Raw genomic sequence first — 119523 nt, 5'->3', positions numbered from 1 at the left:
TCCTCTCAGGGCCTTGTCTCTAGGAAGATTTTTGTTGGTTCTGAATGTTTGTCATTTCCAAATACAGTTTAGAAGATTCATATGTGGTCTGTGCATCTTTTTCGAAACTTGAAAACTCAACTGCCAGGACGTGTCATTTTGAGGATTTTTACCCCATCCTTTGTATAACATAGTGCCCGAGAGCTTAATGGTTTACACAGGAAACCCGATACGGAAATCTCTTCCAGTACATTCACCTGTAAGTTGATCTCAGTGGGAATGCAGGAGCAGGAAATTTTCAAAGTAGAGGCTTGGACTCAAAAGGTACCACCTGATTTTTCATAGCTGTGTTGGAATCTGTGGCTGAAAGAGTTTGGCATGTTTGTGGCATCTCCATCTGGGGAGGGTAGATGACCTTGAGAGGGTGGGGGTACGGGGGAACACGCCCCTGGGAACAAACCACATCTCTGGCTCCCCTTGGTTCTGGACTCCTGGAGAAGAGTGCCTTCTGAGAGGGATGCCTCTCACAGATGTAGACCATTCTTGGTGTGACTCATCCACTCTTTGAGAAGAGAATGGTGTGGGGGAGGGCTGAGGAGAGGGTAGCCTTTACTGCAACAATGCCCTCTGTTCCCCCAGACACAGAATCGCTGACAGACTGACAGAACAGGTCATGCATTGAGCACACTCTCAGCAGCACAGATTGTAAACTGGTCAGCCAACCATATTTGGTAATAAACGTGTGAGCCATTTGAAAGCTGTTAGAGCTGCTAGTTTGGAAAGAGGTTTCTTCAGCAGATTTGCCATCAGAACAGAGACTAGTACCTGGAAACGGTGTTGCATCCAAGTTAAAATTGGTTTTCTTTGCCATGCAGAGTTTAAAATAGTTTTTCTAAGGTTTTGAGGGCTTATACCAGTCTTAACATGTAAGACTGTTTTAGGGTTGGAAGCATATTACCCAGGAGCGCAGAGCATACAGAGGTTGAGGCAGAACCGAGAACAGACCTGGGTCTGCACACTGATTGCCCAGTGGCTCCATCCAGAATCCTTTGGTCTTTTCCTGGAGAAGTGCAGAAGCCGCTGTTGGTGGGGCTGTCGTGGTGGCTGGGGGTGGACCGTGCTTGGTGGACCTCGCTGTCTTCACAGCATTTTTTCCTAAATGTGACCACTGGACCACCTATGAAGAAGTAACAGGGAGTGCCTGTTCAGATGTTGGTTCCTTGGACCCATCAGGCTCAAATAGTCAGAATTTTAAAAGTTTTCCAGGTGATTTTTTTTAAAGAATCTTTTATTAAGGTATAATTTAAACAATGTAAAATTCATCCTTTGAGCATGTAGTTACAGATGCGTGCATTGAGTAAGCTACTACTGGAAGATACAGAAGTTAACATTTTCCAAAATTCTCTATAGGTGATTCTTATGTATATTAAGGTGTGAGAACCGCTTATCTTAGGAAAACAATATAAACATGAAGTGTGTGCCAGAATAAAAGGGAGAAGGGGATTGATTTGAGTCATCACTGTTCAAGGAGGTTTAAACCAGACAGACCACATGAATGTCATCTTGTGTCAGCTCAGAACGATGGCTGTCTGGAGTGGAGGACTGGAGATGACTCAGAAACTGGAATCAGCTGAATAATCCATAAGTGATTTGGGAGAGGGGCAGGGGCTACCAGGAAGAATGCTATCTCCAGCTAGATGTTTAAGCATGTTTTCTAAATTTTTATTGGAGTGTAGTTGACTTAAAATGTTTCGTTTCTGCTGTAGAGCAAAGTGAATCAGTTATATATATATATGTGTGTGTGTGTGTATATACTTTTTTTTTTTAAGATTCTTTTCCCATATAGGTCATTATAGAGAACTGAGAGGGCTTCTCAGGTGGCTGAGTGGTAAAGAATCCACTTGCCAATGCAGGTGACATGAGTTTGATTCTTAAGTCAGGAAGATCCCCTGCAGAAGGAAACAGCAACCCACTTCAGTATTCTTGGCTGGGAAATCCCATAGACAGAGGAGCCTGATGGGCTACATTTCATGTGGTTGCCAAAGAGTCGGACATGACTTAGCAACTAAAACAAGAGTATTGAGAAGAGTTTTCTATGTTGTGCAGTAGGTCCTTGTTAGTTATCTATATAGTGTAGTGTGTATATGTCAATCCTAATCTCCCAATTTAAACCCCTCCCTACCTCCACAAAGCATAAGTTTTCAAAACGTCTTCCAGTAGGCATTCCGGACTTGCACTTTGTCACTATGACTAGACCCAGAACCGTCCCACCTTGTATGTGAACAAGTTGGTACCACTGCTTCGGAGTTTCTCCACCCTACATTTTATGACTTCTTTGAGGAAAGTAGAAACAGGAAGTGACTCAGGTTGGAAAACAAAAGAGAAAAGAGATGATGGTGACAGGCATCTGCTGTCAGTTGGTTTTCTCTCCTGCCTTCTCAATTCCAAGGAAGTGCACAGCATTTCCTTGCGGTGCCCTTGACGTGCTGTGCCTACTTTCACTGAGATTTGGGGATTGTGAAAAAAGCCCATGGAAGCCCACTGCTAGAGCCTCGAGGAAAAGCTGACCGGATTCGCTCTTTACCCTCGGCCGAAGCTTCCACAAGTATCCTTGTCTGCTCTGCGGGGCCATCACGCAGGGTATGGCTGGCTGACAGCCTTAAACTCCAGGCAAGGAAGAGCCAAGCAACTGTTCATAACCGATTTCAGTGCATAGCCAGTGACCTGAATGGGACCTGACCATGGGGAAAAATGATACAGAACTAGATTGCTTTTTTCAATTTTATTTTTAGTTTGTGTAGTCAGTCCGGTGAAAGTGAAATTTTATCTTTGCTCTGGAAACACTGAAAAACACTGACAGGGAGCTCCTTCGGCCTGGCCCATTTTCCGGAAAGCGTGTTGCAGCTGTGGCTTCTGCCCAGTGGGCAGAGACTGATGTTTGATCCTGGACCCAGGTGCTGCTGAGAGCGAGGACAGGTCTCAGCCTGACTGCAGAACCCTCTGCACAAGGATTGGGACTCCTTAAGACACTTTTAATGCCAAAAGCCATGGAAACAGGGTGAGTGTGAATTGTCAAAGAATTGTACTCCACATTCAGATGGGAAAATAATCACAGACAAGGGAGCTATAGCCTTTGAACCAGCTGTAATTACATACCAACTTGTGTTGAGTTCCAGTGATCTGCTTTGGGGTCTTGTTGACCCAGAAGAGACAGAGTGTGGAGTGGGGGCTGCTTTTCCTTTATGTTAATTGACCCTAGGCAATGAGCAGCCACTCAAGCCAGCTCTTTGAGTTGTCAGCTATGATCCCAGGAAATAGCTGCAGGAAAGAAGGGTAGAGCATTTAGCATAGATCCAAGCTAAGGGCATGGAGGGGTGGGGGAGCTGGGCAGGGGGAGGGGCGGTTGTGTGGTAAGGAGAACGCCCGCCATAGCACAGCTGGGTACTCCCAGAGGAGGTCGGTGTAGATTGACCTGGAATAGATGTCCTGGAGCCCATCACCCTTGATTTAGGATTGCCAGATAAAACACAGATGCCTGATTCCATTTGAATTTCAGGTCAATAGTATATTTTACATGGGACATGCTGGTATTTTAAAAATTATTTGTTGTTTATCTGAAATTCAAATGTAACTGAGTGTCCTGTATTTTTATTTGCTAAAACTGGTAAACCTACCCTGATGCAACTCAGACATGTGTTCTGAGGCCTGATGACAGAGGATGGAGAGGTTTCCCTGGTGGTCCAGTAGCTAAGAGTCCGCAGGGAGCCCAGGTTCGACCTCTGGTCAGGGAACTAGATCCCACATGCTGCAGCTAAAGACACTGTGTGCCACAACTAAGACTCGGTGCAGCCAAATAAACATGCAAAAAGAAATAGAGGATGGAAAAGACTTTAGTCAACTCTTAGAAAAACTGAGCAAAAGCCATATGCTAAGTGTGAGCCACTTCATATGAGAGTAAGAAACGACCGATGAGGAGTGCTTTTTGGTCTTCCATCTTTATAGCAGTTCTCTCGATGCAAACCATTTGGGGGATTTATGATTTTATTAGTAACAGTTTAATAACCATATCAACCCAAGCTCAGGCCAGCAACCATCCGCCTTTAAACACACACGCACGCACATACAAACCTATTAATCTATCAATCCCACTTCTGGGTATATACCCAAGAATTGAAAGCAGAATTGAAGAGATGTTTACACACCAATGTGACTTGCAGCATTTTTCACAATAGTCAGGAAATGAAAACAATTCAAATGTCCATCAACAGGTAAGTGGATAAAGAAAATATGGTACATATATATATCATGGACTAGTTCAGCCTTGAAAAAGGAAAAGATCCTGTCACACGGTCGAGCCTTGAGGACAACATGCTAAATGAAATAAGCTTGTCACAAAATGACAAATACTGTATGAGTCCACTTACGTGAGCGATTTAAAGTACTCAACGTCAGGGAAACAGAATAGTGATTGCCAGGGGGCTGGGAAATGTTGAAAGTTCCGGTTTTTTGAGATAAAAAAGTTGCAGAGATGTGTCACACGATGTGAGTATAGCCATCACCACTGAACTGTACACTTCAAAATCACTGAAGGTAAATTTTACATGATATGTTTTGCAACTACCACAATTAAAAAAGGATAAACCTACTGAATAAAATCATAAAAGAATTTTGACCAATACTAAAGGATCTAAAAAAAGTAAAATGTGGAGACTTCCCTGGTGGTCCAGTGGCTAAGACTTCACGTTCCCAATGCAGGGAGCCTGGATTCGATCTCCAGTCAAGGAACTAAATCCTGCGTGCTACAACGAAGACCTGGTGCAGCCAAGTAAATATATATATATATATTTAAGTAAAATGCTCCCTCATATCGTATTCACATTCCTCAGAGATAATCACTGTTTAGCATTTCCTTCCAGAAATGTTTTTGCACATACAGGCATATACATGTGCCTATTCTTTGTTTCAGTTCAGTTCAGTCTTAGCAAACCATTGATTCAACAGAATTACAATTGTCTTTATTAATAGACTACCGGACCTCAAATCTAAAATTGGTGGCACCAAAATTAGAGAACTTAAATTTAATTAATTGTCTGGAAAGGGAACACTGAAATTTAACAGGAACATCTGCTAGTGTACATGAATTAATCTTCCATGAAGATGATAACTTATGTACTATAATACAGACTTTGAAATGAAAGAGCTCTAAAGATTTTTTAAGCTCTTAAAATTTATGGAGTATAATTAACAGACAATAAATGTGCCTGTTTTCAATGACTTGTGTCTTTTTTTTAACACAAATACCATTGCCTGGTGTTTTTAGGTTATTCTGGGTTTTTAAAAATATGTGTTTATTTGTCTGCACTGGGTCTTAATTGTGGCATGTGAGGTCTAGTTCCCCAACCAGGGATCAAACCTGGGCCCCCAGCATTGGGAGTGTGGAGTCTTAGCCACTGGACCACCAGGGAAGTCCCTGGTTACTCTCTTTTAATGACATTTTTCCCGATTATAAAAGTGTATTTACACATTCCTTATAAAAAACTTGGAAAATTAGAAATAGAGAAAATGAAAAACATTGATTATTGCCTGTCCCTAAAAAAACCATTATCATTGTCTCTCTTCAAAAGCACGCAGGCACTCATTCATCTTGAAACACAGAAAAGTATGAAGGAAATAAGAACAGTCTATAGCTTCCACACTTAGATTTTCCTTGCTGGTATTTAAAAACGGATATACATGCTTGTGGGCTTCCCTAGTAGCTCAGTTGGTAAAGAATCCACCTGCAATGGAGGAGACCCTGGTTCAATTCGTGAGTTGGGAAGATCCCCTGGAGAAGGGATAGGCTGCCCACTCCAGTATTTTGGGGCTTCCCTGGTGGCTTAGTAAAGAATCCGCCTGCAATGTGGGAGACCTGGGTTTGATCCCTGGGTTGGGAAGATCCCCTGGATATCCACTCCAGTATCCTTGCCTGAAGAATCCCCATGAACAGAGGAGCCTGGCGGGCTGCAGTCCATGGGGTCGTAAAGAGTCAGACACGACTGAGTGACTAAGCACAGCATACATGCACGTGTCTTAAAAATTCAAAGTACTAAAACATGTGAAGTGGATAAAGAGTAAATACCCCTTTCTCAAGTTTTTCTTCCCGGGTGTAACAGCTGGCCCTTTTTTGTGAAACTACCACTGGTTCTCCTGTGCATATGTCAGCTTACATACAAGGTGTCATCCTACAGACAACCTCCACGTCTTATTTTTTCACTTCCTACATCTTGGAGCACTTTGCACATCATTTGTAGACCTGCTTCGGTGTTCTAATGACCACTCTACTCGGCACAGCCATGGATGGGTGCCTTCAGCTTCCTACTTTCTGCTCCCGGCAACCCTCAGCACTGTGTTCTCTCCACAGGAGAGATCACTTTCCAGAAGTGAATTTGTAGTGCTTACCAAAACAGAGGACCATGCAGGTGCTTGATGGGGAGGGCGGAGTGTCTTCAGCTGTCTCTCCAAGTGTAATGCCTTAACGTCTTTGTGTAATACATTCTCTGAACAAGGACTGACATGTAGGTTTGGCCCCTTCCTAAAAACTAAAAGCTGTATTAAATTTAGTCCACATCACTTTATCAGATTTAATGTCTACAGATTTGATTTGGCAGGATGAAGGCCAGTAAACATTCCTAGCGTGGTCTGCTCAGAGCACAGTTACTGCTTCTGCAGATGTGAGGTTTCCTCATCAAGGATGGGAATGGGCCCGCTGCTTCCGCTCTCCCGGTCATGACAGGCTAGAGTATTCTGTTCCTAGGCAACATACTTTAGGAGGAACATGGGTAGGCTGAAGGGTGTCCAGAGGAGAGTAACAGGACAGGGCAGGAGCTGGGTCCCCATCCCTTCAAAGGACATTTCACGAATCCAAAAGGATCTTTAGCCTGAGGGAGAGAAGACTTGCATTGGGGAAATAGCAGTGGGCTTCACAGTTAAAAGACTGTCCTGGGAATTCCCTGGCGCTCCAGTGGTTAGGACTCTGCGCTTCTACTGCAGGGGGCACAGTTTCGATCCCTGGTCGGGGAACTAAGATCCCACAGATCTCATGGCAAAAAAAAAAAAAAAAAAAAAGACTGTCCTAGGAAGAGGACACTAGTCGGGAGAAACCAGAGAGAGGCTGAATGTGGTTTCAGTTTTTTTGGTAAATTTTCTCTAGGGTTTTGAGGTGGTGTGTTTCCCATCGTTGTAGGAATTCACACAAAGGCTAACTTGGGGGTTGTACAGGAGGAATCGAGCAGGAATTTGGACAGATACTTTCTCAGGTCCCTCTCATCTCCACATTCTACAATTCTGTCTGAATAAACAGGATTTTAGTCTCCATCCCCTTTTCAACAACATTGATTGTTAGGGTTTGTTTCTTTTTTTCCTCTGAAGCTCCTGGAAAGGCTGGAGAGTATTTTAGTAAGTAAACACTATAAATCTTTGAAGTTTATGAATTGTTCAGAAAAGGGAAGAACCCACAGAAGTCCTTTGAAGCAAGTGGCTGGCTCTTGAAGCAGCAGGCCTGTCCTGGGCCTCAGGAATGACAAAGGGTTATTGTGTTAGAGTCGTGTGTTAAAGAGTCCTCACTTCCAAGGATGTGAGGTGGCCCCATATAAAAACTGTGGAAGATGCAAAAAGAGGGAAAATGAGACTCCCTGGGTGCCATCGCAGAACTGCGGAAAACAGGACCTTTACATCAAAGTTAACAGGGACTTCCTTCCCTGATGATCCAGTGGCTAAGACTTTCTGCTGGTAATGCAGGGGGACGGGGTTCGATCCTTGCCTGGGAGCTAGATCCCACGTGCCACAACTAATGATGCAGCCAAATAAATAAATAAAAATTTAAAAACCAAGAAACAGTGACAAATGAGTGTTACAGGCAACATAGTGAGTGAAAGTCATTCAGTCGTGTCCGACTCTTTGCGACCCCATAGGCTATACAGTCCATGGAATTCTCTAGGCCAGAATACTGGAGTGGGTAGCCTTTCCCTTTTCCAGGGGGATCTTCCCAACCCAGGGATTGAACCTAGGTCTCCCCCATTGTGGGCAGATTCTTTACCAGCTGAGCTGCAAGGGAAGCCCAAGAATACTGGAGTGGGTAGCCTATTCCTTCTCCAGCAGCTTTTCCCCACCCAGGAATCAAACTGGGGTCTCCTGCATTGCAGGCAGATTCTTTACCAACTGAGCTATCAAGGAAGCCCAGCATATTGAAGGCACATCAGGGAAGGCAACATAGTGGGTTCAAGCGGATGTGTCCTCTAAGCCTGGGTTTCCATGTCTATCAGCGGGGGCTAAAATAGCCCTGCTGCATTTGGTGAGTGTGCATACCTGCTGAGATGCCACTCTGGTGCCCGGTCTACAGTAAACACCAACTAGGGGCTGTGAGCTCTCAGGCTTCATACGTGAGGGTGCTTGATGGGAAGATTGGTGTTTCCACCAATAAATCTGGAAAGGCTCAGAGGAAACCTGATTGAGGGAGAGGCTGTGACATTGGGAATATAATCCCAATTCCTTCTATACAGTGGCAAGTCAGTTATTCTTTGTGTTGTATGTTTGAGAAGAAATTTCCAGAATGAGCACATCCCGTGGGTTATGTCTCAAATGAAACCATTTTGCTTCCACACCCCAAAGATCACTCAATTCCAGATTAAACTTCAGTTAAACAGAACAGTTGTGAGCTAATCTGAGCTTCCCTGGTGGCTCAGATGGTAAAGAATCTGCAATACAGGAGACCTGGGTTTGATCCCTGGGTAGGGAAGGTCCCTTGGAGAAGGGAATGGCTACCCACTGCAGTATTCTTGACTGGAGAATTCCATGAACAGAGGAGCCAGGTGGGCTTCAGTCCATGGACTTGAAAAGAGTCAGACACAACTGATCGACTAACAAACAGGACAGTTGTGAACCAGTCTGGATTTTCAGGCCCAATTTTATGTTTCCCTATTTTCTGTTTTTTGCCCCCTACCCAACACTCAACCATCCAATCCAGCCTTTTTTTTCACTTGACAAACAGTAAGTACCATGAATGTTGCAGGTACTAGATTACATGCTGGGAAAGTGACATTGTAAAAGGCAGGTTCCACCTACCCATCAGGGAGCTGATGCTGTCTAGGGGAGCAGGACAAGTTTCATGATGGCATGTGCTGTATGCTCTGACCTAGGAAAGGAGAACTTTAAAATACTTCACAAACATGTTGGGAAGACACCCAACCCAGGCTGGCTTTCTGGAGCAAGCTGCATACTTTGAGACCTCAAGGATAAATAGGCATTAGCTGGATAAAATGAGGGTCAAGACAACAGGGAGAAGTTCCCAGGATAAAAAACTTCAAGGAACTGAAAGAGATCCCCAAGGTTGGAGTCTGGGGGAAGGTGGACCCAAAATGAGCTGGAGAGGCAGGTAAGGGGTGGACAGGTGAGCCAGAACTCTGGGTTGAGGAGGGATTGGAGAGGGGATGGCTGGAGGAGTGGAGCTGGCCATCACCAGGATCCAGATGATGGGATGGAGAAGGAGATGAATTTATAGTTGACAACCTCCAGTGTTTGCTCCAAGGACTGAATGATTGATGAGGAAGCGTGATGGTGGGATCAGCCAATTCTCCCTGGCGGTCTAGTGGTTAAGAGTCTGCACTCCCACTGCAGGGGACACGGGTTCAATCACTGGTCAGGAAACTAAGATTTTTCATCCTGCAAGATGTGGGGAGGGCTGGGGAGGGTGGTGGAGAGTAGAAAAGAAGTGTGGCTGTGAAGATACAGGGCCAGGGATCTTCTGGTGGTGGTGGTTTTGTTTTCAAAGATAGAAAGGTCTTGAGTTTGGGAAGAACTAGAAGATATCAGGGGAGAGGGTTAGGAAGTGGCAGAACAATGTCCTGAGAAGATAGGATGGGTTGGTGTTCAAAGCAAAGAGGGATTGACCCTTGCGGGGAGGACCCAAGAGCACTGGTAATAATGCAGGTGAGACTCTGGCAGGGTCTTAAGAGAGGATTTCAGACTGAGTGTAAAGTAGAAGGGGAGCGGAGGCAGGATGGGGTGAGTTTTGTAGGGAGCAAAGGAGGTGGGATTAAATAATGGGGAGTGGGAAGAGCACTGACCAGCTAAATGCAGGTGTGTTTGTGCTGTTTTCTTGAGTGCCCAGCTGAGGTTAGAGACCACAGGTCGTCTTTTTGTTTTATTTTGGTTTTCATTTATTAATTTATTTTTAAATTGAAGTATAGTTGATTTATAATGTGTTAATTTATGCTGTACAGCAAAGTGATTTAATCATACATATATGTACATTCTTTTTTTAAAATTACAGTTTATCATGGGACACTGAATATGGTTCTCTGTGCTATATGGTAGGACTTTGTTGCTTCTCTATTCCATTTATAAAAACTTACATCTGCTAACTGTATCCGGTCTCATCACTTCGTGGCAAATAGATGCTGAAACAGTGACAGACTATTTTTGGGGGCTCCAAAATCACTGCAGATGGTGACTGCAGCCATGAAATTAAAAGACACTTGCTCTTTGGAAGAAAAGCCATGACCAACCTAGACAGCATATTAAAAAGCAGAGACATTACTCTGCCGACAAAGGTCCGTCTAGTCGAAGTGATGGTTTTTTCAGTACTCATGTATGGATGTGAGAGTTGGACCATAAAGAAAGCTGAGCACTGAAGAATTGATGCTTTAAGACTGTGGTGTTGGAGAAGACTCTTGAGCGTCCCTTGGACTGCAAGGAGATCAAACCAGTCAATCCTAAAGGGAATCAGTCCCAAATATTCATTGGAAGGACTGATGCTGAAGCTGAAACTCCAATACTTTGGCCACCTGATGCGAAGAACTGACTCATTTGAAAAGACCCTGATGCTGGGAAGGATTGAAGGCAGGAGGAGAAGGGGACAACAGAGGATGAGATGGTTGGATGGCATCACTGACTTGATGGACTTGAGTTTGAGTAAGCTCCAGGAGTGGGTGATGGACAGGGAAGCCTGGTGTGTTGCAGTCCATGGGGTCGCAAACTGAGTGACTAAACCGAACTGACATCTGCTAACCCCAGCCTCCTACCCTATCTCTTCCCCAAACCCCTCCCCTCTGGCAACCACCAGTCTGTTGTCTATGTCCATTTCTATCTTGTAGATGGTTCATATTTTAGATTCCACGTATAAGTGATGTCATATGGTATTTGTCTTTCCCTTTCTGACTTACTTCACTTAGTATGATGATCTCTAGTTGCATCCATGTTGCTGCAAATGGCATTTTTTATGGCTGAGTAGTATTTCATTGTATATATGCACCACATCTTCTTTATCCATTCATCTGTTGATGGACATTTATGTTGTTTCGAGACTATGGATTTGTAATGAGGTCAACTTAGACAAGCCTGGGAGTCTCTCTCCCCCTAAGATCAGCCCTGCCTCCCACCACCCTACACATGTACCCTCAACCACACCTCAACTTGGGAATGACCCCCAGAGAAGTGACAATCATCTCATGAAGAAACAGGAGTTTTCTGGGGTCAATTTCTTACAGTCTGTCCTCAGTGAAGATGCCAGAACACTTTCCTAATGTGGCCTCTGGGATGATGGTGGCCCTTACTCTCAGCAGCAGCCAGGATCGGCAGCTCAACCTGGAGGAAGTTGCAGGGGTCAGGCTGAAGAAAGGCAGAGCGGGAGTTTATTTTTAAACCCAAGTGGGCACTCCAGCTGCCAGGGAGGAGCAGACAGCTCTTGGGGAGAATAGAGACTGGCAGCTGGTCAGACACTTGTCAGGAGTGCTGCAGGCTGCCAAGTGGGCAGGGGTTCAGGTGGCTGAAGGCCAGGACTCTGCCTGAAGGGTCACCCGGTGGGAGGGGTGAGGGGAGCAGCAGTTAACTTTGGAGCCCAGGAAGGCAGTGGGGACTCAAGGCCCGAGCCCAGGGACCCTGGGGCTGCCCTGGGGCCATCAATGTACTGAACACTCCCGGCGTCCCTCCGGGTTGGGGTGGAGGGGTCACTGGGGAAATCTTGATTCACGGTCAGATGGATCATGTGAATATCTTTTTGCAAGAGCAAAGGGCAGTCAAGCATCAGGGCTGTTCTGTCGGCACTCGAGGGGACCGAGTGTGCCTTGTGCCCTTACAGCTCATCTGGAATGCAGAGGTGGCCAGGGCTTTGCAGCCTCATCAACCTCAGGAGGCAGGGAGAGGCTTCTGCCAAGTTCAAGTGACAGTGAACCCTCTGGACGACTCCCGCCCTGAGGGCTGCCAGCGCACGTTTCCAGAGCTGTCACCAGGGGAATGGCATAATATCAAAAAGGACAATGACAGCTTGAGTCACAGTGCTGACCGACATTTATTTCCCACCTTGCTTTCGACATCAGGAGGTCTGTAGAGCCCCCATGAATGTAGAGCTAAGGTCAGGTTTCAGAGGGTCTCTGGACTGGGTGGGAACTCCTGGGGGCCTGAGCTGACCTCAGTCCCTTAAATGTATCTGTGGCACCTCAAGAAATGAGACTTCCCTGGTGGTCCGGTGGCTAAGACTCCACACTCCCAATGCAGGGGGCCCAGGTTCAATCCCTAGTCAGGGAACTGGATCCCACATACCACAACTAAGACCCAGGGTAGTCAAAGAAATAAATATATACTTTTTAAAGAAATGAGACTAAATCTTCATCTTCAAAAGGCCAAATGCTGAAGCTGTTACTGACAGCCTATGAACTCCTTTTGGCAAGAAGAGGTGTCCTCGACACCAAGCCGTAGGCCCAGGGTTGCCTCTCTCCCGCTGACCTTCTGAAAATGTCGATAGAAGTTGGACTCTCTACTTACAGAAAGTTCCCGGGGGCCAGAGCCATACTCAGAGGGCAGGACACATCCAGAACTCTCAGTCTAGGTGAATTTAAAATTCCCCAATCCTATCAAAGTCCTCCTAGCCCCTCTTTTGCCTTCTAGAAAGGTAGACCCAAGATCCCTCTGACCTTATGTGAGGTCTTGCCCCTGGCGGCTGGTTCAAACCTTTCTTGGTGTACTTTGTTTCATATTTCAGGTCCTTGCCTGATTTCCAAGTTGCCTGGGTTTGATACTGCAACTTAGTAGCATTAGTTATTGTCTAAACCTAAGCCATTCATTCTGGTGGCTACTGGCCACACCTGGCAATTGAGCGCTTGAAACATGGCTCACCGGAAACTGAGATGTGCTTTAAGTGAAAATACATTCCTGATTTCAAAGACAGAGTGCAGAAAACAAATAAACCCAAAAAAAACAAACCAAAGAGACCAATGTAACATCTCAATGATTATGTTGATCGTGCTAAGTCACTTCAGTCATGTCCGACTGTTTTTGATCCCATGGACTGTATCCTGCCAGGCTCCTCTGTCCATAGTATTTCCCAGGCAAGAGTCCTGCAGTGGGTTGCCGCTTCCTAATCCAGGTGATCTTCTGGACCCAGGGTACATCTGCATTGGGCAGAAGGGTTCTTTACCACTAGCGCCACCTGGAAAGCCCATATTGGATTTAGTAAAATGTATTAACTTTACCTACTAGAAATTTTTATTCTTTAATTTTATTGAATTTTTTTCTCTGTGCTTCTGTGCTGTTTTCGTTGCTGTACTTGGGTTTTCTCTAGTTGCAGCAAGCGGGGCCACTCGTCACTGTGGTGCGTGAGCTTCTCACTGTAGCGGCTTCTCTTGTTGCAGAGCCCCAGCTCTGGGATACAACGGCTGCAGTAGTTGCAGTTTCCAGGCTCTAGAGCCCAGGTTCAATAGCTGAGGCAGAGGGGCGTAGTTGCTCCACAGCATGTGAGATCTTCCCAGACCAGGGATCGAACCTGTGTCCCCTACACTGGCAGGTGGATTTTTATCCACTGTGCCACCAGTGAAGTCCAGAAAAATTGTAAATGCATACATAGCTTGTATGTGTAGGCTGCATTCAATTCTGTTGGACTGCATTCAATTCTGTTGGTCTAGACACTGGGATGAGCCAGAATGAATTTGCAACCCTTCCTTCAACTCCACGAGTAGACTCTAAGGTGCCAATGTCCCCAGCTTTGAATCTTGGTCACCTCCAACTCATGAGGACACCAAGGGGACCCACACATTAGCTCAAACAAATAGAACTGGGGATTGAGATCTGCACCCATGATCCACCCAGAAATTCTCAACAGGGACTTCCCTGGGGGTTCAGTGGTTAACGCTCCCTGCTTCCACTGCAGGGGGCATGGGTTTCATCCCTGGCAGGGGAACTAAGCTCCTACATGCCGGGTGGTGTAGCCAAAATAAATAAATAAACCCTCAGCAAGCAGGTCCTGGTTTAGAGAGGGAGACTCAGACACACACTGGGAGTCATTTTATCTACTTTTTTGTTTCTACTTTTGAAAAACCAGATACCCAGGAATTCCTTCAACAGGTGGTCTTCCGAGCAAGTTTAATTTCTGGTTCCACATCACACTTTTTAGGCACCACTCTGTCAGAACTGCCTGACATGTTCTAAGCCAAAGTAAGTACAGGTTTCCCTGCTGTCCAAATTAGAGCACTCCTAGGAGAACTTTCATAAACCAAAATGGTGTAAAGCAAAGAAGCAATTACCTTAGGAAACATCTTGCTAACACATGCACAAAATAAATTGAGATAAAGTGCAGATGTTCACAGTTCAAGGCTATGTGGTTTAAAAAAAGAAAAAGGACTTCCCTGGTGGTCCAGTGCTTAGGACGCTGCACTTCCACTGCAGGTGGCATGGGTTTGATCTCTTGTCAGGGGAATTACGATTCCTCTTGCCACGCATCATGGCCAAAAAAAGAAAAACCCAAATGAACAGAAAAGGCTATGGCTGTTAGATGCTGAGTGTGGTTCCTTCTGGTGTCACTCTCACTTCTTGGGGTGCTCGAGGCCTCTGTAAGAGCTACTGCAAACAGGTGCTGAGTGCTATTTAATTAAATCAAAAATCCTCTTCAAATTTCTTTCAGTTAGGAAAACAGGTGTTAATACAGGTCTCTTGTAAAAGCAAAAGGGCATAAAGTGAACTTTCACTAAACGAGGGATGCCTGTAGTTTTCCAGTTATCTGTCTGGGCCAGGTCTGATTGTTCCATGCCAGCCTACAGAGTCTGACACCTGGGCAGATGGGGGAGTGCTGGCATCAGAGGTGCTACCTCCCTGGCATTCCCGCTGCACCCCCTTGCACCTGCTCCCCTCTGCAGCCTCCTGCATCACTGTGCACCCATGTAAATAACAGGGAGCTCTGGGGGCTCCTGAGGTTGAGAGGCAGGTGTGAGTGGTGGAGCACTGACCTGCAAGAGCCAAGTGCCAAGCCTCCCCTGAGTCCCCTGCCACTGTCTGCCAACAACCGACAGTTGTTTTAATTTATTTTTGGCTGCCCTGGGTCTCCATTGCTGTGTGCAGGCTTTCTCTAGTTGCAGTGAATAGGGACTACTCTCTGTGGTGAGCGGGCTTCTCATTGTGGCAGCTTCTCTTGTTGCGGAACATGGGCTCTAGAGCGTGGGCTCAGTAGTCGTGGCACACAGGCTTAGTTGCCCCTCGGTATGGGGGATCTTCCCAGACCAGGGGTCAAACCTGTGTCCCTCACATTGGCAGGTGGATTCCCAACCACTGGACCACCAGGGAAGTCCAACAGCCACACTTTTTACTATCCGAAGTGTCAGCTGTATACACATCAGACCAAGTTTGAAGGTCACCACGGATTGGGAATTGATAAGGGGTATGGACAGGGATGGAAGAGTTGAGAGGCAGAAGCGATGACGCTGTAAGTAGGGTTTGCAGCCCAGAAGAGAGAAGACAGGGCGAGCCTAGACTTCAGGTCATGACTGAGGTTGGAGATGGATTCTTGTCGGGCTGCCTCACCTGTGAACCCACTGGGGGAAAAGCTGACCTTCTGCACTGGGGGAGTCTGGGGGCAGAGGTTCCAGATGTGCTGGGGGACTGAGATGCCGGAACAGGGTGGGAACCAGGAATCCAGGCCAGCACTGCCCGGGTCGAGTCCTGCTCTCTCTGCAGGTGACCGGAGGGGTCCTGGGGCCTCCTGTCCTGGTGAGCAGCTTCTAGCTGCTCACTCTCCCAGGTCCCTACTGCTGCTATTTCTTGCTCCCGTTATCTCCTCTCTCCCATTCCCTTCCTTCCTCCTCACCCCAACCTCTCTCATCTTATCTTTCCCCTGAACAAGCAGGACTTTCAGAGCCAGATATCTCCAGGCCCAAAGCATCCGGAGGCCAGGATGGGAAGACTAGGTTCTTGGCTCAAACTTGGCCCCCAGTGTGGGGAGGGCTCTTGGCCTTGGCTGTGCTCAGCCCCTTCCTGCCCCAGGCACAGTGAGGCAAGAGTCAATTCTCTGAAAGCCTGAAATGAAAGCACAGCACCCTTGGGACCAGAGAGCAGTTTGATCCAGCTTTCTGGACTCTTTTGGGAGGTAAGGAGAGTCTGGCTTCAACCATAAAAGGGAAGTTGAGTCTTCTGCCTCTTGCTAAAATGCTTTCCTGCTCAACTCCCATCTACTTTGCTGAAACTGGAAAGGACAGTTCTCTTTGTTGGGAGAGTGAGGAAGCGGAAGGGCCAGGCCCTCCACCCAGTCGGTGCCTATTTCCTGGCTGGGAATGGAAAACTATGCTCCTTCTTTCCAGTCTCCCAGCGCCCAGTCCTGGGTGCTCCCTTCCCACTCTTGGTGTCCAGTCATCACACTCCCTCCAGGGCCACGGAGCACAGGGGAGGGTCCTGGCCACAGTGTGGTCATTCACAGAAAGGAGACACAGGCTGGTGTGAGTTCCGTGGAAGCCCTGGGACGTGATCTTTAATGGACGTTCCTGTCCCTGCCTCCCCACCCCGAGCCCCAGATGACGTATTTACAGGATGCTGTTTGGAGCCAGTTCCAGGCCCACGTCAGTGTGCCTCCACCCCTCCCTGGGCACCGCCAGGGTGGGGGCTGCCAGGGTGAGGCAGGAGGATGCGGACAGCTGGGAGCCAGGTGGACTGGTCACAGGAAGTCTTGGGTTCTCCACACCCCATCCCCACCCCATGTGCACGCACACACAGACGTGCCCGTGTGTGCAGAGGTATTCACGCTTGTGCGGAGATGTGGATCCAAATGCTTGTGCCAGATGCATCGCCACCTGTGTGCAGGTGAGTACCACAAGAGGCTGCCTTAAGGTACCGCCGCAATAGTGCAAAACCCAGCCCTTAGCTTCCCGACCCCGCCTCAGCTTGTGCGGCTGGCTGGTGGGGCAGAACTGGCCAGAGGGGTACCCCACCTACTCCCTTGCTTGGGCAGTGCCAGCTGGAGCTCAGTATCAAGGACCGCACTGCACATGCATCCAGCCACCTTAAAGGGTGTCAGTGGGCCTCAGTCCCCAGTTTGCCCTGAGGCGTGGTACAGATAAACTGGGAGCCATTTCTTCCATGATTCCTCCTCACAGATGCCCCAGAGGAACTAAGACAGGCAGCTCAAAGACCCTGGGGGTATTCAGAAACCCCTGGGGAGGCTCAGGGGTATCCCTGGGCAGAGGAGCTCCATTCATTTGTGGCTTTCATCCAGAAGGTAGCTTGATCCCCAGCTTGCCCCTGCCGGCTGGTTTTAGCAGTCAAGGAGCCAGAGCTCCTATGTCCCAAGTGAAGGTCATGAGGAAAGGCCATGGGCAGGACCGTGTTTGTGGGGGGACTGAGGAATTCTGCCCAGCCTCGGCCTCAGGTTTGGCTGCAGTGGGGATCAGATCAGAGGACTAATGGGGAAAATGACTGTAAACTTACTACTTGGCCCTGGAATGGGGTTAAGGAGCAGAATGGGCTTGACAGGGCCTTAAGGACGTTTCTGGAAGCTGAGGATCAAACGTTAAGACTTGCCTTTTCCTACTTCCTCTCGCACATCACAGGCAGAGCCCCTAACCCTCCAGGCACTGGGCCACCCCTGGCCTTCCCTCCTTGGGAGAGTGCTCCCCCAGCAGATGGCCTGGGACCTCCAGGCCATGCCAAGGGGCACTTAAACCCTGAGTCAGCCCCAGCATCACCCTTCTTGAAAGGGGGAAGGTGCCATGTTATTTCAGGGACTACATATTCTAGGACCCTACCCTCCTCCCAAATACATGCGTCCTGGCAGGGACAGCAGGACGACTGTTCGGGAATTGAAGACAATCTGGGACGTGTGGTCGCCGTACCCATAACCTAGGCGTCGGGCACGGAACAGGCAGCTTTGGTTTGATTCAGCACTCGGACTTGTCTCCAAGCTCAGCAGGGCTGGGCGGAGGGGGTGCGCAGGGTTGCCGGGCCCCTGCCTGGCTTGCCACGTTCAGTGAGAAGATGCCAGGTGTGACCACCCCTGTGGGGACGGCCAGAGTCACACCCCTTCGGGAAGGGCCAGAGGGATGGCCAGGCCTCAGCTCCTTCAGTCCCTCCTGAAAATATTGAAATATCCCCACAGCTGCCTGGCCCAAGCACCCCCAAAGTTACATTCATCAGTTGAGATTCAGTTAAAAAAAAAAAAAAGGAAAAATAAATAAATAAAAGGTTGATGTCAGCTCCCTCCCCCTAGATTCCAGAGAGGTTAGACCCTCCCTGGTCCCAATTGCCTGGTTTTGAGGTCCCAGCTGCCTGGTTTTGAGGCGGGGCCATCCCAGGCCACGCCCATCACTGGCTGCGTGCCCTCCCGCCGCCCAACTTGAGCTGTGGCAATCTGTGATGATGGAGGCTACATTCACAGGAGGAGAGTTGGTGTGCAAGGCCAAAGCCGCATGAGGTGGGGTGGGGGACCATGAGGAAAATGCCCTCCAGGCCTAGTCCACCCTGGTGGTGTGAGGGCAGGGCCACGACCCGGCCCCAAGCCCCTGTGGGGCCAGGAGTTGAAGGGCTGGGCCCGGAAGACATTTGCATGGTGCCTCCCTCCGTGGCTGGGCGGGGGCAGCCTCCTGGTTCTGGGCGGAGATGGTGGGCGCCAGACTCGGAGGGAGGGTGGGGTGGCACTTAGGCCCCTCCGGACCTGGAACGGAGAGGGGGCATCAGGGGAGGATATGAGGCAGGGCCTAGAGGGAGAGCACCCCCACCTCAGCCGGCCCCGGGAGGTCAGTGCTGGGCCCTGGAGGCAGCGAGTCACAGGCTGGCCAGGGAGGGGGTCTGGCGGGAGGTCAGACAGTGGCGACATGAAAGACAAAACGGATGGGACGCAGAGGTAGGCTCCCTTCCCTGGGGAGGAGTGGTGGTGGTGGGGCGCGCACAGCTCCAGGTCCACGGGGCCAGAGGTGGGTTGACCATTGGAAGGGCAGGAGTTAAAGTACCAAGGCCTGAGGGGTGAGTGGGCTGGAGAAGGGGGCACGGGGCACGTTGAGGACTCTCTTCCTGGAGCGGGGTTCTCCCACCCCGGGAGTGACAGCCGTGACCGCAAGGGTGGGGGAACCGGCCCCAGCTCCCCATCAACAGAATGCGAGGTGACGAATGAGATGGAGGAGACAAGGACAGCGGGAGGGAGAACGTGGCCGGCGTCACACTGCCCCCTGCTGGGTCGGGTCGTACCTTCCTCGGCGGATGTTTCTTCAGGAGCCAAAGCGAGGCGAGGCAGAGAAAGGAAAAGAAGCCTTCCGTGACCCTCCCCTTCTCCCAGGGAGGGGCCTCCGGCTCCCAGGAGACACCTTGCCCCAGAGATGCTAGACATTCCTTTGTCCCTAGACGCTAATGACAAGTCCAGGGATGTTTATCCCAGGTTTAGAGGAAACAAAAGAAGGGCAGGTCCAGGAAAACCTACAGAAGTGGAGTCCTGCATTTGAGTCCTGACTGCAACTAACTCACCGCCTGACCCTGGGCCTCGGGTCAGTCCTCTGTACAGTGAGGGGCTACACCAGCTTGAGGGCCTCCAATATGGATGCCCACAGAACAGCCATTAGGGCCTGGGGACTGGGAACTCAGGCAGCCCCTGCTCAGCTCCGCTCTGTGGCCAAGCTGGGAGGCACTGAAGAACAGGGGGACCCAATCTTCTCATTTTTCAAGAGAAGCTGGAAATCTGGATTCTTAACATAAAATCCCTGGGTTTTAAAAGTCTGAGTAACTGATTTTTTTAAATATAAAAACAAGACCCTGTGGGCTGGCTTGGCTTGCAATGTGTGAGCTCTGGTTTAGCTAACCTCTCAGGGAGGTCCCCTCAGCTCCAACAGCCTGGGGTTCTGATAACCCTGGGGGATGCAGGGGGTGTAGGGGGCGTATTTGTGTCTTACTTAAATCCCCAGCCCGTGCCACCCAGGACGATGGCTGCAACCAGAACAGCCCCGGCGATGGAGCCGATGATGATGTTGGTGCCGCTGGGACCTGGGGAGGAGAGCAGGGTGGGGTTGGCTGGGGCAGGCATGGAGAATGAGAAAGACAGAGCCCCACCCTGGCCAGTTTCCAGCCTCACCCTTATATCTCTCTGTCTCCCCCGTGGGCGGAGACGTGGGCAGGGGGTTGTGGATACTGCAGTCTTTGCCCGTCCAATCTGGCTGACAGATGCACTTCCCTTCATTGCTGCAGACCTAGAGGTGGGGTGGGGCCAGTACAGGTAAGCAGGGCCCAGTCCCCTCTTATAACCCCCTCCCGCAATCCCTGGCCTCCAGACACCCACCCCGTGGTGGGAGCAGATCCGGCGCTCGCCACTGCCTGGGCAGGTGCTGAAGTTGAAGGCAGAGGCTGGCAGGCAGCGATGGTCCAGGCACAACATGTTGGGCCCGCAGGCTGTGCCGTCCTCCACGTAGCTCAGGTCTGAGCCATCAGCCAGCTGCACATGACCGCCCCTGGGGAGATGGCACAGCGAACCTCTGCCCTTGCCCTCCACCCCCCACACAGCTGCAACCTCCCCTTCCCCAGCCATGGTCCCAGCCACACCTGCAGTCCAGCTCCTTGCCCTGGTGGTAGAAAGTGACGCTGCTGATGTCTCCCCCTAGATCCCCCAGCCGAGGAGCTCCAGAGATGTTGACACAGAGGAGGAAGCCACATAGCACATCCCTGTTCGTGTAGAGACAGTGAGACCCAAGTCTGACCTCAGACCCAATTACAGACCTCATGTCTGCCCTCTCCCCATCCCCCGATTTTTCAGTCTCCCATTAGGACTCAACATCCTGCCCCATCTCTGAAAAATCCCTGCCCAGCCCCAGAGCCCCAGCCTCTAAACTGGGATGGCCCAACCAGAAGCTTTGACAACTTACTGTTTATTGCACTGGACCCAGCCTGACCCCTTGCGCCCACAGTTGCCACGTTCTGTCCCCTCCACATTCAGCTTCTCATAGCAGAAGCGATCAGCAGCCGCTGTAGGGAGAAGAGGCCAGCGTCACCGTAACCACTCCAGAACCCACCTGAGACCTCAGGCCTGCTTCTCCAACAATGGCCTGACTCCAAGTCCAGCTGAGTCACTGAGATTCTGGGGAGCTGCATATCTTTTGGAGGGGTGTTCAGCCAGAGCCTGCCCCCCTCTAGCCTCTCAATTCCAGTATCCAGATACCTTCTCCCATCTCCAAAGACTCACCATGGCCCCAAAGGGCCTGGCACTGCCGGTCCCGGGTTTTGCAGCGACCTCCGTAGCAGCGGCCCTAAGGGACAATCAGGAGACAAGGGACAGAGACACTGAGGACAAGACAGGACACTGGACTGAGCCAGAGACCCAGTCAGGGCAGAGCTTCCATCCCTTCATACCTGTTCGTGATCACAGTAGTAACCGTCCAGCTTGTGCAGGTTAGGTGGACACTGTGGAAAGAGGCACTGGACTGAATAGAGCTGCCCCAGGACTGGGAGCTAAGTTCGGCTCCAGGGAAGAATAAAGGCCTGCCAGGTAGGGGCTCTGGCCCAGGGTCCCTCCATATCAAAGACAAGAGCAGAGAACTCAGATCACATGGCTTAGCAGGTCCCAAAGCCTCTCCAGTCTCCATCAGTTTTCTGCACCTACTTCACAGGCCTGGGAGTACTCGATGACTGGCATGTAATAAGGATTTAGACATTAAATAATATTATTATCCACTGATATCCCTAGTACACACCAGGCATCTAGCCAGACTATAAATACTGGTCGAATGATTGGAAGAGCAAAGCCAGGAGGCATGAAAAACTCATATCTCAGACGAGAAACAGCCTGATCAGCGGTGGCGACGCCAGCAGCCGAGAGAAGGGCTGGGGAGGGAGATAGTGGCCGCCTCGCTCGGGGGTCCGCAGGGCAGCCGGGACGGACGGACCTGGCTCGAGTCCCCGGTGCAGGTCTCCGCGATGTCGCACTCGTTCACAGCCTCTCGACAGGACACACCCCGCGGCTCGTACTAGAGAAGGCATGCATTGCGGGGTTCAAGCAAGAACCACGCACTTCCGCGTCTTCCCGCCTCCTCGGCCCCACCCTCTCCTCGGCTCCGCCCCGGACCTCTCCCTACCCACTCGCACTGTCCCCAGGTCCGCTCACGGTTCCGCCCACCCCACCACTTATCATCAGGTGCTCCGCCCCACTCCCGGTAGCCCCGCCTTCAATAGAACGTAAGGTGCCGCACACTCCACCCCTCTCCTTTCCCATTGGCGCTTTCTTCGCGTTAAGCCCCGCCGCCCCTACGGCCCCACCTCCCTAAGTCCCACCCTCTACATGTACTCTGCCCAGTACCTCCCGGTCCCGCCGCCTTTCCGCCCCTGCGGCGGGTACCGCTCACCTTGCAGCGGCGACAGCAGAGACCGTCGCTACACATGGCGTCGTGAGTCAGAGTGCATTTCTTGCAACAGTTCCCTCCCGCGCGGCTGCACTCCTGAGGGACACCGAAGGCGAGCCCTGACCCTCCCCACCCAGACCCTCCCTCGCCCACCCCCGCGTCCCCTGCCTCCCACCTGGCGCCCGCACCCGTCTCGCACCTGCACCGAGCCGCAGTCGCACTCCTCCCCCGCCTCCACGAAGCCGTTCCCGCACTCAGGCGGGTCCAGGAGCTGCGGGGATGGGGTGTCGTGTCGCGAGTCTGGCCAGGACCCTGCCCAAGCCCCGCTCCCACGTTCCTCGCCCTGCGGCTGGTATTATACCTTGAGGGGCTTGTTGAAGAGGCAGCTCCCGCCGCCCTCCTGAAGAAACTGGTTGTACTCGTCGATGCTGCAGCGCGAGAACTTGCGGGGCAGGTAGAACCTGGGTAGGGGTGAGGGGACCGTGCTGCCGAGTGCCCGCCGGCGCACCCTCTCGCCCCTTCTCAAGATTGGGATGGGGTGCACCGGAGGACTCGGTCACTGTCTCGAGGAGGCTGAAGATCTATGTGCTTGGACACTGCACGAAAATCCTCCCGCCTGCCCATCAAAGGGCAGTGGGCAGGGGATGCCGCTCCAGTTGACTCCCCGAAACTTCAGGACTCCGAGAGAGTCTGAGGGAGGTTTGTGAGCCGAGGAGGGGAGGGGCCTCCAAACGAGGCTTTGGCGGCGCCCAGTGGGCGACTGTGAGTATTGCAGCCTGGACAATTCTGGCGTCCGGCTAGGGAATGTATGTCTCCCTGTACAGTGTCCACAGACAACTGCGTTTCTTGGAATTCTGAGTGGTCCCGAGAGCAAGGTCTCTTGAGGCAGCCAGGTCCAGAATGTCACCCAATGCTCACCCTGCGGCTCCCTTTGCCCAAGAACTCACCCAGTGTCCTCCATGATGCAACCCAGCCAGTTGTCCGGACATTTGCAGTCCCCTGCAAGTTGAGCCAGGTGAATGTAAGGGAGGGTAAAAGACGGTCCCCCTTGTGTGGACACCCTCTTCACTTCTAGAATGTGGGTCTGGGCTGGGGGTGAGGGTCTTCACTGATACCTGCCGAGCTCCGGTGTTTATTCCACATCATGCCCAGGTTCTGCCCCAGCGTCTGGGCCAAGGTCACCGCCATGGCCCCCATGTTGTCATACTTGGGGTGAAGAAGATGGAACCCAAAGATGTCTACATCCCTCCAAAAGGCACAATGTTCATGCCCTTCGCAGCCCCCTCCCTCCAACCCCCCACCCCAGCCACGCCCCCACCCAGCTTACCTCGTTCACACCCCCTCCCCTAGACAGGGAGCAGATGCCCCCCACGTAGGCAGCCCCGCTGCTGGTGCTCTGGAAAGTTCTGCCCCTGGAAGAGAGAGGGTTGCCAGGAGAACTGGCTAGCCTGTTCTCCCTGGTGGCTAGCCTGGGCTGTGAGGGGAGACAGGTGAGCCCCCATACCAGAGCCCCTCCATGGGGAGGTGATGAGCAATGCCCTCCATGTCAGCCTGTGTGACTCAGGCAAGCCATTTCCCCTTTTGGGTTCATTTGCCCATAAGCCAAATGAAGGATTTCTAATAGGTCATCTCTAATTGCAAGGACCTTTTATCAGATTTTTCTCCCATACCAGGGCATTGGGTCCCTGAGAAAGGGATGCTGGGACCATTTGAAAGGGGGAGCAGGGTGAAGGGGAGGTAATGGGCAGAGGAAGGTCACAGGGTAGGGAAAAGGGGCCTCAGCCTAAGAGGCAGGGGAAGATGACCAGCCACTGTTGCAAGGGCAGGTACAAGGGGATCCCAGTCACCTCGCCCTGCAAGAGCACCTGGCCCAGAGCCATGTTCAGTAACTCTGTGATCTGCAATGATCAACAGAAGCTGGCAGGGTCCATGGAGTGGGGGACTCACGAGAAGAGGTGGGTGGCATCACTGGCCTCAGGCAGGCCCTCCCGCCTGTAGACCATGAGCCTGGCCAGGGTCTCCAGGAGGTCATCCTGAACCTGGATCTTGTCCCCATCTGCCCACGTTTCCATGGCAACCAGCACGATGCGGGTATTGAGCTGCTCCTTGTACATCTGTGCCAAGAAGGGAGAAGATGAGGAGGGGGTTGGAGGTCAATCTGTCCGTGCAGGAAGTTGGGGTCAGAGGCTGCCTATGCCGTCGAGCGCTCACCCCAAGGACATGTGCATTAGTGTGGGGCGTGGGAGGAGAGGGGAAGGCAGGGAGGGCTGCTCACCACATCTGCCAGGTTCACCACGGACTTGGCAAAGTTGCTGGTGAGGACCACCGACTGCCGCATCTGCCCGAACTGGGAAAGAAGAGGGTGGGCAGAGGGCTGGGCTGCTTCCAGTCCCTCCTCCCAAAGTCACCGCCCCCTCTGCCTGGGAACGTACCAGCTGGTGGTCATTGATCACAATCAGCTCCACGTACTTGGTCTCACTGTGCACTGTAGGGTGGCCCCGGCGGACCTAGGGGGAGGGTGGGCACTTGGAATCAGTTCCCTCCACGTCTGGTCAAGCTGCAGACAGACTCTAGAGCGGCTGGGCTCCAGCCAGGAACAGTACCAGCTCTCCACTGGCGGGGGCCCCATCCAGCCTTGATATGGGACAGGCAGCCTCGGTTTGCCCAGGACGGGGATGTGTGCAGACACTAGCCTTAGGGAGTGGGGTGGGGGGCTTCCTCCCAGGGGTGTTCTCTGACCTCCAACCACATCAGTCAGAGCCCTCCTCTGCCCCAGCTACAGATGGGGATATCCTGTCTGGACCACTGCCCGAGGTCTCTGCAGTGGGAGGTCTGTGCGGGCCCCCGTACCTGCCTTTTCCTTCTCAGCCTTGGCCTGTTCGGAGGAGCAGGATGGTCCGGGGCAGCAAACAGGCAGCCTGGGGGGAGGGTGCCGGTGAGGGGGGCACAGCCGGCCCCCTCCCTAGCCCCGCTTTCCCTCCCTTACCTGGCTCCCTGCATCCGAGGGGGGCTGGGAGAAGAGGGGTCCGGTAAATGAGGTGGGGAAGGGGTCCCTGCAATGAGGGGAAATGAATTCTTGGGGGGGGCTGGCCAGGTCTGCTCTGAACCGCATTGTGGGGGGACATCTCCTGCCCTTCCCCCCACCCCACCCCAGGGTGACCCAGCACTGGCCGGAGCTCCCATGTCGGATCTGGTCTCCCAGATGCTCAGATTCCAGGGTCAAGACCTGGGGGTGCCCTGAGAGATAGGGGCAAAGGACACTGGAGCCTGGTGGGAGGTTACTTGGAGGACAGAGGGGACATTGGAGCTGGGGGGCATAGGAGGAGGGAACCAGAGCTGGGGTCGCTGCAAAGGGCAGTGAGGCTGAGGTTACCAAGGTGGAGGAGGGTGAGGGGGGAAGGAGGCAGCCGCAGCCACTGAGATGACAGCCACTGGGACGACGAGTGGGGAGGGGCTCACCTGGGCGTTTTCCCAAGGCCCGGCCATCTCTCGGGGCTCCACGATGTAGGTGAAGTTCCCATCAGAGAAGACCCCACTGCAGTGAGAGAAACGCAGCTCCCCACCGTCCCCACCGGCCCCAGGCCTGGAGGCTCCTCCCACCACCCAGCCCCTCCCCACACTCACTGCAGCCCCTGGCAGGTGGAGAGGGCAGCAAAGGAGTGGGGGTTCCCTCGGAGCTTCCCCTGGTAGTAGCAGTGGTCTCCAGCACCCTAGGGGAGCAGAGAGCGTGATGGACATGCCCCCTTCCCAGCATGAAGGCAGGAGGATGCGTGAGGGCTACTGAAGCTGCCCGTGTGGTGTGAAGGTGGCTGGAAATCTGGGGACCTGGAGTCTGGCTCTGCTCAGGCTGTGCTCCTAATTGGCTGTTTCACCCTGGACAAGTTCCTAGCCCTCTCTGGGCCTCCCTTACCTCATCTACAACATGAGGACCCTGGAGCACATCAGTGCCTCTTAACCATGAACTGGGGCTGGTACAGGGGTCACAGACTTCTTTGAGAAGACTAAATGACATTCACATAGCACCTACTGTGTGCCAGGCAGTGTTCTAAGTGCTTACCATGGATCCGCTTGCTTAATCAGATGAAAGCTATGGGCTCACTCCTGACACACACACACCATTTCACACATAGTGTGTTCACAGATGCCACAGCCTCCATGGACCACCCTGGTCACGTGGTCTGCGGTCTGTGAGGGACTGAGCAGCGTGTGTCCTCCCTGCTCGGCTCGTGGGTCAGACGGGACTGACACCCCCTCGCCTCTGCTTCCTGCAGAATTACTTGTGCTCCAGTTACTGAACAAGCTGGAGGGGGAGGGCCGAGGCTATTTATAGACACTCATTTATCTTTGTTCACACCCCTGGGCCTTCGGGCCTGGGACCCTGGGGTCCCAGGGAGCCAGGAATTCCTGGAGCCTTGGTGCTGAGCAAGATTCCGGCCATGGAGCACTAGGGGGTCCTGAAATGTCTCCAGGCTGGCAGACAGGCTGGCTGGGGCTCTGTCCCCTGGAGTTGGGCAAGGGGAGCTCAGAGCTCCACACCATTTGACAGGCTGCCCGGACTCTGATCCTGGAGGGGCCAGGCCAATCCCCAGTGCAGAGTATACCCCCAAGCCCACCTCCACCGACCACCTTCCCCATCATTCCACCTCCCTGACCCCTTCCAAAGGCACTCACAGTGCTGTGCTGGGTCAGCCCCTCCCGGCTGAAGTGGCGCTCCACGTATTGTGAAGAGAGAAGGTGACTAGAACAGAGTGGGCAGGAGGAAGAGGGGGTCAAGGTGGGGCTGGGTCCTGCTTGGGACCCAACCCCTCTCAGATCCAGGCCCCCTGCCCCAGCTCAGCCCCCAGCCCCCACAGCCACACAAGCCCAGGCCATGCCTTGCCCACCCGCGGAGTGCTCAGCCCCTGGACTCCAGGCCACACTCACTGGTTCAACTCCAGATCCAGAGTGAAGTTGGAGTTGAAGGCTGGGATGACGAAGCTCACCTGGGCCAGATGGACAGGCTGGGAGAAAGGAGGGAAGGCAGAAGGGGAGTCGACCTGGGGAGGCCTGGAGGTGGGAACTGAGGGGCCAGGGAAACCCGGGTACAGGGAGCAGCCCTGGGGAGGGGATGGCCCAGCCCCGGCAGCTGTGGGGACCACTGATTTGGAGGGAAGATGCTTTCCTCCAAGCTCATCTTCCTCCAAGACCCTGTTCCTTTCCTGAGGTGGAGGGGCAGGTGTGGGCATCCTTAGGCACTGACCTCCCTGCTCTCTGGGTGCCAGCCCATGCTCTCTGGTGTAGGTGCCTCCCTGGAGCCAGTCTACAGGAGCAGCAGGGAAGGACCAAGGCAGCTCAGCCTGCCCACTGCCTCACACCAGACCCTCCCTGCTGTTGGCAGGGCCACCCCCACTCCCAGGTAGACTAAAGGGAGACCCCTAGAAGTACCATGGGAAAGAGGCAAACAGGAGATGGGGTGCAGTGTGACCCCTGGGCCCCACTGAAGCAGGTCCCTCAGCTCCTCCCTATGTCCCCCTCCCTACATTGGCCCCAGCCTCCATTTATGGAGGAGGCTTTGTACGCTCCAGACAGGGTTAGAATTGATCGAAGGGCCACTGGAAGCTGGGGTGATGGGCAAATACCAGTCTGTCTGGAGGAAAGAACTTGGCTCCTCTACCCTCAAGTCCATTGCCCTCTGCCTCACCCAAAGCAGCTCATCTTTAATATTTTAATCCCATGGTTAATTTTTAAACACGGAAGTTTTCCCGATAAATTTTTCAGAGGGGCCTTTGCCGTGGGGCTGGGAGGCTCCAGGTTGTCATGGCAACGTACCAGGCCTGAGCAAGATGGCTGCCCTCCCAGGCCTGGGCGCCCAGCTACTGTGGGGGGTGGGGGCTCCAGAGCTGAAGCTAGTGAGCCTGGAAGGAAAGCGACCCTGAGATAAGAAGGGGCAGGAGAGTCTGGGCTGAGTGGGAGTCGGCCTTCTCAGCTCCCATGCCCACCGCAAGCCTTAGGTCTTACAAGAGATCTGGAAGCAGGAGAAGGGCCTAAGCAAGGCTGGAGCCTTCTTCTCATGCCCGTCCATTCAAGAAGGGTAAAATCCAGATCCCCAGATGAGGGGCCCACCACAAAGCTGTACAGATGTGAGGAAGTTTGTTGGCTGTCTTTTTCTGGGGGGAGTAGGTTACAAGAAGGAGGGGAGCCCCAGTGTCACAAAACCCTGTAGCCTGGAGCGAGGCGGCTTCCTGGTCAACTGCCTAGACTTCTACTCTTCATGAGCCTTTGGTATGTGCCAGGCACTGTTCTAAATACTTTACGTGTGTGCGTGCTCAGTCGTTAAGTCATGTCCAACTCTTTGCAGCCCCATAGACTGTAGCCCGCCAGTCTCCTGTTCATGGAATCTTCCAGGCAAGAACACTGGAGTGGGTTGTCATTTCCTCCTCCAAGGGATCTCCCCAACCCAGGGATCAAACCTGCACCCCCTGCATCTCCTGGATTGGCAGATGGATTCTTTACCCCTTCATCACCTGGGGAGCCTAAACTACTTTAAGAATCATCATATTCGATCTTCTCAACAAACAACCCAATGGAAGAGATGCTACTGTTATCCTCATCTGACATATGGGGAAACTGAGGCACAGAGAGGCTAACTAACTTGCCCATGGTCATAAGACTAAGAAGTGGTAGAGCTGGGACTCAAGCCTCAGGAATCAGCTTCTGGGGCCTTTTTACCTGGAAGGTGAGGTAAGGTAGAAGTGGCCCAGTGTCCATGAGAGGCCCTGGGAATCAGGGTGAGAGTGCAGAAGGGCCAGAGCCTGGGTCGGGAGCCCTCTGAGCCCCAAGGACACGGACTCACCCCATCCCAGGTTGACTGAAGCTCCAAGCCTCATCCTGAGCCCCTAGAGCATCGATTAGACTTGAAATAGAAAGTCAAGGACAAGGAGTCACTGCTTCTTCCTCCTCACCTTGGCCTGGATCACCTCTGCTTTCCCCTGTCCCTGGGCCCCGACCAGCTCTGTCCCCAGTACCCCACCTCCTTGGTCTGGCCCATCCCTGCCCTCCCTCTCCCCTTGGGGGACTTAAACCCTCTCTGCCTTCCCCACCCATTCCTGTCTGGACCACTCTTTTCTCTCCTGCCTTTAGGTCTGTTTCTACTTGTTCATTCCGGCCCAGGGACAAGCCTCTGTCCCTGCTCCTATGCTGGCCACCCAGGCGAGCAACCTGTCCAGGCCCCTTGCCTTGATTCCACTCTCGGAAGCTGGTGGCCTCAAGGATAATCCAGCAAATTCTCTGAGTTCAGACTTTTTCCCCTGAAAATGGTAAGAGGAGCCTAGATGCAAGCCTGTGAGGTTGGCTTGTGTGGCAGAGGCTGTCTGGGCTCAGAGGATTCTGGAAGGGGCAACCCTGGTGCTTGCAGAATCTCCCCCACTTAAGAAGTCGGTGAGCTAACCCACCAGGCTCCCCTCTCTCTGTGCGGACCAAGCTGACCACCCCCTCTGGAGACAGCCACATCAGTGGGGGAGCAGACCCCAGGTCCTCTCTGTCCTCAGCCCATCTGCAGCCTGCCGAGGCCTTGGCTCCCTCCCCACCTGGCAGGGCCTAACTGGGGGCTGGGCGCCTCCCCAGCAGCTTGTGTCTTGTGTCCCAGCAGGACACAGGGCTCAGGCCAGGAGGGGACCTGGGGCAGTGCAGAGCTGCTGTGGGGGCTGGGAGGCAGGCCCAGGAGAAAGGGGAGGGAAAGTGCATAGTTGTACAGGTCTGCCTGACCTGGCCCGATGTGGGGGACATGATGGGGACACCCTTTGTTTGCAGGAAGGGAAAGATCAGGCAAACCCACCTCAGTCCCCAGGACCTCTGTACCCCAGGTGGCTGGAAGGGGGCTTCTGCTGGCACCAGAGTCCTAACCCCCCCAGCCCACCCTCAGTTAAGATTTCAGCTCATGTTCTATTAACCCAATTGCTCCTAGCATGGCTGGGCTCCTGCCCCAGCCTGGCCCGTCCCCGACCTCTCCTGTGATCCCTCAGTCCCTCCCTTGGGAGCCCCTAGTGTCCCTGACTGCTGTCCTCCCCTGCACCCAGCTGCTGGTGACAGCCGACCAGGCCTCCACCCTGTGCCCTGAACTTGCCTCTTGCTCCCCGGCCACTGGCTCCCACATGCTCAGGCTCATTTGATCTCAACCCGCCTGGGCCGTCTGGTGCTCATTTTATAAGTGCCAGGGAGGGATACTTGGAGGTGACTGGCCCAGGGCCACACTGGGGGAGGTACTGGGTCAAGGCTCACCCTCAGGCTGGTGTTCCTGTTGCTCACGGCCTCTGTAACCACCTGGCTGAGGTGACCTTGCCCACCCCGAGGTTTCCCTGTTGCCAGTTGGTCCACTCTCCAGGAATCCGCTTGCCCACCACCAGATAGAATGCAGAGGTCAGGAGATAAAGACCCTGCTGAAGTTCTAGAATGACAATACAGGTACCAGGGCTCCTCTCTACACCTATGGGGAGGTGTAGAATCTTGGGGAGGAGTCTTGGAGAGTCCTGGGGGGGAGGAGGTTAAAGGCCTTTCTGGTTCCCAAATGCCCCAAAATTCGAACATCCAGGTGCTACTCCTCACGCAGCAACCTGAACCCCTCCCTCTGAACCTCCATCTCTTCCAGGACCTTCTCTTCCTCACCCTCATCTGTGACCACAAGCCTCCACCCACCCAGCCGACAGGGCTCTGAAGTGAAGTGAAAGTGGCTCGGTCGTGTCTGACTCTTTCTGACCCATGGACTGTACAGTCCATGGAATTCTCCAGGCCAGAATACTGGAGTGGGTAGCCTTTCCCTTATCCAGGGTATCTTCCCAACCCCGGGATTGAACCCAGGTCTCCCACATTGCAGGTGATTTCTTTACCAGATGAGCCACGAGGGAAGCCCAAGCATACTGGAGTGGGTAGCCTATCTCTTCCCTAGCAGATCTTCTGACAGGGCTCTGCTCCTCTCTATTCCTGGACCCTCGGGCACACTGATTTCTTTGGTCACTGATTCAACTTTTCACAGGGGTGGCATGTAGGCCCCTGGGGCTGCAGATGCACCCGCCCTTTTTCCTGCCCAGGAGCCCCTACACTTATGTTGTAGGAAAGGCATCAGAAAGAATGAGTGAGCTGCTTACCCTCTCTGAGCCTCAGTCTCCCCACTGGTAAAATGATGTTGTCATGAGGACTAAAGGAAAGCCCTCTTTAACATGTTATTCTCACAAAGGTTGTGCTTAGTCGCTCAGTCATGTCCTACTCTTTGTGACTCCATGGACTGCAGCCCTCCAGGCTCCTCTGTCCATGGGGTTCTCCAGGCAAGAATACTGGAGTAGATAGCTATTCCCTTCTCCAGAGGATCTTCCCAATCCAGGGATAGAACCCAGGTCTCCCGCATTGCAGGTGGATTCTTTACCGTCTGAGCCACCTCACAAGGGTTAGTAATAATAAATGAAGAAAGAAGTGTCAATGTTCCAGCGGAACTGAGCTTTGAGGAATTGGATAAACCATGTGGGCTGGTGGTAGCAGATGGGGAGGAGCCAGAGAGGCAGGAGCCCCGACCTGGGAGAAATCCCCCCCGCCGTTCCCTGCCCTGGTCACTCAAGATGCAATGAGGCTCCACTTTTCAGCAGGACCATGGGAGTCCTGGGGAGTGAGCACAGTTGGGCCAATTTCTGATAATGGAATTTGACCTAAATGCTTGAAGACAGAGTCACTTCCTTATAGGGTCATTAGTCTCTCTGGGGACAGAGTCTGGGCAGCTGGGTCCCTCTAGACAATCAGGAGGGTGCTTAGGTGAGGCCAAGTCCACAGGTTAGTCTGGCTGGAGAGGACTCAAGACGCCTGCCATGTTGCCCCCCCCACCCCGCAAACCTGCCTGGAGTCTGACAGGTAACCCTAAACACCCTAGCTCCTGTTTCTGGCACCCAGCGCTCCTGCCACACCTGGCCCGGGAGGGAGGGCAGGCCTGACAGATGTTGAACATCTGCTCTTGCCGGGTCCCAGGACGCCTGACACCCATCATCTCCTCTAATCCTCCCAGCAGTCTGGCAAAGCAGGGACCACTGTTACCCCCATCTCATGGGTGGGGAAGGTAGGGTTCAGAAGGCTTGCCCAGGTCACTCAGTCAGAAGCAGGGGAGCCAGGACCCACAGAAGCTGTCCTGCCTCAAGCCACAGGTGTAGCCTTTCAAAGGGAAACTGAGCTTCCTGAATGAATTCTCTCTGCCCAACCTCAAGGCAGGGCTGGTTCATGGCCCTCCCTGGAGCAAGCTGGACTCAGCGCAGATCCCAGCCCTGGCTTCCAGCCACCAGTCTCCTCCAGGAACCCCCTCCTGCCTCTGACCCCAGGGCAGAGCTGTGACCTTGGCCGCAGAAACCACAGCACAGCCTTGGCCCAGGGCAGGTGCTAGGGCTCCAGGCACAGCCTATGGCTCCCTGCCCATGACTGCCATCTTGCAAGGGCAGGGGAACTAAGGCTTGCTTAATTGCCCCCCAACCCTCTTCAGCAAGACAGCATGAACACCGCAGCACACACCCTTGGTCAAGGGCTTCCAGGTGGGAACTGATGGTCGGGACAGCCCTCACAGGAGCGCAACCCAGTGACTGAGGTCCCCTCCTCCAGCTGACTCACGGCCCTGGGACCCTTCACCCCTCTGTTCACTAACTCACATCTTGCCCTCTGTTTTGTTCTGAAGGAGGCTGGGTTTTTCCAGGGGGAGGCACAGCCCACATAGCAGCTTGATCCCTTCAGAACACATATAGCCTCCAATTCATTCAGCCCACTGACCCAGCTACCCCTGTGCAGTGAACAACCAGCTCGACTGTACACTGTAGCCCAGCTCACTCTTCCACCTCACTCCCAGCTGCAGCCTCCCGCTGATCACAAGTTTCTGCACTTCCAGAAGCTCCCCCACCTCTTGGCCCTAGGCCCAGCCTGCTTGCAAGCTGGACAGAAGTGAGGTGTTGAAGAGAGCTGTGGCAAAGAGGGCAGAGGCCCCTGGCCCCCTCTTTGCTGTACCCCTGAGTGAGAGGCCAGCACGCGCTGGCTAAGAGGGCTGCCCTGGAAATCAGTGTGGCCATGCTACTTAAGTGCTGTGTGACCTGGAGTACTTCACTCTCTGTGCCTGTTTCCTCATCTGTGAAATGGGAATAATAATATCCTCACCTCCTGGAACTGGGTTGAGGATGTAATAAATTAATAAGACACAAAGGCAGAACAGTGTCTGTCCCACCAAGGGCCCAGTAAATTTAAGCTTTAATTTCTCTAGCTTCTAATTCCTTCCTGGCCAGCTTCCCTCTCCCTGGTCCCCACTCACAAAAGTCAGGACTTTCCCCATCACCACCTCCTGGAAGTGGGTGGGTCTGAGATGAACGTTCTCATCATCTTGATTTGAGGGATCCAGAAGCTAGGCCTCAGAAAGGTGCAGTGGCCAGCCCAAGGCTGGAGCAGGTGAGCACCCCGGACCCCCCATCCCACCCTGCCAGCCAGCATGTGTCTCCCAACTCGCCATGTGACCCATAGCAGATGGAGATCTTGCTGCTGCCCCAACAACTTGCTTTGCTTGAGGTCCCAGATGGGTGCAAGAACGTTGGACAAAACCACACAGTGGCAGGGGTTGGGGGGCACTTCCTTTGGGACACCGGGCTCAGGGCTGCGCAGGCTCCACCAAGAGCCCCTGAGGTTCTGAGGCCAAAAGTGCTCCAGGGAGAAATGCCCAGCGGGAGCGGGAGGCATTCCGGTGAGGAGGGAATATTCCAGAAATCTCATCTTGTCTCCCTTGGTCCTCCTCCACCTTGTGCTGGGTAGGGTTGGAAAGTGCCGCCTGTGCCTAAATCCAGAGAGTGCAGAACGGCACCATGGGAAGAGCCCTGGTCTTGGAGAAAATCACTCCACTGATAAAGGTCTCATTGACTGGGACTTCCCTGGTATCCAGTGGCCAAGACTCTGTGCTCCTAAAGCTCTGGGTTCAATCCCTGGTCAGGGAACTGGATCCCACATGCCAGCTCTAAGAGTTCTCATGCTGCAACTAAGACCTGGTGTAGCCAGATTTATATATCGATATATAGATATATCGATATATAGATATATTTAAAGATCTCATTGACTTTGGGCAAGTTACTTAACATCTCTGAGCCACAGTTTGCGTATCTGCAACATGGGTAGACAAAAGTTACCCGCCTTACAGAGTTGTGAGAAGTCCACCTCAGGGGAAACAAGTACCCACAAGGCAGGGCAATGAGTCAGTCTCCTGGGGAGGCTGAGGTGAGCTCCAAGGGAAGGGAGGGAGATCCCCACTGGAGGTGACTGTGACCACTGCCCCACAGATCCACAGAACCCTCCACTCCTCCCCTCCAGACACCCTGTTTGGCTTATTCAGACTTGGTCAGGCACACATGCCAGCCACTCACCCAGCAGAGCAACACCCAAAGAGATTCCCCCATCCTCTGTGCATCCCGTACAGTCTAGTTGCGCCCATCCTGACCTCCCCTCTGTCACAGGCACCACCATACCTCAGAATCCTGCCTGTGACTCTCTCTTCAGGAAGGACTAAGCTGAAGGAGCACCCACTTTTCATTCCTCCCTGGCCCCCCAGCTTTCCCTCATCCCTGTCCTCTGATTCCACTGTGACAACAGCCCCTCCTACAATCTGGACATCCCCTATGATACCAATCAGGAGACCCAGAAGCCTGCAACAGAAGTCAGCTCCCAGCCATGGTTCACAAGCAGGGGGCCACCAGGGGAGAAAGTTGGACTGAGGACCAAACCCAGCCAGGATGACCCCATCCTTGGCCCTGGGACCATCCCTACTGCCCATCTACCACCTGCCAGGGAGCCTGGGCAGCCTCCATCCCCTTACCCTCCCTTCTAGCCCACCTTCTTCTCCCCCTCCCCTCTGCCCCTCTCCCAGGCCTCCCTGCTCAGGACCATTAAACACCCCCTCCCCTGCTCTCTCAGGCACTGCCCTGAGTGATGGTCCATCTATTATGCATGCTGCCTTCCTGCTCCATTCCATTTCCCGACTAGCTCCCCTGCACCCCCACGGCCCCCTCCACCCCCCCTAAGGGCTTTTAACCAAGTACATTAGGCAGGGCCAGATGCCAGTCTGACAGATGTCCATAATGCTAGCCTCCGTTTCCCTCCTTCCTCTCTCTGCCCAGCTCGACTCACCTCCCACCACTCCCAGCTGCCAAAACTTCCCAGACCTTGGTGGTACCCTTCCTCTGAGTCTCTCTACTCCTCCTGTTTCTGCCAGGCCTCACCATCCCGCCCTCACCGCCCCTGTTGGCCTGGCTAACTTTCAGCTTCAAGCTCCTAGAGAGCCGAGGCGTGCTGAATGAATATTCCATCTGGGTGATTATTATTCACATGATATTAATTAATTATTAATTGCAATTAATCTCCTTCATTTCTAACCTTCCTCAGGGAGGCAGGAGGGGCCTGGCAGCTGAAAGGGACAGGGGGTGAGTGGAGTTGGCATTTGTGAGTGAGCCTGGGGCCTCGAACATTTTCCCAAGGCCCCACCCACAGTAAGAATGGGGAGGAGAACAGCGGTTCTATCAGTGCACAGGGGGAAACTGAGGCAGAAGTAAGCACTACGTTGGTCCCTCCAAAAGCCCATTGACAGTGGCTGTGGCAGAAACCCAGGAGCCCGAACCGCTGACTTCCTCCTGCCTCTCACTGCCCTCCCCAAGCTCCATGTGGTGTAGCATCGCTTCTTTGGACAGGAGAGGGGGCTGGTGGAAGGCTGACCAAGGCTGGACTGAGCCCGGGGCCTTCTGGGTCCTCTGAAGGCAGGGAATCCCCACCCTGACGGGAGGGGGCCTGGAGAGGGGCAGGCAGGTGCTCCCACTAGTGGGTTCTAGCACCCTCTGGGTAGCCCATTGCACGGAAGGGGAGGCGCCCAAGCCCAGGCTGCCCCGTGGTCGCCCCTGGGCTCTAAGGCCTGCTTCAGCCCCCTGGCCTCACCGCCCGCCCCACTCACCGGGCCGCCCGGAGGCTCCTGGCGGACCCTGGTATCCAACTGCTGCTTTCGGACCTCTCCCCCGGAGCTCTCCCCCACCAGACGGCTGGGCTCAGTGATCTCCGGGGCTTCCGGGCCCCCCAAGTGTGGAGAGACCCTCCAGCGCAGAGCTCCAGCAGGACCCCAGGTCCCCACACCTGGGGAGAGAAGGCCATGGCTGCAGACGGATGCCCATCGGTGGGGCAAGAGACCAGGGCACGGGGTGGGTACGGCACGCCCCTCCCCCACTCTGCTGTGGCCCTTGGATCCCGGGGGTGCGGGGGTTCTGGGTGGGAGGACCTGCTGCCCTGCAGAAGGGGAGAGGGGCCAGGAGCTGCTGCACTCCAGCCCGGCCGTCACGACTGCCCCCCCCCCACCCCCCACCAACCCCATCTCCCCGCGAAGCCGCAGAGACCTGCAGACTCCACGGCCGGCGACAGGGGGCTGGCCGCGGTGGGGGCCAGATGGGGACAGGTGGGTGCCTGCACCCTCCCTCCTCCCCCGCCCCCCGCCCCCCGCGCTCTGGACCGGCTGTCACCCCGAGCACTGCAGAAAAGGTGGCTGCAGTAGAAACTGCCGCAAAACCCGGGGCGGGAGCAGGGAGGGGGCGCCGGGGCCGGGCCTGGCGGGGGTCACTCACCCGGCGAGGGGAGCAGCGGCAGCAGCAGCAGCGGCAGCGCCGCGAACGCCCAGCGCCGCAGCCGCCTCATGGCTCGCTCATAATCCTCAGGGTCCCGGGGCTGCGGCGGCGCGCGGCGCGGGCGGGCGGGAGGAGCGGAGGGCGGGGAGGCGCGGGCTGCGGGCGGCGCGGGCGGGGGCGCGGGGCGGCCGGGCGGTGGGCGCGGGCCGGCGGGAGGCGGCGGGGAGGGCGCCCGGCTCAGCGCGCTCCGGCCGCGGCCATCCCGGCGGGGCGGCGGGCAGGGTTAAGAGCCGAGCGGCGAGCACGTGAGCCGAGGGCCCGCCCCCGCCCCCCGCGGGCCCCCCCAGCCGTGCAGGGCCGGGGCCGCCGCGGCGCGAGGACAAAAGAGGCGCCGCCCGCCCGGGACCGGCCTTCCCGCCCCTCCTCGGCCCCCTCGGCAGGTGCAGGGCGGGGCGCGCCGGTGTCCACCTCGCGGTACCCGCCTCAGCCTCCCTTGCTTGGAGACCTGCGAGGACCCGTCGGTTCTTAGGGGGCGGGAGGCGGGGTACAGAGGGACCCCCGGGTTCTGAGCCGGAGATGGCCCCTCTAGGGCAGATCCATGGCTGCCCTGCCTCGGTGCTCCCAGCTCCGGCTTCAAACCCAGGAGGGGGCTTCCTTGGAACCAGCCCCAAGCGCCCCGCTCCACCGAAGGCTGGGGAGCCAGGGACAGGAGTGAAGGGCAGGGGCTCTTGTGGCCCGCAGCTGGCTCCGGCCTTTGGGATCTCCCGTGGCCGAGCAGGGCATTGGGGGTCTTCTCAAACCAGACCCCTTTCTATCCAGCAATTTCCTTCTTTGGATGGATGATACCCCAGGGTCTTCTGGCTTTGCTGCCGACCTCCGAGGAGGTTGGCTTCCCCTCTCTGGGCTGAGTGCCTCACACAGGGTACCCTGATATTTTCCCCTTCCCCCAAATACATAACTAGCCAGGTAATTTACATGATGGTAGTGTGTCCCATTTCTGTCCCTCCATTTTGGCAGTCCACATCTTTGAGGAGCAGAAGATACCTCTGGAGCCCACAGCCTCCCCTCTCTGCCAGACTAGGTTACCCTGGCTACAGACCATCTAGCCTCTGTGCCTACTTCCCCAGCTGGGCCCCCAGCTTAGCTCCCAGACTCCCAAGCAAGATGGGTTCCCACTGGGGCTCGGGATGTCTGACCCCTGCTACGGGGTCCCAGGAGCCAAAGATGGGGTAAGGTGAGGTGGTAAGACATGAGGTCCACTGGTGAGGCCTCGCCTTGACTTTGTGCCCCAGACCAGAGCATCCTTGCACCCACAATGGGCAAGCACAGGTCACTGAGGAAGGAACAGGAGTGGACACAGGGAGCCCCTTGCTGGGTCCTCTGCTTCCCTGGGGACCCAGGGACTCTGTCAGGGAGGGTGCTGCCTTTAGCTTGTGACAGCACCCACCCCACCCCACCCCCCAGCTCTATTTTAGGCCCAGGAGAAGTGAGAAGGCGATTTCCCAGGAGGCTCTGACATCAGTGCTGGGAACAGGGCGACTCCCCTTCCCCCCATCCAACCACCTGCCATTCCAGACCCAGATGCTCAGCAAGCCTGAGTTGATTGTTCCTTCATCCTGGAGACATCTTGGAAACCTCCTCCAGGATGTATGGGCTCTGGGGAATTAGGACCTCCTATGTGATATTCCCTGGAAACCTACAATTATCCAGGATGGGGAGACCATGCTTCTCACTTTACAGGTGGGGAAACTAAGGCTCCAAGAGGCTGCAAGAGTTTCCCAAACAGCTGGGTGGTGAGAGGCATATCCCATTCTTCAAGTTCCCCTTCCTCCCCGTATCCTCACCTCTGCCTTCTGTCTGGGACTTAGAAGGGACTGGCCCATCTACTCCATCTAGCCCACCCTTCACCCCCACTCACCAGGGTGAGCCTGTAGTACCCTACCCTCACCATGCTACAGGGCCTCCCAGGAGAGGTGGGGTTGTCATTTCATAGTCTGGATCCCCCTCCCCAACATGCCCAAAACCACACAGAGACCCCAGTCTGTGGCCCTGACCCCCAAGGCTGAGGCACAGTCCTGACTCTGTGGCCGTGTTTCCTGGGGCTGCTTGTTGGGGAGAACTTGCTGACCCTGAGTGACACGTCTCTGGTAGCTTTCTGGACCAGCTCCACTGGTGCTCAAGTGTATGGACTGTTGGCCTCCAATAGCCCCTTATCTCCCTGGGTTCCCAGCTCTGAACAAGCCCAGCTGGACATCTTGACCTTCCCTTGACCATATCCCACTCCCTGCCCTGAGGCCCCTCCCTGAATCTTGTCCTCGGGGTTAGCTCTGATGCCAGCTGCGCACCTTGCCCAATCAGAAGGCTTGTTTCAGATCCCTCACCCAACTTCCCTGCTGAGGTCAGGGGCTGCAGGCAGCCTTTCCTCAGACTGGGAAAGGAGAGGTGGGGTGGGGATTGTCGCCAAGGATGGGTTCTCTCCTTAGACTGGGGGCCCTGAGGGCAGGGCCTGTGCCTCCCCCTCAAAGAGAGGTTAGTTTTCCTGGGGGGTGCCCCCCCCCAACAACCTTTGGACCCTCGTCCCAGCGCTTGTTTCTCCCACTCGGAAGAAACCAGAGGTTGGTGGCCATTGTCATCTTCACACCACCCTTGGGCCACCCTCTGGGGGAGCTGTTAGGCTCTGGTCCCCCCCAGAGCCCTCCCTCAGGAGCCCCTGACCGTCAGGAGGCTGGGGCCTCCTTCCCCTGTGCAGTTCTTCCTGCCCTTCAGCCAATTTTCCCTTCAAATTGTTCTGCACAGGGGCCAAGCTGGGCTGATGCGGGGCGAAGACCTAGTCCCACCCAGCAGCAGCTGCAGGTTAGGGAGGGGAGTCTGCTGCCCTGGACCTGAGGGGGCTCAGTGGGCAGGGATCCTGCTGACAGAGGCCCCCCAGACCCCCGCCTAGTCTGAGAGGCCTGCAGCAGAGGCCGTGCCAGGCAAGGAGGCAAGGTGAGAGGTGGGAAAGGGCTCCAGGAAACCCACTAGGGTCCCAATCCTGGTTAACAGCTGTGTGACCTGGAGCAAGTCCTCCAATCTCTCTGAGCCTCCGTTTCTTCACCTGGGAAATGGGGCTTCAAAAGTGCTCCCCAACAGGGCTGCAGAGGGATAAGTGTGTGGACGAGCCTCTGGAGCTCAGAACAGCGCCTGGTGACAAGGGTTCACTCACCCTGAGCTCGCAGTGTTCACGTCGCCCTAACACTCCCGAGGAAGAAACTAGCTCCTGGCCGTTGTCCAAAACCCAAGGGACTCCTTTATGGCTTGGGGGCCTCGGTGTCCCCTCTACCCAGCACTCGGGGAGACTGAGGACATGATACTGAGGGGTCGGGGAGTAGGGAAATGCCCGCAGCACTAGAACAAGGAGTTCCTTCTGCCGCCTCCCAAGGCTCATCACCGTCCTTTTCAACCAGGAGAGGACTGCTACTGTCATTTGAGCATCTCTTGGAGGGAAGCCTCAGTCTCCTCCCTCCTGGCTGGCTGGATGGCCTCCTCCTTTTTGTTTACTTGTTTATTTATTTATGGCTGCTCTGAGTCTTGGGTTGCCGCGTGGGCTTTTCTCGTGTTTTCTCTGTGAGTGGGAGCTACTCGCTAGTCATGGTGCTTGGACTTATTGTGGTGGCTTCTCGTGTGAAGCACAGGCCCTCGGGTACTCGGGTTTCAGTAGTTGCGGCTCCTGGGCTCTAGAGCACAGGCTCAATAGTTGTGGCCCATGGACTTAGCTGCTCTGAGGCGTGTGGAATCTTCCTGGACCGGGGATTAAACCGGTGTCTCTTGCATTGGAGTCGTGCTTTGCGATTGTGCACCCAAAGGCCCAAAAGCACAGTGCTCCCCTGCCACTTCTGCCCAATGCAAGCGATCCTCCTGGAGTTGTGGAGAACCAGCTGTTGGAAAGTCGGGGAGCTCAGGGATGGGGTGTCTCATACAATCCTTTAGTGGCTTCATCCACAGATTTACACTGGAGATGGGGCTTTGGGTCAGCAAGCCATGAACGAGGGAAATGAGTGAAAATCAGCTCCATTGAAATTTCTAGAACAGAGGACTCGCAGGTGTGTGTATGTTGGTGGGGGCTGAAATACGTTTGTTGAGTGTTTACAATGTGCCACGCACCTCACCAACGTATTTAATTTTTTAAAATATATTTTTATTTACTAATATTTATTTCTGACTGTGCTTGGGTCTCTGTTGCTGCGTGGCCTTCCTCTAGTCACCGCGAGCGGGGGCTGCTCTCTGGTTGTGGTGTGCAGTCTTTTCATTGCGGTGGCTTCTCCTGTTGCAGCACAGACTATAGGGCACGCGGGTTTCAGTAGTTGTGACACATGGGCTCAGTGGTTGCAGCTCCCGGGCGACAGAGCGTGTGCTCAACAGTTGTGGCCCACGGGGAATGTGGGGTCTTCCCATGTCTCCTGTACTGGCAGGTGGAGTCTTTACCACTGAGCCACCAGGGGAAGACCAAGCTTTCATTCTGACTCCCTAGTAAGGTGGCAACGACTCTTACTTCCGTTCTTTAGATTTAGAAAGCTGACTTTCAGGAGTTTGCCCGGAGTCACAGAGTGGTAGGACCTGGATTTGAACTCAGGCCTGCGTGACTTAAAGTCTACAGGATTCATGGAGAATATGGAGGGTGTGCCTTGAAGAGCATTCTGGCTGTTGTCAAGGGTCAGGTCAGGGCCTAAAAGTGGGCACACAGGGGCTGGATGGCCCAGGGTGGTCTGGCAGCAGGTGGCGGAGAGGGCAGGGAGGCAGGGTGGGTTAAGGGGAGGAGGGTCAACAGGGAGAGGGGACAGGAAGGCCTGGGGCTGCCAAGAAAGGGGGAGAGATGTAAGACGGGGCGGGCAGGGGAGTGGTTCTCGCCCAGGGACTGAGTTCTAGACGAGTCCCTCTGAGGCAAGTAGAACAGGAGGCATACAAGGGATTCACAGGAGGTGGTTGTTTTTTTTATTATTGGAGGAAGGACCCTTGCAATCATCTCACATGAGCCCCTCACTTAAAGATGAGGAAACCAAGACCCAGGGTAGTAAAGGGTCTTGTGTTGAGTGTGGCTAAATCTCCTGCCTTCTCACCCAGCATGGGTGAAGACTGGAACTCAGAAGGGAGTCAGGGGTGGAGCTACCAATTTGCTGAAAGAACCAGAGTTGGGAGGTGAGAACAAGGGCCCAGACTCACATCTGGAGAGGCAGTGAGGGCTGGGGGCTGTGGGCTGGGGCTGCTGAGGGAACCAGTGCCCATGGTAGAGAGGGCAGAGGCTGGGGGAGGGAGGGGAACCTGAGGTCAGCGGGAGCAGGGGAGCCAGGTTCCAACAAGGTGGAAAAAAGGAAAAGGATGCCAATTTTGGTCATTATCAGGTTCTCCGAGGTGACCTTGGAAGGGACGATCCTAGCGGAGTGCTTCGGGTAGAGCCACCGCGGAGGTTTGGACGGGGCAGGAGGTTTGGGCACGGAGGCAGTGGCTGTAGACCGCAAGATGTAGCCAGAGAACAGAAGGGAGCTCTCTTTAAGCTGCTGAATCAATGCAAGTGTTCTCCAGGCTGGAGTTTTCGGTCAGAAGGAAGGAGAGGTGACGAGCCGGAGGAGGACACTGCCAAGGCTGGCGGGGTGGGCTGGAGAGCAGACAGCGGCACGCTGCATCCTCTGAGAGTCAGACTGAAGGGGGACACAGGGCAGGCTGAGGCTGTCCTGCTGAGTCAAGGTCATCTGCTGAGACGAAGGGAGGGGAAGGAGGTGTGAACAGTGCCCGTGTGGAGGAGCCACCAAGGGGCTTGTGTCAAGCAGCACCTCGCTGTCCTGGCTCTGGGCTCAGGTGGCCTGGGTTCCTCTCTCAACTGACATCCTAGAAGCCGGAACAGAGACCTGGAGGCAGGGAGATGTAACGCTGGGGCTTGACCTGGCAGCGATGTGACGTCCAGATGTCACATCAAGTTGTTGAAATGGGAGGGGAAGGCCATATAGTTGGATGCGAGGTCCTGGGCAGATGGTGACAAGGGCATCAGGACCTGATGTGTCAGTCTTTGAGTGAATAGCACGTGAGGCTCTCAGAGGTCTGAGAAAGGGGCAGGGGAGCTCCCCACTCAAGTGGCAGTGTCGCGGGAAAGGCAGTGGGGGACGAGGCATGTCCCTGAATTGTAGAAGAGATGCACCCATGAAGCCTGGAAAGAAGCTACTGTCTGGGCTCCAGGCGGAGGAGGAGGACCTGGAGCCCTGGTTCATTCCTTGGGAGTGGGTGGCATGTACACCCGCTTCAGGCAACCGTGAGGTGGGCAGCAGGGCCAGCGAGTGACTTGAGCGGACTGGACAGGCGTGCCCCCACCTCCCCTGAGCCCTCTGGGGCCAGGCCTGCGGAGCTGGGGGCACCCACTCACGCCCTCCCGCTTGCAGGTGGCACCAGCTTGCTACCTCATTGTTCTGTCTGTATCTGCTGGGCTGTCAGCCTGCATGGGTCCCTGGAGGGCAGATCAAGGCCCTGAAGGGCAGATCAAGACACATCACACGCCAGCCCCATCTCTCTGCTATTTGATATTAATAAATTTATTTTACATCTCCTGAACCAAGGTTAACTGTGAAATTTAGCAGGATGGCATGAAAAGGCCAAACCTGATTTCTGTGAGCATTGTACACATAGCCGTTCTATTTCCAAACTAACAACTCAGGTCCTCACCTGCATCTAGGCACCCCCTCCGCCCAAGTTTCTTCCTCCAAAATGAGATACAGAATAGCACCAGACTTCTGGAAGCTTCAACATTTAAAGAGACAAACACAGAGGCAGAGAAGGGTGAGAAGAACCACAGTACAAGATGTAATAATAATAAAAAAAAAAGTGGCCAAAGAATCGATAGCAAACTCATCTCTGTCTCCAGATTAATGGCTCAGCTGAAAGAAATGGGGGGAGGTCCTCGGGGAAGGAGGGGGATGCAGAAGTTGGCAGGTGAGCTACTGACCCTGGAACAGAACTCTGGGTGGGCAGCCAGAGCTGAGGCGGCAGGGAAGAGCTGAGAGGGGTCCCCAGAGGGGCTGAGGCCACGTCCTGGGCTCAGGGGAGGGTCAGTGCTGGGCCCCCAGTAAGTGTGGCAGGGAGGGAGCTTTGGAAATGGTGCAGCCGAGCCCCTCCTCTGCTTCATATGTTCCTGAGGATCTGTGTGCACCAGCGTGGGGGGCTGGGGGAGGGGACAACACACAGGCATCTCGGAAAGCAGGAGAGCCACACGCTTGTGGGAAAGGAGGCTGGGGTGGGGGTGGGGAACACCGACAACTAACCCTCTTGGCTGAGCAAGTGCCTGCAGAGGGACAGGAAGCCAGGCCAGGACTCCTGCTGCTCTGGCTTCTCTGTGGGCCCTCCCTATGCCAACCTTGCCCCTGCCTCCTGGCCTGAGCAGCTGGCCGCGCCTGCATGATCCATGGCTGGAGAGGGCAGCCCCCAGCCCCAAAGACCTGGTGGCTGGGAGGACTGGCTCCATCTAATGCACCTAGAGCTCGGCCATGATCGTCCAGGGCCAGACTCCGGGTTGGCTCCTCCTTGTGTGTCTGGTCGGCCTGGGCTGGGTGTGCAGCCCTCAGCTGACGTATAACTTGCCCTCAAGTTGGGAGCTGTCTGGTCCAGAGCTGCATGCCCAGGGGTGGGCGGGGACTCATAAAAGTAGTTCTCTGTTGGTGGTGGGCTGGGGTTGGGAGTCAGGGGCCTGGAAGAGGCTGGGAGGTCCAGAACCATCGGGAGCAGCTGGTCCGCCCGCCGGCTGGCAGAGGGTGATGGGGAGAGGCAGCCGGGCTCTCTGCAGGTCCTCCTGGGGGCTCTGTGCCTGCAGGTGAGGGCAGGTGGGCTGGCAGCTGGCCCAGAGCTGCTCAGCCTGCTGGGAGACAGGGCCAGGGGTGGCACTCTCAGAACACTTGGGTCCTGGGGGCCTTCCTCCCCAAGGCCAGGGGGCCTGTGTGGCCCAGCACTCTGCCAACCTACTGGGGGGCTGCCTGGGAGGGAGAGGCAGGTCTTTCCCTGTGGGTGGCGCACAGGCTGGAGGGAGGCCAGAGACCTGGGCTCATGGCCTGGAAGGGGAAGGTGCTTGCTGCTGGTTGTCCTGATGCCACTGGAGCTGGGGGTGCCACAGGGGCTGGGGGCTCTCGGGACAAAGAGTGAGGCTTGTGGCCAGGATGCGCCTGGCCTCTTTTCGGCACTGCCAGTGGGGAACTGAACCTTCCGCTTGTGGCCAAAATGAGGCAGCTCTGGGCCAGAGGAGAGTTCAGCAAGTCCTGAGCTGGTTAGGAGGTCCTGGTAAGCAGAGCTTCCAGACCCTGGGGTTTCTGGGGGGTCCACAAAGCTGTCAGCTGACCCCTTCAGCTCCTGGCAGCTTGCTATCGGTCCAGGAATCTTGCCAGCCTCCACAGGTTCTGCCGCTGCCTTCATGCCACTCACAGTCCCACCATGCTCGGTGGCACCTGGGGCCTGCTGATGATCGTCTTTCCTCCTCCAGGGAGACACTGCCCTGAGAGGGGAGGGCCAGTGGGGAGGCGGAGGCTCAGGACACAGAGGGTCACAGTCGGAAGCCAAGGAGCCTGGCTGCCTGTGGGGACAGAAACACCCAGTGGGTCACAGAGTTCAACTCCAGAGCAAGCGGGGGTCCTCCCGGGCTGGGGGCACAGTGGAGGCCCGTATGGTGCTACCCCTCTGGGGTTTGGTGTTTAGAAGAGAGCTGCCATTCTGGGTCCCAGGTGAAAGGCCTATTCTTGGCTCTGCGGTCTGTGGTCGGGGCTGGCCAGAGGAACAGGTTAGAGGCTGCTCTGTTTAATAAGGCAGTCATGGAGGAGGCTGCCCTTTGGTGGCTAGAGAAAGCAGCACCGGTCCTGGCTGTCCACCCTGAGCCCAGGGAGGCTGCCTGAGGTGGAGACTTGGGGGTGTGCGGTATGAAGCCACAGCTCCCTGGTGGGCAGCAGGGGCGGGGGTGCTCAGAGGGCCCTGGGATTCTGCCAGATCCTCTGCCATCCTTTCTGGGGTAAACTTCTAGAGAAGCAGGAAGACCCTCCTCTTCACCTACACAGGACAGATCCAGGAATCCCCCACCCTACTTCTAGAAGGCCAGACAGGCACATGACCAGACACATGCCAGGAGCAGCAGCGACAGCTGAATTGCTCCCCCTGCATCCCCAACTGTGGCGTCAGGAAGGGAGCTCTGGTTGGGGTCCTTCCTTATCTGATGGGCTGAAGCCCCAAATGAAGGCCTTCCCTTGACCGCCCCCTAAAGAACAGAACAGAAGATGGCAGGAAAAGAAAGGGAAGGAAGGACCCTGAGGGACCACAGCCGGGCCTCTGCTGTCGCCAACCCGAGGGTTCCTCTCCACCTCAGGGCAGCAGCAGGAGAGCTGAGAAGGCAGTCGTGCCCGCCACCCGTGGCAGGGTGGCACGGTGGTGCTTACCCGGGGAGGCTGGCCTGGAAGGGGACGTCTGCAAAGCTGTGGCTCAGCTGGGCGATGATCCGATCAACTTCAGCGTACAGGTGGGCTTCCAGGGCAAAGCCCTGGTGCCGGGGGCTCTGGAGATGCTGTTCGGGGTGAGAGGAGGCAGGCGGGGCGTTAGACTAGGCTGGGGTGGGACATAAGCAGACCACCCAACCTCACCAGGGTGGAGAGACCGTCTGGGAGCAGCTGCGTGGTGGGGAAGGAGCTCACCCTGTGCAGCTCCTCGAAGGCTTCTTGGCAGCACTCACAGTACCCTCTCCTCCTCCTGGGCACAGTGCAGGCAGCCGATCGCCGGCTTGGCTCCTGGTCCTTGGCTTCTCTGGGGAGAATACAGGGTGGGGGAAAGCGGTCACTGCTGGAGCCCTTAGAGCGAACTGCGGCCCTGTGGCCTGGAGTCCGGGCCAGTCGGGGAGGAGGGACCAAAATGGCCGGAGTAGGGCAGGCACAGGCTGGCCTGCCTACAGTTGGCACCACTCGTCCAAGGCGGGCAGGAGAGGCAGCAAGGAAGGAGAGGCCTCTCTGTGAGTACCCCGTCTTAGCTCCATCTTGATCCCACGCACACACCTCAAACCACAGGCAAGAATCCCTGATGACGTTCCAGCTCCGTGCTCATACCCAAAGCCAGGGTCATTTGACCCACACAGCTGTGCCTTCCTGAGGACTTTCACATCTTTCTCAAGCTTGACTTCTTTGAATTTCAGTCCTGGATTTGACTTTTGATTTGTTAACTGAAGTATAGTTGATTTGAGATGTTGTGTTAGTTTCTGGTATGCAGCAAAGTGATTTAGTTCTTTTTTCTTTCTCATATTCTTTTCCATTATGGTTTATTACAGGATAGTAAATATGCTTCCCTGTGCTATCCAGTAGGACCTTCTTGTTTATTTTATATACAGTAGTTTGTATCTGTTAATCCCAACCTGTTAACCCTGATTTATCCTTCCTCTATCTGATATATCCATCTGATATAGCAAGGAAAAGTAAGAAAGCCTTCCTAAATGATCGATGCAAAGAAATAGAGGAAAACAATAGAATGGGAAAGACTAGAGATCCCTACAAGAAGATTAGATACCATGGAAACACTTCATGCAAACATGGGCACAATAAAGGACAGAAATGGTATGGACCTAAAAGAAGCAAAAGATATTAAGAAGAGGTGGCAAGAATACACAGAAGAACTATACAGAAAAGATCTTAATGACCCGGATAACCACGATGGTGTGATCACTCAGCTAGAGCCAGACATCCTCAAGTGTGAAGTCAAGTAGGCCTTAGGAAGCATCACTACGAAAAAAGCTAGTGGAGGTGATGGAATTCCAGCTAAGCTATTTCAAATCCTAAAAGATGATGCTATGAAAGTGCTGCATTCAATATGCCAGCACATTTGGAAAACTCAGCAGTGGCCACAGGACTGGAAAAGGTCAGTTTTCATTCCAATCCCAAAGAAAGGTAGTGGCAAAGAATGTTCAAACTACCGCATAATTACACTCACCTCACACGCTAGCAAAATAATGCTCAAAATTCTCCAAGCTAGGCTTCAATAGTACATGAACCGAGAACTTCCATATGTTCAAGCTGGATTTAGAAAAGGCAGAGGAACCAGAGATCAAATTGCCAACATCTGTTGGATCATGGAAAAAGTAAGAGAAGTCCAGAAAAACATCTGCTTCATTGACTACGCCAAAGCCTTTGATTGTGTGGATCACAACCAACTGTGGAAAATTCTTAAAGAGATAGGAATACCAGACCACCTGATCTGCCTCCTGAGAAACCTGTATGCAGGTCAAGAAGCAACAGTTAGAACTGGACATGGAACAACGGACTGGTTCCAAATTGGGAAAGGAGTATATCAAGGGTGTATATTGTCACCCTGTTTATTTAACTTATATGCAGAGTACATCATGAGAAATGCTGGGCTGGATGAAGCACAAGCTGGAATCAAGATTCTGGGAGAAATATCAATAACCTCACATACACAGATGATACTACCCTTATGGCATAAAGTGAAGAGGAACTAAAGAGCCTCTTGATGGAAGTGAAAGAGGAGAGTGAAAAAGCTGGCTTAAAACTCAACATTCAGAAAACTAAGATCATGGCATCTGGTCCCATCACTTCGTGGCAAATAGATGGAAACAGTGACAGACTTTATTTTTTGGGCTCCAAAATCACTGCAGATGGTGACTGCAGCCATGAAATTAAATGCTTGCTCCTTGGAAGATAAGCTATGACTAACCTGGACAGCATATTAAAAAGCAGAGACATTACTTTGCTGACAAGGATTTGTCTAGTCAAAGCTATGGTTTTTCCAGTAGTCATGTATGGATGTAAGAGTTGGACCATAAAGAAAGCTGAGTGCTGAAGAATTGATGCTTTTGAATTGGGGTGCTGGAGAAGACTCTTGAGAGTCCCTTGGACCGCAAGGAGATCAAACCAGTCAATCCTGAAAGAAATCAGTCCTGAATATTCATTGGAAGGACTTGTGCTGAAGTTGAAGCTCCAATATTTTGGCCACCTGATACGAAGAACTGACTCATTGGAAAAGACCCTGATGCTGGGAAAGATTGAACGCAGGAGAAGGGGACGACAGAGAATGTGATGGTTGGATGGTATCACCGACTTGATGGACATGAGTTTGAGCAAACTTTGGGAGTGGGTGATGGACAGGGAAGCCTGGCGTGCGGCAGTCCATGGGGTCGCAAAGAGTCAGACAAGATGAGCGACTGAACTGAACTGAACTGATCCCTCCTCCATCTGCTTTCCCCTTTGGTAACCATAAATTTGTTTTCCATGTCTGTGAGTCTATTTTGTAAATAAATTCATGTGTATTATTTTTTAGATTCCACATATAAGTGATATGATATCTCTCTTTCTCTGATTTGCTTCACTCATAATCTCTATTAAATCCACCCATGTTGCTACAAATGGCATTGTTTCAGTCTTGCTTATGGTTCAGCAGAGCAGTATTTCACTGTGTGTGTGTATACATATACATACGCACCACATCTCCTTTATCCATTTATGGACATTTAGGTTGGTTCCGTGTCTTGGCTATCGTAAATATTGCTGCTATGAGATTGGGGTGCAAGTATCTTTTTGAATTAGCATTTTCTCCAGATATACGCCTATGAGTGGGACTGCTGGGTCACATGGCAACTCTATTTTTAATTTTTTAAGGGAACTCCATACTGTTTTCCACAGTGGCTACACCAATTTACATCCCCACCAACAGTGTAGAAGGGTTTCCTTTCCTCCACATCCTCTCCAGCATTTATTACTTGTAGTCAGTCCTGCATTTTTAAACGGCCTGTAGGGTACTGGTATTTGAGCAAATTCAGTGGGTCCAAACTATTCCCCTAAGGACTTTCTAAGTATGACACAAAACCCAGGAAACAGTAAAAAAAGCTCAACGACAAACAATTAAAAATATATATATGCATGGTAGAAAATATAAGCAAACTCAAAAAAACACACCAGGAACTGAGGAGGATATTTATAACTAATAACATAGCCAAGGGCTCCTTACAAATCAATAAGTGATCAATAACTGAATAGAAAAACTGGCAAAGGCTATGAAAAAGGTTCACACAAAAAGAGATTTAAAAAAAGAGAGATTCAAATGATCCAACATAGGAAAACATATTTAAGCTCATTCATAAAGAGAAAAATGAAAATTACATTACACTGAGATATGGGTTTTGATCTATCAGACTGGCTGAAGTCACAAGTCTGACAGCTCACTCTCTTAGCCACGGGGATGGGAGAATGGGCTCTGGTCCACTGCGAGTCAAAGTGTGCCCTGGCATTACCTCCACGAAAAGCGATTTGGCTGCACTTCTCAAAAGTATAAATGTAGGCACCCTTGACCTGGCATTTCCACTTTTAGGAATTTGTCCTGCAAACATACTTGAACAATCATAGATTTACTCTGAACAAGGCTATTCACCGCAGAAGACTGGAAATCATCCATGCATATGTTAAATAAAATACGGTAAATCCGTACCATGGAATACCCTGCAGTGATTAAAGGGAATGAAGAAGCTCTTCGGGTACTAATAGGAAATTAAGAAATATTCAGTGGAAAAAAAAGCAAGATCCAGCACAGTGAATATTTGGCTACTCTTTGTGAGGAGAGAGAACAAAGGGTACACGGTGTACTGTCCATAAACTCTCTCTGGAGAGACTCATGGTCTCGAGATTGGAGGATGGGCAAAGAATACAGACGCTTCACTGTAAACCCTTCATCTTCCCTTTATCAGCTCCTGTGCCATCCCCAGGCCTTCCCAGGCCAAGCACCCCCCGCAGCCCCAGCCCAGGCAGCCGCTGGGCTGCCCCTCTTGTGTCCCTTGTATCTTCTGGGAAAGGGATGAAGGGCCCTTGGACTTCACCCTGGCTTGTCCTCGCCTTCCTCCGCTCTTTATCTACTGCCACAGTCCCTTTCTGTTTTTCCTCCCATTCGCACTATTTCCTGACCCCTTAGCCCCTGTCTGCTGGTGGAAACCACAGGTCGTCCTCCCTGGCACTGGGGACCCTCAGGCTGGGCATCTGCCCTCTAGTCTCCTGGCCCGTAAGTTAGAAAGGTCTGGGAAGGTGTCCAGGTCATCACCTGAACCGCATGCCTTCTGCATGTTGGTCAATGAAGGGTCCAAACTCACCTATCTGCAGAGTAGGGGTACCAAGCAGCCTACAAGTCACTTCAGGCCACACAGTGTGGCAGGTCCCCCAGACCCTCTGCCTGCTATGTTTAGCTTCAAAGGCCTCAAACCTGGACGTGCACTGAAACCACGTGGGGAGCCTGGGAGCACGGAGCTCTGGGGGCTCCATCAGCAGAGACTGTGATTCCGCAGCGGGGGAGTCCAGGAACCTGCATTTTTAACGGGCCCCCAAGGAGACTCCCTTAAGCTACAGTCCATGGGGTTGCAAAGAGTCAGACATGACTGAGTGACTTCACTTTCACAAGGAGACTCTAAGAAAGGAGGTTTATACTCTGAGGTTCAGAAACCAGCCTCGTGCCCTTTGGACACAAGTCAAGTTCTTCAGTATGGATGGAGAACACCAGATAAAACGGATGAACACTCCCGGTGTCCCTCTTCTCTGGGCTAAGTTCCCAGAATAGACTTTGCCTAAGGAGCTAACACATGGCCATTCCCCAGGCTGACCAGCAAGCCCCCAGTGGGGAGGACTTTGACCTGGAACCAGCCCTTGTACTCAGGAACCAGAAAGACCCACCTGGTATGGTGCGAGCTGCTTGGAGTCATCGGGGCCTCAAAAGGACTGGTGGCTTTGGGTCCCAGAAAAGAAATTTCAGGAAAGGATTTAAACTGAAGGTGGAAAGGACGAAACTTCCTGAAACACACAAAACTTCCACTTTGACTCCAGTGGTGAAGGGAAAAGGCGAGGAAGAGGGGCCAGCCCAAATCCTGAGAATTCCCATCTTAATAAAGCAGACTCTCACCTGCCCATCTTTTTTGGGCCATGTCACACAGCATGTGGGATCTTAGTTCTCTGACCAGGGATCAAACTCGTGCCCCCTGTATTAGAAGCTCAGAATTTCAACCACTGGACCACCAGGGAAATCCCTCACTTGCCCAGCTTTTAAATACTAGAGCAACATTCTTATCTGCCTTACTGGGTTAGATTAATATTTTAAATGAACACTCTTCCTGTCTACTTTCCAAGCCTGTTTACAATCACTGCCTCCCCCATATCCTGCAACCTCTGAGCTGAGCAGAATAACGGTGTTTTCATGTTTTATATCACAGAAGAGGAAACGAAGCCCTAAAGGTTCTGTGGCTTGCCCAAGGGCTCGTGACCTATAAGCAGCCAAGTCCAGATGGGAAGCCACGTCTCCCAACTTCTGATCTAGTTCCTCCCACCTTTCCATTTTGTTTCTCGACCCTCAAGTGACCTCTGAGAACTCTAGCATGCCAGAATCTAAACGCAAGGATGTTAAGACCAGATCAGTGATCTTCCTGTTCCATGAAGAGGAATATTTTTGCTACGGGCTGGGCCTTTGTACTATCTGAGGGGTGGTGCTCTGAATGGAAAAGAGAGGCGCAGTGAAGGTTCTGGGCAGTCAGACATACACTGAGTCGTTTGCCTTAAGTAGCTCACATTCAGGAGACTCTCGGAGCCAGACATGGTGATCTGTGGGTACTCGGCAGCCCCTGACCACACCATGTTGGGGTGCAGTGGACAGTGCTCCAGGGGAAAGCAGGCCCTGGGTACCAGGGGCATATTGAGACGCTGCAGCCTCAGGAGGAAATTAACCAATGAGTCTTCTTGGGGACTTATCTGGCAGTCCAGTGGCTAGGACTCCGAGCTTCCACCGCAGGGGGCCCTAGTTTGATTCCTGGTTGGGGAACCAAGATCCCATAGAGTGCACAGCACAGCCAAAATAAAATGTCTTCTTGGATCCTGAAGGAGAAGGAGGCGCCCTTCACAGCCCTGGTACCCGCCTTTCGCCCTCCTCCGTGTTATTTTGTTTCTGCTGAGGAGGTTGAAAAGTTGAGGCTGGTGCGGCTATGTTGAGTTTTGAAGAGCGCCTGCTTTAGAACAGCATGCAAAGAAGGATCGAGAGAAGGCTCAGCTCCATGTGCAGAGACACTAAGGCCCTAGTGGCGTCTCGGCCACAGAGTTCCAGTCATGACTATTTGTACCCGCTGGTTGTGAAAGGTGGACTGTGACGGACATGCCCCTCCCCCAACCCGCCTGGACGGGGAGATGAGAGGGCTTCCTTCCAGCCCTGGATTCCTCCTACTGGCTTTTGAGCCACCAGCGCCAACTCTGTCCGGTGTGGCGCTGTCATGTGAGGCATGGGCAGGCCTGCCAGGCTCCTGGGGCTGGGTCTCTTGGTGGCCAGCCCAAAGCTGAGGGACACAGAGCATTCTGACCCAGGAGTCTCTTCTGGGGACACCTGGGCTTTAAAAAAACTTCTGGGGTTAATTCTGGATTTTCACAGACTTTTAATCTAGTACTTACCGAAGAGTCAGTGACAACCCAGGTAGCTAACAGCTCATCAGGTTATCATTGATGTGACTCTCCTGCTAGGTAAGAAAGGGCCCTCACGGGGACAGACAGGGCAGAGGGGAGAGGGCCCCAGGCTGGATGTGGACTCTAGCCTCAAACTGAGACTTACTAGCAAAGTGGCTGTGTTCGTGTCCCTTAATGTCTCTGACCTCATTTTCCCCACTGGGAAGAGGATGGACTCTTCTCATGGCAGTTTTACCCATGGCTATGAGGAGATAACACATACCAGGAAAGGGTTTCACACAGCAAATGGAAAGGCTTGGTCAAGTGTTGATACAAGGTGATCTGACAAGGGAACCCCAATAGCACCGCAGAGATCCTCACTTTAGCAAAGACTGTACCAGCACTAACACCAGCAATGATTTCGTATTGAGTGTCAGTGTACACATGGGGGAAATGGGGAGTCAAACAGCCTGGATGCAACATCACAGACTCAAAAACACAGAGCTTTGAAAGGAAGGAATTCAGGGACTTCCTTGGTGGTCCAGTGGCCAAGACTGAGTTCCCAGTGCAGGGAGCCCAGGTTCGATCCCTGGTCAGGGGACTGGACCCCACGTGCTACAACTAAGACCTGGCACAGCCAAACAAATAAATATTTAAAAAAATAAGAAAAGAATTCACCTATAGGATTATTAACCTCTGACTCATGACCAAGAGGAGTGCCAGCTGGGATTGGCTCCTCTGATCTATGAGACCTCCCCATGGCAGCTTGGGGCCCCTGAGTACCTCTCCTCTATGTAGGTCTGGTGGTCCACTCACCTGCTCTCATCTTCGACTTTGAGGAACGGTGCCTTCAGTCTGGCCACTGGAAGGAAGAGTGTGCCTGTCAGCCATCTGTCTGCCCTGGTGCAAAGCCTAAGCTCTGCCCGCAGGAAATGCTCAGAGAGACGAGGCTCTGCCAAAGCCCAAGAGTCTCTCAGAGCCAGAGCCCTCGTGGCCCCAAGGAGTGCCTTTCCTTTGGCTGAGTGAGGCCCCTGCTGCCATCTCCTCCAGCCTCTACCACCCCAGGGTCCTAAATGTGCCCACCCTCAGCTTCCTGCATGTGGGTGCTGAAGGCTGTCAACCTTGAGGGTCAGGAACCTGGCTGGGTAAGAGAAACCCGGCCCTTGCTGGTTTCTGCTAAGAGCCTCAGCTCCTTCCCAGATCTTAATTCCTGGTGTCTTAGAATCCCAAGGGGCCCTGAGGATGGTTCTCAGACAGAATTCTCCACGAGGAGTCTGGGGTTTCAGAGAGGAGGAACGGCAAGGAGGAGAACTGAAGAGTGTTTCGAGGTCTTGGCAGAAGGACAGTTTAAAAAAAAAAAAAGTGAAATCTGGTTCTTGAAAAAAATAGGGCAAAGGGGTGCTGGGAAAACAGATTTGGAGTCAGTTAATCAAGAGATTTGTCCCCTACTACCTGGCTATCTGCAGTAAACAGATTCTCTGAGGCATTATAAACCCCTTCTGCCCTTCCACGATGCCCAAAAGTCCTGTCAAAGGGGCAGTTGAGGCACTGAAAGGCTGGGCACAGCTAGCTGCCACAAATCCCCAAGAGGCTGGCGCTTCTCAGCTCCCAGTGCCCGAGCAGAAGCAGCCTTTCTTCCTTAATTACTTTTTTGGGGTGACTCCTCATCTTTCTAATTAACTGACACAGTGATTAAAATCAATTCTCCCACAGACTTCCTTGATTTGCAAGCGTAAGAGGTGCCAAGTGACTTTCCTTATTAGTTCCCACTTGTGCACGAATAAATGCCACCGACAGAGCATCTTTGGGAGAAATATCCAGGGGGAGAAACTTTCCTGCTGTCCAAGAGGAGCCGGGAGCTGGGCCCGTCAATCTGCCTATTTGTCAATTTCAGGGAGTTTGGCATTTCTGAAAGTAGTAGGCAGCTGTCAAACTGCCCACCCAAACTGCTCCTGAATCAGAAAGAAAAGGATGCTGAACTTCCATTGATGCCTGGGAACAGCCAGAGGCTGCAGGAGCCAGAGCAACCACAGGAGGTCTTCGCTCTACAGAGAAGGCCCGGCCCAGCAGCCCTGGACTTGCTCACAGACTCCCTCTCCCGCTGCCCTCCTCTCTGAAGCTCGGGCCCTGGCAACAGGACGAGGCTGTACACAACCTGGACTTGCTTCCTGCCGCAGAAAAGTGAGCAGATGCTGCCACAGAGGGAGTCGTGGGGGAGCGTTTAGGGAGGGAGGGATGGCAATTAAATGAGGAAGAGCTCCTGCACTGACCTTTCCGTGTTCTTGACTCTGCTGGACATGTTCCCTGAATGGAAAGGAAAAATAGGTTAAGGATGTGAGGGAGCTAGGGGGGTCGAGGAACTGGGCCCGGTGAGCCGAGCTGCTGCTTGTCTGCCCCACTTTAGCTTTCTGCCCACGGCTGGACCCTGAGCTGGAGCAGACCTGAGCACCATGCTCTTTGCATGGTGAGCTCTGAGCGTGAATCTCAAGGGCCCTGACTTTGTGCAAGGAATGCAGGGCAGAGCAAAGAGCAAGCAAGGGCTGGGGAGCAAACCCAACCACTGTGGGAATGGGGCCCGTGCCGCCCATGATGTTCGGGGTTCCCACCTAACACCCTGGATGTGGCACAGATGAAACTGCAGCAGGTGACACACCTGGCGCCGAGGAAGGGCTCACTGGCAGCAGCCCGTGTATTCTGGGCGCGGCTGGCATGCCAGGGCAGCCGACAGGATGAGGGTGAAGACAATGCCTTTTGGTTTTCAGTACCCTATCTTACACACCCTGACTGTGTTTGTCAAAACTGGCTTTCAGGCCAAGGTCAAACAAAGCTAATGTTACAAGCCAAATGAAACAAAATTTTTAAAAAATCAGCTAAAGAGTTGGGAGGGTGTGGATAGAATGAGAGATCCAGTGGCTATGTAACTGTCTGGGCCTCTGGGCCCAAGGGGATTCCAGATTCTCTTCCAGGCCACGCCACCAGGGCCAACACAGCCCAAAGAAGCCTTCAACAGGCCCTCCCCCATCAGCAGACTGCACCCAAAACTTGCCCCAAAAGAGTCCCAAGTAGCTACAAAAGAGATTATTAAGCGAACAAAGCAAAGTAATAATACTACACATTTGCGTAAAAGGGGGGAATTTCGATGTATTTGCTTGTAGATACTTGGGAGTCCTGGAAGGACATTTGCACAACTGTTCACACTATTGACCTCAGGGAGGGAGCTTGGTGGTTGGGGAGCAGAACTTGGAGGGGAAAGAGACTTTCAGTATATTCGACCCCATGGACTGTAGCCAGCCGGGCTCCTCTGTCTATGGGATTTTCCAGGCAAGGATACTGCAGAGGGTTGCCATTTCCTCCTCCAGGGGGAATCATCCCAACCCAGGGATCAAATTCTGGTCTCTTGCATTGCAGGCTGATTCTTTAATGCTTGTGCCATCAGGGAAGGCCTGTACACATTACAGCGAAACCTTAAAGATGCCCAGACCAGAGGGGTGGGGTGAGGGCAGGTGAGGCTGAGCGTTCCACCTGGTTTGGATGTGGTCCCTCTCCTGGGTGCCAGGCCCTGGACGGACTTGTAGGGCCTGATTCTTCCTTGAATTCAGGGCTGGGTGAAGACCCTGAAGCTTTAAATCAGCCTGGGCTCTCTTGAGGTAGTACACAGTTCTAACCCCAGAAAAAGAAGGAAAAGCCAAACAAGAATTTGGAATATGGCAGCTATTTCAAATGCCACCACCCCTCTGCCATCACCCATGCAATCTGCAGGCTTGTTTCCAGACCAAGAACTATCCCCAGAATGGCAGCCTGGCCAGCAGGCCATGAGGACTTACCTGCAGGCAGTCCTTGGCCCCACACAGGGCTGCGGGCACCAGGGCTGAGCTGAGAGGCTGTGTTCCTCCCACTTTTCCCAGCAAGGCCAGGAGGAGGTGACTGGGGCAGGTCATGGATTTCCCAATGCTGTCACAGACTTTCCCATTTCCCTTCGGTTTGGGAGGGGATGACTTACCTCTGGCTTCTTCAGCCCTTGTTTCTTCACACGTGGAGCATCAAGAGACAGTTGCTGCACCCGTATCAGCATTTCTGGGGAGGAAACAGAGGGCTGTGGCCAAAGGCTTCCTCTTCTTGTTTCCCCAGCACAGCCCTGTCCTGGGGCTGGGGGACTGAAGGTCCCACCTGGCCTGGCTCACTGGATCACACCAGCCTTGCCTGCCACCTTCTGGCTACGTGTCATCTCTGCACCTGCTGATAATAAAAGAGCTCAGGCTCCTCTATCCCTGGAAAAGTACCTGTGCTGGCTGCATGCTCCTTTGGAGCACTGAATACAAGTCTTGAACAGGAGGTGCCTGATGACCCATAAGGGCTTTAAGGTGCTACTGAAGAGCAGTTTTGTGGGGGAGATCAAGCCCTGGCATTTACTCAGTTATATCCTTGGTGGGAGACCCAGCAGGAGCTATACGTGCTGGAGCTTCTCTAATACACAGAAAAGCAGGAAATTAGATCAAGTCAGAAATGGCTGGTTTTCCAGAGACGATGGAACCTCCCACCATCCCAGACCAGGACCTGCCCTGGCACAGCTCCCTGCCCCTCCGGCAGATCTCAGGCTGGATCTAGACCTGCCCCCTTTAATGGGTCAGAGAAAATGCCAGACTCAAAGTGGAGCTGGGTGGGAGGGCTGGCCACTGCCAGCAGATTCAAGACAGCTGCTCTCATGTAAATGTATTACAGCCTGCACACAGGTGGTTATAATGTGTGGCAAACCCTAGAGAAAAGAAAGAACAGGAAATGTAGTTGAGCCAAACTAGGAGGGAATGTGGGCCTGGTAAGACTATGGGTAATTTACTCAATCTATTCTCTGAGGCTCAACTTCCTCATCTGTACAATGGGCAGAGACTGTGGTGAGGATTAAATGAGGTGTTTGTGTTTCCTAGTTCGGAGTAAATACCTGATAAGGGGTAATGGATACTAGGATTGGTTCTTATTCAATCCTGCTGAGGAAAGCTGGCCCCGGGGTTAAAGGAAGCAGCCCTTCCCAGCACCTGCGCTCTGCTATCGCTGCGGCTGCTCTCCACCTCTGTGGACCAACACAGTAAGTGACTGAATACATCTGGCTTCAGCCAGTACATGACGCGGACCCCTCTCACAGCCCAGGTTCCCAGGCAAAGATGCCAACCCTCCCCTCTGCGGCCCTGGGCAGGAAGGGTACCGTCCACGTGGAGAATCTGCACCCCCCAGGAGCGGGCGTTGCTCAGGAGGCTGCTGCCGTGCCCACTGCCGCCTCCACTGCTGCTGCCCTGGAAAGACAAGCGGAGTGAGGCAGGAGGACGAGACCCCTGCCTGAGGCTCAACCACCTGGGGACAGGCTGGCCTGGCTTCTGGGAGCTCCAGGTCATCCATGTGCGGAGCTGTTGCGAGAAGGCGGGCAGGGAGCAAGCACAGAGCCTGGAAAGTCGACTTCAAACCCTGGGAGGACCCTGTCCTTCGCAGAGGGCTGGCCACCTTGGGAGGCACGGATCTGGCTGGTGGCTCTGCTCCGGCCACCTCGGAACCAGGAAGGGACATGTGTGTTCATGTGAGCGGCTTGTTGGGAGAGCTTCTGTGAGGAACGCTCTGAGCCCACAGGAGGGACACAATAAACACCACCCTCATCGTACAGGAAGCTACGCTGGCCACACCACCCTCCTGCATCACAGACCACGGCCAGGGCACCCGCCTGATGGCACTTGAACCACTCCTCTGCAAGATCACATTAACTCTTCCTGCTGCCACTCAACTGTAATGGCCCTGGGTCCTCACAGAAGGGACAAACAGCTACGTGCGAAAGACACCCCACCGCATTTCTCCCAGGTTCTTAAGATCATGGAGTCAAAACCTGGCTCTTCCACCTCCAGCCTGGGTGACTCTGGACAGATGACTGAACTCCTCTGAGCCCCACTTCCTCGTCAGAAAGGAGGAAATCATGACAGTGCTACAAGTCTGGCCGGGCATGCCTTTTGTGTCAGTGCTTCAGAAGAACCTTCAGAGGCGGGGCTTATTCTCTCCCTGCGCCAGACACACCGGCCTCCAGCCCGGCCCCCTCGGCTCACCTGGTTTCTGATGGCCTTCTGCAGGAGCTCCTTCCCTCTGCTCAGAGGCACCTGGCGGAAGAAAGGAGCGATGGGGGAGCTGTGGAGACCACCTGCGCACAAACACACGTTTCCACAGGGGCTGGCCAGGATGTCTGGGAGTCATGTCCCTCGGAAAGCTGGGAGCAGGGACATCTGAGCAGCGGCAGAAGTGAAAGCTGGGAGAACCTTCCAGAGGTAAAGGCAAAGCCATCCTCAGGTTCGGGTCACTCACGGGGAGCTGCAGCCCCGGCGGCCTGAAGCCTGGGGAGGGGCATTTTGAATTCACCCAAGGTCAAGTGTTACAAAGGTCCCGAGACCTCTCTTCTTCTTCTTTGTTATTTTTTTAGACCTCTCTTTAAAAGCTCACACTCCCCAGCAGACAAGTGTCAGTCAATCCAAACAAGCCCTCTCTCGTTTATTCCCCTACTGTTTCTTTTTCTTATTTTTTACAAAAATGTTTATTTATTTTTGGCTGTGCTGGTGGTCTTCAGTGCTGCACGTGGACTTTTTCTAGTTGTGATAAGCAGGGGCTACTCGAGCTGTGGTGTGTGGGCTTCTCTTGTTGCAGAGCGCAAGTTCAAGAGCAAACAGATTCAGTAGCTGAGTGCATGGGCTTAGTTGCCCCATGGTATGTGGGATCTTCCTGGACCAGGGATCAACCCCATGGACCCTGCAGTGGCAGGTGGATTCTTAACCACTGAACCACCAGGAAAGTCCTCCCCTACTGTTTCTGAATCTCAGACTCTGAAGTCCCAGGAAAAGTGAATATTTATCACAGAAGGGAGGGCATAGGGACGGCATGTCACTGAGGTGTGTGGATCCAGAGCTGTGATAAGATAGTTTCAGCCCCTGAATTCAAATGAGAGATTAAAATAAACCAGATGAAACTAAAACCAGAAACTGTTGAAGTGGGCTGACAAAGGCCTACTTCCTTTGTTTACTAGACACACACTTCCCACCCCACGAGGTTCTTACTGGGTCCATGGCTTTCTGTGCGGGCCTAGCACGGCTGCCTTTTGGGTTGGCCACGGGCGGTGTGTCCACTGTGACCTCGCTGGGGCTGGGGCAGCCTCTGTGACTTGTCCTGCTGCTCTCGGCCTTCGCCTCCCTGCGGCTGGACACGATGTAACTTACTTCTTTGCTCAGAAAACCCTCAATTACCTGAAACCAGATCACAGAGGTGGCTGAAACCCAAAAGGCAGAAGTAGAATCATCAATATTGACAGGTTGAGGAAGGAAATCAGGTCAGCTCACAGAAGCTCCAGAATTAATGTCCTTAAACAGATCAGATGCAATCCTGTGCTGGGCCCCCGAGAAGACATCATCCCAAAATATAATAAGGTTTATGTACAGGACACAGGTTCTTGACTCCAGAACTGTAGTCCTCCCAGCAGAGCCTTGTGGGCTCTGAATATCTGACTGGTGAGGGTTTGCCGAAAGAGAGAGAGCACGCTGATGGGACTGGAGGATCAGGAGCTTGGCTAAGCCATGGATTTGCTGTGAAGATACACTGGGCCATCCAGATGCTGCATCTGTCATCTTTACCACACTACCAAGAGGAGCCTGAAATAAAATTGGGTTCTGGATATTACTCAGCTGCGTAAGTGTCCGCTCATCTTACCTGCAAGCCTTTATGACACTGAGAGGGTCTGACTCATCCTAAGAAACCCAAAACAGTGCTGGAAACACAATGACACAACTCATGTCTGGGGGAAGAAGAAAAGATGGAAATAAGCAGTAGTGAGCTGGCAAATGCTTAATGCCAGACTCTTGGGGGGAAAGGGGAAAAAAAAAGCCCTGCTTTGTAGCGTTTGCTGGTTTCTGTGGGGTAAAATACTACTGGGGCTGATTTCAAGGTAGCCATATGACATCCCTGAATGTGGGAGTGGAAAGAGATGCTAATAACTGGTTTTCATGAGCCAGGACCAGCCAGCCCCAGCACCCTGTGAAAGGAAGGATGGATGATCTCTCTGCGGTGTGATGGGAGAAACCTGGCACGTAGGTTTAAAAAAGAAGTTGCGGTCCCTCAAAAGCTAAACATGGATTACCACCCGACCCAGCAACTCCTCTCCGAGGTATGCGTCCAACAGAATTGAAAACAGGGACTCGAAGGGACACTTGTCGACCCACGTTCACAGCAGCATTATTCATAACAGCTAAAATGCAGAAACAAACCGAGTGTCCATTAACGTATGAATGGATAAGCAAAATGTGGTCTGTCCATACGGTGGAGCACTATTCAGTCATGAGAGAGAAAGGAAACTCTGATCTACTCTACAGCACGGGTGAGCCTTGAAAGCTTTATGTTAAAGTGTAACCAACCAGAAGCAAAAGGACCAACACCAGTGACCCCACTGATCCCACTTCTCTAGAACGGGCAAATTCAGAAACATAACGTAGATGTGAGTGCTGGGGAGGTGGGGGAGGTGAAAGGGGAAGTTCTGGCTTAAAGGTTACAGAGCTTCTGTTTGGGGTGATCAAAGTTTGGGAAACAGAGAGTGATGGTTACACAACAGGGTGAATGTAATTAATGTCCATGAACTTAAAAATAATTAATTTCCAGGGACTTCTCTGGTAGTCCAGTGATTAAGAATCCACCTTCCAATGCAGGGGACATGGGTTCCATCTCTGGTTGGGGAACTAAGCCCATACGCTGCAGTTACTGAGCCTGTGTGCCACAATAAAGACCCATGGCAGCCAAATTTAACAAAAAAACAAAATAAAACTTTTTTTAAATTAAGAAGAATGAACCTATAAACAATTACAAAGGCATATTTTATGTCATATAAATTTTATCACCATTTAAAAAAATCTTTAAAGTGATAGGTTGAAGGAGTATGTCTGTCTACCTTCTGTAATATGGCAAAAAGATAAATGATTTCAGGGCCACACATTTCTCCTATCCCAACAAGTCCACTCCTTAGCAGTGCCACTCTGCTGTTCCAGTTCTCCAGAATTCTAGAATGAACAGAAATTACTTTTCTAATTAGGAAAAAAAAAATTATCTTTACTTTTAAAAAATGGTTTACATTTAAGCTGCTTTGGAAAATGCAGTGATACCCCTGACAATACCTGGAAGTCACAGGCAGAACCCCTCTCCAGCTCCTGCCCTTGAATCCATGAAGGCACGTGGCACCACAGGGGAGAAGTAGGTTACCTACCCCACCCAGCTGCTGAATGGCCCCCGTCAAAAACTGGAGGTTCTTGCCGGCGGGCAGATCCAAGTAGAAGGATTTTCCAGAAAAGGGCTGCCTCCTGGCATCTGGTGAGCTCTTCTGGCATTTTCCCAGACAACTGGAAACTGCAAGCTGAGCTCCTAGAAGACAACAATAAAGGGGAAGACAGTGAAAAGCTTGAGGTAAGAGAGACCCCTAGGGGTCAAGGAGCCTTTGTGGCCGACAGCCCCTGTGTGGTGCCTGGCCAGGCCCTGGCCACCAAGGCGGACACGAGACTCCTGCTCCTGCCCTTGGGAAGCCCAGGTGCAGAGAAACCCAATCCGCATACATGGATGTTGGAATGTAAAATGGTGCAGCCACTTTAGACAACAGTGCCGCTGTTTCTTGAAAGGTCAAGGATAGAGTTAACATAAGACTCAGCAATCCGATTCCTAGGCATACTCCCAGGAGAAATGAAAACATACATCCAGATAAAGTTCACAGCAGCATTACTCATTGTAGCCCCAAAGTGGCAACAATTCAAATGTGAATAAAACAGTAAGCAAAATGCAGCACATTCATATGATGGAATACTATTTGGCAATAAAAACCAATGAACTATCAGGACTTCCCTGGTAGTCCAGTAATTAAGAGTCTGCCTGCCAATGCAACGGACACCAGTTCAATCCCTGGTTGGGGAACTAAGATCCTACATGCCATAGGGATCCAGTGGCAGCCAAATTAATTAATTAAAAAAGTGAAAGTGAAAGTCACTCAGTTGTGTCCGACTCTTTGCAACCCCAGTTGTCCAGGCCAGAATACTGGAGTGGGTAGCCTATCCCTTCTCCAGTGGATCTTCCCAACCCAAGAATCGAACCAGGGTCTCCTGCTTTGCAGGCAGATTCTTTACCAACTGAGCTATCAGGGAAGCCCTGATAGCTGCACTCAATATGCCAGTAAATTCAGAAAACTCAGCAGTGGCCACAGGACTGGAAAAGGTCAGTTTTCATCCCAAAGAAAGGCAATGCCAAAGAATGTTCAAACTATCGCACAATTGCACTCATCTCACACACTAACAAAGTAATGCTCAAAATTCTCCAAGCCAGGCTTCAACAGTATGTGAACTGAGAACTTCCAGATGTTCAAGCTGGATTTAGAAAAGGCAGAAGAATCAGAGATTAAATTGCCAACATCCATTGGATCATAGAAAAAGCAAGAGAATTCCAGAAAAACATCTACTTCTCCTTCACTGGCTGTGTGGATCACAACAAACTGTGGAAAATCCTTAAAGAGATGGGAATATCAGACCACTTGACCTGCCTCCTGAGAAATCTGTATGCAGGTCAAGAAGCAACAGTTAAGACCAGACATGGAACAATGGACTGGTTCCAAATTGGGAAAGGAGTAAGTCAAGACTGTATATTGTCACCCTGCTTATTTAACTTATATGCAGAGTACATCATGAGAAATGCTGGGCTGGATGAAGCACAAGCTGGAATCAAGATTCTGGGAGAAATATCAATAACCTCAGGTATGCAGATGACACCACCCTTATGGCAGAAAACGAAGAAGAACTAGAGAGACTCTTGATGAGAGTGAAAGAGGAGAATGAAAAAGCTGGCTTAAAACTCAACATTCAAAAAACTAAGGTCATAGAATCTGGTCCCATCACTTCTCGGCAAATAGATGGGGAAACAATGGAAACAGTCAGACTTTATTTTCTTGGGCTCCAAAATCACTGCAGATGGTGACTGCAGCCATGAAATTAAATGCTTGCTCCTTGGAAGAAAAGCTATGACTAACCTGGACAGCATATTAAAAAGCAGAGACATTACTTTGCTGACAAGGATTTGTCTAGTCAAAGCTATGGTTTTTCCAGGGGTCATGTATGGATGTGAGAGTTGGACCATAAAGAAAGCTGAGTGCCGAAGAATTGATGCTTTTGAACTGGGGTGTTGGAGAAGACTCTTGAGAGTCCCTTGGACTGCAAGGAGATCAAACCAGTCAATCCTAAAAGAAATCAGTCCCGAATATTCATTGGAAAGACTTGTGCTGAAGTTGAAGCTCCAATACTTTGGCCACCTGATACGAAGAACTGACTCATTGGAAAAGACCCTGTTGCTGGGAAAGATTGAATGCAAGAGGAGAAGGGGACAACAGAGGATGAGATGGTTGGATGGCATCACCGACTTGATGGACATGAGTTTGAGCAAGCTCCAGGAGTGGGTGATGGACAGGGAAGCCTGGCGTGCTGCAGTCCAGCTGCTAAGTCGCTTCAGTCATGTCCGACTCTGTGCGACCCCATAGATGACAGCCCACCAGGCTCCCCGTCCCTGGGATTCTCTAGGCAAGAACACTGGAGTGGGTTGCCATTTCCTTCTCCAATGAAGTCAGAGGTGGACCCAAAGGAGAGAGTAAACAAACATATGAGCCTGACAAAACTAAGAGGACAGACACTAACTGCGCTGGCTTCTCGTGTTGTGGAGCATGGGCTCTAAGGCAAGTGGACTTCAACAGTTGCGGCACATGGGCTCAATGGTTGCAGTTCCCGGGCTCCAGAGCACAGGCTCAATAGTTGTGCGGCACGGACTTAGTTGCTCCGAGGCGTGTGAGATCTTCCCAGATCAGGGATCGAACTTGTGTCTCCTGCATTGGCAGGTGGATTCTTTACCACTGAGCCACCAGGGAAGCCCCTGGACCTGATATTTTAAAAAGTTTTCTACAAAACTTTGATTCTATAAATTCCTGCAACTCTCCTATCTACCATCCAGTCAGGCTTTTAATTGGACCTCCTCAGTTAAACCCTGCTTGCCCTGATGAGATACTATTTTTCTTTTTCTGAGTTACAAATTACTTATTATCTGTCCTTGTAGTATTTTCAGCTTCATATTCTTGTTTACTCACTCCATTAGACCAAAAACTACTTGGGGAAGAGATTTTTTTTTTTTTTTAATTTGGCTGCATTGGGTCTTAGTTTCGTCAGGTGGGATCTTTAGCTGTGGCATGTGGGATCTAGTTCCCTGACCACTGATTGAACCCAGGCCCCCTGCATTGGGAGCTTGGAGTATTAGCCACGGCACCACCAAGGAAGTCCCTGGGAAGAGATGTTTGACTTACATGTGATCAGATCAGATCAGATCAGTCACTCAGTCGTGTCCGACTCTTTGCGACCCCATGAATCGCAGCATGCCAGGCCTCCCTGTCCATCACCAACTCCCGGAGTTCACTCAGACTCACGTCCATCAAGTCAGTGATGCCATCCAGCCATCTCATCCTCTGTCGTCCCCTTCTCCTCCTGCCCCCAATTCCTCCCAGCATCCGAGTCTTTTCCAATGAGTCAACTCTTCGCATGAGGTGGCCAAAGTACGGGAGTTTCAGCTTTAGCATCATTCCTTCCAAAGAAATCCCAGGGCTGATCTCCTTCAGAATGGACTGGTTGGATCTTCTTGCAGTCCAAGGGACTCTCAAGAGTCTTCTCCAACACCACAGTTCAAAAGCATCAATTCTTCGGCGCTCAGCTTTCTTCACAGTCCAACTCTCACATCCATACGTGACCACAGGAAAAACCATAGCCTTGACTAGACGAACCTTTGTTGGTAAAGTAATGTCTCTGCTTTTGATTATGCTATCTAGGTTGGTCATAACTTTCCTTCCAAGGAGTAAGCATCTTTTAATTTCATGGCTGCAGTCCCATCTGTACATTCCCATAATGCTTAAACTAGATCCTGCTTTCCCGTCCTCAGCTAGCATCTGACCTTCAAGCATTCACCCTCTGGTCCTGTAAACCTCCCTTTTCCTGAAAGTCCTAGGTATTTAGAGACTGAAAACTGGAAAGTCAGCTTGGCATTTAACAGAAAAGGCCTTTGTTCTGAGTCCTGCTTCCATCTCTTACTAGCTGTGTAACCCTAAATCTTACTTAGGATGTAATCTTAAGTAAGTAATCTTACAGTAATCTTACTTAGGATGTCTCAGTCTCTATTTCCTCACTTCTGAAATAGTGGTAATAATAAACACCCACTCTCATGGGCAGTCCATATGGGTTACGTAAAATATCATAAATGGTGTCAGGTAATGGTATTTTAAGAGTTATTCAAATACTTAATAAGCACTCAGGATGGAGACGACAGAAACATCTGATCCAGCCATACCAGGAATACCAGCTGGATGTCAGGCCAGGGCATTATTCTAACTGTAGCCATTCTGGGTCCCTCCCTAAGGCCATCTTCTCCAGAAGGTGAGCCATGTGGGGTCATAGCTCCCCAACCAGGGACTGAACCGGCAACCCCTGCACTGGGAGGTGAAGTCTAAACCCCTGAACTGCCAGGGAAGGTCCTCTTTTTCCTTTTATTGAGCAGTCTAACTGACATACAACATTATATTAGTTCCAGGGGATACAACATAATGATTCAATATTTGTATAGAAGGCATTCTCAGAGTAAGCCCTTTTGACATTCACACAGGCCTACAACTTTCTCCACAGGACCTAATCCTAGGGAAATCTCTGAGGAAAGAAGGAATTAGATGAGATGAATGGCAGAGTCAGACACGGGCATGCGGGTGAGGGCAGTGCTGCGCTGGGTGAACAGCAAGCCTAAAGCGGAAGAGCGCCAGGACTCGCAGGAGGGTGAGACCGGAGAAGGGCTTCTAGTTGTGCTCAGTGGGCCCCTGCCGCCTGTAGCCAGTGCCAGCACTGACCAGAGACAGTAGGCTAACATCAAGGCAGTGTGAGTGTATGTGAGTATGAGTGTGTGAGTGTGAAGCAGTTAACAAAAGGTCAGGGTCAAGGGGAGTTGTGAAGTCAAGGAGGTCAGTGAGCTGGCTGGCACAAATGAGCTTCCCTCCCTCCTCACTATTCATTTGGTGAATCAGGAAATTACAACTTAAGGAAAACAGCAGCTCTTGCAAATGAGCAGTACAAGGCAACACGTGTATTAGAGGTGGGTGGTGACTGAGCCCACACTGGAACCAGGGGCTTCCCACCTTAGGGTGGTTTTCCTCTTCTAACCAAACCCCAATCCCTGAACTCAAAGGAGGAGCATAACACAGAACCTAAGCTTTTGCATCTTCCTTCCAGGCGCACATTATCAGTTAGAGTGGCTAGCAATCTCAAGGGAACATTAGCTTCTAAGAAAATATGAGGCAACCAAAGAAGGCAAGTACTATAAAAGAAGCTTTCTCTGGCATAGGTGCCCTTCTGTCATAAGTAATGGACCAGACAGAAAGGAGAATTTTAAAGCATAATAAATATCTCAAGAAGGCAAGGAGCTTACTAGAAACATAAAAGAAGAACAGCAGGTAAATAAAATAATTAATTGAAGATAAGGGATATAAAAAAATACAATAGTTAAAAAACACTTCAAATAGTAAAAAAAAAAAAAAAAAAAAATCATTTAAAAATGAGCAACAGATAGACATTTCTCCAAAGGTATACAAATGACCAATACGCACATGAAAAGATACACAAGGTCATTAGCCTTGTTGCTGCTGCAGTCACCTCAGTCATGTCCGACTCTGTGTGATCCCATAGACGGCAGCCCACCAGGATCCCCCGTCCCTGGGATTCTCCAGGCAATAACACTGGAGTGGGTTGCCATTTCCTTCGCCAATGCGTGAAAGTGAAAAGTGAAAGTGAAGTCGTTCAGTCGTGTCCGACTCTTAGCGACCCCATGGACTACAGCCTACCAGGCTCCTCCGTCCATGGGATTTTCCAGGCAAGAGTACTGGAGTGGGGTGCCATTGCCTTCTCCGATTAGCCTTGTTGCTGCTGCTGCTGCTGCTAAGTCACTTCAGTCATGTCCAACTCTGTGCGACCCCAGAGACAGCAGCCCACCAGGCTCCCCCATCCCTGGGATTCTCCAGGCTACAACACTGGAGTGGGTTGCCATTTCCTTCTCCAATGCATGAAAGTGAAAAGTGAAAGTGAAGTCGCTCAGTCGTGTCCAACTCCTAGCGACCCCATGGACTGCAGCCTACCAGGCTCCTCCGTCCATGGGATTTTCCAGGCAAGAGTACTGGAGTGGGGTGCCATTGCTTTCTCCGGATTAGCCTTGTTAGGAAAATGTAAATTGAAAACACAAAGAGATACCACTTCAAACCCACTGTCTGTGTGCTGAGTTCCTCAGTCGTGTCCATCTCTTTGCGACCCCATGGACTTTAGTCTGCCAGGTTTCTCTGTCCATGGGGATTCTCCAGGCAAGAATATTGGAGTGGGTTGCCACGCCCTCCTCCAGGGGATCTTCCCAACCCAGGGATCACACCCAGGTCTCCTGCATTGCAGGCAGATTCTTTACCGTCTGAGCCACGAGGGAAGCCCAATACGAGAATTGCTTAGCAGGCCCCAGGGAGATATGAACTCCTGACACCTGGTTTATAAGACCAGCGCTCTAAACCCTGAACTATAGGGTCTCATGCCAAACGCACTAGGATGGCTTTAACAAAAAAGACAGGTAATAACAAGTGTTGGTGAGGACCTGCAGAACTGGAATCCTCATACTTTGTTGGTGGGAATGTAAATGGTGTAGCCAACAGGGAAAGTCTGCCAGTTCCTCACAAAGTTAAACAGAGACTTACCATCAGTTCAGTTCAGTTGATCAGTTGTGTCCGACTCTCCTCAACCCCATGAATCACAGCACACCAGGCCTCCCTGTCCATCACCAACTCCCAGAGTTCATTCAAACTCATGTCCATCGAGTCGGTGATGCCATCCAGCCATCTCATCCTCTGTCGTCCCCTTCTCCTCCTGCCCCAAATCCCTCCCAGCATCAGGGTCTTTTCCAATGAGTCAACTCTTTGCATAGGTGGCCAAAGTATTGGAGTTTCAGCTTTAGCATCAGTCCTTCCAATGAACACCCAGGACTGCTCTCCTTCAGAATGGACTGGTTGGATCTCCTTGCAGTCCAAGGGACTCTCAAGAGTCTTCTCCAACACCACAGTTCAAAAGCATCAATTCTTCGGCGCTCAGCTTTCTTCACAGTCCAACTCTCACATCCATACATGACCACTGGAAAAACCATAGCCTTGACTAGATGGACCTTTGTTGGCAAAGTAATATCTCTGCTTTTTAATATGCTATCTAGGTTGGTCATAACTTTCCTTCCAAGGAGAAAGCGTCTTTTAATTTCATGGCTGCAATCACCATCAGCAGTGATTTTGGAGCCCCCCAAAATAAAGTCTGATGCTGTTTCCACTGTTTCCCCATCCGACTTACCATAGGACCCAGCAATTATACTTCTAGGTATACATTCAAAGAAAAAAATGATAACCTGGAAACAAATGTTTATAACAGTATTATACATAATAGCCAGGAAACAGAAAACTCTTATGTCCATCAACTAATGAATGGATAAAATGTGGTAATCCACACAAAGGAAATAAAGAACATGAGCCTCCAGATTGAAAGTTTCCACCAAGTGCTAGCTCCATGAATGAAAAAAGTCCCATGGCACACTATTCATGAAATTTCAGGATGCTGAAGAGAAAGAGAGGATTTTGGCTTCATTTCAGGTAATATTGGAGAGGTTACCTAAAAGCCCTCCTTAACGCAAATGTCTAAAAATACTAGCTGAAATAGAAATACCAATCCTATCTAACTGCTAAGTCCACAAAATCAGTAAGACGACAACAAAAGTGCCCCACATGATGAGAAAGTTGAAAACCACAGTGGTGAAAGCAAATGCTGACTGCCCTGAGGGAGGGAGTCTATGGACTTAAAAGCAAAGAGCTTGAGACTAAAGAGCCACATGAGCCGTGGAGATGAGGTCTTGTGCAAGCCTAAAGTGGGGAGCGAGGATTGGGAACTCCTGCATGAATCTAGGAGAAAAGGGAAGCCAGAAAATAATCCATCCACTAGAAAAGATAAAAAAGGAATACTGCCTATCTTAGCCTGGGCTCCACATGAAAGGAAAATCTTCACTGAGAATCCAAAGTACAAGCCTCTCAAGAGACTGGAGTTCAAATTCATTCTAGTCGTGTGGATTAAGAACTCACTACCCCCATCACCCAACAGAGATTAACATTAAAAAGTAATCCCAGCTAGGGTTTCCCTGGTGGCTCAGTGGTAAAGAATCCACCTGCCAATGCGGGAGACAGGGGTTCGACCCCTGATCCAGGAAGATCCCACATGCCTTGGAGCAGCTGAGCCTGAGACACAATTATTGAGCCTGTGCTCTAGAGGCCGCCTGCCCTAGAGACCGTGCTCTGCAACAGGAGAGGCCATTGCAATGAGAAGCCAGTGCATGGCAACTAGAGGGACCCTCCTGGACGAAAGTAGAAAAAGCCTGAGTAGAAAAGAAGACCCAGTGCAGTCAAAAATAAATAAATAAGAATTTAAAAAAAAAACAGAGTAATATGCACAATCATTTGCAGATGAATGGTTGATGTTCAGTTGCTAAGTCGTGTCTGACTCTGCAGCCCCATGAACTGCAGCATGCCCGGCTCCTCTGTCCTCCACTATCTCATGGAGTTTACTCAAATTTATGTCCATTGAGTCAGTGATGCTATCTAACTGTCTCATCCTCTGCTACCCCCTTTTCCTTTTGCCTTCAATCTTTCCCAGCATCAGGGTCTTTTCCAATGAGTCAGCTCTTTGCATCAAGTAGCCAAAATATTGGAGCTTCAGCTTCAGTATCAGTCCTTCCAATGAATATTCAGGGTTAATTTCCTTTAGGATTGCCTGGTTTGATCTCCTTGCAGTCCAAGAGATTATCAAGAGTCTTCTCCAGCACCACAGTTTGAAGGCATCAATTCTTTGGTGTTCAGCCTTTTTTACAGTCCAACGCACAAATCTTTATATGACTACTGGAAAAACCATAGCTTTGACTATGTAGACCTTTGTCAGCAAAGTAATGTCTCTGTTTTTTAATATGCTGTCTAGGTTTGTCATAGCTTTTCTTCCCAGGAGCAAGCATCTTTTAATTTCATGGCTGTAGTCACTGTCCATAGTGATTTTGGAGCCCAAGAAAATAAAATTTGTCATTGTTTCCACTTTTTCTCCTTCTATTTGGCATGAAGTAAGGGACCAGATGCCATGATCTTAGTATTTTGAATGCTGAGTTGTAAGCCATCTTTTTCACTCTCCTCTTTCACCATCATCAAGAGATTCTTTAGTTCCTCTTCATTTTCTGCCATTAGAGTGTTAGCATTTGCATATCTGAGGTTGATATTTCTCCTGGCAATCTTGATTCCAGCTTGTGATTCATCCAGTCTGGCATTTTGCACGATGTTCTCTGTATATACAGCCTTGTCATATTCCTTTCCCAATTTGGAACCAGTCAGTTGTTCCATGTCTGGTTCTAACTGCTGCTTCTTTACCCGCATGTTTTCAATTCTTGTATCTTTATTTTTATGAAAACTAAAACCCTCTAAAATTAACACAGTTATGTTATTGTGAATTTTAAGAACAAATACAAAGAGAATAATCTAAAATCTTCTACAGGGAAAAGCAGGTTATACATTAAGGAACAAGAATCAGATTGACATCAATTCTCAACAGCAACAACTTTTTAGCAAGAAGAGACCACTGTCACTTTTCAATGTGTTGAAGGGAAAAAAACTGACTCAAAAACTTTAATATAAGGGTGAAATAAAGATGTTCTTAGGCATACAAGCCTCAAAAAGTTTATCACATAAAGCCCCCTTTTGAAAATATGCTCGGACGAAGTTCATCAGCCAAAAGAGAACTAGAGCTAGAAGAAAGCAACACCATATGGGAAGAGAGAGTAAATAATTTAGTGAAATGTATCACTGTTTAAAAGGCAACAACGAAATGGCATATCTGTAAAAATCCAGAACTCAAACTAGATGATACTAAGAGGGCAAAGGGGAGCACTGAGGGGAAGTGACTAGTGCTAAAATACTTATCTAATTGGGTGGGGCTCTTTAAGTTTATCAATAAATTTAAGAATTTTATGGTAAAAGTAACCATGAATATAGGTTTAATAAGTTACTCCATCCTGACTCTCCATCTGCTCATAATATCAGAGAGAAAACTCTTGTTTGACCTTTATCATGAATTCCTTAATGATCCATGACATCCCTCAACACAAACAACCCCCTCCCAACACACACACACACACACACACACACACAGAGTAACTAGAAAACCCCAAGAGATAACATTTCTCGGCCTTTTCTTCCCAAGAGACTCTGGGGCAGGAGTACCAACTGTGACCTCGAAACCCTCATTAACTGCCCTGTTACCTACCTGGGTCCGGAGCCCGTAGCTTACTCTCATCCATTGAATTCTCCAGTTGAAGGCGATCGTTGCCTGAAAAAAGACAAAACATCAGGTGAACCACCTCCACTAATCTTCGACCCTCCATCATCCCCTCCTCCAACCTCCCAAGTCCTGCACAATTTCCATCGAGGCTCCCGGGAACTCCAAGACTCAACTCCATCCCAACCCACATCCCCTCTCCCGCGCCTCCTTCCAGACTCTTGTTCCCCCACTCCCTCTGCCTCTTTAGACCTCTGTCTCCTCAATTCCTATGACCCCTCCCCGGTCCCTCTACCCTCCCAGCTCCCGTAACCTATCTGCTTCCCAATTCCTATGCCCACTTCCCAACCCCGAAACCCTCTTTAACGCCTTTGACTCTTTCCACCTTCCTTCTTATCCCTCCTTCCCCTTTTCGGCATCCGTACCCTTTCCCGGATCCCTCCTCTAATTCTCTGCTCTTTCCCGGTCTCTGTACTCCTTCAAGGCCGCCGTATCCCAATCGTGGGCTCCATGGGCTCTTTCAAGCTCCCGTGCACCGACTGCTTCTCCGCAACTACGGCGTATTCTCCAGGCGCCCTCGGCCGCGGGTTCGGTTTAAATTTCCTGTTGGCCCCGCCCCTAAAATTACGTAAGAGCTGTGAGACTGCCATACGGAGGCCCTCGGAGGACAATATTAGCTAGGCCGCCCTCTCTTTTCCCCTTTATTTTTCACTCTGCTCTTTCTGTCTCTTCATCTGTCCACTTTTCATAGGCTTGAGATCTTTTGAGGTTTAATAGCCAGAGAGCTGGGGACTAGCAGTAGCGTTTTAGTGATTCTTCACATTGAGCTAGTTTGAAATTCCTAGGGGTTCAATAATAAATAACAAACCTAACGCTTATAGATAGAGCGTTTACAGTTTACATAAAGATTTCACATACATAGAATTTCATCTTCATATCTTTGTCTCCCTTCATTTTCTACTTATCCACCCACCCCCCCAAAAAAAAAAAATCTCAAAAGTGGTGTCTCCATTCCTCACTTCCATGTTTTCTTCCATTCACCTGATTAGAGCTTGATTCTCACCTCTCCATCAAAACCGTACTTACCCAGCCAACTGTGACTTCCATTTTCCCCTAGCTGACTTTTAGAACATTGAAACAGACTACTTCCTCCTTCTTGAAACACTTTCTTCCTTTTGCTTCCATTTCTACCCATTTTCACCTTACCTCAATGGGCTCCTTCTCCATCTCTTTTGCTGGATCCATTGCCAGTTCCACTTATAAATGTTGGTGTGCACCAAGGCTTTAGCTTTTAGCCCTCTTCTCTTCCCTATTAACACTTTCTCCCAAGGAGATCTCTTCCAACTCCATAACTTTAAAATTCAGCTCTGTGTTAACGCCTGAGTTCTGACTTCTCCCCAGATCTCCAGACATATGGTCAAGTATCTACTGGACATTTCCATTTAGGTGAAGACTCAGGCTTAACAAGTTCAACATTTGTTCCCCTGCCCCCTGCCAAAAAAAATCCTCCTCACCTATCCTTATCCTATCTCATTATCCACTCAGTTCAAACCTATGTTATATTTTAAAAAAATTAAAAAATAAAAACTTTAAGTTATCTTTCAGAACTTTCCCTTATCCCCACCCTGCTCCCAAAACAAATTCTACCAATTCCAAAGTACCTCTTGAATCAGACCCAGCCACCAATTTCTTGCCCAAAGTACTGCAGTTAATTCCTAACATATTTCTACACTTAAATAGCTTTCTACCTCTTCCCAATATAATCCGTTTTCCATGAGCAACCAGCATTATTCATTAAACCCATGGTAGAAGTGTATATACCACAAACACCTTGTATCCCTTCCAGTGGGGCCTCTCCCTGCAGATTTGAGTTCCTGGGGAACACAAACTTGGCCATGTGACTTGCTTTGGCTGATGGAAAAAAAAGAAAAGAATTGACACATCACTTCCAAGAATAAGTTTAAAAGCCAGGCTGGTTTATCAAGTTCTCTTTTCCCTTATCTAGCAATGTCCAGCCAGAGGGTACCCTGTCAACATGGGTTCCTTGGTGAAGACTTGCAACAGAAGCATGGGCAAGCCATAACTGACATGTAACATGAGTGACAGTCGCTCAGTCATGTCCGACTCTTTTCGACCCCATGAACTGTAGCCTGTCAGGCTCCTCTGTCCATGGAATTCTCCAGGTGAAAATACTGGAGTGGGTTGCCATTTCCTTCTCCAGGTAGCATGAGCAAGAAATAAACCTTTGTTGTTGTAAGCTACTGAGATTTGGGCATCATTTATTACCTGGGGCTTCCCAGGTGGTTCAGTGGTAAAGAATCTGCCTGCCAATGCAGTAGACACGCAGGGTTTGATCCCTGGGTTGGGAAGATCCCCGGCAGGAGATGGCAATATACTCCTGTTATTTCTTGCCTGAGAAATCCCACGGAGGTGCCTGGCAGGCTACAGTTCATGGGGTCACAAAGAGTCAGACACAACTTAGTGACTAAACAACAACAACCAGAATCTGGCTCAAGTTTCTCAAAGTGTGGTTCAGCCCTTTCAGAAGGTTCCATGAGGTCAAAACTGTTTTTACAATAATACTAACATCATTATTCACTTTTGCTCTCATTGTGTCATGAATATTCAGTAGAGTATGCAAAAGCAAAAATGAGAATCTAGCATTTTTTCATTATATCAGATATTTAAAAGATTTGCAGAAATGTAAAATAATGCCACTCTTTTAATTCCATTAAAAATGCATCATTAGGACTTCCCTGGTGGTGCAGTGGATAAGAATCCGCCAGCCAAGGCAGAGGACATGAGTTTGATCCCTGATCCAGGAAGATCCCACATGCCTCAGAGCAACTAAGTCCTTGCACCACAACTACTGAGCCTGGGCGCCGCAACTGCTGAAACCATGTGCCTAAAGCCTGTGCTCCACGAGAGGAGCCACCTCAGTGAGAAGTCCGTGCACTGTAACTAGAGAGTAGCCGCCGCTCTCCACGACTAGAGAAGGCTAACATGCAACAACAAAGATCCAGCACAGCCAAAAATAAATTTAAAAATATCGTAGTGTGTACCTGTCAAAAAAATTTTTTAAGTGCTTAAGAAAATGTATCATTTATCTTAACACACAGTGGGCTTATTTTTAAATGAATAAATGCATTTTAAACTTGTTTTAATTCCTAATATGGTAAATATCAAGTATGATTTTATAAGTATATACTCAAATACATAAAATATATTTATTAGTACAAATTTAAAGATACCCATGTGGTGGTAGTTGGTCTCGAAGATGGCCTGCAATGACTATCCTTGACTCCTGATAGTCATTTTTTAGTTGCTAAATTTTGTCTGATTCTTTTGCAACCCCATGGAATGTAGCCCACCAGGCTCCTCTGTCCATGGATCTCCCAAGCAAGAATACTTGAGTGGGTTGCCATTTCCTTCTCCAGGGGATCTTCCTGACCCAGGGATCCAACTCAAGTCTCCTGCATTGGCAGGTGGATTCTTGATCACTGAACCACCAGGGAAGCCCCCCTGATAGTCATACTCACATCCAGTAAGGCTATATACCAATAGAGTATTTTTTAAAATATTTCTTTATTTATGTTCGGCTGTGCTAGGTCTTCATTATTGCACAGGCTTTCTCAAGTTGCGGTGAGTAGAGGCTACTCACTAGTTCCAGTGTGCAGGCTTCTCACTGCGGAGGCTTGTTTATTGTGAAGCACGAGCTCTAGAGCACAGGCTCAATGGTTGTGGCAGTCAGGCCCAGTTGCCCCACGGCAAGTGAAATCTTTCCAGACCAGGGATCGAGCCCATCCACCCTGCACTGGCACATGGATTCTTAACCACTGGGCCACTGGGGAGCCCCTGTACCAATAGAGTATTGAGGAAATGACAATGTGTGACTCTAGAGGCTAGGTCATAAAAGACATCTCAATATCTTCATTGCTCTTTCTTAGACGCCTGCTGTGAGGAAAGCCAGCTGCCATAACATGAGGGCACTCAAGCAAGTACGCCTGTGGAGAGGCTCCTTGGAGAGGAACTGAGGCTTCCTGCCAACAGCTGGTCCTGACTTTCCCATCTGTGACTGAGCCATCTGGCAAGTAGATCCTTCAGTATCAGCTTAGCTTTCAGATGACTGCAACCTCACAAGAGACCCCAAGTCAGAAAAATTCCAGCCAAGCTGCTCCTAAGTTGCAGGCCCACAGAAACTGAGAAAATAAATGATTAATGTTGTTTTAAGTCCCTAAGTTTTGAGGTGATTTGTTACATAGCAATAGATTAACAAATATACACATAAACAAAAAAGCTGTTTGGGATTCTCCATTTTAAACATTGTAAAAGGGAGGGAATTCCCTGGCCATCCGGTATTTAGAATTCCGGCCTTCCACTGCCCAGGGCCTGGGTTCAGATCTCAAAAGCTGTGCGGCCAAAAATCAAAAACGAAAAGGGCCTAAAACCAGAACTTACCTTATCCTCACTGACAAAATCAGATCAAATTCCTCTTTTCAAAAACTCCCAGTAGCCAGCGGCTTTCCCAGTTTGCTCCTCAGACCAAACTTCTCTGAGTCTTGAACAAACCTGGCTCGTTCCTGCCTTAGGACCTTCGCACTAATGGTTCCATTTCCCAGATCGTCTCTTTCTTCTTAGGCACCAGATCAAATCTCATTTTTTTTCAGATAGGACTTCTGGACTGCTCAACCTAATGGTAGTTTACTTGTTTGTGGTCTATATTTCCCCTCTAGAAGGTTAAGTTTATAGAACAAGGACCTTTTCTGTTTTACTCACTGCTATATCCCCGAAGTAAGAATGTAGTAGATTCTTTTTTTTTTTTTTTTAAACTTATTTATCTGGCTGTGCCAGGTTTTAATTATAGCACACAAGATCTTCAGGGTCTTTATCTGTGGCATGTGGGAGCTAGTTCCCTGACCAGGGATCAAACTCTGGCCTGCTGCATTGGGAGCATGGGGTCTTAGCAGCAGATGAACAGAGAAGTCCCAAGAATGTAGTACATTCTTAATGAATGTTGTTAAATGAGTGAAAAAAAATTAATCTCTCTGATCTTCATTTTTTTTTTAATTTGTAAAGTGAAGATAATATTACTACCAGGCAGTGAGGTTTTAAAGATTAAAGATGTGTTTAGCAAAGTCTGTGAACAGGAAAAGGTAGCTTTTACTATGTGTGTTAGTCACTCAGTTGTGTCCAATTCTTTGTGACCCCATGGACTGTAGCCTGCCAGGCTCCTCTGTCCATGGAATTCTCCAGGCAAGAATACTGGAGTGGGTTGCCATTCCCTTCTCCAGAGGATGCTCCCCCACCCAGGGATTGAACCTGGGTCTCCTGAATTGCAAGCAGACTCTTTCCCATCAGAGCCACCAGGAAAGAATATTTACTACTTGGCAGAAAATATTTTGAGATAATAATTCAAATTGTTCTTTCTGGTTGTTTTTGATTCCTGAGGGGAAGTGCTTAGAAAAAAAGTCAGCTCATACCATAGAGCAAGGATTGATTTTTCAATATCTAAAAAACTTGTACAGATAGATTCAGAAAAGATCAACTACCCAATTGAAAAATGGGTATGGGAACAGTCACAGTAAAGGAAATACAAAGAGCATTCAAATATGCTCAACATCATTTAAAATAAGATAAATGCAAATGACATCTATATTGAAATACCATTTTTCACTTAACAGACTGGCAAAGATCAGTTTTTCGAGACTGCCAAATTGCCTTACGTAGGGTTTATACCAGACTCCTGTGTAAGGCAATTTGGCAAGCTCTAGGAAAATTATAAACGCACGTATCTTTCCACCCAACAGTCCTGTGTCTAGGAGTTCTTCTACAGATACACTCATACATATTTGATATGACTTCTGTAATAAAGGTATTTACTGAAGCATTACCATATTTAGCAGCTACACGGTGTTTATTAGACAAATATCTATAAAATAATGACACAGAAAAGGGATGCACATATATCTATTTATTTAATGCTACAAATACATATGAAATGCATACTATAACGTTCAAAGTACTTTAAAAATAGTAATTAATCTTCATAACAATCCTCTGAGGTAGGTAGTAACTAAACCCATTTCATATTGAGGTTAAAAATTGGCTTGAGGTCACATACCTAAAAGGTGTTAGTACTGGAATTTGAACCCCAGCAGCCTGACATCAGAATCCATGCTCTTAATGTTGTTCTCTGCTGCTTCTCAATGTAGGGTAAACGGAAATCTGATACAGTGATATTAAAATCTGACAGAATAGATTTTGAGAGATAAAGGATTATTAGGAATACAGATGTCATTTCTGATGATAAACAGTTTACCAGGGACTAAATAACCTAGTCCTTATATGACTCTAACAACATCAAAATAAGCCAGAAAGGGAAGGGAAAACTATAAAATCTGCAGTATACAAGGAAATTTTAAGATACTTTTCTCCTAAAAATAGATGATAGATGAAACAAAAATAAAACAAGACTAGTAACATATAAAAGATTCAATGAGGAGAATTCCCTGGTGGTCCAGTGGTAAAGACTTCATCTTCCAATGCAGGGTTTGATCCCTGGATGAGGAACTAAGATCCCATGCGCTGTCCAGGAGGACCCAACAAATAAATAAATAAATAAAAGATTCAGTGATATAACTAATACATTTTAATATATAAATATTAGAAAATACTCTCAAGTACATGGAACGCTAAAAAACTGACTTGAACTATGCCACTAAGTATCAACCAACGCCAAAACACCCATATCATACAGAATACATCCTATGACCACAAAACGAAGTTAGAAACCAATAACAAAAAGTTAAGTTTCTTTTAAAGAGTAAAACAAAACACATTACTCTGGAATTTTAAAAACCACATTTCTAAATAATTCATGATAACACAATGGAAATTACAGTATATTTAGAACCTCACCAACGAAAAACTATAGATCAAAAGCTGTTAAATACCTTTTTAAAAGCTGTAAAATTCAGCTAAAGTAACTAGAGAGAACGTATGACCTTAAATGTAGATGCTATATTAGAAAATAAGACAGACTGAAAATGAATTAGCTAAGTGTTCACCTTGAGAGGTCAGAAAATGAAAAGTACACCCAAAGATTATAGAGAGTCAGAAATGATAAAAGAAATTCATGAAATTAAGAACAATTAATAAGGTCAATGACAAAATTAAGAAAAAAGGAAAGAAAAAGTAGATTCCTACAAATGAGCATGACAAAGAAAAATAATCTAATAGAAAAACCCACAAGGGATATAAACAGGCAATTCAAAGATGAGGTAGTTTTGGACTTCCCTGGTAGTCCAGTGGTTAAGACTCTGAGCTCCCAACACAGGGGCCACAGGTTTGATCCATGGTCACTAAGATCCCGAATGCTACCTGGTGCAGCCAACAAACAAACAGATAAACAAAAGAAACACTTAAAAAAAATGAGGAAATTTTAATGGCTGATAAATACATAAAAAGTGCTCGGACTCAATTGTAATTGAATGCAAATTAAGCCCAAGCTAGTAATGCAAATTAAACAATTAGAAGCTCTTTCACACACTTTTCACTGGCAAAAATTAAAGTATATTAAAAGCAAGTTTTAGTAAAAACAGGAAGGCAAGGGAATGTAAACTGGAACAAGCACTTAGGAGAACAATATGGTGATAGCCAGCAAGGCTCATGCCCTTCAACCCAGCAATTCTGTTTCTTGATATATCCTGGTCTCTGAAGAGAGGTGCGCACCCCTCAGACACAAGATATTCGCAGAGGTGCCAAAAGAAAGCATTAGTATTTAAATATTTATTTACTTTTGGCTGTGCTGGGTCTCGGTTGCTGTGCACGGGCTTCTCATTGCAGTGGCCTCTCTTGTTGCATAGCACAGGCTAGGCACTCAGGCTTCAGAAGTCTCGGCTCTTGGGCCCTAGGGCATGGGCTCAGTAGTTGTGGCTCTCAGGCTTTAGTTGCCTGTGGCAGCTGGGCTTCCCGGCTGGTTCAGTGGTAAAGAATCTGCCTGCAAAGGAGGAGATGCAGGTTCGAGCCCTGGGTTGGGAAGATCCCCTGAAGAAGGAAATGGCTACCCATTCCAGTATTCTTGCCTGGGAAATCCCATGGACCGAGGAGCCTGGAGGGCAACTGTCCATGGGGTCACAAGAGTCAGACACGACCTAGCCACTAAACAACAAAAATGTGGAATCTACCTGGAGCAGGGATCGAAGTCGGGTCCCCTGTGTTGGGAGGAGGAGTCTTATCCACTGTACCACCAGGGAAACCCTAAATATATTTTTTTATTTAAGAGAAAAACAAGTAAGCTTAATAATCTTTAGTAAGCAGGCTAACGCTGGTGTCCTTCCCGTGCTCTTCTCAGAGATCCTGGCTTACATACTAAAGCAACTGAGCTATCTGGGTAAAGGGTAAGGGAGCTTCCTATGTAGACAGGTTGTCTGTGTTTTCTCTGCAGAGTTCAGCGTGAGTTGGTTTTACACTGTTCTCCACAATTTACATATCCCCAGATAAATTTACAGATTATGCTATCTGGATTTTCCTAACTCCCAGAAGTGAACAAGAGGCTTAATAAGATTTGTCCAAAGAAGCAAAGTTAAGATTACAAATAATCTGAATGACACACACAAGTGAACACTCCAGGTACAAACTCTGAGGTTCAGTGAGGAGTCAGCTGGCCAATGATCGAGAAAAATCACTGACGTTCAAGAGGAACTCTTGCCAGTAATGTATCCTTTGCCCTAATCAACTGTACACTTGAAAGTGGTTCAGATGGTAAATTTTATGCTATGAGCATTTACAATAAAAATTTTTAAATAGTAATAATGTAGGAAAGGAATGAAGCATATTCAGCCACATTATTTTCACTAAGTATTTTGGTACTACAAATAAATATTTATAACATATTATTTCTCTCTTTTTTTTTTTTGCTGTGTGTTCTTTTTAATTATCTCTACTGCTGCTGCTGCTAAGTCGCTTCAGTCGTGTCCAACTCTACGCGACCCCATAGACGGCAGCCCACCAGGCTCCTCCATCCCTGGGATTCTCCAGGCAAGAACACTGGAGTGGGTTGCCATTTCCTTCTCCATATTGTTTCTCTTTTAAATCAACCTTTTGTTATTTATTTTTTGGGTGTGCCGTGTGGCATGTGGGATCTTAGTTCCCTGACCAGGGATCTAACCTGGGCCGCCTGCGTTGGAAGCGTGGAGTCTTCATCACTGGACTGCTAGGGAAGTCCCTTAACCACCCTTTCTAAGTTACCTTTTCATATATCTTATGATGGACATACAAATTTTGTATAGTGGTTTACACTATTATGTAATTCATAAATACATATTAATATGCTAGGTATGCAAAAATATTTTTTCTGCTAAATGTAGCAAAAACGTTTGATGCTCATTGGCCCAGATAAATTTTTTCACAGGGGGGCAAGGAGATACATATAAGAATGGGACTTGAAGTACTGTTTGAAGAACTGGGAAATAATCTAAATGCCTATCAGCAGAGGAATGAATCAGCTGGGCTATATTCAAGCAATGGAATATTATACAGTGGTTTAAATGAATGGATAAGAGCTACATGTATCAACACAGGAAAATATTTTCAAGATCTTAAATGAAAAAAGCATGCTGCAGAAAGAAATGTCCAACATGTAAAACAATGTGATATATTGTTTATGGATACACACCCATGGATACACACATATTACATATGCATATGCGGTAATAGGTACTATGTTTAAAAACATTCAAGAGGAAGACAGATACAAAGTTCAGGAACAGAAGTTTCCTCTGGGTAGGGAAGGAAGCAAAGGAGATTTAAAACAAAAGACGCAAGGTAAATTAATGTAAGAAATAACATTATTTTTTATATTACTTTATTTTTTATTTATTTTCAGCCACATTGGGCAGCATGTGGGTTCGTAGTTCCCTGACCAGACATAAAACCTGTGTCTCATTGGGAGCATGGAGTCTTAACCACTGAGCCACCAGGGAAATCCCGATAGCTCATAATTTTAGAACAAGTCTCCCTGAGTTCTCCTTCTCAGTGACAACTGTCTTCACATTCCCTTGTGTATCTTTCCAGATATTTTATGCACATACCAGGCCACATATGTAGATGTATTTCTCCCCATCCTTTCTCTTTTTAAACACAAATGGTAGCAAAGGTTACATATTATTCTGTGCCTCACTTTTTTTCTTTAACGATGTATCCTGAAGTTTGTTGTCAGTACATCAAGAGCTTCCTCCACCTTTATAGCTGCACAATCCTTGTTTCTGCGGCTTGAGTCAGTCTTCTGTGGACAGAATGTAAACTATTTCTGTTCTTTCACTACAATAAGTGTCACTGCAACACATATCCTATTATAAATGTCATTCTGCACACATGCATCTATTATAATCAATTCCCAGAAGGAGAAATGTTGGGTCTTTTCCAAACTGCCCTCCAGCAAGACTCTACCAGCTCATCTGCTGCAGCAACATTTCCTAGTGCCTATATCACCCAGTCATAGACCAACACTGCATATTATCAGGCTTTGAGAAGAAAACATGGTATCTCATTACAGGTTTAACTTGCGTATTTTATTTTTTAAAGGATGTTTACTTGGCTGCACCAGGTCTTAGTGCCAGCATGTGGGATCTTCAATCTTCACTGTGGTGTAAGAGTTCTTTGGATGCAGCATGTGGGTTCTTTAGTTGTGGCACGCAATCCTCAGCTGTGGCATGTGCGATCTAGTTCCCTGACCTGGGACCGAATCAGGGCCCCCTGTATTGGGAATTCCAAGGCTTAGTCACTGGACCACCAGGGAAGTCACTGTTTGCATATTTAAAAAATTATAAATGTGATGCTATTTTTTTTTTTTTTTTAAATATGGAACGCTTCACGAATTTGCGTGTCATCCTTGCGCAGGGGCCATGCTAATCTTCTCTGTATCGTTCCAATTTTAGTATATGTGCTGCCGAAGCGAGCACTGATGCTATTTTTTATAGTGTAAAAACCCATCTTGATTTTTTTTTTTCTATAAGTTTTCTGTCATTTGTCCAGTGGTATGAATTGGTTTTTTGAACTACGAGCTAAGTACTTTTGTAATAAAATAGCCAGCGAGGATTCTTTTAATTGCAGAATCTGTAGAGCCTTCCCTCAGTTTTGTGAGAATCTTGTATGTGTCTTCAAAAAGCCTTTATTGCATTGTGCTAATAGTAGTTTCCTGATACTAATACTATAGCTATACAAGCAAGATGTTACCATGGGAGCAATCTGAGTAAAGGTGTACAGGTCTCTATGTACTACTTATGCAACTCCCTGTGAGTCTGGAATAGTTTCAAATTAAAAAGTTCAGAAAGAACAAAATTTTGTGGTCCTTTTCTGATTGTGGGGTCTCTGACATCAAACTGTGATCCCTGAGTCATGACGGCTCCCAAGTCTGTTATTTAACAAACTCCACCTGCGAGACAGCCACTGGATTAAAATGTACATCTGAGAACCCGAAACTGGGACAAGTCTTTGGGGGTTGACTCTGGCCTCTGACTCCATTATTGTCACATTCTAGCTCAGGGAGCACACAGAAGCCATGAGGCTAACAGACACATATCCTGTATTTCTACTGAGCTTTACAGTGTTCCATGTCCATCCATTTACATTACCCCAACTATAATAAAGGTAGAGAATTCTCTCAAGAGGCCCTTTGCCAGTTATACCAGATCTTCCTTTCCTTTTGTTGTCACCCCCTGAATATCTTCTATCCGAACTCTGTGGTTCAAGCCATCCATAATTCTCTGGAGGGCCCCCCATAGCTCCCTGCATCTGGGTCTGCTCCTTTTCTCTTTCAGTCTTTTTGCCTAAAGGACTTTTCTCTTTCAGTCTTTTTGCCTAAAGGACTCTCACTTGGTCTTCAAAAAAGAGAAAGCCTCACCTCCACTAGGAAGCTTTCCTCCATCTCTCATCTCCAGTTTCCAACTTTAATCCAACAGGCAAGGTTAACCTAATCTTCCAGCCATCCTACCGCAATTTCCATTAGACACTGAAACATTTCTCTCACTGTATTGCCATTATTAGTTTAAACATGTCTGTTCAACCCACTGAAGATCCTTTGAAGGGAGAGATTTTGTGACATTAATCTTTGTCTTTTAGTGCCCAGCAGCAATGCCAATAAATATGTACTGACTTGCCAGCCTCCTCTGCAGTTCAGGGAAAGACAACCTGGGTTCTTGGGTAATTCATTTCAGTCCAGAGCCAGGTGTTTTGAGAATCAGCTGAGACTCTTCCTGATGTAAAGGAGCACTTGCTTCTGGTTATGCTCCCTGTAAATGTGTGAGTGTGTTTTTTCCTTATTTTTACTATGTGGACAATAAAAGTATCTCCTCACACGGTTGTTAGGAGGATTATAAGAGCTAATGCCTCAAATGGAGAAGGAAAAGGCAACCCACTCCAATATTCTTGCCTAGAGAATCCCGTGGACAGAGGAGCCTGGTGGGCTGCTGTCTATAGAGTCACACAGAGTCGGACACGACTGAGCGACTTCACTTTCACTTTTCACTTTCATGCATTGGAGAAGGCAATGGCAAACCACTCCAGTATTCTTGCCTGGAGAATCCCAGGGACAGAGGAGCCTGGTGGGCTGCCGTCTATGGGGTCGCAAACAGTCGGACACGACTGAAGTGACTTAGCAGCAGCAGCAATGCCTCAAAAGCTCTTAGATAACGCTTGGAAATGGGTAAAGAAGGCTCTTCGAAGATATTTCTATGTAAGTGTTGACTGGGTGAATGAAAAACGACTGGAGGTTGCCAGTTCATTTATTGAGCACCCACTATGTGTCCGGTACTGCGTTAAGCAAGCATGCTAGGTGCAGAGAAGCAACCACAGCACTTTGGAGAGGCCTTAATTTAACACAGATTGCAGGGAATCAGGGAAGGTTTCTGGAGCTTGAGTTTTGATGGGGGGGCGGGGCGCGGGGAGAGCCTGGAAAGGCGCAGGTGGCAGTTGACAGCCATAGTGCATATTCCACAGAGCCGGCGGTTTCCTCCTTGAAAGCTGTGTGGGAGCGGGTGGCTTAGCTTTCTACGACTGGCAAGAAAGGGCGGCTTGGTGAGGCCTGTCAAAGCGCTGGAATCGAAGCTGAGTTCCAGTCCTGTTTAGTTAGTAGCCGCGTGACTTTAGCCAAGTCACTGAACTTCCCCAACTGTAAAAAAGAGTCTGTTAAGAATACTCACCTGCCAGGATTCCAGAGAGACCGCATGATCGTGCAGAAGCCAGGATGCGCTCTATTTAGAAGGTACAAAACGCACCAGCAGGTTACTAGGGGTTGACTGGGCTCTAAGCCAAGCGCGCCGGGGGCGTGGATTTCCTCTCTGAGCATGCGCAGTGGGCCGCGGTGCGGCCCGTCAGGCACTGCGGTAGGCGCCCTGCGGGCTGGCAGGTCCCTGGCCCCAAGATGGCGGCGCCCAGCGCAGTGGCAGCAGCCACCTCCAGCGAGAGAGATGGAGGGGGCAGCGGCTTTGAATCGTGGCTAGATGGACGGTTGGAGGCGCTGGGAGTGGACCGAGCCGTTTATGGCGCCTACATCTTGGGTGTCTTGCAGGAGGAGGAGGAAGAAGAGAAGCTGGATGCTCTGCAGGGTATTCTCTCTGCTTTCCTGGTGAGAAGCCCAGACACATTCCTTTAGCCTCTTAAGCCATTTCCTGTTAGTACTTCTTTCCCCTACCTACTGTCCCAGAGGATTAGTGGTCTCACCTGGAAGAGAAATAATTTTCTGAGCCCTGGGCCTCGGAGACAGGGAGCTACTTTTCATCCAGGGTTTCGGGAGCCAGAGGGTTGCAGGTGCAGAGAGAGGAAAAGCTTTCTCTTATTTCTGCCCTCTTAGGTGCCTGTAGGTCAACTGGGTGAGTATTCTTCCAAAGGCATTGAAATTAGTTTTATCATAAACGTCTAACAACCAATTTCATTCCCGTCCGTTGACAGTGATGAGAGGGGGAAATTAAGTGCTCTGGGATGTCTGTGCCCCATAGGAGGCAGAGCCCCTGACAAAAGCCCGCAGGAAGTACCCTCTTGGTTTCCTATTTTGGAGGTAGGATTCCCAAAAAGATCAGTTTAGGCAGTAGAGGTCTTTTCACGCCTAGGCAGAATGGAAGCAAATTTGGGCTCGATCCTTTACTGTATGTAGAAATGCAGTAATCATTGGGGGGAGTGGGTGGAGGAATAAGAGAGATCAGAGTTTAAGAGAAATAAACATGATACTTAGCCTCCTAGAAGCAGATCCAGGCTTTCAGAAATGTGTGCTTTAAACTGTTTAAGTAGTAAGTCACCAAGAAGTCCACACTTTTCCAACCTGACCGTTTCTGCTGCCTTCATCTCTGCTGCTACTGCTGCTAAATCACTTCAATCGTGTCCGACTCTGTGCGACCCCATAGACGGCAGCCCACCAGGCTTCCCCGTCCCTGGGATTCTCCAGGCAAGAACACTGGAGTGGGTTGCCATTTCCTTCTCCCCCTTCATCTCTGCTTACTCTTATTTGGTGAAAATGCAGTTCATTGATTTCAACATGGCTGAAATCTAACACTAGTGCAGCTGTCCCAGGGCCTCCTGGCAAGGGCCCCCTTTTTAATTCCAGAACCTGCTCTGGTGAGATTGACCTATAAATGGGAAAGCCTTAACACAGCTTGTGATGCAGCTCATGAGTTTGCTGGAAATACAACACAGAGGAATAAATTCTTTTCCTGAATCCTTACATTGCAGGTTGTAATTGGAAAGAATAGGAGGCAAACAAATTAAGTTACCTTAAAAAAATTTCCCACTGGGAAGTTCCTAAAGAGTCCATGAAAAAGAAGTTCAGGTAACTTGGGTACTCACTGGTACAGCTCCTTGACTTGTTCTTTTCATTGTATCATTACTTAGAACTGTATGTCTGCTGATAAAGGTAGACCTGAATTTTGCCCGAGACTATTTATAGTCTTAGTAGAAGAGTTGTCTAGACCAGATTTATTATTATTATTATTATTTTTGTATCTCTTGTTTGCATAAACTGCAGAGACAAACTCACTTTTTTTTTTTAATAATTGAGTCTTAAAATATATATATATATTTGGCTGCTCTGGGTCTCAATTGGGGCACACAAAATCTTTGATCTTCATTGCAGCATGTGGGACCTTTAATTGAGGCTTGGGAATCATTTTAATTGTGGCATGTGAACTCTTAGTTGCAGCTTGTGGGATCTAGTTCTCTGACCAGGGACAGAACCTAAGCCCCCTGCATTGGGAGCACAGTCTTAGCCACTGGACCACCAGGGAAGTTCCAAGACAAACTCACTTTTAAGGTGACTTACCTTCCTCCCCCTGCCCAGTTCACAAACCCTACTTAATTTTCTTGTAATTTCCCCAGCCCCTTCTGTGTAGAAAATAACTTTGAAAAAAATTGGCCAGGAACAATATGGTGAGGCAGGGTCCTGTCCATGAAACAACTTGGGAGCAACCTTATAGAGCAGCAAGGCCAGTGAATATGGTAGACACCAAACATCACTGATAGCACTACTTAGTCAGTTGGGCTGGGTATAAAAGCTCCCAACTATTATACTGAATCCCATTTTAGGAAAAACAAAAGATAGCCAAATTAGTCGCTATATTGGGCTAGGATTCATTACTAGGAATTTAGAAGCTTATCAGCAACAATTTGAGGTAAGACTTAAGAACAGTATATATGGTTGGGGCAAAATGACAGTAAACAAAAGCTTCCTGTCATCCTCTTTATTCCTTGTGATTCCACTTATGCTGATTGAGTCTTCAAATTTTTATTGATGGATTACTCTTCTGCCAGGCACTGCCCTAAGTGCTTGGGGGTTCTTCAGGAAACAACACAGACAGAAATCCCTGTCTTTGAGGGGTTATATTCCAGTAAAGAAAAACATAATCAGTAAATTATCTAGGGTATTTGAAAATGATAGTGCTAGGAGAAAAAGAAGCATTGTGAGAAAACTGGGAGTAGAATGGAGGGCGAGCAGTTTTAAGTAGGGTCATTACATTAAGTAGGATGTTACATTTTTTTTTCTTCCAGTTGTATTGAGATGTAATTGACATACAGCACTACATAAGTTTAAGGTATACGGTATAATGATTTGACTTACATACCTCATGAAATTTTATCACAATGAGTTTAGTGAGCAGGATATTACATTTTGTGGCAGCTGTTCATACACCAGCCTTTTTCTATGAAAAGAAACTTTCTCTTAGTCTGGATTTTAATTTAACTAAGTGTGACACCAAAGCCAACATCCTTTTGGTCATACCATGCTAAAGAGGAAGATTGGTTGGTGTGCAGAATATGTCTGCTTATGTAAAATGGACAGAGAGATGGCTGGATAGGAGGCCATCTACTCACTTAACTTCTCTTTATTATGGATCAGTGAGTACATTGGAGAATGTACTGAATTGAGTATATTGGCCAAGGAAGATTTTCATAGAGGAGCATTTTGACTCAACAAGTTTTTGCTCCAAGAGGAGGACTGCCCTGAGTTGGTGAGAATCCTCTCCTTTGGAGCTTGGCAGGATGGAGTGGGTGCTCTAGCAGGTGTGGCTTCTGTGACTCACATAGGATTCCCTCTGTGTTGGGAGCCTCAGAAGAGAATCATCATTTCTATTCTGTGGGTTCCAAACCTGCTCTGTGATTTCTTCCCATCACCAGCAGGGGGAGCTCTGCCCTTTGCGTAGATTTGATAAGGTTGAGAAAGTGCAAGTGAAGTCCCTCAGTTGTGTGGGAGTCTGAGAACCCATAAGCTGTAGCCTACCAGGCTCCCCTGTCCATGGGATTTTCCAGGCAAGGGTACTGGAATGAGTTGCCATTTCCTTCTGCATTAGGTTGAGGGCTCTCAGGAAATTAACTGGTCTACTTTTTCAACCAGGAAGAAGATTCCCTCCTTAATATCTGCAAGGAGATTGTGGAACGATGGTCAGAAACTCAGAATGTTGTCACCAAAGTGAAAAAAGAAGGTAGAGTTGGAGTTTTTAGGTCTAACCTCCAACCACTTTTTCTGTACAGCTGTTACAAGTCTTTAGTTTTCCTCACTCAGGTGCGCTAAACCGGTAAACACCTGGCAGCTTATTTTAACTTTTTAACTGAAGGTTGGTTTTCTTTTACATTTTACCACTTCAGCTGACCATGGCTGTCTTCACTGTGGTTCTTGCTTTTTTCTTTCTCTTTCCTTTTTACACTCCCCCGTGTATATTTGCTCTCAGGTATGGGGTCAACTATGTTTTCCCAACCTTTTCATAATCTCATTTCATAACACAGACTGTGATTGGTCTTTTGCTTCATTCAGCTAAACCCTCCATCCTTTCAAATGAAAGAGATGATCCCATTAGGATGAAAAATCAGCTACACACAGCTCAAAACAGAAATCCAAACTTGAATAGAATCTATTCTGAGCTGTTCACATGCTGGTTCTCAGTTGTGGCTGTACACTGGAATCGCTTGCTGTATGTTTGAAACTGCCAGTGCCCAGGCCGCACCATGGGCCAATTATATAAACCTCTTTGGGGTGCGGACCCAGGCATTGTTATTTTTTCAAAAGCTCTCCCAGATGATTCGGTTTTTTTTCAAAAGCTCCCCCAGATGATTCTAATATGCACCCAGGCATGAGAGTCATCATTGCCTCCTTGACAAGCAGGATGCCTGCTTGACATCATTGCCTCCTTTCTTTGAGCATGGAGATGTCAAAAGATAATTTTGTTTTTAAAATAATCTAAGTTTCACCTGGCATAATTATCAACATGGGATAGACCAGCCTAAGTTAATGCCAGATTCCTTCTTAGGCTTCTGGTTTGAGACTAGAGAAAGTTGCATGTTTGGAGGCTTGATTTTCTCTGATTCTAATGCAGTAGTTTTCAACTTTTTTTTTTTCTTAAAGCAGCAGAACTTCAGCATATAATAAAAGTAAAAGCAGGGCTGCTCTGATTGAAGATGGATATGAGACCTAAAGCCTGGCCTGCATGGCCTTTCCTTGCCTTTCTCATTGGCCCCTGAGGCACCTCCTTTGCACCCCAGGGCTCTCAGCAGTCAGCAGCTGCCGTTGCCTTTGCTCCAAGCACTGCCTGGGTGGACTGGTGGTTTGGAAGCATGTTTCCTCTCACATACAACCTTGTTGTCCCCCACTTCCCTCCTACCACCTCCCAGATGAAGTCCAGGCCATTGCCACCCTCATTGAGAAGCAGGCGCAGATCGTGGTGAAGCCCAGAATGGTGTCAGAAGAAGAGAAGCAGAGGAAAGCTGCCCTCCTGGCCCAGTATGCTGATGTGACAGATGAAGAGGAATATCCTTTCTGGAGTCTCAGCGCCATTCCCTAAGGCTCAAGTCAAAAGCCTTTGCTGGTTTTCACTGAACTCTGGGAAGTTGCCAGTCCCCCTCTATAGCTTTATTATTTAAAAAAAAAAAAATTATTTCTCTGGCTACATCAGGTATTAGTTGCTGCATGTGGGATTTGTTTAGTTGCACCATTCGAACTCTTAGTTACAGCATGTGGGATCTAGTTCCCTGACCAGGCATTGAACCCCAGCCCCCTGCATTGGGAACACAGAATGTTAGCCACTGGGCCACCAGGGAAGTACACCCTCCACCCCCACCCCACCAGAGCTTAATATTCTCCTCTAAAATGGCAGAGATTGTAGCCCTTTGTGGGCATGAGGAATGATGCTGGAATGGTTGATACTGGACTATTGCAATGTATATGTTCTTGAAAACTTCTGTGTGAAACAAATAATGCCTGAATGGACCACTTATTGTGTTTTCAGAAAATAAGATCTAGCTTAAAAAACTGAAATAGTTGATTTACAATTATGATTCTTCATATTTGTATAATACCTTTCTATGAAAGGTATTCAGTGTTATGTGTATAATCTTTGTAATTTTTATCATAGTTGATAAGGGAATGGAGGCAATAAGAGATGAATGAGTGATATTCCAGTACTACATAATTAATAAAAGTGACACCAAAATAAACCTGGAATTTGAGTGAGGACTATGTAAAAAGAAAGTGTTGCTGGTAGGAACAGGTTTGGTTCCCTGAAACCAGGTTTGGTTCCAAACCTGGATCTGAAATTTGTTTAGGGAATACTTAGCTTACTGAGCCTGCTTGAATGGAGTGACTGTTGTATCAGAAATGTTTGCTATCTAATCACTAGGTTAGGAAAGAATTCTTAGGCTCTTTGGGGTCAACTTCTTGTTTTCTCTCATGATTTTTCTTGTTAGGTTTGGCAGAACTGGGGTTCCAATTACAAAAATCTCATTTCCTGGGCTAGAAAAAACATTTTAAGCATTAGTTCTCCTGGAGGACTTGTTAAAACACAAATTGCTGGGCCCTGAGCCCCAGAATTTGGGATTTTGTAGATACAGAGAGGGGCCCAACGGTGTGCATTTCTCAAAAGCTCTTAGCGAGTTCTGGAACCACACTTAGAGAACCACTGTTTCAGAGGTCATCTGACCATCCCCTGGCTCCCAGATAATGTGGCAGTCCACCCAGACCAGCTTCAGTTTCTTTTCAGACCCTAACAGTTAAGAATCCTATAGGAGCTCTGAGCAGTCTTCCCCAAGTTGAGACTTCTAAAGGTGACTTTCCTGGATTTACCATCACATCCCTGTCAGAGTCCTTCCATGAAGCCTGCTTTTCCTTCCCTTCAGCTTAATCACTATTTTCTGATGTTGTGATGGGATGTGCTCACCTTTGTTTTACGTGTGACTTTCCTTAACGCCACTCACCGAAGCGGATGAGAAGGATGACTCGGGCGCCACCACGATGAGCATTGGTTCTGACAAATGTATCCTTCTCTGTGTGCATCTCCAGGTGTTGCTCCATAGGATCTTCTTGTGGGTCAGTTTGTGTTTCACTGTCATTGCTGGGGGCTCCCTCTACCTCCAAGAACACATGTTAGGTCAACATTGTGAGCCCCAGTCCTCGGACTGCTAAATAGTCAATTTAGCAAGAATTTCCCGCCCCCCCGCAAAAAATATGTTGACATGAACTGTGAAGGGGTAAGTTTAGAGAAAGGATTTCTAAGGGAAAATGAGAATCTGTACTCCTTGTGTATAGTGTTGGGTTTCCCAGCAATGTGGAAGCAATTAGAATAATATTGCAGTTTTGGTCCTTGTCCTCAAAGACCTGGGGAACTCATTGGGAAGAGAATAAAAGCACTGAATACTTTAAGTGAAAATATGGACAAATTGAAACATATGTGGTATAAAAAGTCCCTACCAACAAAATCACTTATGAGCAGCTTATAGAGAAGGTGGATTTAGAAATCCACCTTCTTAAAGGTGAGGAGTAAGGTAGATTTTCTGAAAGGGAGGTTATTTTCTGAGAAATGGGGGTTATTTCAGGGAAACATTCATTTTAAAGCACTAAAGCAGAAAAAGATTATGTGGAAAGAGTAAAAAGGAGCTTGTCTGGTAGTAACAGGTTATGTTTTAAAGTCATAAGAAATGAGGGGTAAATTTTTGGCTGCTGCTGCTAAGTCGCTTCAGTCGTGTCCGACTCTGTGCAACCCCACAGATGGCACCTATTTTCTAACTGTGGTTAAAGTATTTCTTTAGAACATGATTTTCACTTAAAACTTTAGTGGTCTAGGAAAAGAAGCAAATTGATAAAGTTTAGTAAGGTTAAACAACTTTTTAAACTCTTTTCAAGCATTTTAATAGTGCTGAGTATAGGAAAATTTTGCCAGTTACTTGAATACTCTAGTCACTAAAACTAGCCTGGATACTCCAACAATATTCTGCCAGTGAATGATATGAGTACTTATTCTAGAATGAGATTTCATTTTCATAAAATATTTACACTCAGATTTAGGCAAGTCTGAATGAAATTTTTATTCAATTTTTTTTTTTTTTTTACTAATAGCAGTTGTAGGATTTTCCATTGGACTAAAGATAAACATAAAGTTGGTTGGTTTGTTTTTAAAGATGAGGGATAGATAGTATTTGAAACTTGGCTTGAATGAGGAGAGCAGGAGTTGAGACCTGTGTGACCTGGACCCTTATCCCTTAACTCACCTGCAGCTCTGTTCCGAAACACCAATGTGGAAGATGTCCTCAATGCCCGAAAACTGGAGCGAGACACGCTTCGGGATGAGTCCCAGAGGAAGAAGGAGCAGGACAAGCTGCAGAGGGAGAGAGACAAACTAGCCAAGCAGGAACGCAAGGAAAAGGAAAAGAAAAGGACACAAAGAGGGGAGCGAAAGCGATAACCTTGGTCCACTCTATTTCTCCTAATGAACTTGGTCAAAGGGAGACCTGGTTGTGCATTTGTGTATTTAAGAGAAATGAGAGAACATTGCCAGGTAGTTTCCCAAGGCATTTCCCCTTTTGTTTACATGGTCACAAGGAAAATCGCAAACAATTCTAATTACAAAATGTGCCATGTCTCTGTGGTGTGGGTAATCGGATTATTGTAGCTAATGTCTGAACCAAAGATCTGGGATGGGGACAGCCTTTATATTTTAATACTGAAGTCCTATACTCCTTTTGACCATTTTAAAAAGTCTTCCCTTACCTTGGATAAACAGCAGGAATATTCAGAAAGCTGAATTTTTGTCCTGAAGGAGCTGAATCATGACCACTCCTTCCCTGAGATGAATTATGTGTGTGTGTTTGTTGCTTAGTCGTGTCCGACTCTTTGCAACCCCATAGATGGCAGCCCACCAGGCCCCTCCATCCATGGGACTCTCCAGATGAATTGTAGGAGTGTCAATTGCTTCAGAAGTATTATTCACATCTAAATAAATGGTTTTAGGGCTGAAATAGGAATCTAATGAAGAGCCCTACCCGGATCCAGACTTTTATGTTACATGGCGACAAAATAGGAAAATAAGAAAAGGTTATTTGGTGGATGTTCTGCATTTGAGATTTTTTTTTAAAGTTTCAGCCTATGATAGGAAACAAAGTTTCTTTTAGTAAGAGATAGTTATATATTTTTCCTCATCTAGGCTGTGATTTTAAGAAGGATGTGTCAGTATTGAGTGCAGGGAATCATCATTAGCTAGATTCTTTTTTTATAATCATGAATCCTCTTGAGTGCTAGTAGAGATTTTAACCCTGATCTGCCCTAAAACATACAAGGACCTGATAATTACAGGTTTAGAGAAACCCTTTTAAGGAAAAACACTGAAAATCTCTGCTAACAGAGATATTTAAGAGTGTACATAGTAGGTGCTCAACAAATTTATTGAATGAGTGAGTGGAAAAACTGCTTGAGAGAGTTGAAAGTGAGTAGGAACTCTCCTCCATTTCTACTTTTGTGACAAACCACATTTGGTTATAAGTAGCGCTTTCTGTACTTCAGAAGCAGACCGTCAAGAAGCCTGAAGAGAGCACTTTCTCTGTCAAGACAGAAAGTAGATACATTATACCAGGGGTGGGCAAACTACTGCCAAATTTGGTCATTTGTTTTTGTATGGTTCGAGCTAACAATGGATTGCACATTTTTAAAGGGTTGTAAAAGAAAGAAGATGTGACAGAGACCTTATGTGACCTATAAAGCATAAAATACTACCTGGCCCTTCAGAGAAAATGTCTGCTGACCTCTGTTTTATACCATTAATTATGAGATTAACAAAAAAATTTTTACCGTTCCACAGAAGGTAAACATGGTTAAGGAAATGATGTGTCACCTCTATACACTCCTATAGCCATGTCATTGTAAAATTTTTTTTTAAAATAACCACCTTTTTAAAAAATAAACTATTTAAATCAGTGTCTTGATTTATTCTGATTCCTTCCAGCTGGAAGTGAGTTCTGTGTGGATAGTCCCTCAGGAATGTGTTTGAATTTTACTTATGTTTTGATTAGTCCAATAATCTCCTCTGCTATTAGACCCTCTTCCTGGAATCCATAAGTTCTCTGCCTCAGTTTTCCTTTCTGTGAGGTTGGATATTAGGAGATCAGAAAGATTACCTTCTTTTTTGGACAGTAGGTTGGCTTTGAAGTCTCTCGAGTCCTGCTGGCATTTTAGTTTTATATGTGGCTGTGGCTACAGTTGGCATGTGAGAGAGCCTGTTTTAATAACCCTTATTTTGGATTTTTGGTTTGTTTTCACCTTAATTTTGGTCTCTGAAGCACAGTCAGTTTATATACAAAGACCCCTGAAGGGTAGTAGTTTCAATCTGTTTTAAGAGTAGTCAATTCATTTTTCCAGGACTCTGTTAGCTAGGTCACAGTTAAATGTACACCTGAACTAATGTTTAAACAGAAGAAAAGGATCAACTTATTAGGCTTTGAGTAAGGTTATCCACGTAATTCAGGTGCTAATAAACCTTTTATGTCTAAAATATTCAATATTGGAAAAGGCAAATTTTAAAACAACTATGTTTTCTACTATATGATGGACATTTTAGGCCAAATTTGGAATTTCAGTCATTAATTCCCCAACCTTCTATAACCCTACAGTACCAGACTATTCAAGTGGGAAAGATACTGATATAATTCAAGGTACCTAATTTTCAACCACCTTTATAAAAAACTGCTTTTTCTATTAAAAAAAAACAACTGAGTATTCTAAATTCTTTTGGATTAGAAATGATGGAACCATCAGTTTGATCAGACTGTAAATCTTGTCATAACTTTTATAACACTTTCATAAGTTGTAATTCAGAAGTATAATACATAAGAACCATCCATTAGAGGGTATTCAATAGAAAGGGACAACCAACTAATTTGAGAGTTATCTGCAGCGTAACTTGATTAACAAAATTTGAAATAATTTTTGTTTTTTGTTAATAGTGTTTCATTTCTGACCACTGTATGTAAAAGTTTCCCTAGAAGTTTTACTATGGTTCTCCTGGATTAGCACAAAGGCAGAACAAAAATTTCATATTTGAACAAGATCAGGTTAAATCCAAGGAAATCAGAATGGTGTTGGTTTATTATCTGCCAACATTATTTATGTGTTAATAATGAAGTTTAAAACTTAGCACCAGTTCTTATCAGTTAAATGAAATTTAATTGGTTTTCTGACGAGTGACTCAATGTTAGAAACTAACACAAACTCAAAAACAAAAAAAGCTATTTTCAACAAAGCAATTTATTTACTTTTCTTGAGAGACTAAATTCAGAACAATATTTGTTTCCATAACATCCAACATGTCTTATATCAAACTTAACCACTTTCTATGCAGTGACTGTGGTGGGATGATCTATTTTATTTGACTACCCTCAATGTAATTAATTTGGGTAGTTTTAGGGCATTGCAGTGATCAAAATGTTTCTCCCTACAGTTACTCCTGCATTCTCAATCAGTTTCTTCTGCACATCATCTAAAGAAAATTTATGTGGTGTGATTACACTTTTTTTTTTTTTTAATACCAGGATTTCTAAAACTAAGAAAAACACCAACATTTAAAACATTAGTGTTTCTAGTCTAGGGTAGTTCAATTAAATTTCATCAGTACATTATATTATAGTTTAACTCATGCTAGAAATGTTAAAACCCAAGATCTTCTGAGTCACATAATACCAACATTTCATATTACTGAATAAATTACTTGGGTTCCATACAAAGATATTAAGTGATGAGAAACAGAAAAAGCCAAGCTTTCAAGAGCTCTTAAAAAATTCAGAAGCAAACTAATGAACATAACTACACAAAATATACACTAACCAATTGCAAACTAAACTAGTAAAAGATTAACCTTAAAAAAATACATTTTAGAACTTCGTGATACCCTCAAAAAGGCAGCAAACTAAGGGTATTAAAACAATAGTCATTATTTTAGATGCATCAAAAGTTTAAAAGATCCAGGTAAAGGAAATGTTTTGTTTTTTGATTCAATTAAAATACTTTAAAACTGGAAATATTTAATAATTGATAGTGTAATTAAAATTTAAATAATATACACAAATGATTTGAACAGGTTTTATATTCAGTAACTTGCATGGTTTTTACACTGGCACTTTTATCACTAATTTAGGAGAATCAGATGCACTTCCCTCCAAATACTTAGGCACTAAGATTTCAAATTTATAAATATGGTAGTATTTTAAATATTAAATTTTTACATGAATATTGGGTTCATCTCTCTTTCCTTTGTTCCCTAGGTATTATCCAGTTTTGTAAGGAAAACATTCTTATATCACAATCAAAACTTGTTTTGGTTACTAGACTGTAGCCATATTTGTGTTACAGTCACTTAAGATTCATTATTTGGAATTATACTTACTAAGGCAGACCTAAATGAAACTTATCTTCTAGAAGAATTTCATATTTGCATTTCCCTGCACTGCAGAATGAGTTTCAGCAATATTTCAGCTGTTAGGAAAAATTTAATTTAAACTTGTTACCTTTGACTACCTGGGAATTTCTAGTTGCCCTAGAATAGTCAACTTTACTTACGTCTGACTCACTTTCAACTACATCTGATTCATTCCAAATAGATTTTTAAATAGAAGTTAGACTTCATTAAGGTATTATTAACTTTAAATCTGAAAGACAATTAATGTAATGAAATTTTCAAGTTTGACAAGTTCATTAAAATTTTTTAGCATGTCTTGATACATTTACTTATCAGCTTTTTATTCTTCTTTCTGCTGCCATTTCCTTAATGTTTGTTTGCTTCACCTCTCTGGTTCACTGGATTGCTACTATTTAGGCTTTCATGGACTTTATCTTCACAGTTTACTATATCTTGTAAAGCCTTTTCTACATCTGTTTGGCCAGCTGTACTGGCTGTTTTTGGCAAGGTCATCTGCAGTGCACACCACAGGGTAGTACGCGCTTTCCGAGTAGCTACACACATCTCTTTAATTGCTGAAGCAAGCGCAAAAACATCTGCAAAAGAAACATTTGTGGTCAGTTCAAATTAAATATCATTTAAGTACTCCTTAACTCTTTATAAAACCCAGTCTGTGCTACTAAATGATCAAACATCATTTTTTATAAAAGAAAGATGGCTATTGACTGAGCTAATCAAAGTACTTGACTTAATATTTAAAAGTGTTATACCTTAAATATAAATACTAATGTTAAAAAAAGTGTTACGCTTGTATTTTATTTCTGACTTGTATGACCATGACTATACTTTGGGTAGAACACAGACTTTGACAGAGTTATTACAATTAAATGGGTAAAATTAGCAAAATAGATAATAACTTCACTTTCACTTTTGGAGTAAATTATGTAGGCACCATTTAATAATTTATTTTTTAGATAAGTGTAAGTGTTAGAAATCCAACTTTTTTAACTTCAGAATCTGATTTTATTAACATTCAAATTAACTGCCTTATCAAAAGGATATGCATTAATGTTTGTACCTCTGTCATCTTGGCATCTAGGAACTCCTTGCCTTTGCCGATTTGAAGCATTAACAATTTCATCCTTTCTACGTGACTGTACAATGTGAATGGACTCCAAGTGTCTATCAAGAGCTGTAGAGATATTGGCATGAAGGGGAGAGCTTCGAAGACGTTCCATTTTGCCCAGTAGAGTCACAACCTGAGAGAAACATTTTAAATTTTGATGAGGCATTTAAAATTTAACTACATTGCCCTGTCATTAATTTAAAACAAATCTTCAATGAAGCAGAATAGAAATGAGAGGAATAATGTTCATTCAGTAATAAGTAAATGTTTAGGCTTCCCTCATAGATCATTTGGTAAACAATCTGCCTGCAATGTGCAGGAGACCCCTGTTCCATCCCTGGGTTGGGAAGATCCCCTGGAGAAGGGAAAGGCTACCCAACCCACTCTTCTGGCTTGGAAAATCCCATGGACTGTATGGTCCATAGGGTTGCAAAGAGTCGGACGCGACTGAGCAACTTTCATTTCACTAGCTTACTATATCCTGACACCATGATGGGGGAAACAAAGATGGAAAGTCCGTCTTTTGTACATATGTTAATTCTAGACAGTTTAAAAGTCAGTTTCTGAGAATAAGCAACAGTGAAAAAGTCAAACATTTAAATATATCCATATTTTTAACAGTAAGTGCAAATATAAAATCTGGCTTTCTTTTTGGTAAATAAGAGAATAGCCTGCCAAGAGAGCATTATTAGGAGTTACTGTAGTTAAAAGAAAAAAATTGAGCTAAAAAGGGTCAATCAGTCTCTAGATCTGATTAATCTTGACCTCAGCAATTCCTTTCTGGGCCTTCAATGTTCTCCCTTTTGGAAGTCAGAAATAATATTGGCTAGTGTTAGTTTTAAGGAGTCCATAATCCAGAAAATACTGACTTAAGTTTATGCTGAAGTAACAAAATAAATCCTATTAAGTGTCAAAATTGCTAGGGAAAATTAGGAGATCTTAATCTTCTGGTGGTAGAAGAATCTTCTGGTTAATTAAGCCTAAAAAAGAACACTATATATCTTAGATATATAGTAAGGGGAGTATGTTTCATATTGTATATGCCTAAAGTTTCAAATTCTAAACTTGGAAGGAGTAAGGAAGGAGAACTTTCGAGTAGCTAGGATTTGAACATCTAATAAATACAGTAACTGCCTTTGGGAGCCGAATGATTTAAAACTCATATAATTCAGTGACTGGGAAGAACAGAAAAATACCTCTCAATTAATAAGCACCTGAATGAATGCCTCTAACCTTACACTCCTACCAAATTTCTTTGGTGTAAGTCCATGCCAGTTCAAGCCCATGGAGAAAACACAAGTGTACAGGTATTAAATATTTTCCTCCCAACTGTACAACCAGCCAGATTCTTGAGGGAGAAAATAAGACAACACAAGGAAAAAATACCATAGTAAAACTTCCAGTAAACTACAAATTATATATTTTTAAAATAAGATAGTCATTTTGAGTAAGTGTAAAGAAAAAATTTATACAAGTGATTTTTAATAAACTTTTAAAAGATTTTTTTCAGAATTCTATAAAACCAGCAAACTAGAAGTAGTCACATAAAAATATTTTTGCCCTTTGTATATTATTAGTCTAATGTTGCTAAACAGAAACAAAATTATTTTAACAGCTATAAATATGCTAAACTAAGGTGAAGCCTATGTAAGGCTGCAAAGTATTAAGTACATTTCTTAATACTCACATTAGCAATTCTTTGATTTATTGCCTAGAAATGCATTACTGAGAAAAATTTTAACTTGGAAGTTTAAAAAAAAAAGACTTAAGTTTTTATAACATTTGGCTATATCTGACCACACCACTGATAAATTCCATTGTACAAATTTATGAATTTGATTAAAAATTACAACTGATCAAGGCTGAAAGCTAAGTAAAAATCAATATTTTTCCATTAAAGTATTTCATATCTGTATTTTAAAGACAGCATGGTATAGGTAAGAAACTAATGATCAATAAAATAAGACTCTGTTGTGCTGATTTTTTATAATTCCTTAAATGGCTTTTATTCAATCATAGATGCAATCTGTTTCACTGCATGCCTTTTCCTAGGAATCATTATCAAATTTTATTTGGAAAACAGAAGTTTTAAAAAATTATTTTATTTATTTGGCTGCACCAGGTCATAGTTGCAGCACTTGGCATAGTGAATCTACATAGCAGCATAAGAACTCTTAGTTGCAGCATGTGGGATCTAGTTCCTAGTTCCCTGACCAGGGATGGAACCAGGAGCCCCTACATTGGGAACATGGAGTCTTAGCCACTGGACCACAGGGAAGTCCCAGGAAACAGAAGTTTTTAAAAGAGGAAGGTCAGAAAGAAAAAACTACCCTATTCTATTACAGTTGCTTGGAAAATTCTGAAATTACAAAGGAGATAATAGGAAAATAATTTTTAATTAACATCAAGATTCTTTACATTTGATCTGAAGTGATATACTACTTTTCCAAAATAAGGCTATTTTATAAAATTATGCATATACCTACATACTTCAGTTTATTAGTAATTAATACATTGCTAGATATACTTAATGTTTGTTAAATAACTCAAGAGAACAGGGTCAAGAAAACGAAATAAGGTAATTTCCTATTAATTTACTACCTTGTATAATATAAGCAAAGCTTTTTTGTGAAGCTAGAAAACAAATGTTTGTGATTAAGAAATGGGACTTTCCCTATAAATAATATTTTAAATGGTTTTGCTTTAAAATTTTTTCTTTCTTTTGTGGATTAGTTCCATTGCTAATCTGGATTTCTTGAAGAGGAATCTCTTAAGATTACCAAACTTAATATTTTAATGACTAAGTGGGGCTATTTTCCCTTTCCTAAATAACTAATAGTTCTAAGTCCAAACTTGGGAAAGAATACATTTCAGAGAGTTACACATAAATGTGATTTAAGAATCCTTCAGAACTCTAACTTGCTGAGGCATTTAAAAATTTTATCAACCAGTTAAAAAAATCTGCTATTAGATATTTTCACAGCTTACTCTGGCTTGTTCTCGAAGTTCATCCACAATTAACCGATCAACTCTAGATGGATTGGAGGTCAGCCGTGGAATTGGAGTATTATTAGTACTGGATACTTTTTTCCCTGGATAATTCTTTGCAAGGGCCAATTCAGTCTGTAAAAAAAATACGTAACTTTTAGATACTAAATTTTCTAAATATGATTCAATCATGAATAATATTTCTCATAGGCCTAAAAAGAAAATCGAAAATTACTCCTTTAGATAAAAATTGTTTTGGAATCAAAAGGCAAAAAATACAAACCATAGTACCATGTACTTTTCTGTCACACTTACTGCATAAAATACCTGAACACTCCAATAGTTTAATACTTAGAAAATTCAAATAAATAAACTTTCAACCCAGTAAGGAAAAAGTCTACCTAACAGGCAAAATAAACTTAAAAAATTTTTTAAGCCCCAAGCATTTTTAGTCTCTTAAGTCACCTAATTAATTCTGTATCGTCATGGACTTTAGGCAAAGGGGATATATTAAGTTATGCCTAAATGGATAGTTTTGTATTACCTTTTTTCTCTCCTTTTCTAATGCTCTCCATTGTTCATAGCACTCTTCTAGACGAATATGAAGTTCACTGGCTGGTCCACTGCGGGTTTTAATTGGTCTTTGAAATCCAAAAGTTGGCACGAAACCAGAAAAGGAATTATCACCGTACATCATATCATTAAAATATGGGTATAAATGGCTTAAGTCATCATAAGAAAACAAATCATACGAATCCAACAGTGGAACAACTGAATGGCCAAATGGATGAGTGGATCTTAGTGGAAACCCACTTGAACCAAGTTGTTGAAAACTCTGATTATGCCTTAAATCTCCCATCATATAATTATTTGAAAAGCATGATGCCTGTGTGCGATTCACACGGCTATTAATATTGTTGTCTCCACTTCCCTGTCTGTGGCTATTAAAATGACCCTGTGACTCCAAAAGATCTTGATATGTATTTTGAGATAAGCCATCTAAATGCTTTGGCCCTTCCTCAGGATCATAATGTCCACTTTGGGGCTTAGCTTGAAAATTATGTTTGTTTACACTTTCAATGATCCCATACTGTTGAGCTGAATAGTTATCACAAAATCCATTTGGCTGCTTTATTTTTTTATCGGTAACAGATTCAAAGAGATTTTCTTCTCCAGTCTTTGTCAGTCCTTCCATGTGATTGATAGATTGGATTCTTTCTGCACCACTGTAACCAAAATCAAAACTAGAAAATGCTGAAGGGTTTTCTTGGCAATACTTCTGAAATAAATTGCTATTTGGGGTTAAATTTGTAGATGATAGTTGGGGGAAATCTGAAGAATGGTTAGAACCTTTTGAAGCTGCACTTAAATGAGAATTTAATTTCATCAAGTTACCTTGATTTCGATAAAAAATAGGAGTGTTATTTTTTGTTTGGACATTCATCCATGTTGGTCTGTTTAAGTTGATACCTCCTGAAGATGTTGCTGAATTTGCTAGTAAATTCACTGATTTAAAATACTCAGAATTTGGGGGGTCAGGTTTTGTAAACTGTTGTTTTTCTGTGACATTAGCAAAATCATTATTAGCTGAACAAGTCATATGAGGTTTTAGTCCATATTCTGATTTTAAGCCAAAATCAGCAGTAAATGCTGCTTCCTTTCCAAACTGTTTTTCTGTCAGATGTGGTGTAGTTTTTGGAAATGTGAAATTCTGCTGGTCAGGTATTGTCTCCTCCATTTTTTTCTGATTTGCTGGTTTTACTTGAAATAACTTTGTGTAGGTGTCTGCTTCTACAGTTGGTGTTTCAGGTGTGGCACTAGCTAATTTTTTACTATCTTGGACACTAAAATTCGAACACTTACTCAGCTTAGCCTTATTAGGATGAGCATATTCTGGGTATCTACAATAATCTGGATTTTCACTGTACCTATTAAATTGGGAAAGAAATATCTCTGCCCTCTTTTGCTGTAATGGTGCCTCAAGACCTTTAGCACATATTTTCTCTCTTCCGTAAGAGTAAGTGTCAACTCCTGATTCTTTCATGATGTCAGACAGACCAGTTTGTGGTGTAAAACAATTTTTGATAAATGGATATTCTTGAAATGCTGTCTTAGCTGTATCATTTGGCTGAATATTGTAACAGTTAGAATGATCATTTCGTGAGGGGTACATCCATTGTTCTTCAAGGTCTAAACCAGTAAATCCATGATAAAGTTCATCTATTTTTTGTTGTGGTATGAGATTACTGTTATGTAGGTACTGCTTTTCCACTGCTGACACAGATTCACCAGTATAAAAAGCTTGCTGAGAGATGGCTGTATCTACTGGCCTTTTGGTTTCTGTTAAGAGGTCATGGTGATCTGCAAATCTGCTTGTGTTCATTGGCCAAACTGACTTTAAATTGGAGGAACAGGTCCTAGAACAAGCAAATATATTTAATTACAATTTAGATTTTTAAAGTCTTTATTTTCTTAGTGGAGAAGGGAGGAAAGGCTTTCAAAACATTTATATTGCCCCATTTCACCATTCTCTAATCCTTTCCAACTTTGCCTTATAAGCTGCCATTACATCCAAATAACTTTCTGCCACTTAAAATGTGCTATATGCTGCATAAATATGCATTTTAGTCTTAATATGTCTTCAGTATACTTTTCGAGGAGACATAAACTAAAGCCTGAAGCTGGTGATTGCGTGGTCTTACATGAACTGTTTACATACAGTAAGTAGAAACCAGATAAAGTTTTTCTTACATTATTATATAAGATCAATACAAAAGTGCTGTTGACCACAATTTTTTTAATTAAAAAAGATGTACTCTCATTGAAATGAAAACATTTTCATTGGTTAGATGTATGCTACATATTTCCCTATTTATGAAATAGGGAATCTGGATAATATGGCTTCTACACCCAAGTAAAACAATTAATGCATACTTTAAAAGTTTTTACTATATGAATAAAATCCATACATATTTCTACTCAGAAGCAATGATAGTTTTATTTTTGGAGGTATAAGTATAAAAGTCGTTGGAATTTATACTCTTTAAGCCAAATTTTAGCTCATGAACTCAAGGAAAACAGCTTTGAGTTATGGAAGAATGATTTTTCAAATGAAAGTTCTTAATAGCAAATTAAACTTTCAATTGTATGGCAAGCACCTCAGGAAAATCTAGGCTCCTAGAAACAAATATCTGAATTACGATGTCGAATGTCAGATGATCCTCTATTAAGTAAAAATAAAAGTTAACGATCTAGTACCTGGGAATTTAAAAGTTTATTACATACTATATAGGTTATGTAATATACTAACCCCTCAGCAAAGTATGGCTGTGATTTATCTTGTTCTTCCAAAATGTTAGACACAAGTCCATATAAGTCTGTTTCACTACCATAGTCATTTCTTTCTGTTTGAATCCTAAAAATAAACGAATATCACATGTAAATTCTTTTGTTCATATTGAAACATAATATATTTCTTTTTTCAGACTTATTCTGACTTATTTTTCTATAAAATATTTGGATTAACTCTATATCTTCATTTCAACTAAAGAGGGAATAGGAACTCAAGAATATTTTCCACTTTGGCATAGTATTTATCCTACATAAGTATTTCTCCTTCATTCAAAATCTTATGTCTAGTTCTCAATGAATGCTTACCTCTTATTTCTCCAAAGCACATGCTATTCATTTTAGATGCCCAAGATATAAATCTCTAATCTATGATGTTATAGACATGATTGGTACCATGGCAACTTCTGAAAGCATGTCTAGTCCTATTATACATCATTACATCACACTTGCTAAGTTTTTTCATCTGTGATGTGAAAACCATATGAACCTGTTACTCTCTTTTTGTGACTCTTATACTAAAAGTTGGATTAAAAAGTACAGTGATATGGTCATTCTAAATATCACAAGAATGTAGCAGTTGTCCCTTAAATGTAAAAGATTTGGGGGCTATCCCTAAATCTGTGCCAAAGAAGTGACTGGTTCTCCATGTGGATGAAATCCTACCTAGTGACCAACACTATCTAAACAATACAAAATGTAAAAAACAACAATGAGATGGAATATACTGGACCCTTTTTACCTCTTATGGATTTTGGGTAATTTGTTCCTAGAAGTAATATGTTGTTTTTAAATTGTAACTTCTTGTTTTTTAATATTTTAGGTCTAACATTTCATAGTGTTAGGACATTTTAGAAATGAAAATACCTTATACTTGCATAACATTCAAATATTTCATTGATCTTCATAACATAGGAAAGGTAGGTATTAGTAATCATAAAACTGAATAAATGATCATGATATTAAAAAACTTGAATTTTGCAAAGGTTTATCATTTGCCATGCTTGTTGAATAAATGGTCTACCTACAAGTTTAATACTTATTTCAAAAAGATTTGATATAAAATTTTTGTATAATAGTATGTTGGTATATATCTAGAAAAATATTCAATGTAATATATACCAAACTGTTAATAGTTGTTACTGGGAGGTGGAAAGGCAGGGTAAAGGTAAACTTCTGCTTGCCTTTACATATTTCTATAAAGTCTGAAGTTTTTCAATGAACATGTATTAACTAAAAAAATATTTTTTGTGTAGAGTTATATATTATATAGTCTACCTAATAAAATCTACTTTAGAGAACTTAAAACTAATTTCTAAATTTTTAACAATTATTTAATTAGTAGATTTTAAAAATAATTATTTCCTGGTAAACTAAAGACACATCAGCCTCTTTTAACTGCTCCCTCATTATAATTAACATAAAGGTAGTGTCACTCCCTTAAGCTTCTCTTTGCAATAAGCTCCCATAATATTTTATACTTCTTCCTTTAGACCTTACCTTGCAGTACACCAGGCATTTGCAGTGCCTAGCAAGTTATAATCATCACCATTACTGTAAGATCTATAAAGGCAAGGATAATATTTGCCATGTTAATTCTAATATCCCCAATAGGAGAGAATCTGACATAGTTAGCCCCCATTATTAGTGGAACTGAATAGAAAATAAGTATCTTACATTTGATAAAATCCTGTTTGTTGTATACTTGTAAAGGGAAGAATTACTAAAAATTTAGAACTGGATTAAAAAATAGATTGAAAAATTGTAACTCATTTATATGCTATCTTTAGAAAGAGGAACTTAAGATGTACTCAGAGTTGCCTCTAATTAATGAAAGAAAGTAGCAAGAAAAAAATTATAGACACATAACTTTATTTCCTAGAAGTTTGATAAATAAAATTGCAATGTCATAAAAATACTGATATAGGGAACAAAGAGCTAAAACAACTAGGTTCCCATGTAATCAAACTTAAGAACACTTTGTTTAGCCTGAGAAATCTAAGGTATTAATTTACCTGTTCTTTACATTGATCTGAGAATTAGAGGGCTGTTTAATATCATCTCCATATGTAGACCATGGTGCATAGAAAAGTGAAGAATCTACAGAACTTGCATATTCCGTTGATGAAGAAAGTGGAGCATAGGTCTGCCTTAGGTCAACACTATCTTCATTCTGAAATTTTAAAGACATGTTTGTATATCAGATACAATCAAAACTACAGAATATTAGTGAAATAATAAGAAATTTGAGGAAATAACACATGTGTAAAAGTTGGGAGACAAATCTAGACTTAGCCACTTAAGCTTACTTTAACAGTAGGAGATGGCAATTGTTTTCTGTAAAGGGTCAGATAATAAATATTTTATGGTTTGCTGTGTTAAGGTCTCTGTTGAAACTCCTAGCACCAAAGCAACTATAGACAATGTGTAAATTAGAGGCTGTGGCTATTTCAATAAAATTCTGTTTTACAGCCACTCAGCAGATTTGCCCCTGTCCAATAGCTGTTGCTTATCCCTGAGATAGGACACGAACACCTACAATTATTGCTGTTTTAATTTTTTGAACAGATGAGCACTATATGGACCACAGCTGTGTTATTTTTAGTATTAATTTTTATAAATCATTTACAAAATTCAGTCTTAATGCCCCCAATCTGTAAAAAACAAGTAAATGTACATTTACATCAAATTTTCAAAGAAATTCCACACACTGTATTCAGTCACCTTATGACATGGATATTCTCCGTATTTTAAAAATGAGGAAATGGGTGTTTTATAATGGGTTTAAAAATGAGGCTACAAATTATTGAGCTAAGAGATGACAAAACTAAAACCCAAACTCAAGGCCGTCTTACTCCTACACTGCTTGCTGCTGCTGCTAAGTCGCTTCAGTCGTGTCCAACTCTGTGCGACCCCATAAATGGCAGCCCACGAGGCTCCCCCATCCCTGGGATTCTCCAGGCAACAACACTGGAGTGGGTTGCCATTTCCTTCTCCAATGCATGAAAGTGAAAGGTGAAAGTGAAGTTGCTCAGTCGTGTACGACTCTTAGCAACCCCATGAACTACAGCCCACCAGGCTCCTCCTTCCATGGGATTTTCTAGGCAAGAGTACTGGAGTGGGGTGCTATTGCCTTCTCTGTCCAAACCTGGAAACAACGAAAATGTCCATCAACAGGTGGCCAAATTGTCATATATTCCAACAGTGGGATCATACGCAGCAATAAAAAGGTATAAACTGCTGGCAAAACAACAATGTGGATAAATCTCATAAACATCATGGGTTGCCATTGCCTTCTCCACTCCTACACTAGGGCCTTTTAAAACAGTATCTTTAATTTTCAGCTTAGTTTATTTCCAAGAGGAAGTATAAAAGTGAGACAATACATAACATATTTTATCTTAAGAAATTTAAAGATATTATAAGAAAAAACGAGTTCATTTTTTTTTATAATGAATTTTGAGTAAATAAGGTAAAAGGTTTGAGTTTTAAGATTTTAATGAATTATTTGAAGTTCTGTCTCCTTCCAAAAAAGGGAATGAAGTACAATGAAAATACTGCACCTCAAATTTTAAATACTTAAAATAGTCTGAATACATAGATTCACAATTTTTAACTCTCCAAATAAGGAGCTACTAAAACCTGAGATGTAATAGCTATAAATATCCAGACATAAACAGAGTAGAAAGGGTATTTTCTTATAAATATAGAAGGTATATAATCCTGGTTAAAAATATTTTCTAATTGATTTTATTCTCAATCAAAATTGATGTGAAAAGAGATAAAACATGTTTAGATCAAAACACTCTAAATTTTCGTTCATGGACATGATAACTGAAAAATAACATTTTAAACATTCACTGAGTTTATACCAATAATATATGAAAATTAATATCATCTAATCACAAATCTTCACAAATCTCAAACATTTTATAGCCATTTGGTTAAATTATAGTTATGAATACTATTTGAAACCTAAATTTTCTTGTTTATAGTTTATTGTTTTGTTGACTATTCTGAAGTTGGAGAAATTGAGGCACACAAGAGATTTTGCTCAAAGTGCCACTAAAAAATGTCTTTCCAAAATTTCTGTTAGTTAGCAGTAACTTTTACAAAGGCTGTTATGGTTAGAACCTTTCATAATTTTATTCCTTTAGTTCTTAAGTTTATATGACAGGCCCAACCTAACTCTCTTTTAGGTGTGAAGTATCCAAAGTGATACAAATAATTGTTCGTTTTGAAAGAGTTGCTTAAACAAAAGGAGCATTTTCAGATTATATAATATCAAATGAGGTAAACAGTATTTGAAACAAAATATATAAGTATTATTTCAAGTATACTTTATATTTTTTTCTTTTTTTATTTCAAGTATACTTTATATTTTAAAGATTTGAGTATTAGAAAAATTAAATCCTTTTAAAAGACTGATATAAATTTAATATTCTAGGATAAAACAAGCAACTAATGCGGTGGCTATCTAGATTCTTTTCAGTCAAAACATTTCTGGAAGTTAAATATGTGAATGCTTAGGGTTGGTACACTAATTAGTCTAGATAATTGCAAAATGTCTCACTTTATTCTTGCTATGCTTAATCAACTGAAATTAAATCCAAGTAAATTTTAGTAGTCAGGTAAACACTATAGGGAGAAGGAAATGGCAACCCACTCCAGTGTTCTTGCCTGGAGAATCCCAGGGACCGGGGAGCCTGGTGGGCTGCCGTCTACGGGGTCGCACAGAGTCCGACACGACTGAAGCGACTTAGCAGCAGCAGCAGCAGTAGCAGCAGCAGAGTTGGATACGACTGAAGTGACTTAGCAGCTGCAAACATTATAGAGAGCAGTGGAATGCTGGTCTTGGCAGTGAAAAGACCTGGAGTCAACTTGGGTTTTGTCACTTACAGCACAAGTCAAATTTTTTGGGCCTCAGTTTCTCTATCTGTACAATGGGTATAATACTATATACAAGGCTGTCATGCGAATTAAATAAAATTATTTATTTCAGGACACTGTTATAATTCAAAATATAACAATATCAACAGCCTTGTGCTGGTTAAATAATTTCAAATGAAAATGACATATTATCCTAAGCTAATTTAACACGATTAACCAAACTAAATGTTTTAGGTGAGGTAAAAGGTACCACGTCATCTAAGACATTGTAAGAGCCAGAGAATAAAAATGTATAGAAAAATTTCCCTTTTAAATGATCAAACGTATGTTTGCACCGACTTTCAATAAATGCCGGAAGGGAAAATTATCTTACGGTATAAGCAAATACGGATTTTCTTACATTTCTGGCATCATGTCACGCTGAGGACAAAGCAAAAGCAAGAATCAATGAAAAATCTTATTCCTTAACTTGCTTTCAAAACCAGTTTGTATTCTACAAACTCTGTATTTAAAATTTGTCTGGTCCTAAATGTGGAGCAATTTAAACGCCAACGTGAATGGGCTGGTGCTGGGGGTAGGGTCGGATTTGAAGGAGAATAAATCCTCTAACAAAGGGCAGAGTGGAGAAACGGACCTGCGATTTGTAGCAATCATAGAAGGAAGGGGAGCCCGTCAGCACCACGCTGTTGAAGACATCTGTTAGTCGACTGCTGGCGTCCGCACTGAGGTTCCAGCAGCGATTCGCACCTCCACGGAACGCTACTTTCGGCTGCACGAAACGGGGATAGGAAACAGGAGACACGTCACGCAGGGCAGAGCCGGACCGATATGGCCGGACGACGGCTTCTACGGTTCTACGTTGGCTGTGCTCCTAGCTCCACCCGGAATCCGTTCCCAGAACACTCATTTGGGGACCCCGCGCCTCCGTCCCCGGGGTTCCCTCTCCCTTTACCGGCCGGACCCCGAGGTGCGCCCGACGGGCCCTCCCTGCCGGCCTCCGCCTCAGCGCCGCCACGGCCCGACGTTGGGGAGGCAGCGGCAGCCTGCGCGTCGCAGCCAGTCACCTGCTCCGCCCCGCCGCCAGTTCTGTCAGCCCGCGGCGCGTCCCCAGGCCCCCACCACACCGGCCGCCGAGCCCCAGGCTCACCCCCCGCGGCGCAGCCCGGTCGCCCCGTCGGGGCTCCTTGCCGGCGACCCGGCCTCTCCCGCCCGGCCGCTTCAGAGACCCGCGTCCGGGGACGCGCCCATTCTGTCTCTCCTCACGGTCGCCGTCCTCCTAGCCCGGCCGCCACCCAGACCCCTGACAGTCCCCTCCAGTTACCTCAAGTCCCTCCCTCAGGCCCGGGGGGGTGAGAGGGCGGACGGGGGTCTCCGCAACTCACCTCCATGGGCCTCCCAGCCCCTCTTGGACTAGGCACAGCTCCTGGGGTACGGGGATGAGGGGGGGCGTCGAGGCCCAGCTCCCTCAACCCGCACCCCGCCACTGCCGCCTCCGCCCCGGGCGCTGCCTGGAGCCGGTCTGTGGGTGCGGATTCAGGAGCCAGGAGGGAGAGGCTGGGGAGAGGCCGTTACATTGCCCACCAGGGGCTCGCGACCCAGCACGCGACCCGGCACGGGCCCGCCACGCCCCCTCCTGGGAGGCCTGTCTCCAGCTTCGCACCCCTCATTGGCCCGCTGCCCGGCCAATAGGCGGCGGCCTCCGAGGCCTGTTACCCACTAGAGACAAGGCCAAGAACCAGCCGTTAAGGCGACCTCGCTCTCTCTGCGTTTCTGAGCCTTTCCCGCTCAAAGTGAACGTGTTCGGGATTGGCCCAGTCCGTCAAGCACCCGCCTGATGATTGGCTAGTAGAGCAGCTGAGGGGCGGGGCGTGGAAGGAGGATTAGGAGCTCGGGCCTACCAGGTGGGAGAAGAGATGGAAGTGGTCAGGAAGATTTGAGAAGTCGCTCAGCAACCGGCAGATAATCCTAAATTTACCGGCTGTTCATCTTGTTCCAAACATTTCATTTTGCCCCTGGTCCTGCCCCTAACTCCCAGAATCCTTTGGAGCTGCCTCAGAGAATGATAGACTTGGGCTCGCTTACGGAGCGTGAGGAACCCGTTAAGGAGTTGGGGGTTGTTGGGAAGGTCTCTTCCGAGAAGAAAGAGAGCTGTTCTCGGTCCTAGGCCTCACGCTTCGGTGGGGTTGAAGGCATTTTGGTGCTTATGGAACCCCTGAACAAATTTCACTCTGACCTATACCAAATAAGCCATTCACATAGATGGTCCCATTCGAGGATGTGATATCTCAAGATTTTATCCCCAGAAAATGCTAAACAATTTTGTGTGCATTGAAATATTGAAGACGATCAAAGTAAGCACAGTTACCACCTTTAGGGCATGTATATTTAAAATCAAAATTTGAGAAGCAATAAAGTGGGAGGTGTTTTTTTACTCAAGCATAAATGGAAATAGGATAGGGGGACATATCTTTTTGGCCTATATTGCTCTGATGCTTATTTTGGATCCCAACTCAGCTTTGAGTTAAGAAAGCTTGTTAGTTGACCTGGCTGTACCAATTCATTATATTTATTTCCCTACCTCACACTGCAATGAGGGAGACCCGGGTTCGATTCCTGGGTCGGGAAGATCCCCTGGAGAAAGAAATGGTAATCCACTCCAGTACTCTCGCCTGGAAAATCCCATGGACGGAGGAGCCTGATTAGGCTACAGTCCATGGGGTCGCAAAGAGTCGGACACGATTGAGCAACTTCACTTCACTTCACCTCACCCTGAAAGTTGCTAACCTGGAGTTTACTCCCTCCTTACACTTAGAGCATAGTGTTTTGTCTCTCTCCCATAACACCCAGAATGATTTTGCAAAACTATGAATCCTCTTATGTATCTTTTTATTGTAATAAGATATACATAAGATTTGCCATTTTAAGCATCTTCCAATGTATAATTCAATGACATTATACTCAAGTATTATGCAACCATCACCACTATCCATATCTAGAAATATTTCATTATCCCAAACAGAAATTTTGTACCCAATAAAAGAAATAACTCCCATTTCCCCTTCCTTCCACTCTCTGGGAACCTCTATTCTACTTCATGTTACTGTGAACTCACCTATTCTAGGTACTTCATATAAGTGGAATCATACAATATTGGTCCTTTCGCGACTCGTTCATTAGCATAATGTCAAGATTCATGTTGTGCATGTCAGAACTTCATTTTATGGCTGAATAATATTAATCAGTTGATGGACACTTGGCTTGTATTCACCTTTTCTTTGTAATGAAGAATGGTGTAATGAGCATTAGTGTACAAATGTCTATTTGATTTCCCTTTTCAATTCTTTTGGATATATGTTTAAGAGTGGAATTGCTGTCATATAGTAATTCTGTTCAACATTTTCTACACCAAACTATCCCACTGAAGCTGCACCATTTTGCATCCCCATAGCAATACACCAGGGTTCCAGTTTATTCACATCCTTGCCAACAGTTGTTATTTTTCTTTCCTTTTTTTTTTAAATAGCCTTTCAAGAAGTTGTGATATGGTATATCACTGTGGTTTTGATTTTCATTTCCCTTATGACTAATAATGTTAAGCATCTTTTCATGTGCTTATTGACCATTTGTGTATATTCTTTGGAAAAATATTTATTTAAATCCTTTGTTCATTTTTTTGAGATTGTATTGTCTTGTTTAGTATTGATATGGTTTATTTTGGAAATGAAAGTTACAGGAAAATGGAACACTCCATTGAACTCAAGTGAATACATTAGAAAAGGGATCATTTTGGTTATGGAACAAAAACAAGTATTTAGTATAATTAGTTCTTTCTTTCATCTCTTGCATTTCTTTTTTGGAAGATCTCATTCTGAATGGGTATGTTGAGAGGTAAATGGGATTGTTTTCACAACTGCCTAAAGATAGATATAAACCTCAGACTACAGTAAGAAGTTAGAAATACTCAAATAATTGTTTTATGACTTCTCTGCTTTCACAGTTTGTTGTGGTCCACACAGTCAAAGGCTTTGGTGTAGTCAATACAGCAGATGTAGATGTTTTTCTGGAACATGGAAAATCCCAAATTTGAGGAATCCCCAGATACAGAATGAAGGATCTCTTGACACCAAAGGACTGGAAAACAGCTGCTTCTTTTTCTTTTTTTAATTGAGATCCGCAGTTTTAATTTAGACCACAGAGTTTGAGAACTTTAAAAAGATTCGTTGTTTCTGCCTTTTCCCTTTCAGTTAGATAGGGTTCCAGGTCATTCTCTCTTAATCTGGGCATTTAAAGATCCATTAAAGCTTTGTGTTGTGGTATACTGCTGCCAGCAAGCTTCCTTCCAAAAGGTAAAAAATTAAAGAACATTCCTGAAAGACGTGGTTTTCAAATTGGATGATTATGTACCGTTGAGGTGGGAAATAGATTCTGAATATATAGAATATTCCTGAAAACACACAGCCCACCTCCTTGTTGCAATTTTTCAGGAGCTGAATTTCCTATATTATTTTATCTGTCTTGCTTTCTATTTGTGCAGTCTAAAATACCATGAGAGGATATACTTACTGACAGGTCAACCTGAAAGCTGGATGTTTTGCGAACCATTGTATTAAATAACGAAGTTGAGGGTCCTTATCAAAATCTGTCAGAGCCTGGAAATATTCAATAGTTGTTTTATTGCAAAAGCTTTTAAATTCTGCTCAGGTTCTGAACTGATCCCTAAGTAGGTACAGTTCTCCAGCTTGTCCTTTCCTAGGGCACCTACAAAATTAAAACCTAGAAAAGCTACTTCCTTGACTCCTGCTTTGGAGGGCAGAGTAAGGGAGGTTCCCCACTTGTAAGGCTCTACCTCTGTTTCAAGGATTTTACCTCTGATCTGGAGTCCCACTGCTTGTCTGGCTTGATGATTCGATTCTCTCTCTTCCTCTCTCTTTTTAATAGACATTAAATGTAGACGTTATTTTTTAAAGTTTTATTTATTTATTTATTGGGTGTGCTGGGTTTTCATTGCTGCACACAGGCTTTTCTCTATGTGCGGCAAGTGGGGGGCATTCTCTAGTTTTGCAGTACTCTGGCTTCTCATGGAAGCTTCTCTTGTTGCTCTAGGGCCCTTGAATTCAGTAGCTGTGGTGCCTGGGCTTAGTTGCCCTGCTGCATGTGGGATCTTCTGGGACTGGAGATCAAACCTGTGCCCCCTGCACTGACAGGCAGATTCTTAACCACTGGACCACCAGGGAGGTCCTAGACATTATTTTTTAAAAAACTGTTTGAAAAAATAATAATAATAATAAAAAATAGAAAACTGTTTGAGGTTCACAGCAAAATTGCATGTGAAGTATAGAGAGTTCCCAAATATTCCCTGCCCCCATACATGCACAATGTTCTCCCTATCAGCATCCATACCAAAGTGGAACATTTGTTACAATCAATGAGTCTACACTGGACACATCATTGTCAACCAAAGTCCACAGTTTACATGAGGGTTCATCCTTGGTGTTGTGCATCCTATGGGTTTTGACAAATGTATAATGCCATGTATCTCCCTCTTTCTGTGTATGTCTCTCTCTCACTCGTCCTTCATTCCTTTTTTCTTTGCTCTACAGATTACACCTACAACTGTTCAACTTTCCAATATGAGCTAGTTTGTAAGCAAGCTCCCTGGACATTGTAATGAAGTGAATATCAATGACTAAAAGGGGCCTCACTGAGAGGTATTGCTCCCCATTTCAACCATAGGTCATTGTCAAAGTTAAGATGGGGTCTTGTATCCTTTGTTCACTTAAGAACTCTCTCAGGACTTCTGTGGTGGTTCAATGATTAAGACTTTGCCTTCCAGTGCAGGGAATGCAGTTTTATCCCTGGTCAAGGAGCTAAGATTCCATGTGCCTTGGGGGAAAAAAAAAAACAAAATATAAATCAGAAGCAATATCATAATAAATTTAATAAAGACTTTTAAAAAAATGGTCCACATCTAAAAAAATATTTTAAGGAAAAAAAAAAAGAACTCTCTCTTCTAGACAAGTGTCTTAGATTCTGTAGTTGAGCTGAATTGAGGCCCTTGGATGTGGATAACAAGAGGTAGGAATCATTTCCCATATTCAGTTCAGTTCAGTTCAGTCACTCAGTTGTGTCTGACTCTTTGTGACCGCATGAACCGAAGTAGGCCAGGCCTCCCTGTCCATCACCAACTCCCGGAGTCCACCCAAACCCATGTCCATTGTGTCAGTGATGCCATCCAACCATCTCATCCTCTGTTGTCCCCTTCTCCTCCTGCCCTCAATCTTTCCCAGCATCAGGGTCTTTTCAAATGAGTCAGCTGTTCACATCAGGTGGCCAAAGTACTGGAGTTTCAACTTCAACATCAGTCCTTCCAATGAACACCCAGGACTGATCTCCTTTAGGATGGACTGGTTGGATCCCCTTGCAGTCCAAGGGACTCTCAAGAGTCTTCTCCAACACCACAGTTCAAAAGCACCAATTCTTCTGCACTCAGTTTTCTTTATAGTCCAACTCTCACATCCATACATGACCACTGGAAAAACCATAGCCTTGACTAGACAAACCTTTGTTGGCAAAGTAATGTCTCTGCTTTTCAATATGCTATCGAGGTTGGTCATAGCTTTCCTTCCAAGGAGCAAGCAAGCGTCTTTTAATTTCATGGCTGCAGTCACCATCTGCAGTGATTTTGGAGCCCAGAAAAATAAAATCAGCCACTGTTTCCACTGTTTCCCCATCTATTTGCCATGAAGTGATGGGACCGGATGCCATGATCTTAGTTATCTGAATGTTGAGCTTTAAGCCAACTTTTTCACTCTCCTCTTTCACTTTCCTCAAGATGCTCTTTAGTTCTTCACTTTCTGCCATCAGGGTGGTGTCATCTGCATATCTGTGGTTATTGATATTTCTCCCGGCAATCTTGATTCCAGCTTGTGCTTCTTCCAGCCCAGCATTTCTCATGATGTACACTGCATATAAGTTAAATAAGCAGGGTGACAATATACAGCCTTGAAGTACTCCTTTTCCTATTTGGAACCAGTCTGTTGTTCCACGTCCAGTTCTAACTGTTGCTTCCTGACCTGTATACAGGTTTCTCAAGAGGCAGGTCAGGTGGTCTGGTATTCCCATCTCTTTCAGAATTTTCCACAGTTTATTGTGTTGGCATGGTCAATAAAGCAGAAATAGATGTTTTTCTGGAACTCTCTTGCTTTCTCTATGATCCAGCAGATGTTGGCAATTTGATCTCTGGTTTCTCTGCCTTTTCTAAAACCAGCTTGAACATCTGGAAGTTCACGGTTCACGTATTGCTGAAGCCTGGCTTGGAGAATTTTGAGCATTACTTTATTAGCATATGAGATAAACCCTAAAAAAAACCTGGCTTTTCTTATCTAACTCATCTTAAATATTGGGCACGAAGAGGGAAATCTATCAAGGGTTTCTGTTGGAAAATAAGCTGGGGGATCAAGTGGTCTAGTGTTTGATTTTATCTATTTATTTATTATTTATCTGGCTGTGTCTGGTCTTAGGTGTGGGACTTGGGATCTTTCGTTGTGGTGCATGGATTCTTTAGTTGTGGCGCTTGGACTTAGTTGCTCCACAATATGTGGGATGTTAGTTTCCTGACAAAGGATGGAACCCACATCCCCTGCATGGCAAAGTGGATTCTTAACTACCAGATCACCAGAGAAGTTCCTAGTCTAGTGTTTTATTCCAGCTCTTGTCCAAGATGATCACCAAATTTCTGGCTTTTACCTTTTCTTGGTTTCACTTTTCTCATCTATAAAATAAAGGATCTAGTTAGATAACCTTTAAACTTCCTTCCAACTCTTGAGTTATCCTGACTCCACATCCCCCTCTTTAACCTAGAAACAATAATCTCTGTCCTTGTCATTCAAAGATTGAGTAATGTTAATGAACTGTCAGAAATAAAAACTTGTTGAATTCCCCAGGAGAGATTCATTTAATCAGAGTGAGTAGGTAATGGAGTATTACACTAATTTTCCATATGGTAGTTAAATGGAAATAGTTATATACCATTTATGCATTAGCAAATATTTATGCCATTAGAATGCCCAACAATGGAATTACGATAACCATAAAATTAGGTTTTGGTTTGCCCTCTTATAATGCCTTCAGAATAGATTCCAAATTCTTATAATCATTGTACAACACTGGAGTTATAGATAAGACTGGGGAGAGTTAAGAATATATAATTAAAATTACTACTTGAAAGCTTGGTTAACAATTTTTATTTTTCATAAAATTAGAATATGGAACAATTCAAGTTACTAGAACCATAGAATCACAGAATTTTAGATCTGTAAGGGCCCTTGAAGATCATTTCACTAAATCCTCAAATGTACAGGTTGTTCAGTCACTCAGTCGTGTCCAACTTTTTGCCACCCCATGGACTGCAGCACACCAGGCTTCCCTGTCCATCACCAACTCCAGGAGCCTGCACAAATTCATGTCCATTGAGTTGGTGATGTCAACCAACCATCTCGTCCTCTGTCTTCCCCTTCCACTCCTGCCTTCAAACTTTCCCAACATCAGGATATTTTCCAATAAGTTGGCTCTTCACATCAGGTGGCCAAAGTATTGGAGCTTCAGCTTCAGCTTCAGTCCTTCCAATGAATGTGCAGGGTTGATTTCCTTTAGAATTGACTGGTTTGATATCCTTACAGTCCAGGGGACTCTCAAGAGTCTTCTCCAGCAGCAAATGTATGGGTGAGAAGTCCAAATCACAGAGCGAGTGGTACCCAAGCTGCCTCTAGAGCTCACGTTTATTTGAACTTCCCTGGTGGTATACCGGTTAAGATGCCACACTTCTGCAGCAGAGGCATGCATATGATCCTTGGTCAGGGTAAAATCCCACATGTGTGGTGGGTGTAGGGTGGAG

At 47.0% G+C, this 119523-nt stretch overlaps 4 protein-coding genes and 1 non-coding gene across 12 annotated transcripts; 1 reads left to right on the top strand and 4 right to left on the bottom strand.

The window, feature by feature from the left end:
• Positions 1-16707: 16707 nt before the first annotated feature.
• ADAM11 (ADAM metallopeptidase domain 11) lies at positions 16708-37440 on the bottom strand. Of its 6 annotated transcripts, XM_061392107.1 has the most exons (27): positions 37193-37440; positions 36535-36710; positions 27495-27571; positions 27243-27309; positions 26196-26281; positions 26031-26106; positions 25558-25624; positions 25422-25489; positions 25004-25078; positions 24847-24918; positions 24519-24685; positions 23899-23983; positions 23687-23777; positions 23519-23570; positions 22933-23032; positions 22771-22842; positions 22575-22667; positions 22119-22199; positions 21586-21636; positions 21419-21482; positions 21102-21201; positions 20782-20901; positions 20522-20690; positions 20318-20432; positions 20139-20229; positions 19444-19461; positions 16708-18913 (listed from the first exon to the last, which is right to left on the bottom strand). In XM_061392107.1, the coding sequence occupies exons 1-27, from the start codon at positions 37260-37262 to the stop codon at positions 18898-18900; spliced, it is 2319 nt and encodes a 772-aa protein (XP_061248091.1). In that variant the 5' UTR covers positions 37263-37440; the 3' UTR covers positions 16708-18897. The 6 variants fall into 6 exon arrangements, with proteins under 6 accessions (XP_061248091.1, XP_061248089.1, XP_061248088.1 ...); XM_061392105.1 differs by having other exon boundaries at positions 16708-19461; positions 37193-37439; XM_061392104.1 differs by lacking the exons at positions 36535-36710; positions 37193-37440 and adding an exon at positions 30828-31148.
• A 6281-nt stretch (positions 37441-43721) lies between these two features.
• Positions 43722-86393, bottom strand: DBF4B (DBF4B-CDC7 kinase regulatory subunit). 3 transcript variants are annotated; one of them, XM_061392100.1, is made up of 14 exons: positions 86291-86393; positions 73517-73709; positions 73080-73142; positions 62885-63039; positions 60699-60884; positions 59703-59753; positions 58823-58910; positions 57626-57699; positions 55896-55929; positions 54442-54487; positions 51883-51999; positions 46870-46978; positions 46618-46742; positions 43722-45767 (listed from the first exon to the last, which is right to left on the bottom strand). In XM_061392100.1, exons 3-14 carry the CDS (start codon positions 73111-73113, stop codon positions 44555-44557), a joined length of 2232 nt encoding a protein of 743 aa, XP_061248084.1. In that variant the 5' UTR covers positions 73114-73142; positions 73517-73709; positions 86291-86393; the 3' UTR covers positions 43722-44554. The 3 variants fall into 3 exon arrangements, with proteins under 3 accessions (XP_061248084.1, XP_061248083.1, XP_061248085.1); XM_061392099.1 differs by lacking the exon at positions 86291-86393 and adding an exon at positions 74922-76197; XM_061392101.1 differs by lacking the exons at positions 58823-58910; positions 60699-60884; positions 73517-73709; positions 86291-86393.
• On the bottom strand, positions 83946-84052 carry LOC133233204 (U6 spliceosomal RNA). The gene has a single exon (XR_009731675.1). It is a non-coding gene; the product is annotated as a U6 spliceosomal RNA (small nuclear RNA).
• A 55-nt stretch (positions 86394-86448) lies between the features above and the next one.
• Positions 86449-95806, top strand: CCDC43 (coiled-coil domain containing 43). Its single transcript, XM_061392102.1, has 5 exons — positions 86449-86715; positions 89968-90055; positions 91239-91374; positions 92808-92875; positions 94113-95806. The coding sequence occupies exons 1-5, from the start codon at positions 86512-86514 to the stop codon at positions 94298-94300; spliced, it is 684 nt and encodes a 227-aa protein (XP_061248086.1). The 5' UTR covers positions 86449-86511; the 3' UTR covers positions 94301-95806.
• Positions 95807-97113: 1307 nt separating this feature from the next.
• On the bottom strand, positions 97114-112261 carry MEIOC (meiosis specific with coiled-coil domain). The gene is made up of 8 exons (XM_061392098.1): positions 112013-112261; positions 111265-111399; positions 107756-107913; positions 105703-105807; positions 102937-104809; positions 102393-102527; positions 99357-99537; positions 97114-98874 (listed from the first exon to the last, which is right to left on the bottom strand). Exons 1-8 carry the CDS (start codon positions 112016-112018, stop codon positions 98645-98647), a joined length of 2823 nt encoding a protein of 940 aa, XP_061248082.1. The 5' UTR covers positions 112019-112261; the 3' UTR covers positions 97114-98644.
• Positions 112262-119523: the final 7262 nt, after the last annotated feature.

Source organism: Bos javanicus, chromosome 19 (assembly GCF_032452875.1).
Source record: "Bos javanicus breed banteng chromosome 19, ARS-OSU_banteng_1.0, whole genome shotgun sequence".
NCBI lineage: Eukaryota > Metazoa > Chordata > Mammalia > Artiodactyla > Bovidae > Bos > Bos javanicus.
Note: the sequence above shows the minus strand (reverse complement) of the source record. Positions and strands in the feature narration are given on the sequence as shown.

Bases quoted from the DNA above. Each gene is read 5' to 3' on its own strand.
- ADAM11 (XM_061392103.1), bottom strand. From the start codon at position 31,133: ATGTTCGAATTTTGGGGCATTTGGGAACCAGAAAGGCCTTTAACCTCC. The intron at 27,310-27,494 runs GTGAGTGTGGCC...ACTCTGTTCTAG, and splicing joins CTGGATCTGGAGTTGAACCA to TCACCTTCTCTCTTCACAAT. The intron at 25,079-25,421 runs GTACGGGGGCCC...CCCTCCCCCTAG, and splicing joins GGCTGAGAAGGAAAAGGCAG to GTCCGCCGGGGCCACCCTAC.
- DBF4B (XM_061392100.1), bottom strand. From the start codon at position 73,113: ATGGATGAGAGTAAGCTACGGGCTCCGGACCCAG. The intron at 52,000-54,441 runs GTGAGTGGACCA...TGTGTGTTTCAG, and splicing joins AAAGTCGAAGATGAGAGCAG to GAAGTTTCGTCCTTTCCACC. The intron at 45,768-46,617 runs GTAAGCACCACC...CTGTCCCCACAG, and splicing joins TTCCAGGCCAGCCTCCCCGG to GCAGCCAGGCTCCTTGGCTT.
- CCDC43 (XM_061392102.1), top strand. From the start codon at position 86,512: ATGGCGGCGCCCAGCGCAGTGGCAGCAGCCACCTCCAGCGAGAGAGAT. The intron at 86,716-89,967 runs GTGAGAAGCCCA...TTTTTCAACCAG, and splicing joins GTATTCTCTCTGCTTTCCTG to GAAGAAGATTCCCTCCTTAA. The intron at 91,375-92,807 runs ATATCCTTTCTG...ACTTTCCTTAAC, and splicing joins GATGTGACAGATGAAGAGGA to GCCACTCACCGAAGCGGATG.
- MEIOC (XM_061392098.1), bottom strand. The intron at 104,810-105,702 runs GTTAGTATATTA...TGCTTGTTCTAG, and splicing joins CAGCCATACTTTGCTGAGGG to GACCTGTTCCTCCAATTTAA. The intron at 99,538-102,392 runs GTAAGCTGTGAA...TGTTTCTCTCAG, and splicing joins AACTTCGAGAACAAGCCAGA to GTTGTGACTCTACTGGGCAA.